This window comes from Gigantopelta aegis, chromosome 9 (genome assembly GCF_016097555.1).
Source record: "Gigantopelta aegis isolate Gae_Host chromosome 9, Gae_host_genome, whole genome shotgun sequence".
NCBI classification, from domain to species: Eukaryota; Metazoa; Mollusca; class Gastropoda; order Neomphalida; family Peltospiridae; genus Gigantopelta; species Gigantopelta aegis.
In genome coordinates, this window is record NC_054707.1 from 14,833,426 (window position 1) to 14,956,703 (window position 123,278).

The 123,278-nt window shown below is 40.5% G+C and overlaps 3 protein-coding genes across 3 annotated transcripts; 1 reads left to right on the plus strand and 2 right to left on the minus strand.

Annotated features, from left to right (window-relative positions):
* Nucleotides 1-9,315: 9,315 nt before the first annotated feature.
* On the minus strand, nucleotides 9,316-47,603 carry LOC121382277. Its single transcript, XM_041511848.1, has 7 exons — nucleotides 47,367-47,603; nucleotides 24,535-24,771; nucleotides 20,334-20,696; nucleotides 18,843-19,013; nucleotides 17,082-17,156; nucleotides 11,663-11,738; nucleotides 9,316-10,469 (listed from the first exon to the last, which is right to left on the minus strand). Exons 1-7 carry the CDS (start codon nucleotides 47,443-47,445, stop codon nucleotides 9,695-9,697), a joined length of 1,776 nt encoding a protein of 591 aa, XP_041367782.1. The 5' UTR covers nucleotides 47,446-47,603; the 3' UTR covers nucleotides 9,316-9,694.
* A 15,055-nt stretch (nucleotides 47,604-62,658) lies between these two features.
* On the plus strand, nucleotides 62,659-67,979 carry LOC121381462 (glycoprotein-N-acetylgalactosamine 3-beta-galactosyltransferase 1-like). The gene is made up of 3 exons (XM_041510780.1): nucleotides 62,659-62,863; nucleotides 64,118-64,779; nucleotides 66,939-67,979. The coding sequence occupies exons 1-3, from the start codon at nucleotides 62,659-62,661 to the stop codon at nucleotides 67,095-67,097; spliced, it is 1,026 nt and encodes a 341-aa protein (XP_041366714.1). The 3' UTR covers nucleotides 67,098-67,979.
* Nucleotides 67,980-68,129: 150 nt separating this feature from the next.
* Nucleotides 68,130-110,679, minus strand: LOC121380426. Its single transcript, XM_041509240.1, has 24 exons — nucleotides 110,591-110,679; nucleotides 109,316-109,376; nucleotides 108,080-108,185; nucleotides 106,693-106,802; nucleotides 106,034-106,157; nucleotides 105,012-105,143; nucleotides 101,468-101,722; nucleotides 99,612-99,776; nucleotides 98,822-98,965; nucleotides 94,873-94,982; nucleotides 93,684-93,790; nucleotides 91,128-91,252; nucleotides 90,028-90,172; nucleotides 86,140-86,267; nucleotides 84,719-84,862; nucleotides 83,237-83,407; nucleotides 81,729-81,900; nucleotides 78,403-78,515; nucleotides 75,142-75,249; nucleotides 74,283-74,420; nucleotides 73,121-73,303; nucleotides 72,070-72,271; nucleotides 69,733-70,025; nucleotides 68,130-68,284 (listed from the first exon to the last, which is right to left on the minus strand). Exons 1-23 carry the CDS (start codon nucleotides 110,602-110,604, stop codon nucleotides 69,734-69,736), a joined length of 3,249 nt encoding a protein of 1,082 aa, XP_041365174.1. The 5' UTR covers nucleotides 110,605-110,679; the 3' UTR covers nucleotides 68,130-68,284; nucleotide 69,733.
* Nucleotides 110,680-123,278: the final 12,599 nt, after the last annotated feature.

Here is a 123,278-nt window from a genome sequence, read left to right on the forward strand (position 1 = left end):
GGACCAAATAACAGACACTTCGTAAACTTGAAGTACACCGAGTGGGAGCCGTGCTCTGATTGGCTGAATTTCGATTCCTCGGTGAAGCCTGTATTTTACCTAAGTCTACAAAGAGTAACTGCATCCAAAACATGTCCGGACTCTAAAATGTAACCCAAAGTAGTTAAGACTGCTCAGCCAAAAGGTTTTTAAGGTGATTTTGAGCAATTGAACGGGCGCCAAAGTAAAATGTGTTAGACTACTTATAAAAAAATAAACAAAAGATTTTGAACTGCTTTCGAAACGTTTAAAGTCTAACTAGCCCAATAAAAGAGGTTGGTACTCACGGAGGTAAAGGTTGGTATCTAGGGGGATCCGATGTAGTCGTGGACGTCAAGGTGCGGGAGGAACTGCCGGTAATCGGAGTCTGCTAGCGACTTGGTGATTGGACGGTAATGCGGACCCGCGACGGTTTTTAGGACACGATGTAATGTCGGGTTGTCCATCTCCGGTAGTAGCAGACCTTGATTAAATCTTCCGTTCCGGCGGATGGTTACGCACACTGCGTTTTGTCCCTCCCGCATCTTGAGCCGGTGCACCGCGAATTCCCCCTCGTTGAGTCCGTCGGGTAGAGGTTGATAGGACTGCTCCTTAGGGCGGCTAATCAGGTGGCGTACATCTGTGAGATTGGTCTTCACCAGCTGTTGGTAACGCTGTCGGAGACGGCCGGCCTGCAGTGACCACCATCCCTCTGGTTCTGTCTCCGGCTGCGGCGGTTTAGAGGGGCGAGTTGGCTTGGGTGGAGTTGCACTCGGGGGAGTGTTCGCCTTCCTCCTCTTCACAACTGGCTCCTTCCGGGCCTGCGCCTCAACGGGTGTCGTCGACAGGATCGGCAACACGTCCGGAAGCGCTTGAGTAGGAGTAGGTGCAGGAGGCCGATTGGACGGGGTGACACAGATGGCTGTGTCAGGCTCGACCAATTCGTCTTCTTCCAAGGGGACGGTAGCCGAGACAGCCGGGGCCGGAACCTCTTCTATCTGGGTCGTCTTCCTCTGGTGAGCGGTGTTCGGCGGTCTAACAGAAGGAGTCGCCGGCGGTTTAGCCACCGGTTTTGACCCCCCCCCCCCCCTGCGCCGCCGCTGGCACACGTCTCCTCTTCCTCCACCTTCCTTTCTTCTGAATCCGGTCTCCGTACACCAAGGTCACGGTTGCCCGTGACCCGGTGTACGAGACCCGGTATTCTAGCAGCATTCCATACGTCTTCATCAGTCCCCCCAGGTGGGGGGGGGGGGGGGGGCAGATCGAGAGAGCAAGGGCTAACGTCCGTCATCATCGCGAAAATAGATTGGAATGCAAGAATCCGCCCTGAGTATGTTTTATAAGCTTTACTGTGGTATGTGTAAGAGGTTCTGTTTGGGTATAAATATCTGTATGCGTCTGTTAGTGCATGTTCATTTATAATGTTATTTAATTCTTTAACCCCTATAGTGCCCCTAAGCTCCTGCTTCTTAGATCCTGTCCGGTCGAGCGTTACATTGTCCACACAAATGAAGTCGCCACAAAGAAAGCGGCTAGTCACGGTACGTTGGTCATCTGTCGTGATAAAGTAATTTACACAGCTTGCAATGAACTCAGCCCTTTGGCATGGGTTCACTGGACAATACAGATTAACTATGTTAAATACCTGGCTTTTAAATTGGCAAAGTAAACTTAGAACGCGCCCATCTGCATCTTTAAGAGAGCTTAATACTTTAATTTCTAACCCTTTTCTGAATAAAATAGCCACTCCCCATTTACGACCAAAATTGCATGAATTAGTGAAAAATTCCCCTTTAAAGTTTTTAAGCAATTCTTTAAAATTGTCTTTATCATTGAAATGTGTTTCTTGTAAGCATATAATATCTATTTTTTCTTTGTTTAGTTGATTTAAAATGAGCTCTCGCTTTGTGTGGCTATACACAAAGCCGTTCACGTTCAGTGTGCCAATTTTCAAGTGGATGATGATGTCTGCCAATCTATTAACGTATAATAATCATGAAAGAAGTAGTAAAAAAGGAAGCATACAAAAACATGAAACAAAAACACGCAGTCCAACACATATACAAATGTTTTAAACACAGTTCTTAACACATCTTTTGTCTTGAAGACCCCAGTATACACCCAGTCTATAGGTAGGCCTGGCCCAGCGGGCGCCAGGGTGGGGGGGGGGGGGGGGGGGGTGGCCGGGGTGGTTTTCAAAGGTATTCACACGATAGTTCACAACATTTAATACACATATACTGAGTACAAAAACAGTCAACATAGTTTTGTTTGGGGGGGAAACATTAACACAAACAAACACAAACACAGTGGTTATAACACAGGGCACTGAACACAACACAGAAACACTGGGCCAGTTTCGAATCTGCACATGAACACAATTCACCACGCTGACACACAACATTGAACAAAGCGAAAACATCGCTCCTTTTACGAATAAACACAAAAACAAACACAATTAGGAACACACAAATAAAGCACAGGACGAACGCACATACGAATACACACACATTTTCCTTTTTTTGCTTTACTAAAACTTTTGGGAAGTCCAGGGGCGGGTCCGTGTCGTTCATAGCTAGGTTGAAGGGGTTAGGCAGTCTCAAGTCCTGGGTCGGTTCGTTTCGGGGGGTTTGGGTGTGACAAAGAGGGTGGGGGGGGGGGGGGGACGCCTAAAACTAGGTTTTGTGCGCCTTCTGCCCCTTGCTCCTGGAAGGCGCTGGCTGGGGCAAGCTATGACACGCGTTGTCTTTATCTTTCTCAGGTGTTGTGTTCTCTGACGTGGATAGCTCTCTCTTTCTCTCTTTCTCTCTTTTCTCTCTCTTTCTTTCTTTCTTTGTCTTTTTGCTCTCCTATCTCTCTCCTTCTTTCTCTCCCTCCTTCTCCTCGTCCGAGAATATCTCGCTCTGTGTGGGCCCATTACCACCTACCGCGCCTGCCGTGTCTATGATCAGGCTGTTCCCAGCGTCGTTTGGGGTCTCGAGGGGTAGGGGTGGGGGTGGGTCTGGGGTGGTGTCCTTTACTATGTTGTCCAAATTACCACCTGTTACGATGTCGGCGAAAGTGGCTTGTCGCTCAGGGCAGTCCCACTGGTGATGACCAGCTTTCCCGCACCCAAAGCACAGTTCGGGTTGGTTTCGGTATTTCACCGTAAACCACTCGGGTTGGTTTCGGTATTTCACCGTAAACCACTCGTCCCGGGATGTCCGTTTTTATATCTATTTTGAGGGCTCTCTCACCCGTTTTGACGTGTGTATTGCGCCACGTCGAATAATCGCTACCAACAACAATAGTCCCAAATTTCTCTAGCATGGAATCTATGTAGTAGTTTGGGACAGTGAGGGGGAGGCCCCTTACTTTTACCCAAGTACCTCCTGGGTAGCGCGGCTGTAAGTCGAAAAGTCGTCCTCTGACACCAAAGCCCTCTATCTCTAAACGGTCGTGCAACTCCTCAGAGTCCACGTGCAACTCCCAAGTATTCCTCCCTTTTGGGACGAGTGCCAGGAGGTGACGCGCGATCGGCCCTAGGGCCCGGACGATCTCCTCACCCGTAGGGGGGGGGGGGGGGTGAACCCAGGAGCGTGGAGGTAAAGTGGTCTCCCGTACTCACCAATGGGCGTACTTGTATCCGTGGCTTGTTCTCTCTCGGACATCCTTGGATGGTTGGAAAGGGAAAAAACTAGACGAATAAACAAAACAAAACTGAAATTAAATTAAGGTAGTGTAAATGGATGATATCCAGTTCACGATAGCACTCTGTGACGGTATTGCCACTGCGCAAAGCTCTATCTGTTACCGATGGACATTTATTGCTTTGTTAGCAATTGGTTTTTAAAGGCAATGACCGGCCTCGGTGGCGTCGTGGCAGGCCATCGGTCTACAGGCTGGTAGGTACTGGGTTCGGATCCCAGTCGAGGCATGGGATTTTTAATCGAGATACCGACTCCAAACCCTGAGTGAGTGCTCCGCAAGGCTCAGTGGGTAGGTGTAAACCACTTGCACCGACCAGTGATCCATAACTGGTTCAACAAAGGCCATGGTTTGTGCTATCCTGCCTGTGGGAAGCGCAAATAAAAGATCCCTTGCTGCCTGTCGTAAAAAGAGTAGCCTATGTGGCGACAGCGGGTTTCCTCTAAAAACAGTGTCAGAATGACCATATGTTTGACGTCCAATAGCCGATGATAAGATAAAAAATCAATGTGCTCTAGCGGCGTCGTTAAATAAAACAAACTTTTTTTTTTTTTTTAAAGCAATGAGCCAGAAAAAGTCCACACAGGCTGTGTCAACAAAATAACTGCTAATTTCTGCTAACATTCTCTTACGTAAAGAAGAACGATAACAGGTATTTCGTGATCACTGGATACAGAGAATATGAATGAGTGACTGTTAGACACCATTTATCTTACTGTTTAATTACAATGATTCTTCTCAAAGCGTATACAACGAGCCAATGTGAGTTATTAAAGTTCTTAGATAAAAAGAGTTTTAATATCAAAGGCATCGAACACGTCTGTAGTATTCTATTTTCTACTTTAAAAAAAATCAGGTTTAAATAATTTAACCAGTTTTTTTCTTTAACCAAGCCATATTTACGGCGCTTGCGCTTGATTTTAACAAAACAATCAATTTCGATCGTGCTTATTTCATTGAACAGTATGGCTATGGCGACCAGGTTATATTGGGGAGCAGCCTTTAAATCAACACCATGCGTATACGTGTTATTGACGCGTGTTATCATAATTGCGAGTGGTGTTCTCTATAGTTTTATATGTGAACCTATAATTTACAATGACCATTTGTATTAGTAAGGTGGCGAAGATTCATACGGAAACAAAGAACCATCGTGAGTTTATCTAAATATGCATTTTATTCCTTGACAGCAAAAACAAAACATACACCCCAAGGAAACAACACATTTATTGCATATTTACCGTAATAACAACAAATTCATATGTGTGTGTGTGTGTGTCTGTCTGTCTGTCTGTCTCTCTCTCTCTCTCTCTCTCTCTCTCTCTCTCTCTCTCTCTCTCTCTCTCTCTCTCTCTCTCTCTCTCTCTCTCTCTCTCTCTCTCTCTCTCTCTCTCTCTCTCTCTGTGTATGTGTGTAACATAGGTAACGTAAAACATTTAGTAACAACAATACATCAGTTATGATTCCATAGTTATTACCGGCTCTATAATGGTACCAGTCATATTGAGACAACGATGTTATATAAAATGCACAGAAGAACGAATATTAGCACAAATACTAAAATAAAAGTGGCAAAATGAGAAAAATAATGTAATTTATACTGAGATTTACAAGTTAAGGTAAAAGCTACGAATTGCACTGACGAAAGTGGTTGGTGAAAAACGCACATTAAATGCACTAGAAGACTTTGGTTGTCATTCCATAGATGCCTAATCCGAATGCACGACTATACTATTAATATGTAGTCCGCTAACACCACTTTGTGTATAAACATGTTGAGTGAATTACATAATAAAATTTATTACCCCAGCGGTCAACAGGGAAAATATTTTCCATATTTTCTCAGTGAGAAATATTCTGCATTGGTCTAACGAACAATACTATTGGACAATTTGACGCTTACAAACCAATGACCTTATCGGTACTAAATATGACGTCATCACGATTTTGCACACACAATATGACGTCATGTAGTTTAAAGAGTTTGCGTTTACGGCTCTCCGTTTTTTGTGTTAAATTTATAACAAAATGTCATTTTAATAAAATTCCTTATAGATTTTGTAGCAGAATAAAGAGAACACTTTGTTTTTGAAAATTATCTCTGAACTAGATTAAATTACAAAGTGATAGCAATTCTCAGAACAGTGTGTAAAGTGGTTTACATCGTTTCTATACAGGTTGGCATTCCTGCATGTGCGTCGAAAGTAAAGGCCATTAGAAAAAAAATAGCTGAGGTAATAAATAGAATAACAAACTCGGTACCAGTTATTATCAAATTTATATCCCTCGTGAAATAATTTTCATTTGTCATTCGCTAAAGCTCGTGACAAATGAAAATTATTTCACTCGGGACATAAATTTGATAATAACTGGTAACTCGTTTATTATCCTCTATGTATTCCCCCACCTCTATACTAGAGCTCGAGACTGTGACAGTCACTGTGTGCCCCCCCCCCTGCATTTAAAGACTCATCCCCCCACATAATCTGTTACCCGTAAACACAATCCAAGGAAATTACGAAAATAGGATGCGAAGATTCCATGTTTGCTTACAAACCACGTGTGCGGGCGACATAGAGGCCTACAGATTAGAACAAGACATGTTTGGGATCCGAGTATTTGTCTAACAGAGAAGATAGCTTGGTGAATGGTGACTGTACCAGGAAGCGATTTACGGCTGATAATATTAATTTATAATGATGGAAAGAAATATAAATGAACGCATAAATAGTAAACAGCAAATATTGACCTCTACCAGGGCGCGAGTTCAGCCAGACCGAGCAGAAAAACCGTCCACTAGACTGGTTTATGCGCTTCACGGTAAACCAAATAACCACATCGGTAACCAATCAGATAGTTCGCGAACGTTAGCGAAACGTTCGCTGACTGAACGGAGCAGAACTCTTATCGAAAGTAGCAGGAAGTTAACTGTGTCATGAACATTCAACTTCAATCCCGCAGTACTGATTAGTGTTATTCAGTGCCAATAACATCTTTTTGTTGTATTATATTTAAAAAAATAAATGCGCTTTCATCCGTCGAAACGCTGCGTGTTTTTCTTGGTCACCGGCCTCGGTGGCGTCGTGACGGGCCATCGGTCTACAGGCTGGTAGGTACTGGGTTCAGATCCCAGTCGATTTTTAATCTAGATACCGACTCCAAACCCTGAGTGAGTGCTCCGCAAGGCTCAATGGGTAGGTGTAAACCACTTGCACCGACCAGTGATCCATAACTGGTTCAACAAAGGCCATGGTTTGTGTTATCCTGCCTGTGGGAAGCGCAAATAAAAGATTCCTTGCTGCTAATCGGAAGAGTAGCCCATGTAGTGGAGACAGTGGATTTCCTCTCAAAATCTGTGTGGTCCTTAACCATATGTCTGACGCCATATAACCGTAAATAAAATGTGTTGAGTGCGTCGTTAAATAAAACATTTCTTTCTTCTTTTTTTTCTTGGTCATTATCGTTTTTTCTTTCCATTTTCGATGATGACGTAATACAGAGATTTTTCCACTACGCTGGTGCATACATGCATGTATATACCATTGACTATTGTGACAGAACCTGTGTGATACATTAGTCACACGAAGCATTTTTGACTAGACGTATAAGAAAACTATAAACAAGAATCCATAGACGATACACAGCCACAAAACATTACACATTGTGCTGTCACAACATATTCTGCAAAGCCACGAAACAAAAACACGCTAGTGAAAAATACCACAGTTCTGTAAAGTATTACACAATGGCGCTCCTACAAAAAGTTTAATGATTCAGTACATCTCCTTAAACACACTAACACATGGTTACTGCACTTTGGTTAAGATGTTCGAAACATTACTGATAAGACACAAAATAAACACAGCAGGTGTAGACCCACGAGGGCGGTGCTAGCAATGCGCACGTTCGTCGATATTTGAAATACAACGAAACTTCAGTGTTTAACGATTTCATGTCTCTGTCTTGGGTGTGTATATAATATCTTGGTCGGTTGAGTTTATAGGAGAAATTCCCATCATTATAGAGAAAATGGTTATTATGTGTAGGAGCGTTTGTGAAGTTGGACCTACCCCCTAGAAAGACTTCACACCCGCCCCTGTACAATTCAGTCATGGAGTACTAGTAATATATACCGCGAACACAATACACTGTGGTACATTCATTGCATTCACTACAATGTGTTTAATAAACAACACTTCCTAATCTAGAGGAAAAACGTTACTAAATATAAACATAATTGCACAGTTATTCAAAGGTAGAAAAGAAAACAAAGTCGAGTGTTTTAATTAAAGTACAACAGGGTCGTTTGAATACGTATGTTTATATGTATATGTGAGTATGTGTACTGTATCATATACGATATGACCGTATATATGTGTATGTGTTTTAATTAAAGTACAACAGGGTCATATGAATATGTATGTTTGTATGTATATGTATGTGTACTGTATCATATACGATATGACCGTATATATGTGTATGTGGTTTAATTAAAGTACAACGGGGTCGTATGAATATGTATGCTTGTATGTATATGTGAGTATGTGTACTGTATCATATACGATATGACCGTATATATGTGTATGTGGTTTAATTAAAGTACAACAGGGTCGTATGAATATGTATGCTTGTATGTATATGTATGTGTACTGTATCATATACGATATGACCGTATATATGTGTATGTGGTTTAATTAAAGTACAACAGGGTCGTATGAATATGTATGTTTGTATGTATATGTATGTGTACTGTATCATATACGATATGTCCGTATATATGTGTATGTGTTTTAATTAAAGTACAACAGGGTCGTATGAATATGTATGCTTGTATGTATATGTATGTGTACTGTATCATATACGATATGACCGTATATATGTGTATGTGGTTTAATTAAAGTACAACAGGGTCATATGAATACGTATGTTTATATGTATATGTATGTGTACTGTATCATATACGATATGTCCGTATATATGTGTATGTGTTTTAATTAAAGTACAACAGGGTCGTATGAATATGTATGCTTGTATGTATATGTATGTGTACTGTATCATATACGATATGTCCGTATATATGTGTATGTATTTTAATTAAAGTACAACAGGGTCGTATGAATATGTATGTTTGTATGTATATGTGAGTATGTGTACAGTATCATATACGATATGACCGTATATATGTGTATGTGCGTATGTGTTTACGTGTGTATGTGAATGTGCACGTATTTATATCTTAAAGCCTTACTGGAACATTGGAACTCAATTTGGGTGGGGATCGACGTAAAACGAACCCAGGTCCGTAAGTACCTCGGATTTCTAGGAAGGCTAGTCCTATCGGACCTCCATTTATTAGAAATCACAGTCCTACCCGGACTTTCATACCTGGTTTATTTTATTTTATTTCTTTCCCTAGGACTTGAATTACTTTTAGATGCTAACCCAACATTTATAGTCTCTAAACCATTGGCTTATCCACTAATAATGTGTAGATGTAGGTGTAAGCGTATATTATTTATAATATAATATAATATAATATAATATAATATAATATATATATATATATATATATATATATACATATATATGATACTTATGCGTATATGCATGTATACGAATTTGTGTGTGTATGTATGCGTATGTGACCCCATCACTTCAACTATCACTTTGACGGATCCGTACGAGGTATGCGCATGTGTACGAGTACGTGATGTAGGACCCCACCACTTCAGTTTATCTTTGAATGGGCTACTCCGACGTATAGTCTGTCTTTGTGTACGAGTACTTGGTGTATGCGTCTATGACCTCACTCAGACAGGTGTGCAGAGGAAGGTCCCAAAATATGTTTCTTTTTTAATATATTTTTGGGGGAGCATGACCCGACCCCCTTAAAAACTTTGCTTATCACAATCTAGACACCTCTCCCTGCACAATCTCTTGCACGCATCTGCCACAACTTCAAATTTGTCTTCCACGGCATGTACTGATTTCATCGAATACTCGTCTGATTCTGGTAGGTCATATCTCTCGTCTCTCTTGGCGTAGTGGGTGTTTGAGCTTTGACCTTGACGGCGTTTTCGTAGAAATGCGAGTGCGTCTCACGTGGGGAAGCAGACGTGGGCAGAACGGACACGCCCATTCGACTGACATCCTTTGGAGGGGGAGGATGGCGGAACTCCATCCCTTGATCTCTGCCACTGAGAACAGGGTCCTTCTCCCAGCCCCTCCTAGTAACACATACTGGGCTTCCCGAGTGGGTATGCCCCATGTGGAACAACCCCGGTCCGTGTTCCGAACTCTGTAACATTATCGATTCGTATTCATCCTTTTCCGCCATTTTGTTATTTCCGTACGAGTCAGACGAGTTACTTGGAGTTGTCTCCCTTGGACGCGACAGTCCCGCCAGAGCTAGGCTGTGCGGGGGTTTTGGAGATTTCTGACCGACGAAAGCGAATTTCTTCTGATGCCAGTGGCAGTGGTCGTCGGAACAGACGTCCTCCACTTCGGCGTACCCCGGAGACGTCGGCGAGCGGAGACGTTTCTGCGTGATGGAGTCGGCCACGTCGCTGTAGCCGTCTCGGAGAACGGGCCTCTCGGTAACGGTCGCGAATGCCCGCTCCACGTACGGCGACTTGTTGTAGTTGTTGCCGGGCAACAGATCGCTGGGGTTGGTGGGGCTGTAGTAGGTGAGTTCCGCTGACTTGCTGTCCTGTGTCGTCGTCGGGACGGCGTACACGTGCTCTATGCGCTCCACCTTTGGACGCCTACAAAGACAAAAATTGGAAGGAAAGAAAGAAGGAAATGTTTTATTTAACGACGCACTAAACACTTTTTATTTTTGGTTATATGGCGTCGGACATATGGTTAAGGACCACACAGATATTGAGAAAGGAAACCCGCTGTCGCCACTTCATGGGGTACTCTTTTCGATTAGCAGCAAGGGATCTTTTATATGCACCATCCCACAGACAGGATAGCACATACCACAGCCTTTGATATACCAGTCGTGGTGCACTGGCTAGAATGAGAAATAGCCCAATGGGCCCAGTGACAGGGATCGATCTGACACCGACCGTGCATCAAGCGAGCGCTTACGTCCCGCCCCCATAAAAATTGGAAGACATTAAAAAAGTTGAAATTTAATTAATACATATTAATGATTATACTCTTCCATTGCGACCGGCCTCGGTGGCGTCGTGGCAGGCCATCGGTCTACAGGCTGGTAGGTACTGGGTTCGGATCCCAGTCGAGGCATGGAATTTTTAATCCAGATACCGACTCCAAACCCTGAGTGGATGCTCCGCAAGGCTCAATGGGTAGGTGTAAACCACTTGCACCGACCAGTGATCCATAACTGGTTCAACAAAGGCCATGGTTTTTGCTATCCTGCCCGTGGGAAGCGCAAACAAAAGATCCCTTGCTGCCTGTTGTAAAAGAGTAGCCTATGTGGCGACAGCGGGTTTCCTCTAAAAAAAATCTATGTGGTCCATAACCATATGTCTGACGTCATATAACCGTAAATAAAATGTGTTGAGTGCGTCGTTAAATAAAACACTTCTTTTTCTTCCATTGCGATCTCAAATCCTTCTATAAAACAACAACAACCAATAACAAAAAAACCCAAACAACAACAACAACAAAAAAACTACAAAATCCCCAAACAAACAACAAAAACAAACCCAACAACGCACAAATAAAAACGGCAACACAAATACAAAACAAAAACAAAACACACCCACCAAACAAAGCCCCCACAATAAACATCCACCCCACAGCAACCCATCCCCGAAAAAACCTTAATAAGAAAAAAGAAAAAAAAGTCCACAACAACAACGTACAAAAATAAAACCATCCATCCAACAAACAAACAAAACAAAATAAAACACACAGAATACCACTTCCGAACATTTAAATACTAACGATTATGACGTTAAAAAACGTCTCGGTCGTCACTCACTTGAATATGATGATGGCTAGGACGATGGCTACGATGAGCACGCCTCCGATCACGGACACAATGATGATGACAGTCACTGGAAGATCAAATAACACAATACGTTTTTATATATATATAAATACACCTGGAAAAAAGTATCGCAACACCCCGAACTTTTCGATAATAGCCAAATGCTATCGTCAATCATATGCGAAATGCAAATAAAAACGTCATGCCAGTGTACTTTTTGGATGAAATACACCTCAGGGAAGAATTAAATTACAAATTCAACAACATACTAAACAAAAACACGCATTTTATTCTGAGAACCCAAAAAGATGAAAAACCTACAAAAAATTAGGTGCTATTAAGTTTTGTTGTGTGAAGTTCGCAAGTGCAGTCACTGTCAATATTTTGCCCTCCAGTCCTCAACAAATGACCCAAGTACACAAACCATAACATTCTATCAAGATCCTGTGGAACCCCTTCCAGTCAGAATAAAATCCAGAACCCTCATCAAAATCGACTTCCCAGACCCTCAGTAACGGGTGTAACCTCCTCCGACGGCGATAACTTCCCGTACCCTCCTCCTCATCGACTGTACGAGACGTTGCATCTGACGCTGAGGTATTGTTCCATTCCTGGTGCAGAGTCTGTTCCAATTCCGCCAGATTCTGTACTGGAGGCTCCCTCTCACATACCCTGCGACCCATAATGTCCCAGATCATCTCTATGGGGTTTAAATCTGGACTCCTGGCAGGCCAGGGTAGCGTTGTGACTGCCTCCTGGTGTAGGAAGTCAGTGACGACACGTGCACGATACGGCCTAGCATTGTCATCCATGAAAATTGGCCTTGTGTTCAAAGGATGATTAACAAAGTGTGGCACAACAACCGTGTCCAAGATGTCTGTGAGGTAGCGTTGTCCGTTTAGATTTTGCCTGACAGTTACAAGGTCGAGTTTGCAATCGTGCGACATGCAACCCCACACCATTATGGACCCTCCGCCAAACGGAACCTGCTGAAAGATGTGCCTTTGGGCATAAGCTGTACCTCTCTGGCGCCAGACACGGGCTCTACCGTCAGTCATGAACAACAGAAATCGACTCTCGTCCGACCAGTGTATTCTCCGCCATGATGCTAAATTTCATGGACGTCGCTGTTGACACCAGGCCAGCCGTGCGGCAATGTGAGCACGGGTTAACAACGGACGTCGGACGGGTCGTCTGGCTCTATATCCAGCTGTCTTGAGTCGATTCCGCACCATTCTGTCTGAAAGACGACGATTTGGCAGCCATTCTCGTTTCAACACGCCACTTCTCATGAACGGATGAATCCTGGTGAGTCTCAGAAGGACGGTATCTTCCCTATGACTTGTCACACGTGGTCGTCCGGAACGATTACGGTCCTTAACGTCATTGGTTTGTTGATGTTTCCGGACCAATCGGCTGATGGTGGATGCATGATGGCCAACATTTCTTGCGATGGCTCTCAGGGACATACCCGCATTCCGCATGCCGATAACCTGCCATCTGACAGCATCTGACAGTTGGGGAGGCCCCATATTCTAATAACATCAATTAATTCACAAAATCTTCTCAGTTTTCTAACAGTAAGAACGGTGGCTTGAAACACGTGTTTTGCCCAGTGCGGGGTACCCGTAATGCACGTTTCACTACCCGCATGCGGTAGCACGTGCAGGCCGTATCTCAATATATGGTGTAGCAAAAGGGTCATGATTGTGGACCCCACAAACAGACTTTTAAAATATTTTGAAATTTTGATATGAGGCCTGATTGTTTTGGGTGTTGCGATACTTTTTTCCAGGTGTAATATATATATATATATATATTTTTCTTATTTAACGACGCACTCAACACATTTTATTTACGGTTATATGGCGTCGGATATATGGTTAAGGACCACACAGATATTGAGAGGGGAAACCCGCTGTCGCCACTTCATGGGCTACTCTTTTCCATTAGCAGCAAGGGGTCTTTTATATGCACCACCCCATAAACAGGATAGTACATGGCACGGCCTTTGTTACACTAGTTGGCTGGAACGAAAAATAGCCCAATGGGCCCACCGACAGGAATCGATCCTAGGTCGATCACGCACCAGGTGAGCGCTGTACCACTGAGCTGCGTCCCGCCCCAAATATCACAATACTGTCAGGTTAGTCACATAACTATGTACTGGTGTTTCGAATCGGCTGGAATTTCATCATCGACAATCGGTTACAATCGGTTTGCACAAACTGATCAACATTCTGTTTCACAATCAGTTAGAATCAGTTATATGAACATAAGAAGGATTTGAATTATAAATAACGTGAACATATTTTCGTGTTCACTGGGATAGACGTTACAACTCGCTAATTTTAAGATTAATAACTGTTTAATATCATTTTTGTTTATGTAGAGATAAAACCAAACACCACAGAACACTAAAAAGTACTAGATATTTTAAAGAGTCAGTCCAGAGTTTGCTAGCATTGTAAGATGTTTTCTACTATTTTTTAATGAACTATTTTAATAACTAAAATTACATACTAATTTCAAAATATAGGTTCTTGTTTAGAATATCATTGTCTGTATATTCAATGTGTTTCTGGTAGACCTAATGTTTATAAGTACAAAACACGGGCGTAGGAAGGTGCCAAAAAGTGTGACGTGCACGCACGCGCGCGCGAGCGCACACACACACATATATATATATGCCCCCCCCCCCCCCCCCCCGCAAAAATAAAATAAAATAAAACATTCAATTCCTTCCTTCATTAAAACGTCTCTGTTAGTCTGCATTATCTTAACAATGGCAACAAAATCAGCAGCTAAATAATGTACTGTTATCTTGGTGTTGTTTTGTAAAGTTTTCAAGTGATACTGTGACGGTACATGCTCTTAAATTTGTTTCGCCTGTGGCGATTTTAATTGTGTTAGAGGGCCGTGTGCAGTTTCATTGCACTTAAGCCCAGATGGGCAACTTGTTACGTAATACTTCTGCGCGACGGTCCTCGATCGGTACGCCTAATACACACCCAGCCAGGTGCGGAGGCCATGTGGCTAGTAGTTACGTAATATCTCCGGTAGTGCTGTTTATGGCCAGGAGATTGCTCGCGGTTGGCGACAGCCAGACTGACGATCAGAGAGAAATATATCGACTCTAGTAGAGGTAGAATATGAGATGATACGTGAGGTACCGCCTTGTACCCCCAGGCGTATTCTGATTTATAATAAATAGCTAGAATTTAGAGATATCTAGGAGAACGAAAAGGACGGCTCCCAGGGAACGTAGTCCGTTGGACTTTGGTAAATATTTTTATTTCTGCTCTGTGTATAACCTTGATGTGATTGATGTGACTTTAAATATTTTGATACTGTATTATACCAATATTCTTTAGACAGTGTCTTCGGTCATCTGACGAAGTAAATCGTAGACTTTTTGTTCTAACATTATACGAGTATTTGGTAATATAAAGCTTAGCCAGTCATCCTAGACGACCTAGGTAAACTGTAGGTTATTGTCTTTATTGTGATAGGTACCAATATTAATTCTGTGTCACAAGGTTACTGAATGAGTAGTTAGGGTTAATTAAAAATTAACCCGTTAGGAATAGAGCTGTAATTCCTTTATTAATTAAGTTCCCCTGGAAGCGTTCCTAAATTATCACACGTTACTGAACGAGTAGTAAGGGTTAATTAAAAATTAACCAGTTAGGAATGGTGTTGTAATTCCTTTATTAATTAACTTCTCCTGGAAGCGTTTCTCAATTATCACACGTGTGGGTGTGGTGTAACGGTGAAGTGATTCGCATATTGTGTAACTAGACACCTAGAGATTAACTAATTAAGTGATCAGTTCTGGGTTGTTATTATTGCTGTTATTAATTAACTACTACGGCTGTACATTTGTCAGCGTAGATTAATACAGATTCCAAAGTGTATTGTGTTTTTGTTGTGTTTCTAGAGAACTAACGTGCTATATTAATATATACTTTATATAAGATCGTATCTCTGATCATACCTAGAGACGAGCCATACTAGGGTTTAACAGCCTGTTACAGAGAGATCTAATAGATATACAGTTAGGAGAGATATTTTGATAATCGTGTTTTATTCAGTTACGGGTATTATAGAATCCCCGTGACAGATACACAATTTTATGTCAATATGTACAGCTAAATAATGTACTGTTATCTTGGTGTTATTTAGGAAAGTTTTCAAGTGATACACAATTTTATGTCAATATGTACAGCTAAATAATGTACTGTTATCTTGGTGTTATTTAGGAAAGCTTTTAAGTAATATACAAGTTTATTCAATATGTACAGCTAAATAATGTACTGTTATCTTGGTGTTGTTTTGGAAAGTTTTCATGTGATATACAACTTTATGTCAATATGTACAGCTAAATAATGTACTGTTATTTTGGTGTTATTAGGAAAGTTTTCAAGTGATATACAACTTTATGTCAATATGTACAGCTAAATAATGTACTGTTATCTTGGTGTTATTTAGGAAAGTTTTCAAGTGACACGGGAAGGATGTGGAAAAGATTACTCATGTATAAACTCGACACTCTTAAGTCGGAGACTGCCTGCACGGATCTGAGACAAGTCTGAGGTCGGAAACAATGATCAGCACTGAACATTAAACGAAATTGTAATGTATTAAGATATTCATTAATTCATGAGCGTGGCTGAAGGTTACCACCAGTATATACAAGTATAAGATAAACAGCAAAAGCAACAACAATAGATGTATCAACAACAGTAATAATGCATATAGTAGTAATAGTGTAGTAGTAGTCGTAGTAGTAGTAGTATTCGTCGTCGTCGTCGTAGTAGTATTCGTCGTCGTCGTCGTCGTAGTATTCGTCGATGTAGTAGTAGTGTAGTAGTAGTAGTAGTCGTAGTAGTAGTAGTGTAGTAGTCGTCGTCGTAGTAGTAGTAGAGGTAGTCGTTGACGTCGTCGTAGTAGTGGTAGTAATAATAGTAGTAGTGTTGTAATAGTGGCAATAGTACTGGTGGTTGTATTAATAGTGGCATTATTATTATTATTATTAGTAGTAGTAGTAGTAGTAGTAGTGATGGTAGTAGTAGTAGTAGTAGTAATGGTAGTAGTAATAGTAGTAGTAGTAGTCGTAGTAGTAGTTGCAATTGTAGTGGTGGTTGTAATGATGATAGTATTAGTATTAGTAGTGGTAGTCATAGTAGTAGTAGTAGTAGTAGTAGTAGTAGTAGTAGTAGTAGTAGTGGTAGTAGTAGTAGTAGTAGTAGTAGTAATGGTAGTAGTAGTCGTAGTAGTAATAATAGTGGTAGCAGTAGTAGTTGCAATTGTAGTGATGGTGGTATTAGTATTAGTATTAGTAGAGGTAGTCGTAGTAGTAGAAGTACAAGAAGGAGAAAAAATATACCACCCTCTAATAAAACATTACCTTTAGTATCTAGGCCCGAGCTTTCTGCTTCCATTTCTTCCACACTTCCGGAATACGTGGTATAGTATTGACCTCCTGGAGAAAAAAAGAAAAAAGAAAACAAAAACTAAGTGATGCTAAACACATATTATTTATTTCCTGTTCTCGGGCGCCGATCATATTTACATTAGTAAACGCGCTGTTAACGAGATATTACTTAACCTGTCAAACTAAATGCCAGTCTATCCACGAATACTATGCGTATAAATAATCTTGGCAAAACAGCTTTCATAACTCATACCACACATTCCAGTCATACGTTCTAGGCTTGTTGGTAGAGCGTTCGGCGGAAGGTCGTGGGTCGTGAGAACGCACCCCATCGGTGTATAGGGCCGTAGCTAGGATTTTTTTTCTGGGAGCAACTGCCCCCTTGCCCTCCCCCTGCTAGCTACGGCCCTGGTGTAGAGTTGGGAATCAGTGGGAATTTCATTATCGATTGTTGATTGTCGGTTATAATCGGTTTGATTGATTGATTGATTTCAACTTATTTCCGTGCTTATATCCAATTACGGTTCAAGCACGCTGTCCTCGGCACACACCTCAGCTATCTGGGCTGTCTGTCCAGAACAGTGGGTTAGTTGTTAGTTGGTTAGTGAGAGAGAGAAGAGGGTGTAGTGGCCTTACACCTACCCATTGAGCCCTTAAGAACTCGCTCTGGGTTGGAGCCGGTACCAGGCTGCGAACCCTGTACCTACCAGCCTGTCGTCCGATGGCTTAACCACTGCGCCACCGAGGCCGCTTATACAATCGGTTGGGAATATCTTTATAAGATTATTCAGACCATGCACGTGTATACTCTACAAATCTCAAATTTTACCTTTAATGTCTGTTAAATATTACATTTCACAATGTACACACGGAATAAACTCAAAACTGAGCTTATTTAGTCATACACCATTTCATCGTCTAAACTGTAAGAACAATATGAATGAATTTTTATAATCGATAATCACACCGCTAGCGCAAAACCGATTTTTTATTATTAAATCAATCATTGGGTCATCACTATCGGTGGATCCACTTTCTGACTGAGTTTTTCCCGTTCAACCAGTGCTCCACGACTGGCATATCAAAGTCCATAATATGTCATGTCCTGTCTGTGGGAAAATACATATACAATTCCTTGCTGCTATTTGAAAAATGTTGAGGGTTTTCTCTAGGACAGTCTTTTATGTCAGAATTATCAGTGCTGACGAATAATAAATCAATATGCTCTAGTTGTTTCATTAAACAAAACAAACGCTTTCTCTAGGAATATTGTAGTGACGAACAAAGAAAGAAATGTTTTATTTAACGACGCACGCAACACATTTTATTTACGGTTATATGGCTTCAAACATATGGTTAAGGAGAGGAAACCCGCTGTCGCCACTACATGGGCTACTCTTTCCGATTAGCAGCAAGGGATCTTTTATTTGCGCTTTCCACAGGCAGGATAACACAAACCATGGCCTTTGTTGAACCAGTTATGGATCACTGGTCGGTGCAAGTGGTTTACACCTACCCATTGAGCCTTGCGGAGCAGTGACGAACAGTGCTTAACGATAGGTTGAACCCCAGCACAGAAAGAAATCGAATGTTAGGTTGCAGGCAAAGGTTAATGAACGAATGAAAGTCCATACAAACAGTTTGATGTCAAAACACAATGTGTGGAGTTGTGGTGACATTTATTCCAACAATAAAACAATGGTCTTTTTTAAATTTGATACATTTATCGCTTACCTGGGTCTGACGTTGATGACGTCATTATGAGCGGCGCATCCAGCTGTCTGAGCACGGGTAACTGGGACAACCTTGCTGTCAACACGCTGCTCTGTGCCGCCCGGCCGAGGTAACACTTCTCCGCGAACTTCGATAATGGAGGCTCGACGGCAGCTTCCGGTGAGGACGTCACTGTACCGGAAACAAAGAATAGTAGAATCAGAAGTACGTCCAGGAGACCGAGCCCACGCGGCTCTTGTCAAGATTTTTAAAAACAGGATAGGTGAAGAAGGAACACATTCTAGTTGTTGGCGAGCGTTCTCCTTACCTGAACACGTTCCAGGATGTGACGACTAACAGCTGTGACCCGATACAACGAACACTGTCTATATTTCTTGATCAAACACTATACACTGTATGTGTCATGTGTATTGATTCATAATGCAGGACGTGTGTGGGTGTCATCTTGTCAGATGATATTGACGAGAGAGAGAGAGAGAGGGGGGGGGGGAGAGGAGGGGGAGGGGAGAGAGAGAGAGAGAGACAGACAGAAAGTAAGAGAGAGAGAAATTGATACATATATACGATTGATACAGAAAGAGAGGGTAGTGAGAAATATTAAGAGAGAGAGAGAGAGAGAGAGAGAGAGAGAGAGAGAGAGAGAGAGAGAGGGGGGGGGGGAGGGTAAGGGACAGTGTAGTGACACCTGCTTAACGATTGGTTGAACCCCAGCACAAAGAGAAATTGGCTGTTAGGTTGCAGACAGAGGTAAATGAACGAATGAAAGTCGATATAGTTTGCTGTCAAAACAATGTGTGGAGCTGTGGAGGACTTTATTCAAACAACTAAACAATGGTCAAACTATACCTAAAACAATATAAACTAATAACACTACAGATCAAACATTAAAAAGAATACAGAGGGTGCAAAAATACATGTATAAATATCACCGATTAATGCTTACAAAACGTATTTGACGACTGATTTCGATATTGTGACCCATCGCATCTTAGACGGAAGTTCTAGTACTAATCTGTATCCTGTTACCGTCAGCTGAATTGATTAGTCCCAATCAAACATGACTTATATACTTTCTATTAATAATATTCAATACTAGTATACAGGTGCGTGTGCAGTAATTTTTGCAAGTCTCTCTCTCTCTCTCTCTCTCTCTCTCTCTCTCTCTCTCTCTCTCTCTCTCTGTGTGTGTGTGTGTGTGTGTGTGTGTGTGTGTGTGTGAAAACGTAATTAAAGTGACTGGTCGGTGCAAGTGGTTACACCTACCCATTGAGCCTTGCGGAGCACTCACTCAGGGTTTGGAGTCGGTATCTGGATTAAAAATCCCATGCCTCGACTGAGATCCGAACCCAGTACCTACCAGCCTGTAGACCGATTGCCTACCACGACGCCACCGAGGCCGGTGCAGGTTTGTAGATTAACTAATCTTAGTGTCCATTTTTACGGGTTGAAACTAGAGCCTGCACCTTTAACGTGTAACAGTCGAATACTTACCATCATACGTGAGCCAAAACCTGACCCTCCCGAATCTTCTCCCGCCCTCCAGCTGGATTCCGATACTGCCACACCCCAGCAGTTCGGTGTCGAGCAGGTCGTTCCCGCAGAACATCCGGGACATCCAGGTACCCGACGAGCAGTCCTGGAAGGAAATGTTCAGTCCGCTGTCGCACGACGTCGTCACGGGGTTGGACGAGACGTCGTGCACGGAGAGGTGCACGAAGCGGTCCTCTGGGGCGGAGATGCGCCACGAACACGTCCGCGACGCCACGGCCGCAGGGTAGCTGGGACTCTGGATGTGGCCTCTCTGTCGCCAGATCAGGTTGCCCGGCCAGTCGCAACGGTTTTCGATTGAGGAAGCTGGTACGAACAAAAAAGAAGAAGAAAAAAGAAATAGTACTAACTAAAAGACATAGGCTAGGGTGATACCGAGATAGCTGGACTAACAGTTAGCGTGTAGCATGACCCTGTCAAGTATAGTTGAGTCACCTCCAGCCCTCCAGTTATTGATATGTTGTAGGGGAGGGCTAGAGAGGACTGTGCGCAATACTTCGGCAATCGTCGACGATCAACTGGTAGCCAGCTAATGTGTCTAAAATACAATGTTTTCCCTAAATCTGATGCCACAGAGCTTTGTAAAAGCTTAACTTGACCCTAAATGAACTTAAATGACCCCCAATATGACCTTTAGGGGTCAATTTCGCGCGGGTACCTACCCTCGTGATACATCGTTCCTACCCTTGCCATAAACCATACCTTGTATATACCTCAGTATGTTACACATTTCTAACAAACCATGCCATAAAATGTGGACGTAAATAAACAAATAAATTATTAAATAAATAAATAAGTAAATAATATAAACGTGATCTGAACTATATTTTTCTCAAACTCCAAAGACGTCTTTTAAAAAAAAGCGGTGAAAATATAAGATGTTCGCAAAACTATTGTCAATATCTTCATTATATACGTAACACATTGTTTTTCTTGTTGTTTATTTCCATTTCTAAGGTTCAAAGCGATCTAACCAATCCTAATATCGGAAGCTGACGAAAGATATAAACACGCCAGGTGTGGGTGTAGGTAATGAAAACACACCGTTAAGTTTCGAACCTAATAACGGCGATAGCACGGCCAGCGACTAACGTTATCATGCTAATAATCTTCCCTCGTCACGTTACTTATGTGGTTCCATAAGAAATGTTGTTTAGACTTGCCTTGTACACTAAAACAAGTTTGGCAGAGATCATCACTTAGTTGTTTTTCCTTCTAGAGATCTTTATCAAGATAACGCCCTGTGCAAAGATTAACATCTTTACGTTTCTTTTTCTTTCTTCTTTTGAGTCTGTTAATTTCTTCAAACATGAAAACCACATGAAGACCAGCATTATTGTCTTTAAAGGCACAGACTAGGTATTAGAATGTGTAAAATAGATTAGTCTATTACAAAAAAAAAAAGATTCACCGTTAAATTACATACAGCGTCCAACTTGTTGCTTCAAGGTGTATACTACCAAATCAAATCCCATAGACGACAGTAGTAACATATGTGGCTACAACTCCTACCTGCAGCGTATCAATCGACATAAACGCCACGGATATAAGTACTACCACCCCTCACACTTAAAGTGAATCAGAAAAAAAATGGGAGTCAAGCTGCTCATTTCTGAGATAACAGGTAGCGTCTATGACTACCCTAGTTCCGCAAAAAATTCGAGTACTTTTTTTTACAGGTACCCCATACATGTTTCAAGCACAAGGCTACTTGACACAGTGATACTAGATGAAATACAATTGCATACATTTTTTTCCCAGATGAAACTTTTTTTTTTTTTTTTACAACCATTACCCTCACAATTATCACCAATCACAGAACTTGTGGTGTTCTCTTCTCTATCAAAAGTTGGGTACACCTCGAACTTTGAGCCAGCCTAAAGTTATTTGATTTAATACTACTTTCAGTCATATATTCTGACAAACCCAGCGTGTGTCTGGACGTGCTGACGTTTTAAACAAAATAATCCGTTTGCGTCAGATGGAACCGATGAATTGGCCTGTACCGCTATAATGAGTAATACCAAAAACACGTATAGAAACATTTATTATTACATGTTTTAAAGTAAAACCCATCCCAACTCGCGTAACATATTTGTTTTGTTTTGTTTTTGTTAAATGTCTGTGTATATAAAAACGTTTGTTAACAAGTTACCATGACTTGTTCTAGGTTAAATCCTCTGTTTTCATACAAGAACAAAAACCATTAATCTGCGTTTAGTGTATGTGTACTTCATTATCGATAACTAGTAACAATTCAAACTAAACGGCCTATTTTGGCTGTTCCAACAGTATGTTGTCACTCATGTATTAAAATCGAGACTTAATCAATACAATTTGATGGTAATTTGTTAAAAAACGTTTTTTGGGGTCTTTTTTTTAAATCGATATATACATTTTGTTTTTGGTAATAAAATTTGTATGAAAGTTTAAAACTTAATAATATGTTTTTTTTATATGAGTTAGGTAATTATTTAGTATGCCCATTTAACGATTTCCTGTTGATGCGAACGAAAAAATAAAAGTAAAGTTTGTTTTATTTAACGACGCCTCTAGAGCACATTGATTTTTATCTTATCATCGGCTATTGGACGTCAAATGCGAACGAATTATAATTCAAAATGTATTTTATATGAACCATTATCACATGAACTAGGATAATTCTCTTTAATACTAGGGAAAATCCACATACGATAATATATTGCTATTGACGTAAAGTTTGTTTTGTTTAACGACAACACTAGAGCACATTGATAAATTAATCATCGGCTATTGGATGTCAAACATTTGGTTATTGTGACTCGTAGTTGCAAGGGATCTTTTATATGCACTTTTCCATAGACAGGAAAACACATTCCACGGCCTTTGACCAGTTGTGGTGCACTGGTTGGAACGAGACATTACTACTGACGAAGACAACCTTTTTCACCACGAATGTAACGTGCTTCAGACCACACGCTGTTAATACGTTTCCCGTTTATCTCTAAAGTTGTGCAACCTGACTAGTTCCGGAAACAGTTGTTTGCATTCGTCCACGTATGTTCATATGCGATAAATTTAGAATAATCACACATATGTTCGGTATAACGTGAACGATAACTACATGATACGCTGAGCATTACGATTTTGACTTAATCTGACGCACGCTATCACTAGAATGGAGAAACCTTTAGTGAAATCTGCTTCTGCAACATAGGATATTCGTTTTGCTAAGAAAGTCAGGTCAGGTTAGCTTATAGGGCTTAACGTGCACATTCAAAGCATGCTGTTGTAGCGCACGCCTGTCATGGGTTACCGTACATATGTTGGCCCATGCCGGCTCGTCCGTCCAGAACAGAAAAGGGTTTGGGGTGGTTGGGAGCAGGGCCCGTCCGCGCTGGCAGGTGCAAGAGAGCACCAGCAGCCCCATCATGGATCAGCAAGGGATTCACGGTCCTCTGGGACCCGTTTTCGTCTGCCAATGATGTTTGTTCCAATTCATTTCATTTCAACTTATTTTCGGGCTTATATCCAGTTAAGGTTCAAGCACGCTGTTCTGGGCACACACCTCAGCTATCTGGGCTGTCTGTTTAGGACAGTGGGTTAGTTGTTAATAAAAGAGGAGGGTGTAGTGGTCTTACACCTACCCACTGAGCCCTTAAGAACTCACTCAGGGTGAGAGCCGGTACCGGGCTGCGAACCCTGTACACCCTACCAGCCTTATGTCCGATGGCTTAACCACGACACCACCGACGCTCACAATTAGGCCAAATAAAAAAAAGAGTTGGTGATCGTCCTCGCCCGTACCTGAAAAATGCTCCCGCCCCTGAATTTTTTTTATTTTTTTATTTTGTTAAAAACTGTTAAAAATGCGTCGAGATAGCAGCAATTCAACTTTCGTAAGTACCATAACGGGTTAAACCATCACCAGGTCCATCTGGCGGCCAGAGAAGGAACTACAACATCCAGGCGCATGCGCTGTTGGCAGCTACTCCCGCAAACAAAATGGTGTCCTGGGTTTTATAAAGTTTTTCACAGAAAACAAATAAAAACCTCCCCCCCATCCCCCCCCCCACCCCCACCCGATTTGTGTGATCAAAAGGACGATCACCAAATCTTTTTTTCTTTTTTTTGGCCTTACGTGAATCATAACACCACTGCTTACCGTTGACACAGACGTATCTGATTCTGGAGAACTGGTTGAGCGTCCCCTGGCACATCCTGGAGATGTCGCAGCTCTTGGCGCCTAGACACATCTGTCGGATATTACGGAACGCCACCTTGTCCGGCGCACCCCAGTATGTGCTGACGTTCTCCACAAAGATCAGTGACTCGTTGCAGTTGAGCTGCGTCTTTCGGAACCCGCCGCTACACATCGTCCACTCACACGCCTGGTTCACGTCTGAAACACGGACACAAAATTATTAATTTAGACACAGAATATTCATAAACTGATGACGATATCATAAGATTTTAATTATCCCACAGCGACATCCCACATATGTTATGGTATGCTATAGAGATTTAACGTGCACATTCAGAACAAGCCGTTTTAACGCACGCCTGTCATGGGAACAGGTGCCGACCTCGGCCGGTTCCTCCGTCAAGGACAGGAAAGGTTGGGGTGGGTGGGAGAAGGGACCGCCTCTTCTGACAGGTGCAAGAGAGCACCAGCAGCCCGACCGAAGTCGGTAGCAGGCGGAGGGCACATATGTTAGTGATCGATTTAAAGATATATGACTGGATGCTACAGTCTTATGACGTAGATATCGAAGCTAAACCGTCTAATGAAATTAACACAATCGAAATCAACATATATGCCTATGAAGTCAACTTTGCAAGCGCAAGTGTAGTAAATAGTTTTAATTTGAAAAACAAAAACAATGTGTAATAAATAAAATACTACTCTCATATCCATTAGATTCCATTCATTAGAGTCCATACAGGATTTTAGGGTCAGTCTTCTTTATTCTCTTCGAGTTTAGTTGAGAGGAAATTGTTAACGTGAAAATATCCAACTCACATTCGGACACAACCTTCGACGTTGCCTGTGGTCATGTAAGTAAATGAATGAATGAATGAATGAATGAATGAATGAATGTTTAACGACACCTCAGCACGAAAAATACATCGGCTATTGGGTGTCAAACTATGGTAATGCAAATAAATAAAGTGATGATCAACATCAATATAAAAATTCAAGACTTAAACAAAAACAGTGTAAAGAACTGTGCAAAAACACAAATATCACAGAATTTTACGGATACTGAATTTTACTCAAAACTTCAATTTTGTGCTGTATTGCCCATTCTCAAAGAGAATGTTACACCCCTGCACCACGGTCAGGTTACAGCACACGCAGGGGTTCTCAAAGAGAATGTTACACCCCTGCACCACGGCGAGGTTACAGCACACGCAGGGGTTCTCAAAGAGAATGTTACACCCCTGCACCACGGCGAGGTTACAGCACGCGCAGGGGTTCTCAAAGAGAATGTTACACCCCTGCACCATGGCGAGGTTACAGCACGCGCAGGGGTTCTCAAAGAGAATGTTACACCCCTGCACCACGGCGAGGTTACAGCACGCGCAGGGGTTCTCAAAGAGAATGTTACACCCCTGCACCACGGCGAGGTTACAGCACGCGCAGGGGTTCTCAAAGAGAATGTTACACCCCTGCACCACGGTGAGGTTACAGCACGCGCAGGGGTTCTCAAAGAGAATGTTACACCCCTGCACCACGGCGAGGTTACAGCACGCGCAGGGGTTCTCAAAGAGAATGTTACACCCCTGCACCACGGCGAGGTTACAGCACGCGCAGGGGTTCTCAAAGAGAATGTTACACCCCTGCACCACGGCGAGGTTACAGCACGCGCAGGGGTTCTCAAAGAGAATGTTACACCCCTGCACCACGGCGAGGTTACAGCACGCGCAGGAGTTCTCAAAGAGAATGTTACACCCCTGCACCACGGCGAGGTTACAGCACGCGCAGGGGTTCTCAAAGAGAATGTTACACCCCTGCACCACGGTGAGGTTACAGCACGCGCAGGGGTTCTCAAAGAGAATGTTACACCCCTGCACCACGGTGAGGTTACAGCACGCGCAGGGGTTCTCAAAGAGAATGTTACACCCCTGCACCACGGCGAGGTTACAGCACGCGCAGGGGTTCTCAAAGAGAATGTTACACCCCTGCACCACGGTGAGGTTACAGCACGCGCAGGGGTTCTCAAAGAGAATGTTACACCCCTGCACCACGGCGAGGTTACAGCACGCGCAGGGGTTCTCAAAGAGAATGTTACACCCCTGCACCACGGCGAGGTTACAGCACGCGCAGGGGTTCTCAAAGAGAATGTTACACCCCTGCACCACGGTGAGGTTACAGCACGCGCAGGGGTTCTCAAAGAGAATGTTACACCCGTGCACCACGGTGAGGTTACAGCAAGCGCAGGGGTTCTCAAAGAGAATGTTACACCCCTGCACCACGGTGAGGTTACAGCACACGCAGGGGTTCTCAAAGAGAATGTTACACCCCTGCACCACGGTGAGGTTACAGCACACGCAGGGGTTCTCAAAGAGAATGTTACACCCCTGCACCACGGTGAGGTTACAGCACACGCAGGGGTTCTCAAAGAGAATGTTACACCCCTGCACCACGGTGAGGTTACAGCACACGCAGGGGTTCTCAAAGAGAATGTTACACCCCTGCACCACGGTGAGGTTACAGCACACGCAGGGGTTCTCAAAGAGAATGTTACACCCCTGCACCACGGTGAGGTTACAGCACACGCAGGGGTTCTCAAAGAGAATGTTACACCCCTGCACCACGGTGAGGTTACAGCACACGCAGGGGTTCTCAAAGAGAATGTTACACCCCTGCACCACGGTGAGGTTACAGCACACGCAGGGGTTCTCAAAGAGAATGTTACACCCCTGCACCACGGTGAGGTTACAGCACACGCAGGGGCCATGTAAGTAATGTGCACGTTAATGGTAAAACTATCGGGATCCAGCGTAGGTGTATGGATCGATGGATCAAACCTCCTCGGTGGATCCATTCTCTGATTCTCAACCAGCGTACCAACAAGTGGTATATAAAAGCCTGTGGTATGTGCTATCGCGTCTACAGGAAAGCGCATACGTGTTTAGATGCTAATGGAAAAATGTAACGGGTCTCTTCTGACGACGACTATGTGTCAGAATTACCAAATATTTAACATCCAATAGCCGATGAGTAATTACATAATTAATCAATGTGCTCTAGTGGTGTCGTTAAACAAAACAATTAAACTTTAATGATGAAAAGTTGTGATTTGTAATAGCAGAAGCTATTTTACACATTCTAACTAACTAGGGTCAGTGTTTGCAATATTGTCCATGCGATGTCGGAAACGAACACTCAGCAATATAAAATATGGGATGGGACAATATATTTACATATCTATATCCAATTAAGGTTCAGGCACGTCTCTCCCCAGCACAATCTTTGACTTCGCCAGTGGACTGGGAGAGAAGGTGTGTGTGTGTGGGGGGGGGGGGGGGGGGGAGGTGATTTGGAAATGGACAGAATTTGGAATACAAATTAATGAAAAAGCAGAATTTATAAAAAAAAAAAATGAAAAGCCAAAAATAATAATTAATAAAAAAATAATTGACTTCTTAGCCGAATAATTTTGACATAACATTTTCAACGAACATAAAAAAAAGTTTAAAGTCCGATATACAGGCGCGTGTTCAGGAATGTTAGCGGGGGATGGGGTGGGGTTGTAGGTTGGTGAGTTGGGGTGGTGGTGGGTGGTCTAGACTGTGGCGAGCGCAGTTTATGGGGTGGGCGGGGGGGGGGGGGGTGGAGTCATGCTCCTCCGCAAAATATATTAGAAGAAAAGAAAATGTGCTTGAACAGGGAGGGATTTCGATCCACGAACCCCCCCCCCCCCTAACGCGCCTGACATATCAACAATATTACTAAATAAATAATCATCAATGTCGACTGCAAACTCAGCGGTGTTGTTCTCTCACAATTTGCCAGAATTACAATCCATTCCGCGTGTCTCTTCTCTCGAACTGTCTAAATTAAATTAACTACACGCTGAACCACAGTGAGCTGGTGTGGTATTTAATATCTCTTTATTTCCTGTCTGCCGTGATAAACCAAAGATGGGAAATCGCTCTGTGGAATCGACTTCAGTGCCGCGGTGGATAACACTTCGTCTTTAAAGAGAACATCCCGAGTTTTCTTCAACTGCACTGGCCAATAGGAACCAGGGTAAGGGCCTGTCCCCCTTCCCCAAATTGAGAACGAAAATGTACACACACACACACACACGCACACACACACACACACACACGCAAATTAAGGCCTGCTCAATATAAATAAAGATACAAATGTTTTTAGTGCTCCTTCTACAAGTGACTCATTCATTCCAAACTATTTTCGTGCTCATATTCAAGTAAGGTTCAAACACGCTGTCCTGAGCACATCCCTCAGCTATCTGAGCTGTCTGTCCAGGACAGTGAGTTAGTTGTTAGTGGTTAGTGTCTGTTACCCCCTCCACTTTAGACTGCCTCCCCCTAGTCCAGATATCGTTCCCACGGGTCTGCTGTGCACGCATATAGCAATTGGGAAGAGGGGTGGGGGTGTTTTAGCCAATTTGTTTTATAGGGTAAAGATGTTCCGTTTTCTGTTAAACTGGTATGTCGATAAAAACAGACATTTGAAATCCTTTGCCACTATCCACTATCGGAACTACTGACTAGCAACATATCGCTTATTTGTGATACCCTGAAGTTTAATCCGGGTAGTAATACGTCACTACATGATGCCTTTTATCTGTTCAGATTCAACTTTTAGTATCTAAATCCAATTAGGTTCAAGCACGCTGCCATGGGACCACATACACCTCAGCCATCTGGACCTTCTATCCTGGGGTCCGTTTTACGACGCGATCTTAGTGCTAAAATGACTTTAGTGTATAAGTTAGCTAACACTTAAAGTGATTTTAGCGCAAAAATCGCTTCGTAAATCGAGGCCCAGGACTTTGGTTGGTGGGTAGTTGTTAGCAAGAGAAAAGTAATGGCTGTTGGTGACAGAGAAATCGCTATAGTGATGGTACAACTTCCCAATGATCCATTAAAAAACTAGCTGTTAGTAGAATCCGGTGCCGGGGTTCGAACTCATTACCCACCAGCGTACAGCCCAGCGGGTTAACGACCCCGCCACCGAGGCCGGCGTGGTGACGTAGACACGGCTCACTGACCGACTTCTTCGTCGTGTGACAACTCGCTCGGATTCTGCTTCCTATTAACCCAAATGGCCCACTTCCGGTTGTTTACTCAATTGTTCAATTATTGCTGGAACTCAGGCGCTGTTCACAGACAATCACTTCACACGACTGGTATTTCACGACCTGCTGCGCTCACGTTGCACATATTTACTGGTAGACGAGAAAGTTAAGGTTGAAATCTGTTTTGTTTAAAAATGTAGCAGGTTTAGTGTCTATGACTACACGTCAAAATTACGAAATGTTTGACATCATGTAGCTGATAGTTAATAGACCAATGTGATCTAGTCGCGTCGTTAAACAAAACAAACTTTAACGTTTATGTTTTGTTTAGCGATACCACTAGAGCACATTACATTTAGTAATTTTGACTGTCTTCAGAGGAAACTCACTACGTTTTTTTTTACATTGGCAGCAAGGTATCTTTTATAGACCTAGGATCGATCCCCGTCGGTGGACCCATTGGGCTATTTCTCGTTCCCGCCAGTGCTCCACAACTGGTGTAACATAGGCGTGGTATGTACTATTCTGTCTGTGGGATGTTGCATACAAAAGATCCCTTGTTGCTAATCGAAAAGAGTAGTCAATGAAGTGGCGACAGCGGTTTTTCTCTCTCAATATTTGTGTGGTCTTTAACCATATGTCTGACGCCATATAACCGTAAATAAAATGTGTTGAGTGCGTCGTTAAATAAAACATTTCCTTCCTTCTTTTATATACATTTTCAAAAAGACAGGATAGCACATACCACGGAAAATACCAGTCGTGGAACACTGGTTAAGACGGTACTAGTAGACGACGTCATGGGACGCTGCCGCTACAGGGTGGTTTTAATGTTATGAATGAATGAATGAATATATGAATATAACATAACATAACATATTTTTTATTAACAAAGAGACGAGGTACACATGGTCTTAAAGCAAACTTCTGAAAATATATGAATGAATGAACATATGAATTAGCGAATGGATGAATGAATGAATAAACGAATGGATGACATGTATATGATTTATCATTGGCTATTGGATGTCAAACATTTGATAATTCTGACACGCAACCTTCAGAGAAAACGTAACACGATACATTTTTCTATTAAGTTATCTTTTATATGCACTTCCCCACAAACGACAGCTATTTAAAAAGAGGTAGGAATGTTTGTTTATCGACACCTCAGCACATTTTAAAATATGGCTTTATGGTGTTTAACATATGGTTATTTCATGTTTAACATATAAAAAAGAAAGAAATGTTTTATTTAACAACGCACTCAACACATTGTATTTACGGTTATATGGCGTCAGACATATGGTTAAGGACCACAGAGATATTGAGAGAGGAAACCCGCTGTCGCCACTTCTTTTTCGATTAGCAGCAAGGGATCTTTTATATGCACCATCCCACAAACAGGGTAGTACATACCACGGCCTTTGATATGCCAGTCGTGGTGCACTGACTGGAACGAGAATTAGCCTAATGGGCCCACCGACGGGGATCGATCCCACACCAACCGCGCATCGAGCGAGCGCTGTACCACTGGGCTACATCTCGCCCCTGTTTAACATATAGTCGAGAGGAAGATGTTATATACTCTGTTCCGTAGACAGTCGTAGAGTACAGATTGGGACTGGATACACACGCAACCCCTCACCCCTAAAAACCCAACATACCCCCTAAACAAACCAACAAAGACCCAACAAAACAAAACCTAGAACAGAATACAATAGAATAGAATGGAATAGAATAGAATAGAATAGAATAGAATAGAATAGAATAGAATAGAATAGAATAGAATAGAATAGAATAGAATAGAATAGAATAGAATAGAATAGAATAGACGTTTAACGACAACCAGCACGAAACATACATCAGCTATTGGGTGTCAAACTATGGTAAAACAAGAACCCCCCCCCCCCCCCCAAAAAAAAAGAAGAAAAAAAAGAAGCAAAAAGCAAATAGAAAAATCCAAAAAAAAATACTAAAAAAAAACATCATACAAAAAACCAACCCAAAATACGACCCCAACCCCCCACCCCTATCCCCACCCATAGAGGGCAATCGATCGTACTACCTACGCACCTCAGGCGATGGCACTACTACTGGCGCTTAGAGCTTAGCAAGGGTCCTGCCCCTCTTGGATAAGATTCTTCCACTGTATGACCTGTACTCGAAACCAGTTAAAATCCACTGCACCATCAAAGTGCTCCAAATGACTAGCAGATGTGTATGTATTTGATAGAACGTTTACCCACATTAATTAGCGAGACACCACGCAGGTAAGTGACTCTCACCTGTGGAATAAAACCCATTATACAACCGTCGATTGTGGTTTTCCCATATTCAACATCGTGTTTTAATAACAACAACCTCACACTCCGGATAAACGTACAAACACAGACCAGGTCTGCGTTCAGCGACAGCGAGTAACGCGAACGTTCGCAAACTATTTGACTGGGTACCAATGTAGCCATTTTGATTTAACGAGAATTTACTTAGACAAGTTAGAATTTGACATAAACATAGTGGGCAGAATTTACGAAGCGTGTTTGTTTTAAACGCGGGCGTTCAAGCATTGTGAATATATGAAGTTACACGCGCTTCATAAATTCGGTCCGTTATATTACCGTTCTTTACTTTGAAGAATCAGAAAAGGGAAGCAACTCTTATTAAACATCATAATACAGACAACATACTGCAGGTATAACTATACCAAATAAAATTCCACAGGCGACCATCTTAACGTTTGTGCTTAAAACACTATATGCAATATATCAACCAAACTATGACCCATAAATATCAGTACTACAACCCCTACCTTAAAGTATTAACTGAAGAAAATGGTACCTTTCATGGCTCACTTTTAGTGTAACCAGATGTTTTTACAACACTCCTAGTTTCGCACACAATTTGAGTACTTTTTTCAGGTTCCCCATACATGTTCCAAGCACAAGGCTACTTGACAGTGGTACTAGATGAAATAAAATTGCATACATTTTAGCCCAGATGAAACTAGACTTTTTTTTTTTACAACCAACACACTCACACTTATAAACAATCACAGGACTTGTGGTGTTAACTTCTCTATCAAACGTTCGGTGCACCTCGAATTTTGACCCAGCCGGACATTATTTAGTATAGTGCTACCTGCAAGCAATGGCATTCAGTTCTAGTTTTCACACCATCATGGAGGGAGTTTGAACATTGCAAGACATACCAGTTCAATAACTCTGATTCCAATAAAGTAAACTAAGGAAAAGGGGCACTATTTTCAATAGACCTGTATTTCGCCATCAAGCAACTGACTGGCTATGATAGTGCTGTGATCACTGAAGCTAAAAAAACCCAGTCTAGCCAACATTTCTGGGCTCTATCTGGCTGGACTGAGCCAGGGTTTATTGCAAAAACACACATTCCAACGGGATGCAGGGCCAGTTTTAACAACCACGATACTACCTGGGGTTTTTTTTTTTTTTAAAGGGGGGTGGGGGGTAGGGGGGTGTTGTCGGGTGTGTGTGTGTGGGAGGGGGTCATATTTTATAGTACAGCTAACGTTTTGCCTGAACTCAGCCCAAAGTCTACTGTGGAGACATAACTGTGTTGTTTTTTTGCTTCTTTTAATATCTTCTGTTTCTTTGCTTGTCATTTAGCGAATGCTTTTCTTAAAATGTTTGGCTGAACACAACCCAACTTTTATTGCTGCAACACATATTCCTGTGTGACCAACTTCTACATTAGCGATACACCTTGTGCGTTTCATTTCATTGTTTTTAAAAAAAAATCATATCAGCTAACGTTTTCCTGCCATGTTTGCCTGAACGCAGTTCATGCTTATTGCAGCGGTACCACACATTCCTATGTATGGCCAACTTCTTCAATGGCGGTGCTACCTGTGGTTTTTTGTGAGCTCATTTATTCGGTAGAAATCTTTCTCGTAAAGAGATCGTGAACGTGATGCTGTTTTCCAGTTAATGATATCCACACTGACATTTATCTATCGCCACCTCGCGTAAACCGGCTTCACTACTTCACAACGCCGTCTCCAGATCTGAGGAGAGGCCTTGACGTTCTTTACACAGTGGAAACAGAGACGGAAAGAAAAGGAATGTGGGTTTAACGACAATAAAACGACTGCACATTTTGAACTATGGCCATTTGAGCTCTAGCATTTCGCTTTGTTTGTTTGTTTGTTTCTCTGTCTCTGTTTGTCTCTCTGTTTGTCTGTCTGTATGTCTGTCTGTCTGTCTCTCTCTCGTTGTCTGTCTCTGTCTCTCTCTCTGTCTGTCTCTGTCTCTCTCTGTCTGTCTGTCTCTCTCTCGCTCCCTGTCTGTCTCTGTCTGTCTGTGTCTCTCTCTCTCGCTGTCTGTCTGTGTGTCGCTCTCTCTCTGTGTCTGTCTCTGGCTCTCTCTCTGTCTGTCTGTCTGTCTGTCTGTCTGTCTGTCTGTCTGTCTGTCTGTCTGTCTCTCTCTCTCTCTCTCTCTCTCTCTCTCTCTCTCTCTCTCTCTCTCTCTCTCTCTCTCTCTCTCTCTCTCTCTCTCTCTTACACACTCACTCACTCACTCACTGGGTGCGTCTCTGTCTCTTCCAATTTCTCTCTCTCTCAGTCTCTGCCCCCTCTCTCTGCGTCTGTCTCTGTCTATATATATATATATATATATATATATATATATATATATATATATATATATATATATATATATATATATATATATATATATATATATATATGTATGTATGTATATGTATATATGTATATATGTATATATATATATATATATATATATATATGCAAGTGTGTCTGTCTGTCTCTATCTCAATAATCTGTCGACAGAGAGAGGAAACCAGCTACCGCGACTAGGACTACTCCTACAGAATAGCAGCAACGGATCTCTCATAATATGCAATATACTCCATATATTTCATACATGTAATAAAACAAATGGCGACATTCGACATTTTACCCTCGTATACCATGTGACATAATTGTAGGCATAGCCGCACGAAAATATTTTTCTGAAACCCAATACTTATAATTTGTCCTGAAGAGTACTTAATTCAACCAGTGACGTCACTGAAGCCGCCGAGCCATCATATCCTACTATCGTTCATTAAAGTTGGCCGTAAACAGAGAAGAAAGATAACGTCACTGACTTTAACTAACGCAGCTGTTTAAAATGATCATGAAACAGCTAGTGGTAACTAGCATCAGTCGATGAGATATTGTATATTTCAAGACACATAAAATAAACAGCAGTATTGACACATAATTCCCTCTACCATAGATGTAAGAAAACCTTTTGGGTGATGGAATGGCGATGTAAATATTCCTAGTGAATGCAATTTTCATTTATAATCCAATAGTATCCGGAAATAATATTTAAAAAGAAAAGAAACACAACAAGAAATAGAAATATAAATTAAGTATATGTAATATGTCATTAACGCAGAATAAACCATGGAATGGCGTCATACCTGATTACCATAGTCAACCTGTTCCATTTCCGATATACGCATATAGTTTTACAAAACTCGTCCAAATTGGGAAATATGGAAATTGCTTATTTCATATACTGTGCAAGATCACACTTACAAAGGTTATCGGAAAATGGATTAGCCACCTTTAAGGTGTATCCTAACCGGACGCGAGCGATGCGAGCGATCATTTTAGAAATCATTCACTTCAATTGCCATATCCTAACCGGTCGCGTGCGACGCGACATATTTAGGTTAGGTTATGGCGATTGACATCAATGATTTCTACAATAATCGCTCGCGTTCTGTTAGGATACAACTTTAGGATACAGCTTTATGGTTAATATACCAGTCATATACATACACGTATCTGAAAGTTTATTTTGACATGTGAACAGAAAAACAAGAGAAAGGAAGTTGCTCATTCACCCATTCTTTCATGCTTCTTCTTTGCCTGCTTTCGTTCATTTATTTGTTCATTTATTAAATCGTGTTTTGCAACCACACTCTTCTTTTACTTTCTGTTGTACCATTGATAATATTTTTGACCAGTGAAAACCCATTCAAGGCCTCTTTAAATTTTGATATACGATACATGCATTTATAAGAATACTTTGGAAGTAAGTGCGTGGAGATAAGATTTTCACACAAATCAGCGTGCACCTATTTGCGCCGACGAGGTAAACAGGTCTTCTTGGCCTTGTCACGCATCCCTAGCCTTTCGCCGCGCAGTTAAATAGTTCCCATGAATCGTGCTGATCTCCCGAGATTAAATTGGTATTGGAGTCCAATGTACTGAAATAAAACTTGTAGCTTGGCATAAACGTCAACGTGGTACTTTGCCAGACAGTAGCGTGCCAAAACAACACTCATCAAATATAGTGGAATGGATTCCAAATGTGAAGGAAACGAGAAACAAACTCTTGAATCAAACCAACAATGTCTAGACCAACATACCTGCGGTAGGAAGGTGTTGATTTATTTGTGGTCCCTCCCCTCCCCTCCTTCTGAATTTTAATTAATTATACCCACACTCGTCTGCCAGAAATTCCCCGAGATTAGAGAAACCGAAGCATACTCTGAATGCTCATCAAACTAAAACAGATGCACTGAAATGATATGAGATTTATATATCATAGTTTGTTTTAAAGTTTGTTTTATTTAATGACCCCACTAGAGCGCATTGATTAATTAATCATCGGCTATTGGATGTCAAACATTTGGTAATTCAGACTAGTAGTCATCAGAGGAAACCAGCTACATATTCCAATTAGCAGCGTGGGATCTTTTATATGCACTTTCCCACAGACAGAAAAGCACATACCACGGTGTTTGACCAGTTGTGATGCACTGGTTGGAAGAAAAAAACATGCAATCAGTTGAATGAATCAACCGAGGTGGTTCGATCCTGCGACACAAGCACCTCGGGCGAGCACTCGAGAGACTGAGCTAAATTTCTGCTCTATATGTATCACAGAGACAATTTCCTTATTTCGGCATACTTGGCAAGGGCGCCCACTGTGCCCAGTAAAGGAACTTATCCCAACCACCCTAGCCCTTCCACAAATATTACAACATGGAACGGAATTAGGTTTGTTAAGAGATCATCATGTATCAAATATTTCAAAATCGTCGCTAAACTTGTCTGAGGCTGAATTTTGTATGCACGTGTATGAACACATGCAGGTGTGCTGAGTTTTGTCGTTTCTGACTTTACACGCAATAAGTCAGCATGGAGTCTAAGGCTGCGTTCCACGTTGACGCGGCAATCTGAACACTAATGCTCGTTTTCCAGATAATCTCGCGCCGAAAACCAAGTCTCGCGATAAGCCGTTTCGTCTAGCCGCCAGGGGGCCGTGACGACCCCGACACATATCCTGACGTCGAACCCGTGCACGCGCTGGCACGAGCAAGGCTCCAAACACAAACATCAAGATAACCAATCCCAGGTCAGCTTATTAACCAGTATGCGCAAGAACTGATTTTATGATCCGATAAATTGCAAACAACTTTGAGAGATATCTTTCAAAGAGATACGGGTTTCTTTTTCTGGAGGCTCTGGTACACTTCTAACTCCCCCCCCCCCCCCCCCCCCCCCCCCAAACCCTGGCAAATATTCTCAGTTTGAAGTCCCTGAAATCAAACAGAGCGTTAAAGGTAGAATCACACCGTATTTGATGTAATAAATTACCCAACAAAATATGCCCATGGAGCAAGTGCATGTTTACACTTATTAAATCAGTCTGTGGTGGCAGTCTTCCTACAGACGGAAAAAAAGAAAGAAATGTTTTATTTAACGACGCACTCAACACATTTTATTTACGGTTATATGGCGTCAGACATATGGTTAAGGACCACACAGATTTTGTGAGGAAACCCGCTGCCGCCACTATATGGGCTACTCTTTCCGATTAGCAGCAAGGGATCTGTTATTTGCGCTTCCCACAGGCAGGATAGCACAAACCATAGCCTTTGTTGTGCAAGTGGTTTACACCTACCCATTGAGCCTTGCGGAGCACTCACTCAGGGTTCGGAGTCGGTATCTGGATTAAAAATCCCATGCCTCGACTGGAATCCGAACCCAGTATCTGCCAGCCTGTAGACCGATGGCTAAACCACTACGCCACCGAGGCCGGTTCCTACAGACGGAGTAAGGACGTTGAGTTCAATCTCGAGTGGGAGTCGTCTTGTAGATAAAACACCTGACAGTGATTCGTGGAAACAACCTTGTTAATACCCTTTTGACTCGACTTCGTGCAGAGATACGATTTTGATTAAGATAACAGGTTCTGTCGTTCATACATTTTGTTATGTACATCATTAATTGAATAATGGCTACGTAGACATACATCTGGACAGCATATTAAAGGGACATTCCTGAGTTTGTTGCATTGTAAGATGTTTCCGACTAATAAAATATTTCTACGATTAAGCTTACATATTAAATATATTTTCTTGTTTAGAATATCAGTGTCTGTATATTCAATGTGTTTCTGGTCGTCTTAATATTTGTAAGAAGCTCAAACTGGATTTTATCTGCAAATAATTTCCTAAAATTTTTTTTTTAGGAAATAAAATAAAATTTAATCTAGTACAAATATTATAACGATCACAAACACATTTAATATACAGCCACTAATATTTTATGCAGAAAAATATATTGTCTATGTAATTACAATCGTTAAAAAGTCTCTGTTCGATTACATCTTAAAAATTGCTGCAAACTTAGGAATGTCCCTTTAAAATAATTGTTTGTTCAACGATACCACAAGAGCACATTGATCTATTAAATCCACACGTTTTTTTATAGTTGACACGAAGTCTCAAGGCATTTTTCCATTAGATGCAAGGGATCTTTTTTTTATACACTTTCGCACTGAAAGAAAATACATACATGTTTTTGTTTTTGTTTTTTTAAAGCAGTCGTGGGATACTTGTTGAACGGATCCATCGATGACGCACATTTGACGCACGCACCTCAGACAAGCTACCTTGCTACTAACAGAAAAAATGTAGCGGGTAACCCGGTTTTCTTTCTATGACTATATGTCGAAATTACCATATGTTTGACACCCAATAGCCGATGAATAAATCAATGTGCTCTAGTGTTGTCGTTAAACAAAACAAACTCAGACGAGCACTCTACTGACTGAGCTAGATCCCGTCCTGTATTTGTAGTTGATGTTCGCTGTTTGTAGTGTTTATTAATCCGCTTGTGGCAGTGAGAGTCAGCTGAAGACGAAAATGCACGGAATCTGTGTGACCCTGCCTTTAGTAGGTCAACTACCGTGTAACCGTGCCTTTAACCGTGAAGGTCTATAACCGCAGAGCACAAGGTGTTTTAAATTTCCACTCGCTTGTCTTGCGGTGTTCACATCTGCTGTCTCTGTAGCGAGTCGTGGTCGCGGGTCATGGCGGGAGTTCCTGGTTCCACGAGTCGACAGCCATTGTCTGATTCTAACCAGCTGGCTGGACGACGGCAAACATTCTGTCAAAAACAGTATATGTGTATGTGTTGCCTGGTTTCCGTAAAATATGTAACAGGTCACCAACCGAGGCATAGGAAAGACGTTAGGCAAAGCTGTGATTGCTTCCATGATCCACTATCAGGTGCTCGTCTGCTAGTAGATCCTAAACAGGATGTTTCAATCCCTGCACTGCCTGTAGGAGGACTGCCAATCACAAGACTAGCTTAGAAAACGAAACCTGCACATGATAGAGCTCAATGCAATATAATATATATATATATATATATATATATATATATATATATATATATATATATATATATATATATATATATAGGTATCGTGACATTGACTCATGAATCACTATAAAAAAAAGTGATAATATCAGATGTTCGCAAAAGATGAGCATATCCTGTCCCATCGGTGACACAGCCTATAACCATGAAGAACTTTATTTTGTTTAACGACACCACTATACTAGAGCACATTGATTTATCATTCATCGGCTATTGTATGTCAAACATTTGGTAATTTCGACAGTAAGTCTTAGAGACAAAACCCGCTACATTTGTTTTTCATTGATAGTAAGGGATATTTTATTAGCACCATCCCACAGTCAGGATAGTACATACCACGGCCTTTGATATACCAGTAGTGGTGCACTGGCTGGAACGAGACCTACAACCATCAAGACCATAACTGAAATGTACATGATTTTCACGAAAAAGATGAATAGGCATGTACACGGTCAAAATAGGGTTTTACTCAGTGATGTGTTATATCGTGAAATGTCCTTTGAGATTCTGCCATAAAACTTTCAAAAGGGGAAACCCAGATATGTATTATCATACACAAACTACATTAAATTTTATAGCTGAGGCTAAGAAGGATTTATTTCAAGATGCTGTTCAGAATAACAAACCTTCAAATTTCTTGTGGAATCATTTCAAAACATTATCTGGAAAACGATCAGGGTTACTTATGCCTTCAGAGTTAAAAATAAATGACAGTTTGGTTACTAATGCAAGTGACATTATACAAACTTTAAATGAGCATTTCATTAACATCTCACAGACTATTGACACAAAACCTTTTACTCTCGAAAATCACACTATACTTCAGGATTATCTTAGAAACAAAATAGTAAATAACATGCCATTTAAAATACCACATATCTGTCTACACGATGTGATAAATTATATAACAACATTAGACTCATCAAAGGCAACCGGTTTAGACGGCACTGGGCCTGGAATATTGAAGCTTAGTAATCACACACTAGCTCCACTCATCGTACACATAATCAACTTCAGTATTGCTGATGGAACCTTCCCATGTGCATTAAAAATTGCTAGAGTCACTCCAATATATAAAAGGGGTGATAAAGACAAAGCAGAAAATTACAGACCTATCTCGATTTTACCAACTATAACAACAATATTTGAGAGGCATATCTCAAATCATCTATATAAATACTTGACTAAATATAACCTCCTACATGATGCTCAGTCTGGTTTCCGTGAAAAACACTCATGCCAGACTGCATTGGTACACCTAATTGATCAGTGGATCTTGTCTATCGATAATGATAACATGGTAGGAACCATTTTCCTAGATTTAAAGAAAGCCTTCGATCTTGTAGATCATTCTATACTTCTTTATAAACTGAAGCTTCTAAATTTTTCTGATCAAAGTCTCAAATGGTTTACTTCCTATCTACAAAATCGTCAGCAGATTGTCAAAGTTGGGAACTTACAATCCTCATCACAGCAAGTACTGACCGGTGTCCCCCAAGGCTCAATTCTCGGTCCACTACTATTTATTATCTACATAAACGATATGCCCTTGTATGCCAAACACTGCCATATAGTTAAATTTGCAGGTGGATTTATTGGGCATTCAAAAGTGGTGCACAAATAACAATATGGCTCTTATTCTTCAGAAAACAACTTGTATGTTAGTAAGTACAACATACAAAATAGCCAGGCAGCACTCAATACAAATTACACTAAACAATGAAAAACTTAATGCAGTAAAATCGCAAAAGGTACTTGGTGTTTATATAGACGAGTCACTGACCTGGACAGTACACATTAGAAAAGTGATTTCAAAATTGGCCTCGACTATCTCACTTCTCAGGAGACTTAATATATACTTAAATCAAGCTGCCAAAACAGTTTTCTATAATGCATACGTTGTTCCAATTCTCGACTTTGCTGCTACTGTTTGGGGACACTGTGTTAAGGAACAAGTGGTTTAAATTCTAAAAATGCAAAAACGTGCAATGAGAATAATTTTAAACAAACCATTAATAACTCCATCTAAAGACATGTTCAGGGAACTAAATAGTTTACCTTTCCCTGACAGAATAAAATACCACATCGGCATAATGGTATATAAAGCACTAAATGGCTTCTCCCCAGAATACATTACATCTCGCCTTACCCCAATATCTGAAACCTGTAATTATAACCTAAGATCCTCTAACAAAAACAAACTTCAGCTACCAAGGCCTCATACTGAAGTATATAAAAAAATCCTTCAGTTACTCAGGTGTTCAGATATGGAATACAATACCCCTTGATATTAGACACCAGACCGGCCTCGGTGGCGTCGTGGCAGGCCATCGGTCTACAGGCTGGTAGGTACTGGGTTCGGATCCCAGTCGAGGCATGGGATTTTTAATCGAGATACCGACTCCAAACCCTGAGTGAGTGCTCCGCAAGGCTCAATGGGTAGGTGTAAACCACTTGAACCGACCAGTGATCCATAACTGGTTCAACAAAGGCCATGGTTTGTGCTATCCTGCCTGTGGGAAGCGCAAATAAAAGATCCCTTGCTGCCTGTCGTAAAAAGAGTAGCCTATGTGGCGACAGCGGGTTTCCTCTAAAAACAGTGTCAGAATGACCATATGTTTGACGTCCAATAGCCGATGATAAGATAAAAAATCAATGTGCTCTAGCGGCGTCGTTAAATAAAACAAACTTTACTTTTCTTTAGACACCAGAAGTCAGTTGCGAACTTTAAATCCAGCCTGAAACAATATCTCATGAATGTTTATTTGGCTGATTAATTTTTATTCTATATAATAATTACGTTTTGAGACTTTAGTGTCAATATTACACAACTAACAGATGTCTGTTAAATGTAAGATTTCTCTAGTCAATATGTATGTATGCATTATTATAACAATATAGTACTTGTGCTAAACCTGTCACCCTCATTAAATAAAGTTATTATTATAATTATTATTATTATTATTATTATTATTATTATAACTGAATCATAACTGCATTCGTCTCTTACTCCGTGAATAAAACGATCCCCTTCCTAACTCCTGTAGTAAAATGTGTATGCCCTACACGCTCACACAATAATCTCATGTACGACATAAACACAACACAAAAGACACGTGTTGATACGGATATGTTTAATACGCGTTCTGCAACATTCAGCAATACCGACGCCACACACACATACACGCTGCAACAGCTGCTTGGTGTGTTGTGTTCGAGTGCACGAGAAACACGTGTTCCCGTAAGTAGTGCGATAGATAAAGGCCATGTGTTAAGACACTACCAGTCGATAAGGTGAAGCCCCGGATTAAGTTGCACCATGTGCAATAACACCGTCTCGACAATTATTAGTACAATCGGGGCGATGCGCAAGTTTATCGTAACTCAAAGACAGATCCGTGTCTATATAACATGGCATTGAGGATTTTTTGTTTTGTAATCAGTAACGTATTGCAGAAACCGTATGGCTGTAGACATTGATTTCATGTTAAATATAACCGCTGCAGTACCTGGTGTTTATGTTCAGTCTTTTCCTGATGATGTCTCTCATAGTTCAGTATAGAGTGGCGCATTACAATTTTTTAAATTTATGATGCTTGTATTTATATATTAAATTTCATTATTCTGTAATGAGGTGAGACTTTAATAAACTGTCTGTCTATTAATAGTATATTAACGAAACATTGAGAAAATTCAGTGGTTGAGACAGAGACTTTGATTTCATATTATGTATTAAAATGTGTAATTTCCGAATAGCGTACGAGATTGGGGGGGGGGGGGGGGGGAGGCAAGGGAGCTGCGCAGTGCTGACTCAAATCGTCAAATTCCGATAAGAACAATAAAGAGATTCGGGCAAAATGAGCTGAAACATTTTCACCATGTATTGCCATCATTCTACCCACAATATTAAGTTGTAATCCATGAACGACATACAGTGAATCGTTTGCAACTCTATATTGCTGTTAGGTAGGAATACTAATGCGAATTAATGTTGTTATGCAGATTCGGGCATTTTCCTTTAATTAGGTAAAACATCTGTCTGCGTCTCCCCCTCCCCCCCAAAAAGGGAGCCCATAGGCCTGTATAATTTCCTGTCTGCGATTAATTCCTACAAGTATAAACATCTTCGTGCACTTACTAATATCGGTATATCCCCCCCCCCCCCCCAAAAAAAAAAAAAAAAAAAAAAAAAAAAAAAAAAAACCCAGAAAAACCCACACATCCCCACCCCACACAAAACCACACATAAGCGTACTGGTAAAAAGACATACACCAGTGCCGTACCTAGGATTTTTTGTTGGGGGGGGGGGGGGGGGGCAACTGAGTAGTTAATAGTCTAAAAGTCCTTAGAGGTTAAGAAGAGAATTTTCTTTAAGTTTCTATAATGCTTTCCGGATTTAGCCCCCCCCCCCCCACCCCCACCCCGCAAGCTACGGCCCTGTACCCATTAACAGCAAATTCCGTGTATAATATTAAAAACAGAAATATATATCCTATAACTACTTATGTATTTGCTTGAAGTCTACAAATGAAGTATCTCCGAATAATCGTTAATTTAAACGTAGTACTAAAGCATTTATAAACAAAACCATTCTCGCCCATTTCAAGTAAATTATTACTACATACGGAAACCTTTAAACACAGATAAAACTTACTAATCGCATGTATAAAGTCATTATGGAAATTACCAGATATTAAACTTGACATTGATGTAAGCGATGTGCCATGAGAAGAGTACAACCTGGGTTAGAGAATGCGACGTCACGTGACTCTGTGAACACGATAACTGTATCGGGATTGGCTAGTTATCTAATTATCCACTTAGTGAGTAATGACGCATTTCCTCACGATGGCCTGGTCGTCTCCGCCCTAATTGGACGATAAAGCGCAGGTCACATGGACATCAAACGATTTAATACGTACGACGTTATGTCATCTGTGTAATGTCAAAGCCATTGTGATACTTAAAGGGAGTTTCTCCTGTTTGTAGACATTAACATCGACAGTGAATTAATTTTACTCACGTTTATGGTGGCATGGAACTGCCATCGACATAACGACATAATTAAGATGGCGTTATGTGAATGTAACGATATAATTAAGCCAACATAATATAAAAATAATAAAATTTCCGTTACATTCATTACAATTTACGTTATCCAATGTCTATGAGTCGTGTTATGGAGCGACAGAAAAATATAAAATGTGTGATACTAATAAAATAACAGCAAAACGTTGACATTTTGGTGGAGTGTGATCATCTCAAGCCGACGAGAAATGATATATTTGGCAACAGAAATGTTTTGGAATCTTTTAAATTCCATCCAGAATTGTAAAGTTTTTTTAAATACTTTGACTTCTATACAAAGTTTTAAAACATACTTACCTTGATTTTATGTATTGTATTATACTTTTCACCCACAGCTCCTTACACTGTGGTTTTACATAAATATATATAAATAGTATTTTCATATACTTACCATGTGTGACACCCAATAGCCGATGTGTATTTTTGTGCTGGGGTGTCGTTAAACATTCATTAATTCATTCATCCCATCATATTTTATTACGCCGCCAAAGATTTTTATGTCAACATAGACATATCTATATTTTATAGTTTATAGTTTTATTTATTGTAAACACAATACTTTTTAAATATTTCTTATAGTCTTATAATAGTTCTAAAATCTCTCATAACTCCATAGGAGTCATTTGTGTACTTTTACTGCTGTATTAGTGTGTTATTACTGTTGAACTCTTGGTTTTATTTTAATCTGTACACAAGGTGAGACGTAAATAATGAATTTACCTGTCTATAAAATGGGGATACGGACATTTGCCCCCCCCCCCAGGACATTTGCCCCCCAGTCCAAAAATGGATAGGTGGACATTTGCCCCCCAGTCGAAATGATGGCTAGGACATTTGCCCCCCAGTAGAAATGTTGGCTAGGACATTTGCCCCCCAGTAGAAATGTTGGCTAGAACATTTGCCCCCCAGTTGATATCTACTATATTGATAAAATGAAACAAAAACACTAAATATTGTGAACAACTTTATTTTCATTTTGAGCACATGTTGAAAAAGCACATTAGAAAGCACATGGGTATGGGTTAGGAGTTAGGGGTTAGGGTTAGGGGTTAGCGGTTAGGGGTTAGGGGTTAATGGGTATGGGTATGGGTTAGGGGTTAGGGTTAGGGGTTAGCGGGGTTAAGGGTTAGGGTTAGGGTTAATTAAGAACTTAGTAAACACAGTAATTTAAGTTGTTAATTAAACCAATTTTTCTACTGGGGGGCAAATATCCTAGCCAACATTTCTACTGGGGGGCAAATATCCTAGCCAACATTTCTACTGGGGGACAAATGTCCTAGCCAACATTTCTACTGGGGGGCAAATGTCCTAGCCATCATTTCGACTGGGGGGGGGGGGGGGCAAATGTCCACCTATCCATTTTTGGACTGGGGGGCAAATGTCCTGGGGGGGCAAATGTCCTGGTTTCATAAAATGTGGTAGGAAAAAGGAGAGGTGTGTTTTGGAGCATGACCTCCATGATAACCCACCCCACCCTAACCCACCCCCGACTACGTCAGTGACCACACAGTGTTTCCGTGGTCTGACCATAACGTTGGTCTTTGTCTTTTAAGATATTTGTGGTGTGTGACGTTGATATGCGTTATTGTGTGTTTCATGAACGACACTAATTCACAGCTGTGTTCTAGTTACAATTTTAAAATTGTTGTAGTAATGTTGATCATCGTTTACTTTTGTTTGACAATACATAATCGATGTGTCTTTTTGTTGGGGTTAAATATTCATTCGTTCGTTCGTTCTTTCGTCCGACCGTTCGTCCTTCCGTCCATCCGTCCGTCCCTCCCCATATCCACCCATCCATCCATCCGTCCATCCGTCCGCCCGTCCGTCCATCCATCCATCCATACTTTCATTCATTCATTCATTCATTCATTCATCATTCATCCATCCATCCATCCATCCATTCATTCATTCTTTCATTCATTCATTTATTCATTCATATCCTCTCTCAAACATTTTCAATAGACGTATTCTTACCTCCTTCATTCCAACAGATTCTAAACCTTCATCAGAAACCGAAACCGACCAAAGATGACCCATTATATTAATAGCCATGACATGATTAGAACATCATCAAAAACATGACTGTACGTAAGTCATCCCGTTATAAAACAGGGCCTACAGTTATTTTTGTGCATCATCCCACATCTGGTGTAACAAAGGCCGTGGTATGTACTATGCTGTTTGCGTGATGGTGCTACAAAAGATCCTTTGCTGCTAATCGCCCATGAAGTGGCTACAGCGGGTTTTCTCTCTCAAATTCTGTGTGGTCATTAACCATATGTCAGACGCCATATAACCGTAAATAAAATGTGTTGAGTGCGTCGTTAAATAAAACATTTCCTTCCTTCCTTCCTTCTTGTGCAGCATCGTATTTTTAGAAATATATTTAATAATATCAGGTTCGAATTTATGAAGGGTCCCAGGAGGCCAGGCTCCGTATTCATAAACGTACTTAAGTCAATGTATGATACCTAAATACATACTTAAAGTACATAGATAAGTATCATACAATGACTTAAGTATGTTTATGAATATGGAGCCAGATCACTATGTTTTTATGGTTTGGGTACGAAAACGCATCATCTTGTTAGTTGAAACCTGCAAATTACAGTATATTAATATTGCACCTACATGTACGTCATTCCCTATTCGTTAAAAAACTGGATCTTTAAATGAATAGGCTAAACTTAAATCTATTGAAAAACAAACCGAATTTTTAACGAATACTGTAACATAATATATATGTAGGCCCATCTCTCAGACATACACAAATCAAAAGCTTTTGCTTATTTACCTCCGTCTGAAAATGAATACACAAACAGGAATACACTTATGTAACTTAAGATTTTACTCAACTGATAAAAACTGCGCAGTATGTTTTGTTTGAAAAATCTTACCTTGAAATTTAGCTTGTCTCGTCCACACTGACAGTAAAATCCAGACGAGCTGACACAAGACACCAATAACGCAATCCATCTTACCATCTTAACATAACAGTGTTGACTTTTAACTGTTTTTCAAGTCGTCTCTAAATCCCGAGTGTAGCGGAAATACCTCGCATGTGTGTACAGTGGTTGACGAAAACACTGGCCAATGATGAAGTGCCGCTACAAAAACCACCGAGCGCTCACCGAGGAAATATTTGATACCAAACTCCGCTCACTGTTAGTTCACTTAGAGATCGAGTGCGAAAATAGGCCATGTTCCACGTACGTAGTCGGCGAGGTCTTTAAATATGTTGGTATTCTTGTGTTACACTTTATAAATAAGCAGATGCAATATAGCGGCGCGTGGGGCTAAGGAGGTGCCGTCACGACTTTAGGGGCATTGATGGAACCTAATTTTGTAAATATGTATTTATTATAATTTGCTGTTTTCATTATAACGCTTATAACCATAAGTTGTAAACAATAAAGAACAAGGACTTGAACTTGTTTTCAAATTTTAATACAATCGATTAGAAGGAAGGAAATGTTTTATTTAAAGACGCACTCAAAAACTTTTATTTTACGGGTATATGGCGTCGGACATATGGCTAAGAACCACACAGATATTGAGGAAGGAAACCCGCTGTCGCCACTTCATGGGCTACTCTTTTTTTCGACTAGCAGCAAGGGATCTTTTATATGCACCCTTCCATAGATAGGATAGCACATTCCACGGCCTTTGATGTACCAGTTGTGGTGCACTGGCTGGAACAATCGATTGAAAAGATCACAAAAGCACACCCCCGCTACCCCTTGTTGGACAGACTTGCTGGGGAAATCAGAGGACATGTCAAAGACCATAAGTGCACGACACAGAGAGGGATGGGTCAACCCCTCCCCCCAGAGTTGGAGTAAATCTTCGCAATCGGGGAAAAACGATGGAAAAGTTCGAGCCAAATGACCTTCACTAAAACGTTTCCTTATTCAGGCATTTTTGATTAAGTGGGGCACAAATCAACCTGTCCCCTACACAGATTTGAACCCGTACGCCTATGCCCAAGATGGACTACCTTGAACCTTTAATGGATGTAGGTACGTATCAAATGGCTGACTGACTGATTGCTTAGGCGATTGGAAAACATCCTTCTGCTACATAGACTACTCTAATTAACAAATCAGTGTGTGTACGTATGTATGTATGTGTGTGTGTGTGTGTGTGTGTGTGTGTTTGTTGTGTGTATGTGTGTGTGTGTGTGTGTGTGTGTTTGTTTGTGTATATATGTGTGTGTGTGTTTGTGTATGTAGTGTGTGTGTGTTTGTGTGTGTAGTGTAGTGTGGTGTGGTGTGTGTGTGTGTGTGTGTGTGATTATGTGTGTTTGTGTATGCGTGTGCGTGTATGTGTGGTGGTGGTAGTGGTTGTGTGTGTGTGTAGCGTGTGTGTGTGTGTGGCGTGTGTGTGTTTGACGTGTGTGTGTGTGTGTGGCGTGTGTGTGTTTGACGTGTGGCGTGTGTGTGGTGTGTGTGGCGTGTGTGTGTGTATGTGTCACTGTGTGTTTGTGTATGTATGTGCGTGTATGTGTGGTGGTGATGGTGGCGTGTGTGTGGTTGTGTGTGGCGTGTGTGTGTGGTGTGGTGTGTTTGTAGTGATTTTGTTATAAATACTTTTACTCATTCAGACAGGGTAACACATACCACGGCCCCTCAGTCGAAGAAAACTGATCGACTAAGAACAGTCCGACTCTGAGATGCGGTCCAACCACTGAGAGTGGACATATGTCGATTAGTGGAGGGATGTGAATCGTGAAGAGTGGTATCGTAAGAACAGTGACTACGATATAACTGAAGACATATGTCGTGGTACTATAAGAAGAGTGGTATGCTTGACTAAGAACAGTCCGACTCTGAGATGCGATCCAACCACTGAGAGTGGACAGATGTCGATTAGTGGAAGGATGTGGTTCGTGTTGCTACTATAAGAATAGTGGTATGCTTGTGGAAACAAAACAATGGAACACATGATATTGTCGACTAAGTTAATTCACTACCGGCATAGCAATGTTTACATACCATACAGTTATGGCATATGGGATTAAATACCAGTAAAGTGAGACTCTGTTGACTTCCTGTCACGATGGGGACGGGATTCAGCTTAGCCTGTTTAGCGCTCGCATGAGGTGCTTGCGTCGCAGAATCGAACCACCTAAGTAGATCCGTTCAACTGATTGGGTTTTTCTCATTCCAACTATTGCAACACAACTAGTCAAAAGTCGTGGTATGTCGTTTACTATCTGTGGGAAAGTGCATATAAAAGATCTCTTGCTACATTAAGAAAATGTAGCAGGTTTCCTCTGTTGACTATGAGTCAGAATTACCAGATATTTGACATCCAATAGCCGACGATTAATAAATCAATGTGCTCCAGTGGTGTCGTTAAACAAAACAAACTGTACGAGGGTTCTGGTAGCTGCTGCGATTTGCTGTTACCTTTTATGTGGTTCTTGTTTATTCACACTACTACATTTACGTCTAATTAAGGTTAACCTCATACATGTCAATTCATTTCATAAACATTTCCCATTAAGGTTCAAGCACGCTGTCTGGGGCACTAATATGACTTATCGTGGATGTGTGTTCCATCGCGGAGCACTCACACGTGATTGAACAGATACTGGAATAATATGAACCTGTCGGCCACGGACTGGCTCCTGGTCTCGACACCGCGCCGGTAAGACTGGTTTCGGTACAAGTATATCGCGGAAGCAGATATTTCAAAGAGTACTAGTCCAGTAAAAGACTGACTGATGTCTCCGTTTATAACCTGATCGTGTCTAGACGACACCTAGAGAAATACATTCATCAACACTGATGTTACCAGCTGATACATGAATGATTTTAAAAATATATATTATACACTACTACTGCCACTACCACTACCATTACTACGATGATGACGACAGCGACAATGACGACGACCACCACCACTACTACTACTATTACTACTACTACTAGTACTAGTACTACTACTACTACTACTACTACTACTACTACTACTACTACTACTACTACTACTACTTCTACTACTACAACCAATAGTAATTATATTGCCAATAATAAATAAATAAATAAATAAATAATGAATGAATGAATGAATGAATGAATGAATGAATGAATGAATGAATGAATGAATGAATGAATGAATAAATAAATACGAAAGCCATAGCATTACCCACAGAGTTGTTATTTGGGAATACCTGTTGCGATAAAATGTATCAATCTACAGGCCCGTAGCCAGGATTTTGAGAGGAGGGTCGTTTAGGCTTATGGTGAGTCAATTTTGCGTTGACGAATATTGTAAAAAAAAAGTCACCGATAAGGGGTCGGGGGGGGGGGGGGGGGGGGGGGGGGGGGAGGGGGGGGGGGGGGGGGGATTGGGGAGGGGGTGGAGGGGGGTCGACAGGCCTAAACAGGCCTAAAATATACCAAAACAGTAAAAAAAACGTATGACAGAAGCTGTACATAACGATTACGAAGCTACCATTATCATATTCAATACTGCACCTCTGCACAAGACTAATTCAAGAAGAAGTTATGATAGTCGTGGGGTTATGTGCCATGACTCACTGTCAGATAATTTGTCTAAAGAGGACATCTAATCTTGACCTCGGTATATGGCTCCAACTCCGGCTGTAGGTTTTTTTCTCTCACTTTACAGGTAAACATTCTATATCTAAGCTATACCCCGCCTTTGTACAAGACAGAGTTCAAGGAATAATTTTGAAATATACCTAACATCGTCAAACAATCTGTCTGAGATATTTTACATTATTATAACGCACTCAAGATGCTTCTCCCTATTTCCAGTCAAAGAATTCTATACTTGTGAAACGAAGGGTGAATTCAACAAACGACAATGCTGAAGGAAATGCTACTAATTATGACATCATCACTATGACGTAAGACCGAATAACCGTGCGTGTAGTGACAGACACAGACATCAACTGCTGATGTGTTTAGTGACGAGGTTATGAAAACACGTGCTACACCCCGCGTGTACTGCCAGACTCTCACAGATTAGCTAACACTAAATGCTTGAACTGTGTCTAATCAACATTCCCGGAGAGTGTAGTTGATCGTACAGATCGCTATCATGAACTGCTCGACTTCGTAACAGACATTACCAGACAACTGGCCATTAGTCCGACGTCAGGGGTCGAAACATATACCAGTCCGCTTATCCGAAAATAGTGCCCTTTGAACCGCAATAGTAAAACGTGACTATTGCAATTGAACATGGAATAGTTAAATACGTGCGTGGTGTTTCCCTTTATGCTTGTTCGGCTTCTACAGTTGTCTCGCCCAGTATATAATTAATATTGTTTCTTTCGTTTGACGGAACGAATTAGAAAGTAACTATTTTCTTCTTGGTCGAAGTACATAAAGTTGGTAATTTGCATAAGTGTTTGGTAGGGGGCGCTGTTAGTGCACTATATAAGGAGGTGGCAATGTGTTTTTTATCATCTCGGTTGTGGTGCACGCAATTTACACTGTTTTGAAAGTATCTCGCATTAATTGTGCGTTGTTTTTTTATAGGTTGGCGAACCGTGAGAATACGTTTTTGAAGGTGAACAGCCACTGGAGGGGTAACGGCCCATTATAATTCGTTTAGAGGTTTACGTTGTAAGAGTGGTTTTTAGACTGTTGAGTGTTTTATTATGGAATAAACTGTGGTACATCTGTATGTGCGCCACACAGTATGCCATTTACTAGTCGTTTTGTTTTATGTACAGAGGGGGGTGAAGGAGAATGTTACTACAGTGAAACCTTTCAAAACCGGGCCCTCTGTAAACTGGAACTCCCTCTAAACCGGACGTTTTTCGCGGCCCCTTTTTAAATATATGTACAGAAGAGAACCTTTCTAAACCGGATACCTCTTAAACCCGGACGTTTTACTTAGTCAAGAGGGTGTCTGGTTTTGAGGAGTTCCACTGTATTGGTATTATATTAAGTTTGTTCTAGAGTTACCGGTACCAGTATCTATAAATCAATAGTACAATTTCAGACGAAAGAGTACTCTTTAAAAAAAAAAAAACCCACTACCTTTCCTTTGCACGCCCATCCCGGACTTAAAGGGACATTCCTGAGTTTGCTGCAATTTTTAAGATGTTATCGACTAACAGACTTTTTAACGATTGTAATTATATATCAAATATATTTTCCTGCATAACATATTAGTGGCAGTATATTAAACGTATTTCTGGTCGTTCTAATATTTGTACTAGCGTAAATTTCATTTTATTTCCTAAAATAATTTTGTTCGTACGTACGAAATTATTTGAAGACAAAATCCAGTTTGGGCTTCTTACAAATATTAAGACGACCAGAAACACATTGAATATATAGACATTGATATTCTAAAGCAGAAAATTTATTTAATATGTAAGTTTAATCGAAGAAATATCTTATTAGTCGGAAACATCTTACAATGCAGCAAACTCAGGAATGTCCCTTTAAAAAAAGTCACTACCATTCCTTTGCAACAGTGTTTAGAAATGGGAATGGAAACTCTTTTAACGCGCGTATATCCACTGAAGGTTCAGGCACGCCCATCCCGGACCTAACCTCTGACTTCGCCAGTGGCCAATACCGGAACGGGATTTAGAAATGTAAATTTCGACTGCTGGACATCTCTACAAATAGACTAGTATCTGACATCTGTGTAGACCGATACCTACTGTGTTAGTGTCAGTCTAGTATCTTCGTAGTCATTAGTCTCGATTAGCCGGGAACACAAACAAAAAAGGCTAGGAGTGTACATGCTGACCACCAATACCCGCTATCTGTTTATAGACTGATATCCACGGCCTTAGCTTCAGTCAAGTATCTGGTCATTGTCAGTCTCGATTAGTTCCCAACCTAAAAGATTAGTGAAGAAGATCTGTGTCTGCGAGGCTGTTAAATAATGAAGGTACTGAAGGAATCACCACTTTGCGCTTTGTCCGATCGTTACAAAAATCCCACTAACCACCTTTTCCCGGTCTAGTTTGTTTGTTTTCGTTAACGACACCACTAGAGCACATTGATTAATAATTAATCATCAGCTAGTGGATGTCAAACATTTGGTAATTCTGACGCGTAGTCATCAGAGGAAACCCGCTACATTTTTCCATTAGTAGCAAGGAATCTTTTACATGTATTTTCCCTCAGACAGAAAAGCACATACCACGGCCTTTGACGAGTTGTGGTGCACTGGTTGGAACGAGAAAAACCAATTAGTTTAATGGATCCGCCGATGTGGTTCGATCATTATCGCAGTGGGTAGAGCCCTTGCCTGACGTGCATCGACCGAAAGATCGAATCCCCGCAGAAGATCAATTTTCTGATTGTTTGTTGTTGTTTTTTGCACTTACAAGACCCTCTCCAGGACAAACATCATAACAATAACAACATTGACCACTACAATGATTATTAAGAATATAAACATTCATAACAAAGCCCATTGGTATATTTCTCGTTACAGTCAGTGAACCACGACTGGTCTATCAAAGGCCGTGGTATGTGCTATCCTATCTGTGGGATGCTGTATATAAAACATCCCTTACTATTAATGGAAAAATGTAGCGGGATTCCTCTCTAAGGTTATATGTTAAAATTACACGATGTTTGGCATCCAATAGTGGATGATTAATAAATCAATGTGCTTTAGTGGTGTCGCTAAACGAAACAAACTTTAACTTTTTGTTTGTGTGAAAGTATATATAAAACTCCCCTTACTGCCGTGTAGTTGGACTAGCCTGTGTGTTTTTCGCCATGGTTCAGTTGAGACATTTTACCATGGGTGTTGGAAAATACCAGCAACTTGAGCGGCCAGTGATATGCTAATTCGATTTCCAGCAAGAGGTGTATTATTTTAAAAGTTAGAGGTAGTGACAACGCCCATACATAACCTGTTCGCACGTTTCTTGAAAACACTGACGGATCAGTAATAAGCACTTCAAGCATTTTCTCGTTCCAGCCAGTGCACCACGACTGGTATATCAAAGGCCGTGGTATGTACTACCCTGTCTGTGGGATGGTGCATATAAAAGATCCCTTGCTGCTAATCGAAAAGTAACCCATGAAGTGGCGACAGCGGGTTTCCTCTCTCAGTATCTGTGTGGTCCTTAATCATATGTCTGACGCCATATAACTGTAAATAAAATGTGTTGAGTGCGTCGTTAAATAAAACATTTCCATCCTTCTTTCCTTATGGCAGCATGCACATCACAGCAAACCAAAACATCTTTCATACACGTCTTGAGCCCAACGTATGCGACAAGTACACTGGCAGTGGTTAGAGCAGCTGGGTTTTATGTGATAAGGGACCGGCCTCGGTGGCGTCGTGGTAGGCCATCGGTCTACAGGCTGGTAGGTACTGGGTTCGGATCCTAGTCGAGACATGGGATTTTTAATCCAGATACCGACTCCAGACCCTGAGTGAGTGCTCCGCAAGGCTCAATGGGTAGGTGTAAACCACTTGCACCGACCAGTGATCCATAACTGGTTCAACAAAGGCCATGGTTTGTGTTATCCTGCCTGTGGGAAGCGCAAATAAAAGATCCCTTGCTGCTAATCGGAAGAGTAGCCCATGTAGTGGCGACAGCGGGTTTCTCTCTCAAAATCTGTGTGGTCCTTAACCATATGTCTGACGCCATATAACCGTAAATAAAATGTGTTGAGTGCGTCGTTAAATAAAACATTTCTTTCTTTCTTTATTTGATAAGGTGAGAAACACACAAAACAACCGACCTTCTATCAAACAACACACACTATTAAATAAATGTACCGTTAATGTAATGGAAGCCAAGATCGTGATTTGTTTTCCCTAAATAAGGCTAACCTCCTGAACTCGACTGTTGTTGTTTAGATGATGTTTGAGATAAATGGTCGATAACTCTCGGTGATCACCTTCAGCTATTCCCCTTACTAACCAATCTTTCACGACCGGTATAGCATTCTTTTACCGGCCTCGGTGTTGCAATGGTTAAGCCATCTGACTACAGGCTGGTAGATACAGGGTTCGCAGCCCGGTACCGGCTCCAACCCAGAGAGAGTTCTTAAGGCCACTACAACATATTCTCTCTCACTAACCAACTAACAACTAACCCACATTCCTGGACAGACATCCCAGATAGCTGATGTGTGTGCCCAGGACAGCTTGCTTGAACCTTAATTGGATATTTACATAATAGGTTGAAATGAAATGAAAGCATTCTTTTGACATAAAGGAGTAGCCTATGTGGAAAGTAGGGAGGGACAATGTGTCCGTTTCTTTAAGAGTAAAACGAAGAGAATGCTATTCAAAGAACCCTAAAACTTCATATTTCTGCATTGCTTTTACTAACCTCTTTTAATTCTTCTACGTTTATTCTCCAGGTCTTGAAACCAAATATTCAGTTTTAAGTACAACACGCGCTTACCTGAAGATTAGTAGCGGCGATCAAACAGATCAATACCAGCAATAATTGTTCGTGGTACATGTAGCAAGAGAAATAACAATTAAGAAGTCGGACAATGGTAATAATTCGATTTTTTGTACCACGACCATCTGTTGCTGATATTGATTGCGACATGAACTCAACCCATGAACATGGACACTAAGTTTGGAATATTCTACAAATCTGTAGCACATTTGGATGAAGTTACAATAGAGTGAAGTATATTTAAAATAGGCTAGAGGTCGTGTTCATAACCGTTATTTCTGATCAAAGGAAAATGCATTTTTAAAAATATGAAGAATGCATTTCTTGATATTAGAAACACCATGATGACCAAAAACAAATGAAATGGATGTCTAAACAATAAAATCTAAGTAATCTCTGATTTAAATTGTTAAAAACTGCTCTAACGGTGAAGAATACACTGTGGTGTTAAAAGAACTAGAATCTGTCACTTTAATGCTGTGTGTTTCCGGTCACATCGGAGTTTGACGTTTCTACCAAGAGTCCCTAGCTGATGCTTGCTGAGAACTAGAGAACGTGTTACAAGGTCGAGTGTGTTCAGAATTATCAAAACCGAAATCCATAGAGTTATTATTTTTTTTAGACGGCAATTAGTACATTTTAACTATGAGTGTTCTAGTCTTTTACAAAGGACTCTTTCGACACAGTCTAAATAACGAAAAAAGGAAACCCGCTATCGCCACATGGAATAATTCTTCCGAAAAGCAGCAGAGGATATTTTATATTCATTTATTACTTCTTGGGTGGACAAGACAGCACATGCCACGTTTTTTGATTCAGTAGTCATGGAGCTATAGTTTGGACGGGGAAGTTCCAACGATTCCACCGAAGATGATCGGTTATTTAATACTGAAAACCAAGATGGCTATAGTTGGGACTGTACATTGTGATCAGATTCAGTGTCTGCGGCTCATACTGCATTCTTCACTCGATACTGGAAGTTGAGAACTGATGGCAACTATTGATCGAACAATTTATAAGGTCGGATGTTGTCGACTATCGTCAGAATCTGTTTGGGTTAATTAAAGAAACGATGAATGATGTTAACTTCCAATAGGTATTCGACGGTCAGAGATTTAAGTTTGGGATTCTCTCTCGGTGTTATTATATCTGTGATTATCTACAGCATCGTCTGCGTACCTCGGCTGTCTCATACGACTCGCAAACACGTAGTTAAAAACGATATAACCGAGAGATTACGTAAACAGACGATCTCTTCCGAAGGTAAAGTTGCTAAGTTTGTTTGTTTGTGTTGTTTAATGATACCATTAGAATCCATTGATTACAGAGTCAACGGCTATTGCATGTGCAGTATTTTGTAATTCTGTCTTGTCGCCATGTGCCAAAGGTGGGGGCTTTAATGTGAACCTAGCGGACACCTTTTGTTTATATTTCTCCTGGACACCTATACGAATATTCTAATATTACACTGTACAACATTTTGACCTCGGCGGGGAGTGGGATCGTCCAAAGTCCCTGACCCTGACCCACCCCCAACCCCAGGCTTCGCACCTGCACGTAGTAATAACCATAATGAAAAACACCAAAATTGCCGTAGTTTAAAATGTATCTGGGTGTCGTTAATCACCTTTTGTTACCTCAAAATGTGGGACGGGACGTAGCCCAGTGGTATAGCGTTCGCTCGATGCGCGGTCGGTGTGGGATCGATCCCCGTCGGTGGGCCCATTGGGCTATTTCTCGCTTCAGCCAGTGCACCACGACTGGTATATCAAAGGCCGTGGTATGTACTACCCTGTCTGTGGGATGGTACATATAAAAAAAATCCCTTGCTGCTAATCGAAAAGAGTAGCCCATGAAGAGGCGACAGCCCATGAAGAGGCGACAGCAGTTTCCTCTCTCAATATCTGTGTGGTCCTTAACCATATGCCTGACGCCATATAACCGTAAATATAATGTGTTGAGTGCGTCGTTAAATAAAACATTTCTTTCTTTTTTTCTTTCTGTACCGATTTCTCTCTTACTAACAACGGCAACTAAGCATTGTCCACGGCCCCGTTCCACGAAGCGATCTTAGCGCTGTGATCAACTTAAGTTCCTAGTTAGCCGAGATGCACAAGCACGGTGTGCTTGAACCTTAATTCGATACAAGCACAAAACTAAATTAAAATGATTGATTGGTGTGCTTTATATTATTCCACTTCATTGAACATCTGGTGAGTAGCCCATTCGTAAAGAGCTCGTCTGGTGTGCGGTCAGTCTTGGATTTGATTGAAACATATTATATTGCATATAAGGTACAAATGGATTGGGCACAAGTTATCCAACTTACGAAGCCCTCTCCTAATAACATACAATAATGACAATATGACAATAACGGCGACTGCAATTATTACAAGAATATACCAAACAAATTAAATATTCAAAGAAAGAAAAACAAATCACAGGAACTACACAAAAAAAAAAAAAAAAAAAAAAAAAAAATGAAAAAAAATTAAGAAGGAAAGCAAACGAAGGTGATTCATTTTCCAATCGGACAACCCAATTTATAAAATATCTTAGCAGACAGGTTCCTGGGTAACTGATTTAGATTTAATTAGACATTATTATTATTATTATTATTATTATTATTATTATTCAAAACGCTGTGTTTCTTTAATATATTTATGTACAATATAGAATATTTGTTTGTTAATAATACCATTTACAACAGTATTGCCATACAATACTAATTGCAGATTAACCGGTGCAGACGTTTTCAAAGAATCTAAAAGAAGTTGTCTCTGTGTGGTAAAAAGATTACATTCAAAGAAATAATGATAGCAGTCTTGGATCGATACTCGTCGATGGGCTCATTGGACTATTTATCATTCTAGCCAGTGTATGTACTATCCTGTCTGTGGGATGATGCATATAAAAACACCTCTGCTAATTGAAAAGTTTACCCCCCTTTGCGAATCCTTATTCCTCCAGGGCTTAAAGGATATAATTGTATAGTAAAGTAATATTAAATATACTTGTGTAATAGTTTTTTCTTAAATTATTTTTAGACTAGCCCGACTGAAAAATTGCACCATCTAATTATTAAATTTAAAATCCATAACCTGAACTATTAAATATCGATTTATGGTGCCCTAAAAAATGTAATTTAAGTTAAGTTAAAAATCTCTTAAATTTTTAAAGCCCCACTATATATTTTTGGCCCTTATTTTGGTCATACCATATTAATACAAAATTAGTCCCCTTCACTTTAAACTCACCTTCCCCTCCCCCCCCCCCCTCCTACCCCGGAATTGGTCATTGGCGAAGTCAGAGGCTAAGACCGGGGTGGGCGTGCCTGAACCTCTGTGGATATGGGCACGTAAATAGAGTTCCCATCCCATACCCCAGTGGGTGGCGGTGTCTTTAATTATCTTTGTCCACCAAATAACTATACACTGGCGTAGGAAGCGGGGGGGGGGGGGGGGGGGGGGGGGGTCATGTGCCCCCTCCCCCCACTTTTCAGATATTAAGCTTTATAATGGTGTAAAAGTGCGTAAATATAAAAATGTGCCCCACCCCCCCCCACCCCCGAACTTTTTAGCACCTTCCTACGCCACTGCTATAATTAAAAGGTGTTGAGTGTGTTGTTAAATAAATAAAAATCCTATTTTCTATTTGATCATCATAACATGTGTTCGAAAGCTAGACGGACATTCGGACAGTTATAATCGTCAGTCTAGCTCTCGAACGGCAAAGCACTCTGACTAACACTGCCATAGCTAGCTAGTCCGTACGCCCCCACACAGCCATATTCTCACCATGAGACATGTGTCATCATAATCAGGGTCGTACCGTCCTGGGAAGGGGGACGGGTGGGGGGGGGGGCAGTTGCCCCCTTAGAGTCTCTCCAGAAAATAGCATACACATCTCAGGGTTTAATTTGTACAGTGTTTCATTTGTTTATAAAAAGCAGTGTCCCCCTAGGATTTTGATCAGGGTACGACCCTGATAATGAAGCCGATCACCCGACGACACGGTTCCAGTGACAGTGTACGTGCAGGTCAAATAACCACAATTAAAAGGTGTTGAGTGTGTCGTTAACTGAAACATCATAACACGTGTTCTGGTGACTCATACTGATCACAAACCAACAGACCTGCGCGTACACTGTCTCTGGAACCGATGTTCATTTCGTTTCAACTTATTTCCGTTCTTATATCCAATTAAGGTTCAAGCACGCTGTCCTGGGCACACACTTCAGGTATCTGGTCTGTCTGTCCAGGACAGTGGGTTAGTTGTTAGTTGGTTAGTGGTTAGTGAGAGAGAAGAGGGTGTTATGACATAACACCTATCCATTGAGCCCTTAAGAGCTCGCTCTGGGTTGGATCCGGTACTGGGCTGCGAACCTTTACCTACCAGTCTGTAGTCCAGTGGCTTAACTACTGCGCCACCGAGACCGGTGGAACCGTTGTAACATAACTATAACTGTAAGAACCGGCCTCGGTGGCGTCGTGGTTAGGCCATCGGTCAACAGGCTGGTAGGTACTGGGTTCGGATCCCAGTCGAGGCATGAGATTTTTAATCCAGATACCGACTCCAAACCCTGAGTGAGTGCTCCGAAAGGCTCAATGGGTAGGTGTAAACCACTTGCACCGACCAGTGATCCATAACTGGTTCAACAAAGGCCATGGTTTGTGCTATCCTGCCTGTGGGAAGCGCAAATAAAAGATCCCTTGCTGCTAATCGGAAAGAGTAGCCCATGTAGTGGCGACAGCGGGTTTCCTCTCAAAATCTGTGTGGTCCTTAACCATATGTCTGACGCCATATAACCGTAAATAAAATGTGTTGAGTGCGTCGTTAAGTAAAAACATTTCTTTCTTTCTTTATAACTGTAAGAGGGCGTGTAATTCAACGATGCCGTAAACAGCCATTACGTCGGGTTAATCGGCTTCATTATGACGACACAGGTCTCATGATGAGACTATGGCTGTACGAGCAAGTACGGACAAGCTAATTATAGCAGTGTTAGCCAGAGAGCTTTGCCGTTCGAGAGCTAGACGGACATTTGGACGGTTATAATAGAATGCTTGTCAACTCGCCTCAAACGGTTTAGTTAACTCGCCCCCCCCCCTCTCCCCACCTCCCTCCCATGTAGTCTTAGTAGCTCCAACGTATCTGTTTCAGTCAGACAAAACCAGTTTAATATAAATGTCCATTGCTCCTGTTACTACTGTGACGTTGACAACTTTGAACTACCAGTGAATGGTCTCGCGTGAAGTATGTTGCAGTACCATCAAAAGTTTTATATTAATTTAAGTTTACTTTGACCGTAATAAAGCGCAAATGGGGCGAGTTGACCAATCACTGGGGCGAGTTGGTAACATTTTTTGAGCGAGATGACTAAACAATGTGAAGCGAGTTGACCAACCACTGAAGCGAGTTTACCTGCTCCCTTGCTCTGTGCAAACGGACATTTTTTATTTATTATTATTATTATGATTATTATTTTTTAATACATATTTATTGTCCCAGATCATATAGCAGTGTCGGGCTTGGGAGCCCCGAATCACTGCTTTACATTTGTATCCATGGTCTAAGCAGCAACAAACTGTGTTAAAAATAACAAAAACTAATAGAAACTGATTCAGGGTGAAGTTCAATTCATGCATACAGACGAACATGGACAGTGATCTATAATATAACTATTGTTATGATCCGAGATTTAAACGGGAACAGAGAAAATATCGAATAAGAAGGATGAGAATCAGAAAAGGATGTAGAAGAAGAAGAAGAAGAAGAAGAAGAAGAAGAAAAATAAGAAAAATACAAGACAGATATAGATGGCATAAGAAGAAGGAAAGAAGTTGTTTTGAATTAAATAAGACATGAAACTCTGCGATCTCCAAACAAGCCACGCACTAAATCAGTCACAATATATATTGCTACATGTATATATGTATACATCATATTTTCTTAATATTAATTATATCTATATTACTATCACTCACTCATTAAAGAGGTTGAGCCATGGGGACCATTCTTTAATACATTTTTCATAATTGCATTTTTTAAATAGAATATATCCAAAAAAAATTGCAATATGTTTTTAATGGCAGTGATTTTTAAGCATTTTTTCTGTATTTTTGTACAGTAAATATGGTATTTTATATTAATAATTAGCCAGTTAAGAAAGTTATCTTTTTCATTATTTATGAAACCCAACATGATATTATTTTTATTAAAAGTAATTATATTGCCAGTCTTAGTTAATATCCAGGCTTGTACCGAATCCCATACGGACATTTAGACAGTTATAATTATTCTCTCTGTCGAGCGATTATAACCGTCCGAATGTCCGTCTGGCTCTCGAACGACAGAATACGCGGGCTACGGCACTGCATTCTGTTCCGACTCGTACACATATTTAAGTGAGGAGCCTGGATACTTACGGGGTTCTATGTGATATGTGTATGTTTAGATGACCCCCCCCCCCCCCCCCACCCTCCTAAAAAAGAGGAGTTTGGAGCACCTAGATAACAAAATAGTTTCACATAACCACACGTGGATCAAATGTAAGCCTTAGTCCTCAAATGTGTGTTGGGGGCTGTCTGGTGTTGCTCGTCTATGTGATGGGGGCTGTCTGGTGTTGCTCGTCTATGTGATGGAGGGCTGTCTGGTGTTGCTCGTCTATGTGATGGAGGGCTGTCTGGTGTTGCTCGTCTATGTGATGGAGGGCTGTCTGGTGTTGCTCGTCTATGTGATGGGGGCTGTCTGGTGTTGCTCGTCTATGTGATGGGGGCTGTCTGGTGTTGCTCGTCTATGTGATGGGGGCTGTCTGGTGTTGCTCGTCTATGTGGTGGGGGCTGTCTGGTGTTGCTCGTCTATGTGATGGAGGGCTGTCTGGTGTTGCTCGTCTATGTGATGGGGGCTGTCTGGTGTTGCTCGTCTATGTGATGGAGGGCTGTCTGGTGTTGCTCGTCTATGTGATGGAGGGCTGTCTGGTGTTGCTCGTCTATGTGATGGAGGGCTGTCTGGTGTTGCTCGTCTATGTGATGGGGTAGGCTGTCTGGTGTTGCTCGTCTGTGTGATGGGGGGGGGGGGGGCTGTCTGGTGTTGCTCTTGTATGTGATTGGTTTTTTAATTATGCAAATTGTTTATTATTATTATTATTATTATTATTATTATTAAAATTACTACTACTACTACCACTACCACCACCACTACTACCACTACCACTACCACCACTACTACTACCACTACCACTACTACTACTACCACCACCACCACCACCACCACTACTACTACCACTACCACCACTACTACTACCACTGCTACTACCACTACTACTACTACTACAACTACTACTACTACCACTACTACTACTACTGCCACTACTACTACTTCTACTACTACTTCTACTACTACTACCACTACTACTACTACTACTACTACTACTACTACTGCCACTACTACTACTACTACTACTACTACTACTACCACTGCTACTACTACTACTAATACCACTACTACTACCACTGCTACTACCACTACTACTACTACCACCACCACTACCACTACCACCACTACTACTACTACCACTACTACTACTGCAACTACTACTACTACTACTACTACCACTACTACTACCACTGCTACTACCACTACTACTACTACTACCACTACTACTACTACCACCACTACTACTACTGCTTTCCTGTCAGTGGGAAAGTGCATATAAAAGATCCCTTGCTGCATTAGGAAAAAAGTAGCGGGTTTCCTCTGATGACTACGTGTCAGAATTACCAAATGTTCAATATCTAATAGCCGATGATTAATTAATCAATGTGCTCCAGGGATGTCGTTAAACAAAAACAAACTTTTGTTTTGTTTAGAATGTGAAATGACAAACAGAATATCAACCGGTAATTCTTCTGAATCGCAATTTATGTTAACGCCTTCTTACAAAACAAACGTTGTGTTCACTATATAATATGCCCCTTTCATAGTCCATTCCTTGACGTGGTGAGGGGCTTGTATGTCTCAGTGACCCAGAGAGCTATGCCAGCAGAAGCTGTGGCTTCTGTTAGGGACACCCAAGCTGACCTGGTTAATGGGTAGAGGCTAGACTGCTATGGACTAAGGGTGAGGTAACCCTAACAGAAACCTCGAGTGTTGAAGTCAGAGGTATTGGGCCGCACGGCGCACTCTAACAGACCACAATACCATGCATCAACAGCTATTATGACTACTATATAATAAATACACGTATTTTTCTATCCCCAGATGACACGAGGATAGCCGATGTCGTCAGTGAACACGTTCGAGTCCTCTGCTGGGTTCTAGTCCAGGACGGAGCGTTCCACACGAAAGCCGTCCACATAAACAACACGTGGGGGAAGCGGTGCGACAGGCTCCTGTTCTTTGGTTCCACCACCAATGAAACAAGCCCCGTGATTGGCTTAGGCGTTAAAGATGGCCGCCACCGACTGGCCAAGAAAACGTTCGCGGCGTTGGCCTACGTATTCAAGCATCATTTTAACGATGCGGACTGGTTCTTGAAGGCCGATGTCGACACATTCGTAGTTATGGAAAACCTGAAATATTTTCTTAGCGACGAAGACACGACTCGACCCGTGTGGTTCGGCGAACACTACAAGCCGTATCTGTCGCCGTGGAGTTACAACAGCGGCGGGGCTGGCTACGTTTTGAGTAGGGAGGCGCTACGACGATTCGGCAGTCACGTGGGGCACTCCTTGGCGTGCACCAACGCCAACGGGCCCGAGGACGCCACTCTAGGATATTGTCTACAAACCCTGAACGTGAAGGTGGGAAATACCACGGATAAACATGGACGGTCTCGGTTTCATTTCGACATGGCGCCCGATCAAATTGCGGGGAGGCAGTTGCCGTGGTACAAACATTATTTAGCTGGTCCGTATAGGAAGGTAAGTTACTGCTAGTATTATATACGTTGTTAGTTTATTAGAATAGGGTTATGGGTTACAAACACTTGCATATTCTGATGGAAGACCTCTGAAAATTGCGAGAACCCATTTTTTGTTCGCGAAAAATGTGGAGCACCATGTACTTGGATAGAACGGGTTACGCAAAAGGGAAACAGGTTACGTTGATTTATTTCTGCGTGGCCGATAAATGGGTCACGCAGATTTTCAATTCTCAGAGGTCTTTGATGGGAAGAAATAAGGGATCACGCCAAAACTAACAGGAAGATGTTACTGAACCAAAACCCTCATCCACTGTATCACCACGACTATACGTATTCGAATGACCGTCCTGTGTTAGTTTTGATTTAGTAACCGGCCTCGATGGTGTCGTGGGTAAGCCATCAGACATGTGAGGACATCTCGCCGATTTCTTTTTCATTAACAACTAACCGTTAACCATCTGTCATGGACAGACAGCCCAGATATCTAAGGCATGTACCGAGGACAGAAGGTGGAGATAATTATGTATTATAATTATATCTGGTGCTATCATTTTTGAAGCTTTAGAAATGTGACCTAAACAGAACACTACAGTACTTCGCTGTGATCATTTATGAAAACCTTTGTACTGATAATATTTACATATTAGCTTCTCTATAAGCACGAGCTCAAACGTATAATGCTCTCCTAAGGTACAGTGGGTCAGAAAATCGATCGCACTCTATGGACTTTTTCCCATCCCAACCAGCAAAGACCGTGTTATATTATGACAGTCTGTTGAACAGTGCACGTAAAAGATCCCGTGCTGCGTTATTGATATGCTTAGCCTATGTGACGTTAGCATGTCTGTCTGTCTGTCTCTGTCTCTGTCTCTCTCTCTCTCTCTCTCTCTCTCTCTCTCTCTCTCTCTCTCTCTCTCTCTCTCTCTCTCTCTCTCTCTCTCTCTCTCTCTCTCTCTCTCTCTCTCTCTCTCTTGGTGTTAATGGAAAAAATTTAATGGGTTTCCTCTGAAAATTGCATCCCCAGTCTGGAGTTCGACGCGGTAAAACGTGTTTGTTTCGCTTGTGCACACTGCAAGTGCTTTCGCGGCTCGACTTGGGGATCCTTCACTTTGTTGTTTTTGTAAAAGAAGTGAAGTTTTTTACTGGGATGTATGCGGCCATTAGAACTGATTGAACGCTGGAACGCTTCTCGTTTCGACAGTCTGCACCACCAGGTTGGATTCTTTTTTAGCGAGATTCCTTGCCGCCACGTCATTTCTCCGTCTAACTATGTTAACTTGGTTTTTTTCGTGACTCGTATGACGGTCATTCTGCTTAACGCCACGGTTGTTCGCGTTTAGTCTCTACATGTCCGAGCCTGTCCTAGCAGCACTGGAAGATTGACCGCTCCACTCTAAGAAGAAATATTGACCGCTCCACTCTAAGAAGAAATAGGAAGCGGGGTCGGCCCCTACTACTCTTTTCTAGACTTTACTTTGTTTTATTGTGATACCATCTCGTATCCTCCGGAGATGGACCCGTCCGCACCACTATACCAACCCATGACGACTGGACTATACCCTAGTCTGATTCTCTCTCTCGTTCAGACGGATCCGGCTTCTCAAGATTTGTATTTCAGCACAGCACACTATACCTTCAACTTCTATTGACTGTCAATCTAAGGGTTTTCTTGACGGGATGCAACCCATCTCGTCCCTACAAGCTGTGCACCTTAACGAGGCCACTCACGTGGACATATATATCGGACTTTAAACTGTTAGACCTTCGTTCAAAAGTTTATGTCGAAATTACTTCTTTTTTTAAAAAATATTTTTAAATAGTCCGATCCTCTCTTCTTTCTCTTATTTATTTTTGGACTGTCCTTTTATTTTTGGCTTATTATTTTTTTTTAAATTCTATTAACTTTTTTACTAATTGCTATTTTAAAAATTCTGCCCATTTTCAACATTTAAAGGCCGTGGTATGTGCTATCATGTCTGAGGGATGGTGCATATGAAAGATCATTTGCTACTAATGGCAAATGTGGTGTGTTTCCTCTCCAAGACTATATGTCAAAATTAACAAATATTTAACATCCAATAACCGATGATTAATAAATCAATGTGTTCTAGTGGTATCGTGAAACAAAACAAACCTTTAACTTTTATTTTGTTTCAGGGCCTTGAGTGGATGAGCGACTACCCGATCTCGTTCCACTACGCCAAGACACACGACCTCCTCGCTCTCGAGTTTTTCTTCTACACCGTCAGACCTCGTGGCGTCTTCCGGGGCTTTCCGGAGATAAACAGAGCATCTTCCGGGGATACCCGAAGATAACAGAGCATTTTACATGGATCCCCGAAGTAATGCAGAACATCTTTCGAGGAATCGTGAAGTAAATTGAGCATCTTCGGGGAATACCCGAAATAATAAGAGTATATTCCGAAAATTCCCGAAGTGAAAACAGCATCTACCGGGGATTCTCAATGTAACCAGATCATCGTCCGGATATTCCCGAAGTAAATGGAACATGTTCTGGACATTCTGGCAGTAAAACAAGTTCCTAACGTGGCCTGCCAGTAGTAAATGGAGCTAATAGTTGAGAATACTGGTTAACTAGATTTTAATCAATGTATGCAAAAAAGTTTTTAAAAAAAAAAAAAAAGGAGAAGAAGAGTAACCCACCAGCATGCTTAACGCCAGGAATGTTTCAATAAGGTGCGTGTTTCATAGTGAACGGTTCATTTCATGACTAATGTTTCAATAAGGTGCGTGTTTCACAGTGAACCGGTTCATTTCATGACTAATGTTTATTGTTTCAGTAAGGTGCGTGTTTCATAGTGAACCGGTTCATTTCATGACTAATGTTTAATGCTTCAGTAAGGTGCGTGTTTCATAGTGAACCGGTTCATTTCATGGCTAATGTTTAATGTTTCAGTAAGGTGCGTGTTTCATAGTGAACCGGTTCATTTTATGCCTAATGTTTAATGTTTCAGTAAGGTGCGTGTTTCATAGTGAACAGGTTCATTTCATGGCTAATGTTTAATTTTGTAAAGACGGAAGAACAGTCCAAAACAAGAGAGAGAAAAAAGAGAAACGATAATTGTCAAGGTTTTATTTTCACGCCTAGCGAACCTCCTCCTGGTTATACGCCTGTTTCAGGAAAAACAGTCTGGTTGATGGTATTTTGGATACGCCCCCCGCGTTATGGAAATACCTCCATACGAAGAACACCTTGTTACAGAGATCAACTTTTCGATGGATGTTTTTTTTTTAAGGGAGGGGTGTGTGATTGGCGAAGGGTATCCTTTTATTAAATTGTTACCAAGACTCTCAAAGATAATCGTTCAAAACACGAAACTAAAAGAAGTTGTGCAATTATTTTATTAACAACAGCGTCAGAGAGGAAAATACAAACAATGTAGATGTTCGTCTTTCATCTCCAGTAGAACGCAGTTGTGAGTTTGTCTCAAGATTCCTGAAACTTGTCATCAGTGGAAAGCAACGCCGGGATCGTGTCGTCACTGAAAACGTTCACAAAACATACAATGCCATAAGCGTACAAGACAACGGGACAGGAGCAAAACCTCAAATTCGGGCAAAAATGATACAGATATTCGGGAAAAATGTGCCAACGTGACACTTTTTTTTACAATGTATTTCCATCATTCTACCCTCAAAATCAGTTGTAATCCACGTAAATATGCGTAGTGATTAGTTCACAGCCTTATATAGCCTGTTTGTGAATAAATGTTATGCAAATTCGGACATTTTCGTCAATTCGGGCAAAAGCCAGAATACCCCCCCCCCCCCCAAAAAAAAAAAAAAAAAAAAAAAAAAGACAGCCCGTACGCCTATGCAATATATGATGCGTGACAAGACGATTTCAGCTAGTGTTTTCTGTACTGACAAAAAGTATAATATTATGATTTAATCATTGACAAAATAAAAGTGTGAGTTATTTTATTAATAAAACGATGTCCGTACCATCGACCGCAGAAATCGGCAGAACACGTTAGACGTTTAACTTTCCTTCCGTTTACAAAATATAACTGGAGTTCACTCCTCATGACGAATACATGCTTATTCAGTCCCAACACATTCTTCACCAATCCATACCAAGTGAAAGATGACATACAGCCAACACCAGTGCCAGTATATCACTATTTAATCATAATAAATACATGTAGTGTTCTGAAAACAGACATGTACAGTGAGTGATACAAATGAAGGCACTTGTTTATTTAACGACGCACTCAACACATTTTATTTACGGTTATATTGCGTCGGACATATGGTTAAGGACAACACAAATATTTGAGGGAGGAAACCCGCTGTCACCACTTCATGGGCTACTCTTTTTCGATTAGCAGCAAGGGATCTTTTATATGCACCATCCCATAGACATGATAGCACATACCACGGCCTTTGATGTACCAGTCGTGGTACCCTGGCTGGGGCGAGAAAAAGCAGCTGTTTGCAGCAGTGAATCTTAAACATTTCTTACTTCAATACAAAGTCATCTTTAGGATATTCACCAATAATTGGAGTACATTTTAGGATATTACACAACAGAAGTACATTTAAAATCTTTCCACACAACAACATAAGTACATTTTTAAGATACTCCACAAAAATAGGGGTTCATCTTCAGGATATTCCGCACAAATAGGAGTATATTTTAAAGATAGTCCACAACAACAGAAGTACATTTAGAAACCTTTTCAACAATAATATAAGTACATTTTAAAGATATTCCACAAAAATTTGGGTACATTTTTAGATAAAATTCCATAAAAATAGGAATTTGACAAATAAATAAAATAATAATAATAAAATAAATAAATAAAAATAGAAACAAAATAAAATAAAATAAAATAATAATAATAACAAAATAAATAAATAATTTTTTATTAAAATAAATACTAGAAGGAGGGCACTATCCAAATCTACGTGTTGTTATGGTAATTACCTTAAGTTCCAATTTTTGCGTTCAGTGCAAACATATAACACGCTGACGTTACGAAGTCGAAATTAACTGACGGCGTCATCTCGCTGGGCCATGCGTTCTGCAGGTGAACGTTAGCGTACTGCGGCATAATGGTGTCGGAACACGGGTAGTACGTCAAGCAGCCACCCACGCTGTCCAGGAATCCAAGAAGATCGCCACTCTCGACCGGAATCCTCTCCGAGCTGTCGATAATTATCTCCCTTGCAAATCCAGCGAAACATTCAATTGAGTTCTGACCAACGAGTTCATACGTTCTACAAATTACAAGACAAAACCCCAATAAAAAACCCAACAGCAACAAAAGATTACATTAATTTAATACAAATAATTATTACCCATATGGTTAAAAATATCTTGGTACATATCAAAGTGATACGTCCCACTAGAACGCCAATGTGGGACGTAACATTTCGTGAAGTCGTCGATTGGCGCACTACAACCGTACAGGAACGTCAACCAAACGAGTTGAATGATATAAATTAACATCGATTATGGCTAATAAATAAGCTCGTGACAACAAACAATTATTTCACTCGGGACATAAACACGATACGAAATAGAAGTCGTTTAATATCCTATAATTATTGTTACACATTTTTTAACAGTGGAAACGGAAACCCAGTCCCACTTCTAGGCGCTCTTGATATAACAAAGCTGCAATTCTTCAAGCCACGTTATAGCGTATGGCTAATAAGTGTTTCCATCTATATAAAATTTGTTTTGTTTAACGACACCATTTGGATGTCAAACATTTGGTATATTGCCATATTGTCATTCTTGTATGTTATTAGGAGAGGGCCTCATCAGTTGGATAACCTGTGCCCAATCCATTTGTACATTATATGCAATAAAATTATGTTTCACTCCAATATTTGGTAATTCACACTCTATATTTTTTAATTAGCAGCTAGGAATCTTTTATATGCACTTCGTCACAGACAGGAAAGCACATACCACGGCCTTTGACCAGTTGTGTACCGGCCTCGGTGGCGTCGTGGTTAGGTCATCGGTCTACAGGCTGGTAGGTACTGGGTTCGGATCCCAGTCCAGGCATGGGATTTTTAATCCAGATACCGACTCAAAACCCTGAGTGAGTGCTACGCAAGGCTCAATGGGTAGGTGTAAACCACTTGCACCGACCAGTGATCCATAACTGGTTCAACAAAGGCCATGGTTTGTGTTATCCTGCCTGTGGGAAGCGCAAATAAAAGATCCCTTGCTGCCTGTCGTAAAAGAGTAGCCTATATGGCGACAGCGGGTTTTCTCTAAAAAACAGTGTCATAATGACCATATGGTTGACGTCCAATAGCCGATGATAAGATAAAAAAATCAATGTGCTCTAGTGGCATCGTTAAATAAAACAAACTTTACTTCTTTTTTTTGACCAGTTGTGGTGCACTGGTTGGAACAAGGAAAAACCAAATCAGTTGAATGGATCCACCGAGATGGTTGTGGGTGGGTAATTTTTTGGCATGCTTCCATCAAAGAACTGTTCTAGCACGCCTGTCGTGGGCATAACCTTGGACTTCGCCAGAGGGTTCTGTCCATGACAGGGTGGTTCGATCCTGTCGATCCTGTCCATTTATATAAACAACTGGTGTTTATTAGACGCGGACTAAGTGTTCACGTCTATACAGACATTCATATGAGCTAATTTCATCAAATAATGAAGAAAATCACTGGCACATTAAACACACAGTATCAGTACTTTATAAACATTTGTTTTGTTTGATCACACCGCTAGAGCACAATGATTTATTAATCATTGGCTATTCGATGTCAGTTATTTGGTAATTTTTATATATACAACACCAGAATCAAAAATGATATCCTAAGTTACTCTCTCTCTCTCTCTCTCTCTCTCTCTCTCTCTCTCTCTCTCTCTCTCTCTCTCTCTCTCTCTATCTATCTCTCTCTCTCTATATATATATATATATATATATATATATATATATGGGGGGGGGGGGGGGGTACAAAATGTGTAGAATACACCGCAACGCTCGAACCAAAAACGATATCCTCAGTAACACCACAACACACACACACACACACACACACACACACTCTCTCTCTCTCTCTCTCTCTCTCTCTCTCTCTCTCTCTCTCTCTCTCTCTCGAACTCTCTTCCTCTCTCCCTCCTCTCTGTCTCTCTCTCTCTCTCTCTCTCTCTCTCTCTCCTCTCTTCTCCTCCTACCCCCTCCCTCTCACTCTCCTCCACCAACCCCTCCTCACTCTCTCTCTCTCCCTCACTAGTTCCTCTCTCTCCTGGTGTAGTTAACGGCTGTGTAGATCACTTACAGTGGCGTATTCGCCTGTGCACGCCACACCTGCAGCAACACTGTTCCGGTGCATGCGCAGTAGATTTCCCAGGAGTAGAGATAGCCACTACGAGTGATGGTCAGCTGTTGCGATTCCCCGGTGTACACGTAATCTTTTGGTGTTGTTTTTCGGAACATTCCCATGGGGAAATCATTCACTTTCGTGATTGCGTCGGCAGCAACTAAAACACAAACAAAATAACAGTACGAAACTAAAGGTAGTACTAAACCAAATAACTTACGGCTGGGTCAAAGTTCGAGGTGCACCCAACTTTTGAAGTGAGCACCACAAATCCTGTGATTGGAGATTAATGTGAGTGTGTTGGTTGTAAAAACAATTAGTTTCATCTGGGCAAAAAATGTATGGACTTTTATTTCATCTGGTACCACTGTGTCAATTAGCCGTGTGCTTGAAACATGTATGGGGTACCTGTAAAAAAAAGTACTCGAATTTTGTGCGGAACTAGGGTAATCATAGACACTACCTAATATCTCAGAAATGAGCATCTTGACCCCCAATTTTTTCTGATTCACTTTAAGGGAGGTAGTAGTTATACCTGTGGCGTTTGTGTCGATTAATAGTCACATATGTTACTATTGTCGTCTATGGGATTTGATTTGGTAGTATACATCCTATTGGATCATACAGACAGGCTGTAGTTGCTCGGTTTTGTCACTTGCGGGGAGAATGTGTCCCAACTATTACTATCACAAGCATCCATTACGATGTATATGACACTGGTTTTACGTAATGTATTGGTTAGGTGACTAGGCATCAGAATATTGGAGAAAAATGTAATACATATCTGAAAATAATTACTTAAAAGTATTTAGTTTCAAACATGTGTAAAAGAAATAACGATGGGGGATCTATTGAACTGTGGCTATTGAAGGTTCTAGGAGGGTCCAGGTCAAGCTCCTCCGGAAAACATATTACGAAACAAATTTGCTTTGACGGGGGGGGGGGGGGCAGGGGAGTCGACTCCCGAGCCACCCCTATACACCTGCCTGAGTTTCTAGTTTAAGCTTACGTATACAAACGGGAAGACACCCGGAGAGTTCTCCATTTCTGAGACACGCCCTGGTCAGGGATCCACTCTGAAGTTCATATCCCGGGTCACACGTGTACTGGACGAAGTCGCCAGGACCCAAGGAAGTCTTCGCCTCTACCATAGATGCGTGTTCAGGAGTAGGCAAATTGAAGCATTCGTTGCCTTGGAAAATATAAAAAAACCCCAACAAATTAACAGCTATTGTTTTGAAATAAAATTTGGAAGATCTACGTCCAAAACAGCTATTAGTAAACAGGTAAAACATGATATATTAATTTTGTATAAAGAAAACAAAACCCATCCCGAGTACAAACGACATCTCACACGTTTATTCTCTGAGCACATCTATTGATGTATATTTAAAAAATATTAAGTGTCATTTGACAGGCTTCGAACCCAATGCACCAACCAGCATTAAATTTGACAATGTGCAGTTTTAACAATATAACACACTGGCCATGTGAAACGCTCGGTCATCGGGACATCCAGACAAAATAGAAGTCCAGCGAACCATAGTTAAGAATGCGTGACTGTCAAACACTCGGTTCGAAAGTGGGGTAACAGTTTTAGATCAACATCTCGACCACAAGGGTTGTCTATGCTTGGCATGAACACAGAATGTGGCGTGACAGTTTTAGATCAACATCTCGACCATAAGGGTTGTCTATGCTTCGCATAAACACAGAATGTGGCGTAACAGTTTTAGATCAACATCTCGACCACAAGGGTTGTCTATGCTTGGCAAGAACACAGCATGGACAGGAATATTTTGTTTTACGACAGCTCGGCATATGCTGACAGAGCTGTACCTAGCAGGGTTAAGTAGACAGTTGTTGTTCCCCCATCCAATACTGAACCATTAAAACAGTACCGTTTCAGATCCGTAGGTACAATATGTGAAGTAAAGGTGCACTACCTATTATGGGGGAGGTGGGAGATGTGGCACAAACACACACACATGAGATACATACGTATATATAATATTTAATTTAAGTTGTGAAAGGCTATGTTACCCACATGTTAACAATGCCACCAATATTCCCGATACTTGCGATTGTGATGGTCATGAATTATGTTATTATTTACAACAAATATAGTCAATCTAAAGACACAAGGTTATTTGACTAGCTACTAGTTTTACCTGACGTCTTGCAGACCTCAGCCCCACACGTGTAGGCACACACGTTGGTCTTCACCACAGGGTCTGTACAGGCCAGAGGATTGTCTCTCAGTAGATTGGCACATTCATCTTTGCGATCTGTGCACGTGATTGGACTTCCTGTGAAGAAAATCACATAAATATACAAACAAATGAGTAACCGGTCCCTGCGCGATAGTATTTAAATCAGTGGCCTTAAGCATTGTAGGTATTTTTGTTCGCACCCCTGTCACCCATAGCGAGTTTTATCGGCTCAGTTGGGGAGAGGGTAAAGCCATTACACAGACGACTCTCCCAGTAATAGAGCTGAAGTGTCACCAGGGCCCGTACTTATAAAACATTTAGAGTCCAGACTCAATCTCTAATGACGTCACACACATACAATTTGTATGGCGTTGCCATGATGTTCACGTCTCAGATTCTATTAGAGTCTCGAGTCTAGACTTTAAAAGTTTTATAAGTACCAGCCCAGGACAGTGTGCTTGAAGCATATTTGGATAGCAGCACGAAAATAAATGGAAGCAAACAAACAAATGGATACTTGTAATAATTATTAGAAACAACCGTAAAGGTTTTAGAAATTGTTTTACTACAAAACGTTAAATATGTGTGTCCATGCTGGGTAACGTTGATAAATACGAGTATGTTCTGTGTTGTAAACAAAATTATAACGTCCCTCGGACCAAAAACATGCCAACTTACTTTTTTTTTACAAGTCATAATAGTTCCTTCCTATTTCCACTAGAATTTCGGAGGGGGTGGGGGTGGGGGGTATATTGTACAGCTGTCCTCGTGTTACCGCGGTTATAAACAAGAAATCTAAACGTGTAGTAGTACATACCTTCCAGTAGCTTTTCGCAAATGTAGTTGTACTCGTCATTGCAGACTTCAGAAAACCACACATTCTGAGGACCGTGAACAACGCAGTTTTTACCCCCATTCTGGTCGTCTAAAAGAGTCAAACATCCAAGTTGAACAAAAAACCCAGATGTTATCAAACGCCACAGTCACGTGCCAAATGACACATACTTTGATTTCACAGGATATGCGAGAGAGAGAGAGAGAGAGAGAGAGAGAGAGAGAGAGAGAGAGAGAGAGAGAGAGAGAGAGAGAGAGAGAGAGAGAGAGAGAGAGAGAGAGAGAGAGAGAGAGAGAGAGAGAGAGAGATTAGGAATACAAATTGTATTATGCGAACTTCTGGCGATGTTGACGTACGAATATGTGGCGCGGCGGCGGCGTTTTGAATGGAAATGACGTCAAACTCGAATGACGTGATTTTGGATGTCCTTACATCAAAATAAACTAGTGCATAATGTGTTTTGTTTTTTGATCGCTGGACAACTTTCAGTGTAAAATTGCTATTGAAATGTTTTTATATGATGACTATGAATCCATACTTCAAAAGTGTCACCCTAGTACGTTTGCTTAAATGTCAATAAACCTAGTGCCGTGACCTCGATTAATCTATTTACATCCAATTTTCAGTTATCAAATTCTGAAAGTAAGTATATATATATATATATATATATATCTGTGACGGCATGCACTCATGGATCGCCGTCATTAGAGTGATCATATCAAGTGTTAGTGAAAGTTCAGCATATCCGGCCCCACCGTTGGCAGCATTCAGTCGTCCAGTTTGTTGTTTTCATTAGTATGTTCATTGACGTGGTCAGGTAACTTGCATGTCTCAATGACTTGGCGATCTATGCCAGCTGGAGCATCAGCTCCTGGTAGGGTCACCCAAGCTGGACTGTCAAAGGTTAATATGGACGTGAGTCAAGAAAGACAACTGTCTAGGAGAAGCAAACTCCAAAATCAAAACTGGGCTGGAGAGGCTCAGAATCCTAGTAAGGAAACTCTTCTTGGAGGTAGTACTAAACCAAATAACTTCCGGCTGGGTCAAAGTTCGAGGTGCACCCAACTTTTGACAGAGAAGTGAACACCACAAGTCCTGAGATTGGTTATAAATGTGAGTGTGTTGGTTGTAAAAAATAATAGTTTTATCTGAGTAAAAAAAAACGCAATTTTATTTCATCTAGTACCAATGTGTCAAGTAGCCTTGTGCTTGAAACATGTATGGGGTACCTGTAAAAAAAAGTACTTGAATTTTGTGCGGAACTAGGGTAGTCATAGACGCTACCCGTTATCTCAGAAACGAGCAGCTTGATCCCCATTTTTTTTCTGATTCACTTTAAGTGTGAGGAGTGGTAGTATTTATATCTGTGGCGTTTATGTCGACTGATACGCTGCAGGTAGTAGTTTTAGCCACATATGTTACTATTGTCGTCTATGGCATTTGATTTGGTAGTAAACACCCTGAAGAAGGAAATTCCAAACTCAAACCAAGTCCACTGAAATCAGAGTACAGAAGCTATGCATCAGCATTAGCATGGAAACCGAAAGGAAATATCTGTACATGCACCAAGCTCTATGATCATCATCATTAATATGTTGAACAGTTAAAAACTGGATGGTAGGTTGTCACCTTCAACTCCACCATGTAACAAAATGGTTATTAACAAAAATACGGATTTGTTTCAAATTGTGGACATGACAATATGTCTACACACATCTCCTAACATACCAGATGTTCCCATAGTGAAATAAAAGGCGCGAGGCCACCATATGGGGGGGGGGGGGGGGGGGGGGGGGGGGGTGGGGGAGGGGCGTAGCGGTAAAGCGGTCAGTTTAGGATCGATCCTCTTCGGTGGGCCCATTGGGATATTTCTCGGTCTAGTCAGTGCACCACAACTGATATATCAAAGGCCGTAGTATATGCAATCCTGTCTGTGGGACGGTGTATATAACAATAACGTGCTACTAATGGACAAATGTAGTGGGTTGCCTCTCTTAGACTATATGTTGAAAATTACCAAACGTTTGACATCCAATAGCCGATGATTTATAAAACAATTTCCTATAGTGGTGTAGTTAAACAAAACAAACGTTAACGCTTAGCTGTGACGATTTTTACTGGGTGATCATATAGTGGTGTAGTTAAACAAAACAAACGTTAAACGCTTAGCTGTGACGATTTTTACTGGGTAATCATATAGTGGTGTAGTTAAACAAAACAAACGTTAACGCTTAGCTGTGACGATTTTTACTGGGTGATCATATAGTGGTGTAGTTAAACAAAACAAACGTTAACGCTTAGCTGTGACGATTTTACTGAGTGATCATATAGTGGTGTAGATAAACAAAACAAACGTTAACGCTTAGCTGTGACGATTTTCACTGGGTGATCATATAGTGGTGTAGATAAACAAAACAAACGTTAACGCTTAGCTGTGACGATTTTCACTGAGTGATCATATAGTGGTGTAGTTAAACAAAACAAACGTTAACGCTTAGCTGTGACGATTTTACTGAGTGATCATATAGTGGTGTGGTTATACAAAACAAACGTTAACGCTTAGCTGTGACGATTTTTACTGAGTGATCATATAGTGGTGTAGTTATACAAAACAAACGTTAACGCTTAGCTGTGACGATTTTACTGAGTGATCATATAGTGGTGTAGTTATACAAAACAAACGTTAACGCTTAGCTGTGACGATTTTTACTGAGTGATCATATAGTGGTGTAGTTAAACAAAACAAACGTTAACACTTAGCTGTGACGATTTTTTATTTTTATTATTACTATTTTTTAAACGCCACAAACATTTAACACAGAGACAAAAACATTTTTTTTTGGGGGTGGGGGGGGGGTGGGGGGTATTTTTGGACATTACAAACATGGATGATAATGAGATGAATGGTGAAGCCGCAATATTTCCATTTAGGTATGGGACTACTTGACAGGTCCGTGCTCCACGCTTGCTGTCAGTTGAGCTATCTCAGTATCACCCGAACCCGGGGTACACGGAACCTGCAATGCATGCCGGGTAATCATCCCCCATAATCGCACCCGTGAAGTGGGTGAAACTCGGTGTATGTGGTCTTACACCTACCCACTGAGCTTAGCGGTGCATCACTCTGGGTTGGAGCCGGTACTGGCATGAAAAATCCCCCATTGTAACGATTCTTACTGGGTGATCATATAGTGGTGTAGCTAAACAAAACACATTTTAACGTTTAACTATGACAATACTTACTGGGTGTTCCAAAACTGCTATGTGTTTCAAACGACGACATCAGTGTGTCTACGTCATCCCACTTCCAGCCGCTGCCCCAGTTCCGCCCACCTAACCACCATTTGCTGTTCTTCCTGAATAATGATGAAAACAAAATCACGTTCAACGTATAACTTATAATTAATTATTCTATTCACAAAAACCTACGTGTGCTGGCGCGTGTGCAGGAATTTCTGCATGAGGGGTTTAAACTGTGGCTACCAGTTTGAGCAAGGGGTGGGGGTGGGTAGGTGGGGGCCGACCCAAAAACACCCACCCCCTGCAAACGCGTCAGAGCCGTACCTAACGGGAAGGGGAAGGCGGCGTGGAGGATGTGAGTTTGATCCACCATCCCGGAAAATAACAAAAAGTGTTCTGTTTGTATTCTAACCGGACGCGTGCAACGCGAGCGATGCGATATTTATATTCTAAGCAGATGCGCCCATAACGACAGTCTCCTAGTTTTAAATTATGTTCGACCGTTGAAATCGCTAAGTAAAACATGTTTGATTGGTTAATATATTTTAATATTGGTTAATTAGCGTGAGGTTATAAATGTAACATTTAGTGGTGTTAAATCCACGATAACGTACCTCGAAAATGAAATCAGAGTATGTTTATCTCCATTCTACCACGATTAAAACATATTCAAAGTTAGAACTATTTTTAATACGCGGAGGAAATAGGAGTGAACAGGCAGCATACTTCCACTTTGTTTATGTGCATAATGTTGAAATGTCAACACCTGTTGACAGTATAAAACATAATAAAGTCGTATAACTTGGAACAGATATTTAATCTTGTCTGTTTTATTAAGATGTAAAGGAAAATCCATAAACAAGAATAAATACCACGTTTGTTTGAAATTTAATAAATCACCCCCACATCCCTCCCCAAAAAAATTCGATCGTCTGCTATAACTAGGCTTGAGAATTACACAGCTATTTTTCCATTTCGTCTTGTTAAAACTGCAATTTGTGTACTTACTTTCATTCTTTTCTTGTTCTGACAACTCTACACACATTTTTTCTTCAAACCAGTCTGGATTTATATCAAACACTTCCTGAAGCGTACCGATGTCAAAGGTGCTCCTTTGTTCGGCTGACATGTTTGTATACTACTCAAAAAGAATTTAAGGGTCAAAAATTTATAACCAAATAAGTTTCAGAGTGTATTAGATTGATGATGTAAACTACACCAAAATTTTTATTTATTGTTCCATATTTACAAAAAAACACAAATAAACGTCACTGTATACAAGAAAGTCACATGAAATGCTGTCAAAGTTGAAGGTTGTTAAACATGGATTTTACACATTAGAACATTCGTTTAATAGTGTGTGAATCTAGCCCTGGCGCGAATACACTCGACACATCGTTGCCTCATGCTGTTGATCAGACGTCTGAAGAACTCTTGGGGAATGGCCTGCCACTCTGCCATAAGATGTTGACCCAGATCATGAAGGTTGGCCGATGGGCATGGTTATCCCGAACTCTCCTGCCTAATTCGTCCCAGGCGTTCTCTATTGGGGCCAAGTCAGGCGAATATGCTGGCCAATCCATCCTGGTGATACCTTGTGTTCTGAGAAAGTCCGTTACCACCCTGGCGCGGTGGGGTCTGGCATTGTCATCCTGCAGAACTTCCCCGCCGCCAATCTGCTGAAGGCCTGGGAGAACCAACGGCCGGATAATCTCATTCAGATAGCTTATTCCATTCAGATTGCCATCCACCACATAGAGGGGGGTCCTGTGGTGGATAGAGATGCCGCCCCACACCATGACGCTGCCACCACCGAACCGGTGACGTTGTCTAACGTTAACGTCAGCGAAGCGCTCCCCAGGACGTCTGTAGACACGAACCCGACCGTCGTTTAACTGGAGACTAAACACTCATCAGTGAACATCACTCGACCCCACTGAACACGTTGCCACCGCAGATGAAGCGTGCACCAGTGACGTCTGGCCGTTCTGTGACGTGGTAGGAGTGGTGGTCGAACAGCCTGACGACGGCAGCGTAGATTATTGGCTCTCAGACGATTGCGTATGGTTTGATCAGACACTCGAGTTCCAGTCGCAGTCCGCATATTGTCACGTAATCGGCGTGCAGTGGTTGTGCGTTGACGTAGAGCCATATTGGTGATGTAGCGGTCCTCTCTATTTGTAGTACTTCGAGGTCTTCCCGTATGTGGACGATTTCGAACAGAATTCGTTGCTTGGTACCGTTGCCACAGTCGGCCAACGACACTCTGACTGACACCAAGTCTCAGAGCAACATTTCTTTGCGTATTGTCATCCTGAAGCCAAGCAATAGCCCTTCCTCGATTTTCGATAGTCAGTTGAAGTCGTACCATTGTCGAATTTGGAGTGTGCACCGTACACGAACGCAAGCTCCAATTATACAGAAATTCAGCATTGGGAACATGGAATACACGTGCAAAGCGTGCAAATGAAGCGCTTTGTGAAAAAGCAAGTTATGGGCACTTAGCAGACCTTTCGCTTTCGCCCTAATTTACGTGCAAATGTAAGCATGTTTTCGCCATTAGAACTAATCGACAGTGTCAATGACAGTGGATTTTAATTCATTTATGGGTTGCTTAGACCCACTTTCGTCAAAATGGAACAATACCATGCGTGACATTATGGTCTAGCTAATATAATTGACATTCAGAAAATAATGTCGAAAATATCGTCTGACCCTTAAATTCTTTTGAGTAGTAATACCTCGTTGTATTCATACGCGAGAAAAGCAGCCAAATTAAATATTAGGTGGTTCTCCATGATTAATCACCTAGGATTTAAGGTAACTGACCAATCAGAATCGAGTATTTTCAAAAGTTATGGTAGAATATATATTGAGGGTTAGGGTTATATATAGATAGATAAATAGATAGATATGTTGGCAGGCAGACAGGTAGGAATGTAGGCAAGTACGCCGATTGATAGACATTAAGATAAGTAGATACGCAGGTGTGTGTGTATGTATGTATATATATATATATATATATAGGCATGTATATAGGTAGGTAGGGTTGATATATATATAGAGATAGATAGATATATAGATAGATAGGCAGGTAGATAGATAGACAGGCAGGCAGGCAGACAGGTAGGTAAGTAACTACGTAGGTAGGTAGGGAAGTAATTATGTATGTATGTAGATATATATACATACACACACACACACACACACACACACACACACACACACATATATACATACATACATACATATATATATATATATATATATATATATATATATATATATATATATATATATAAGCAAAGTGGAGAAAGAAAATAATTTACTTGATATGTTTTCTCCAATGTAAGAAGAACTGGTGTTCAGCGTCTGTCTTTGGAGACACAAAATGAGCATCGTAATAATAGAAGCAGTAAGTGCTGGCCTTGTACCAGTCGTCAATCCGACCTGTCAGTTTGTAACACTTGCCCAAATTTTCAGCCCAGCCAGGGTGGCAACCTGAAGTAAGAAACGTTCTGGAACATCAAGTAATTCGGTCTCTTGACAATCATCTATGTTTTCATAAGCTACACAATCCAAAATAATGGGTTATGGCCCGGGAAATAGATAAACGCGAATAAGTGGTCGTAAAATGAATTCAACGTTGTGGGACAACTTGGTATTTAACAATTACGAATAGCTACTTCCCGACAGTGATGAATTGTCCGATTGCATGTGCGTCAGTGTGTGCAGTTACAAAGTGTCGACGAGCTGATACTGTATCACAGTACAGAGATTAGTACTACGAATTCATAAGACTGGTTACGTTGTGTACAGACATTCGATGTGTTCTGGTGAAAAAAGAAAACACTATAAAAATTGGGATATTTTATGGGAAGCTGCAAGAGAAATTGGGGTATGGTCACTTAGTGATGACTAGGTGATCGAAGTATTGTAGATACCCTACATTAACACATGCTGTGTGCTCCCAGTAGATCAATCATATACTTTCATTTGATATATAATACACGCACTGACCCATCTGTGCATATTATTGTGAACAAAACTTGGGGGTGGGGTGGAGGCAACTGAGTAGTTAATAGTCTAACACTCCTTAAACGTTTAAGAAGATAATTTTCTTTAAGTTTCTATAATGCTTTCCGCTAGCTACGGTCCTAGGTACCGATTGTGGCTAGTCCGAAGGGACGTAGTATGTGTGGTTCTTCTACGTCCAAACCTTGTTACATACCCTATATATAGCTGGTATTCAAAACTTGCGGCACCATGTTTCAAACGTTTTTTCACCGAAATAGTGCAGCAAATGGACACACAAACCAAAACTGTATAACATACCGTATTCATTAAATCCCGATTGAAGTACTTGTGTCATTATTAACAAAATATGTCTTCAAACGACAACCGTCAATAGTCCCCCGTCATTTTAAATATATTATGCTACATAGAGGGAAGCAACTCGCCGTGCACGTTACGAAAAGTATTGACATAATGTGCCCCGTGCACTACGATTGTGGTTTGACGTCAGCGAAACAATGACGCATTTTAGGGTACCCTCAAACACTGGTGACAAATGAGTAGTGGATCCCAATTGTGTTTAGAGCATAGGGCTTCTAAAAACATATTGTAGAAGAGTTGCAGGTGGGGGGTGCACGATACCGCTCATACAGCAATGAAGAACATGCAAATCTATTAGACCCTTCTGTGCTTCCTGGGACATTGATTATTCGGCTTACCGGTACTACCCACAACAAGATTTTCAACTTCCCGCGCCGACACCAAGTGATGTCACATTTTGTCACATATTGATGTTCGGGATCCGAGTTAGCTGTTGACATACCTTTACAAATGTCATTCCATTCCGTCCATTTACCGGACGACAAGCAGGTCAGACCGACAGATGAACAGTCCATCTTTATGACGTCACCAGGGTGGTAAAAACTCTTCACTGTTGAAGCTTCCTGGATGGCACCCGAAGGAATAGACGGCGATGGACAGGTTACATCACCAACTGGAGTAAAAACATCACACAATTTAGAATTGTTAAAAAATATGCCACTAAAACATGTTAATTAATTAATTAATTATTGGCTATTGACAGAAGGGTAGCACATACCACGGCCTTTGATATACGAGTCGTGGTGCATTAGCTGGAACAAGAAATAGCTCAATGGGCCCACCGATGAGGATCGATCCTAAGCAGACCGCGCAACAAGTGAGCGCTTCACCACTGGTCTACGTCCTACCCCCATTATACAATAAGTATTTGTCTTCTTTAAAACGTTCATATTTCTTTCTCTCCTTCCCCATTCAACCCCCTCCCCCCCCCCCTCTCTCTCTCTCTCTCTCTCTCTCTCTCTCTCTCCCCCTCCATCCCCCCTCTCTCTCTCTCTCTCTCTGTCTGTTTGTCTGTCTCTCTCTCTCTCTGTCTGTCTGTCTGTCTCTCTCTCTCTCTCTCTCTCTCTCTCTCTCTCTCTCTCTCTCTCTCTCTCTCTCTCTCTCTCTCTCTCTCTCTCTCTCTCTCTCTCTCTCTCTCTCTCTCTCTCTCTCTCTATATATATATATATATATATATATGTCTTCTTTCTCTCTCATTCTCTCTCTAATTCCTTTTTTTCTATCTCTCGGTCTCTCCCTCTCTCTCTCTCTCTCTCCCTCGTCAGTGGACCCATTCTCTCATTAGTGTTTTCCCGTTACAACCGGTCACACACAGCTGGTATATCAAAGGCCCTGGTATGTGCTGTCCTGTCTGTGGGAAGTGCATATACAAATCCCCTGCTACTAATGGAAAAACATCAAGCGGATTTCCTCTGTAGACTACCAGTCAAAATTACCAAGTGTTTGATATCCAATAGCCGATGATTAATAAATCAAAATGCTCTAGTGGTGTCGCTAAACAAATCCAACGTTTAATATTGTTGGTGCTGAGGTGTCGCTATCACTCGTTAAACACTCAGTCATGTATTAAGTATGAAAAGTTAAAAGTTTGTTTTGTTTAACGACACCACTAAATCACACTGATTTATTAATCATCGGCTATTGGATGTCAGACATTTGGTAATTTTGACATAAAGTCTTGGAGAGGAAACTCACTAAAAAATTTCTAACAGCAGCTATAGATCTTTTATATGCTCCATCCCACATACAGGATAGCACATACCACGGCATTTAGTATACCAGTGGTGGTGCACTGGCTGGGACGAGAAATAGCCCAAGGGCCCACCAAAGGGGATCGATCCTAGACCGACCGCAAACCAGACGAGCGTTCTACCACTGGGCTACGTCCTGTCCTCAGTCATATACATTGTATTCAGTTATTTACCTTTCGGTGGAATCGCTATCACTGCTATATGGTTCAAATTCTCGCAAGTCTTCAGACATTTCCCAGCAGTGGAGCCTGTGCAGATCGAGGGGTCGATGGACACAGCTGTGTTGCAGTCGTCGTATATGTCTTGTATTCCATACTCTGTAAATAAAATACTTATTGTATATGGCGTGTATTACGGAGATATTGCTTATATAGAGGAATAAACGAGTTACCAGTTATTATCAAATTTATGTCCCGAGTGAAAATTATTTCATCTTGATGTCATCTTGTTAGATGATATTGGAGAGAGAGAGAGAGAGAGAGAGAGAGAGAGAGAGAGAGAGAGAGAGAGAGAGAGAGAGAGAGAGAGAGAGAGAGAGAGAGAGAGAGAGAGAGAGAGAGAGAGAGAGAGAGAGAGAGAGAGAGAGAGAGAGAGAAGAATGACAGAGAGAATGATAGATAAGAGAAAGCTACAGATGGAAGAAAAAGGGGGAAAATGGAGAAGGCGAAAGGAGAGAGAGAGGGAGAGACAGAGACACAGGAATCTCTCTGCCGTCACATAGGTTGGTTCTACAGAAAAAATGTCAATGGATCTTTTATACATTTCCCCATAGGACAGTATATACCACGGCCTTTCATATACCAGTCATGGGGTGGTGGTTTGGATGGGGGAAAATCCACCTTTATCGACCCTGCACCCCTGTGTATATGAGCATGCAACCGTGTAGGAGTAAGTGTATCCCAGTGTAGGTATATATATATCCTCTGTAGGTATATGTGAACACCTGTTTTAGGTGTTCGTATATCCATATGTAGCTGTACATGTACCTCTGTGTAGGTGTAGGTGTATCTATGTGTACGTGTACCTCATGCGTACGTGTACTACTCACCATTGTGACATACGTCACAGTATCTACTTACCATTGTGACACACGTCACAGTATCTACTCACCATTGTGACAGTATCTACTCACCAGTGTGACACACATCACAGTATCTACTCACCATTGTGACACACATCACAGTATCTACTCACCAATGTGACACACATCACAGTATTTACTCACCATTTTGACACACGTCACAATATCTACTCACCATTGTGACACACGTCACAATATCTACTCACCAATGTGACACACGTCACAGTATCTACTCACCAATGTGACACACGTCACAATATCTACTCTCCAATGTGACACACATCACAATATCTACTCACCATTGTGACACACATAACAATATCTACTCACCATTGTGACACATGTCACAGTATCTACTCACCAATGTGACACACTTCACAATATCTACTCACCATTGTGACACACATCACAGTATCTACTCACCATTGTGACACTCATAATATCTACTCACCATTGTGACACACATCACAATATCTACTCACCAATGTGACACACGTCACAATATCTACTCACCATTGTGACACACATCACAGTATCGCATCGAGTAGTTTCCTTCCTTGACAAACGTTATGCACGCCGGTTTATTGAGAACGCCTTGCGGGTTTCTACAAGCCGAGCCCGTCAGGAACGTGGCGGCACTCCTAAACGTGAAAAACAGCGAACTACAGAACAACGTGCAGGTAAACGTGAAAAACAGCGAAACACAGAATAACAACTTACAGGCGCGGCATTTAAACAGCGAAACACAGAATATCAATGTACAGGCCGCATTCCTAAATGTGCAAAACAGCGAAACACAGCATATCAACGTACAGGCGGCATCCCTAAACGTGAAAAACAGCGAAACACAGCATATCAACGTACAGGCGGCATTCCTAAACGTGAAAAACAGCGAAACACAGCATATCAACGTACAGGCGGCATTCCTAAACATATCAACGTACAGGCGGCATTCCTAAACGTGAAAAACAGCGAAACACAGCATATCAACGTACAGCCGGCATTCCTAAACGTGAAAAACAGCGAAACACAGCATATCAACGTACAGGCGGCATTCCTAAACGTGAAAAACAGCGAAACACGGAATATCAACGTACAGGCCGCATTCCTAAACGTGAAAGACAGCGAAACACAGAATAACAACAATTTACTCAAACAATAATTTATACTTTAAATACAAGGTTTTAGTTTGCAAGGAATTCGTTTCTCATGTTCCACTTTCTAATATTGAGACATTTTATCATTGCTTGAATTCGGGATGGCTACTAGAATGGCAGCACTCCCCCCCCCCCCCCCCCAAAAAAAAAAAAAAAAAAAAAAAAAATAATAATAATTAAAAGGAAAAAAAGACAACATTACATGTTTGGCATTACCGTAAACAATAATTATGAAGCAGCCTGCTAAGTTTTAAACGTTTTAAATGTGCATCAAACGTTTTTAAAAATAACCTACGTGTAAAGTTAAATGACAGACCTAGTACATGTAATTGTTTGTGCTGGAGTGTCGTTAAACATCCATTCATTCATTCATTCATTCATTTAGTACATGTAGTTCACAATGGGAAGCATCCTGTCATAAACGGAAATAAGCACGCAAATCACAAATGACTGATGTTTATAGTTATACCAGTCCTGGTTTCTGTCTCTAATAATAGATATACATACATATACATTGTATCATTGCATTTTGTTGACAGTGTATCAGAAACTGTGTAAGACGTCCAACATCATTCACTTTACATACTAATTACTAGACTACTAGTATGTTTTGACTATACCTGCAAATGATGATCATCACCAAATACTCATAGGATACAAAGGGTTGCTGCCCAACAAAGAGTTTTGTTTGTTGAAAATACGCCCCAATTAATTATCAGTGATCTAAAGATGTAGTCATAGTGGACTTTTAATCATATATTCAGCTTGATCACTTTCATCCTTCTCGTAGATTTTGTTACAATATTTGTTCCCTGCCTACTATTGAAGCAGTAACCTCACCGTGGTGCAGGGGTGTAACATTGTCTTTGAAAATGGCCAATACAGCACAAATTGAAATTTTGAGTAAAAGTCAGTATCTATCAGTGATATTTGTGTTTTTGCACAGTTCTTTACACTGTTTTTATTTAAATCTTGAATTTTTATATTGATGTTGATCATCACCTTATTTGTTTGCATTACCATAGTTTGACACCCAATAGCCGATGTATATTTTGTGCCGGGGTGTTGTTAAACATTAATTAATTCATTAATTCATTCATTCATTCATTCATTCATTCATTCATTCATTCATTCTATTCAAAAAAGTATATGGTAATGAGCTGTTAAATACCCACATTTTTTGTTGTTGAAAAGCCACACCGAATTTGATGCATGATTGCAGAGGTGTATTTTTAAAATCGAATACCTTTTGCAGTGCATCAACCTTTGTGTTCATATTTGTATCTTATGAATATATAGCTACTCTTTTGGTGATACTGGAGGTATAATCGGATACATATACTTAGTACTTGCAATGTTTAGGTGAGAAATGTAGGTGTCGTTGTTGAGACAAACTGATATGGTCAATGCACTGAAGTGGTGAAATATATATATATATATTCATTATCAATTGACAGAAATGTGAAAACGTTACCAAAATACCAATCACTGTTTGCGGCTTACCCATTTAATGCAGCAAGATTGAAATTATAGACTTATAGAATTATATGACGCAACCTTACTTTTAGATAATTCCAAAGTAGGTTGATACACCCCTATGATAGCGGATGGTCCAATAATTATTATTTAAGATGGTGGTTAAAATAGCGTTATTTGTAGATATTTTTCTAATGGATTTGGCACCCTCAAAACTTATCAGTTGGTTTTAAAATGGTGATTCGTATAACGTGGACATTTCTTTGTTATGGCAGCTATTGTGGTAGCCATCTTGAAAATAAATAGTGATTTTAAAAAATCTGATATTAGAAAGTGAAAGCAACGACTGAATTCCTTGCCCCGAAAAACCCTATATTTGAAGTAAAGGTTATTATTTGCCGTTATAGAACGATGAGGTCTTGTACGTGGCAGCCATTTTCATAGCCATCTTGGCAGTAAACAAAAGATAATTATAAATTAATACCTAGACCCATAAAACTCAGTCACTAACGTCACACGCTTGCTTTAGATAATGTAAAATGTGATACATTACAATTGCCGTGTTCTGGCTACCTTATTGGCGGGAATCTGGAATTTAAATGATGTGGCAATGTTTTGATTAGCTTATACTGTTCAAAATAAATTTATTCACCCCTAAAATACCATCATAGAAACATCAACAGTTTTTCGATCGCTAATACCTTATCTACGATATTGCCAGTTCTGTGGTTTGGCTGTCATCTTGGACGCCATATTGAACATTTCACATTGCTCAAGGGTGCCAAGTTTGCACCCCTCGGGTACTCAATCAGCATCTTCCAAAGATGTAAAAAAAAAAAAACCCCACAGAGAACAAGTGTGGGTACAGAACTGCAAGGTCAAGTGCCCTGGCAAACAGACTAAGAGAAATGGCTTATGTGCTTTTATGTTTGTTTTATTTGGTAAACGTGTGATGTATACACGGTGAGAAGCTAATGCATTATCAATCTATCTGTCGTTCTACAAAACTAGGAGCCTGTATGCCCATGGTGTTTGGTGTAGAAACCGACACATGTGGTCCAGGGTACACGGATACCGAGATGTTGCGTTTCTGAGTTATTGAACGGCCCCTTACATTCGAGTGACCTACCCTTCATAGTATCACTAGCTACTAATGGAAACATGCAGCGGGTTTCCTCTTTAACACTTTAGTGTACTCAAAAATAAATATTTCTAATGAATAAGTACTGATAATTTCCATATGCCCAATACTCTCAAAATTAATACAATTTTTTTTGAATGATTAAACTTATATTTGAACGGAGATAAAAATTTAAAGGCACTTAAGGCAACATGTTTGACTTGAATTATTTTGTCTGCACTTCTGGAACTGTTCCATTGTTCTAATGGTGTGTTAAATGAATTTGATATGGGGTTTTTCTCTGATTGCAACAAATATTTTTCAAATCTGATGTAATAATTACGTTTGTACTCAAATAACCTCAATTTTTTTTTTAAATGATGCTATGTCTATTCACAAATCAATATGGTTTTTTTCTTAATTAATGCTAATTTTGTCACAGGCATTACATGTCAGAATTACCAAATGTTTGACATCCAATAGCCGATGAATAATAAATTAGTTTCCTCTAGTGGTGTCGTTAAATAAAACAAACGTTTTCCTCTCTAAAACTATATGTCAGAATTACCAAATGTTTGATCAATAAATCAGTGATCAATGAATCAGTGTACTCTAGTGGTGTCGAAAAGAAAACAGATTTTATTTTACCCTTCGTAGTCTGCGTATCCACTGATTGTGACATTGTTGTCAAAGCGCAAGTCCCAGGGCAGACATTTTGTACCGTCGATGGCATAATTCCAGTTACCGTCATAGCTCTCGCCCTTGTCACCCAAACCGTAGCAGTAGTCCTCAGCTACAAAAACGTAAGAAAACAAAATTAAAAATAATAATAAGCATTATTTTATTTTATATTTGCAAATCTTTAGAGTGTGTCGAAAGAAATTCTCGAGGAAGCTTTCACAAACCATCTGTCTAGTTCTTAATATTACTAAATCAAACAAACATAAATTAAAAACAAAAACTCCAATACTATTAGTCAAAGTACATTATAATAACAGGGGAAGCCGAATGGGGATATTGATGAGCATTATGTAGTTTTAGAGTGGCAGTGATTTTAATATTTCAAAACATTACGTACGTGTGTGTGTGTGTGGGGGGGGGGGGGGGGGCGTAAAACTGCCCAATTTCGCGTTACGTAAGTGTTCAACGAGCCCTTAAAGGGACATTCCTGAGTTTGCTGCACTTTTAAAGATGCTATCGACTAACAAAGACTTTTTAACGATTGTAATTACATATCAAATATATTTTCTGCATAAAATATTAGTGGCTGTATATAAAACTTGTTTCTGATTGTTCTAATGTTTGTACTAGGTTAAATTTCATCTTATTTCCTAAGATATTGTTTTTTCGTACGTACGAAATTATTTGAAGACAAAATCAGTTTGGGCTTCTTACAAATATTAAGACGACCAGAAACACATTGAATATACAGACACTGGTATTCTAAACAAAGAAATGTATTTAATATATAAGTTTAATCGTAGAAATATTTTATTAGTCGGAAACATCTTACAATGCAGCAAACTCAGGAATGTCCCATTAAGGCTAGTAAACACTTTCTCTGACTAACCACTATCACCTAACCATGAACCCACAGTCCTGTATAGAAAGCCCAGATAGCCAAGGTGTGTGACCATGACAGTGTGCTTGAACCTTAATTAAATATAAGCACGAAAATCAAGTTAAAAAATAAAACTGATATGAAGTTAAACTGTAAGACAACGACTTCCTAATAGCTGCACCAGTACCTCCAAGACGCGTAACTACTATCTGGAAACCAGTTCCTTGAGACCCGACGGCTCCTGACCGGAAGTGTAGAGCCATGCGATTGTAGACAGACACGAGGTTTCGTGGAAGAGAACTTGTTTTAGTCCTGAACACAACAATGAATGAATGTTTAACGACACCCCAGCACTGTACAAAACAAAAACAAAACAAACACACACACACACACACACACACACACACACACACACACACTTTCCACACACACACACTAACAAACCACACACACACCATAAACCTCATAAAATATATATCACGGATACCAAGATCGATTGGAAGTATTTTTAGCTTTGAGCGAATTTATACGATTTACTGTATTCTGATTGGCTGACGTCACTAAAAAACCCAAGCGTTACCCTTCCATAAACCTCATAAAAATACGTCATCACGGAAGACCAAGATCGATTGGAACTATTTTTTGCTGGATGGGCGAGATAGCCCAACGACCCAGTTCGGTGATCGTTTTAAAAATAGAACAAGGAAGTGACCTGTTTTCAGGGTTTGGAGTCTCGATTAAAAAAATAAGAGAACTGGATGAGATATTCATGTTATATAAAAAAAAAAAAAAAATTACAATATATTTTTTATTTGTTATTTAAAAAAAAAAATTACCATTCTGTTAAAAAAAACCCCAAAACATCCAATAGTATGTATACATGTATTCCTACGCTTATTTGTAGAACATTGTTGACGGTAAGAACGAAAGAAATGATTTTTGAGTGTTTTAAGGTACACTTCTTGTACTGTTTGTAATTATAAGAATTGTTTCTCATTTTTTAGGAATTTATCGATGTATAAAAGTCACAAATGTAGTATAAAATCGCTTCGCTACGCTACGCGATTTTATACCATTTGTGACTTTTATACATCGATAAATTCCAAAAAAAATAGAAACATCGATAAATTCCTAAAAAATTAGAAACAATTCTTATATATACATAATGGAAATCTGTTAATGCAGTTATAGATTTGTCAAATCAGTCTTGGAGTAGCAGTCTTCCTACAGACAACGTAAGCAGGTAGTGTCTTGGAGAGTGGCAGTCTTCCTACATACGACATGGATGTATTGTCGTATGAGTGGCAGTCTTCCCACATACGATATAATAATGAATTGTCATTAGACTGGCAGTCTTCCCACATACGACATAATGTATTGTCATGAGAGTGACAGTCGTCCTACAGACGACGTAACGGTGTAGTGTCTTGGTGAGTGGCAACCCTCTTTCAGCTGAAGAACCTTGTGCGGACATACCATTTTGATTAGTAGATCGGTTTTGCCGTTCAGATATGTATGTTGGTGACCAGTCATGGTGTTTGAATTGACAGAATCTGACATTTTAGGACATGTTTCTGAATGCTTAGCTACAGAAGATGAGGATCAACAAACTTCTGGCGCCGCCAAAACGTCGCACCGAACACTACCTTGTCCTCGTGGCTGCTGTCACTGGTGGGGAAGGATATGCTCACCTTTAACAAACACCTGATATCATCACAGTGAAGACAGTTATTCATGAGTACATGGCGTGTCATCTATTTAAATCTCTATTTCTCGTTCCAGCCAGTGTACCACGAGTTGTATATCAAAGGCCGTGGTATGTACTACCCTGTCTGTGGGATGGTGCATACAAAAGATCCCTTGCTGCTAATCGGAAAGAGAAGCCCATGAAGTGGCGACAGTGGGTTTCCTCTCTCAATATCTGTGTGGTCCTTAACCATATGTCTGACGCCATATAACCGTAAATAAAATGTGTTGAGTGTGTCGTTAAATAAAACATGTCTATTTAAATCTCTAGCGAGGTCTGTCTTTTACAAGGAATGGTAATCATATCACGGGCAAAGTAGTACAAATTAGTGCAAAGTAGTGGAAAGTGACACTTCTCGTACAGGTGAAACCCCTCGCAGTGTTATATTAGCGAGCAGACACGGCCTTGTTGCGCAAAGTTCCGATTTTGAAAGCTTCTGTAGTCATGATGAAAATACCCACCCCCCAAAATAAACAAAAAACAACAAACAAACACTGGGTTTATAGCAGTGTATAATCTAACGAGGGAAAAGGATGTAATAGTTTAAAGAAAAAATATTTATCCATGATTTAGAATGTCATAAAACAAGCGTTCCCTACCGTACTCAGAAACGTTTTGTACCTCCTAAGCTCAAGGGCCATGACTCTGTCAATGATGGGTAAATTGCCATGAAAGTCAAACTGTGGTGTAGACAGACCGAAGGACGTAGGTGAAACCTATAATCCCTTCAGGGTGGATCGATGTGGGACAAAAAACAAAAGGTCTACTTACAGTTTGGGGGATGGGGGAGACTGTTTCTTGTTCCAGTCAGTGCACCACGACTGGTATATCAAAGGCCGTGGTATGTGCTATTCTGTCTGTGGGATGGTGTATATAAAAGGCTCCTTGCTACTAATGGATAAAATGTAGTGGGTTTCCTCTCTAAGACTAAATGCCAAATGTTTGACATCCAATGTGCTCTAGTGGTGTCGTTAAACAAATGAAACTTTAGCTTACAGCTTGGATGGAACGGCGTTGAGAATGTATCGGCGGTAGGTGAAGGTGTCGGTGTCATCGACATCAAAAGCTAAAAACTCTGCTCGAATCTTGGCGTCGTCTTCTACCTGCAACACAAAACAACAACATTCTGTAGTCACCAGAACACATTAATACATACGTCTGGACCACAGCACTAGTTTAAATCCGTACGTCTGGACCCCGCCACTAGTTCAGATCCGTACGTCTGGACCCCGCCACTAGTTCAGATCCGTACGTCTGGACCCCGCCACTAGTTCAGGTCTTTCTCATTTCTATTCATCAAACTTTTGTCTCACTCAGATGATAACAAAAAAAAGAGTAAATAATTATATTCTGGTATAAAAAAATATTCTAATTCAGTGACATTATTGTAGTTATAATTTTACGTTTTCCCCTCATTTTCACATTTTCGTCACCGATAATCTTGCTTTCTGCACTCGAAATTATATACACAGGTCCTATGGCTATAATAAATCAAATGATCTTAATAAGATGGCATGTATGGAGGTGACAGCTACTTAAAAAGAGATAACAAAAATAACTGACTGGTTCACAACCTCATCAAAATGTCTGGCCATTTTAGCGTATGATCTACAGTGGTTAAAAGGTATTTTAATTAAAACAAGTAATGAATTTATGTTACATAGTCCAGGTTAAAGGTATTTCGCAATTAAAATAATTTGATCAGTATTGTTGTAAAACACAATTCCTTGTTTAAAATATTATTCTATGCGCATCCGCGTGCGCATTCAGGTGTTCTTTTGTCTTGGGAAGCTATAAACAGATTTTAACCGTATATTGTGGCTAAGATCAGCTCTCGTCTGTAGATAAAGCACCAGACACTGAGTCAAGGTGGCACCTGTACGAGACATGGGACATTGGGGGGAGGGGGGAGGGGGGCAACTAGCGTTGGAAGAAATCTTCAAATTTGGGCAAAAACGATAGAAATATTCAGGCAAAATGTGCTAACCTGAGACCTTTCACCATGTATTTCCACCATTCTACCATTAGTTGTGATTGATGTAAAAATGCGCAGTGATTCGTTTGCAACCATATAATGCTAACATGAATAAATGTTGTTAACCAGATTCGGGCATTTTTGTTTAATTCGGGCAAAACACAGCCTTCTCGCCTACACAAATGGGAGCCCATACGCCTATGACAATACCTCTATGAACCAGTTACATTCCGTATTCGCCGGGTAGTTGGAAGGGTGGTTAAACGAGGTGATCACTTGTGATGGATTCGCAGCATCCAGCTTGATAACAGCGCCACAATCTGTAATAGAAATTCACGTTAGTAACCAATTTGATGAATCATTGGCGTGAAAGATTTGGTTGGGCAGGATATGCTCACCTTTCGCAAACACTTTATATCATCACTGATTTTTACAGTGACCTATGAGTGCATGACATCACGATTGTATATATTCCACTGAGCTCTATCCTGTGCAAGTTTGGGTTTTCCTAAGCTAGTCTCAGGAGTGGCAGTCCGGCTGCGGGCGATACAGGTAGTACTAAACCAAATAACTTCCGGCTGGATCAAAGTTCGAGGTGCACGCAACTCTTGATAGAGGAGTGAACATCACAAGTCCTGTGATTGGTGACAAATGTGAGTGTGGTGGTTGTAAAAAAAAAATAGTTTCATCTGGGCAAAATATGTATGCAATTTTATTTCATCTAGAACCACTGTGTCAAGTAGCCTTGTGCTTGAAACATGTATGGGGTACGTGTAAAAAAATACTCGAATTTTGTGCGGAACTTGGAGAGTGAGACCATATCCGTTATCTCAGAAATGAGCAGCTTGACCCCCAATGTTTTCCTGATTTATTTTAAGGGTGAGGGGTGGTAGTATTTATATCCGTGGCGTTTATTTTTATTTTTTTTTCTATTTTTTATTATTATTTTTTTTATGGCGTTTATTTCGATTGATACGCTGCGAGTTTTAGCTAAATATGTTACTATTGTCGTCTTTTGGGTTTGATTTGGTGGTATACACTCTACAAAAAGATGAAATATCATGTTACGGATCTTCTAAGCAAGTGGCAGTCTCTCTAAGGACCTGTTTGTGGACCATGGAAGCAATCACGACTTTTATTAAACGGACATTCCTGAGTTTGCTCCATTGTAAGGTGTTTTCGATTAATAAAATATTTCTACGATTAAATTTACATAATAAATATATTTTCTTGTTTAGAATATCAGTGTCTGTATATTCAATGTGTTTCTGGTCGTCTTAATATTTGTAAGAAGCCCAAACTAGATTTTGTCTTCAAATAATTTCGTACGTGCGAAAAAAACATATTTTAGGAAATAAAATGAAATTTAACGTAGTACATATATTAGAACGATCAGAAACACGTTTAACACACAGCCACTAATATTTTATGCAGAAAAATATATTTGATATGTAATTACAATCGTTAAAAAGTCTCTGTTAGTCGATGACATCTTAAAAATTGCAGCAAACTCAGGAATGTCCCTTTAATATTAGAACAAAATAGTTTCCTAATTATTCGCGAACCCAGTGGTTGGAATCAATCAGAAATGACTTCATATTAAATGAATACAAATTTAAAAAAACAACTCAAAGAAACAAAAAAAAACATGTGAATGTTCGGGCTGAAATTCGGTCGTCTGGAGAGCGAACCGTTGCTTGCCAGAATGCCCCAGACCAATATACATATACATTCATCATTGAAAAGTGTTTTCACATTATGTTGTTACGGAATAAAATGAAAATAGTTGATTACCCTATCGGAAGTTGTGTACGTTTTGACAGACTGAGACGATCAAACGAATCGGAATAATACCTGTAGTCCTAGGGTCGAGCACCTGCTAGTGGATTATGGAAGCAATCCAGACTTTGACTTACATCCTTTCGACTCCGTATTGTGCAGAGATACGATTTTTAAATGGGAATACGATTTTATTGCTCAGATTTATGATACCTGCGATTGTGACTGTAACTGAGTATTTGATTGGATCGTCCTGTTATTCACCGTAAGCAATTATCTGATTGGATCTATTAGCTTGGCACGTGACGTTTAGTGAAGGGACCGGCCTCGGTGGCGTCGTGGTTAGGCCATCGGTCTACAGGCTGGTAGGTACTGGGTTCGGATCCCAGTCGAGGCATGGGATTTTTAATTCAGATACTGACGCCAAACCCTGAGTGAGTGCTCCGCAAGGCTCAATGGGTAGGTGTAAACTACTTTCACCAACCAGTGATTCATAACTGGTTCAACAAAGGCCATGGCTTGTGCTATCCTGCAAGTGGGAAGCGCAAATAAAAGATCCATTGCTGCTAATCGGAAAGAGTAGCCCATGTAGTGGTGACAGCGGGTTTCCTCTCAAAATCTGTGTGGTCTATAACCATATGTCAGACGCCATATAACCGTAAATAAAATGTGTTGAGTGCGTCGTTAAATAAACATTTCTTTCTTTCTTTCTTTAGTGAAGGGGGTGGGGGGCGTTTAATGACGACCAGCTCGAGTATTCCAATGACACTAAAATGCATTGCACTCAAGTAGAGCAGTCTTCCTCAGAAACATCTACCCAGCCCAAGATACTCCACAGGAAAACATAATAAATAAATAAATTCACTGTCTTCATTCCAGGGCCGTAGCTAGCATTTTTTGTTGAGGTGTGTGTGGGGGGGGGGGGGGGGGGGAAATGAGTAGTTAATAGTCTAAAACTCCTTAAACGGTTAAGAAGAGCATTTTCTCTAAGTTTTTATAAATGTTTTTCGGGGGGGGGGGGGGGCGTATCTCCCTCCCTCCTTTCGCTTACGGCCCTACATTCGCCAGCTACGGCCTTACCCATACATTCGCCAAACAAAAAAAAAGAAACGGGGGCTCAATCTACAGCGCTTGTTTTCGTCTTACGCGCCTGTGGTTGTAGTGAAGACGTACTGTAAACGGAGGGACGTTGTTACAATGCCCCTCCCATAGGATTCGCGCTGTGGTTGTAGTGAAGACGTACTGTAAACGGCGGGACGTTGTTCACAACCAGTAAGGACTTCGCGCCTGTGGTTGTAGTGAACTAAACGGAAACAGTCAGAAACGGGCGTAGGATTCGCGCCTGTGGTTGTTAGTGAAGACGTTCTGTACGGCGGGACGTTGTTCACACCAGTACCCCTCCCATAGGATTCGCGCCTGTGGTTGTAGTGAAGACGTACTGTAAACGGCGGGACGTTGTTCACAACCAGTACCCCTCCCATAGGATTCGCGCCTGTGGTTGTAGTGAAGACGTACTGTAAACGGAGGGACGTTGTTCACAGTCAGTACCCCTCCCATAGGATTCGCGCCTGTGGTTGTAGTGAAGACGTACTGTAAACGGCGGGACGTTGTTCACAACCAGTACCCCTCCCATAGGATTCGCGCCTGTGGTTGTAGTGAAGACGTACTGTAAACGGCGGGACGTTGTTCACAGTCAGTACCCCTCCCATAGGATTCGCGCCTGTGGTTGTAGTGAAGACGTACTGTAAACGGCGGGACGTTGTTCACAGCCAGTACCCCTCCCATAGGATTCGCGCCTGTGGTTGTAGTGAAGACGTTCTGTAAACGGCGGGACGTTGTTCACAACCAGTACCCCTCCCATAGGATTCGCGCCTGTGGTTGTAGTGAAGACGTACTGTAAACGGCGGGACGTTTAAACAACCAGTACCCCTCCCATAGGATTCGCGCCTGTGGTTGTAGTGAAGACGTACTGTAAACGGCGGGACGTTGTTCACAACCAGTACCCCTCCCATAGGGTTCGCGCCTGTGGTTGTAGTGAAGACGTACTGTAAACGGCGGGACGTTGCCCGGTGGTACAGCGCTCGCCTGATACGCGGTCGGTCTAAGATCCATCCCCGTCGGTGGACCCATCAGGCTATTTTTCGTTCCAGCCAGAGCACCACGACTGGAATATCAAAGGCAGTGGTATGTGCTATCCTATCTGTGGGATGGTGCATATAAAAAATCCCTTGCTTCCAATGGAAAAATAAATGTAGCGGGTTTCCTCTCTAAGACTATATATCAAAATGACTAAATGTTTGACATCTAATAGCCGATGATTCATAAATTAATGTGCTCTAGTGGTATCGTTAAAGAAATTAAACTTTAAACTTTTACTTACTGTAAGAGAGGGGCGTGTACACGCAGACGTCGAATTTGACGACGAATTCGCCATTGCTGTTCGTGAGGGTATGGTACGGTAGATCTCCTGACGTCACTATATCTGGGTGGTGGATTGTGAACGAGTCTCTCCGGGCGACGAATCCTGGTGATTAAAACAAAGCAGATATTTACACTTGTTGTTGTTGTTGTTGTTGTAAAGTAGATATTTAAAGTCGCGACCTCGTCTCCTTATCTAGCAACTTCGATTTAAAAATAATTTTTTTTACTATTGTTATTATTGTTGTTGTTGTTGTTATTGTTGTTGTTTGTTATTATTATTATTATTATTATTAGTAGTAGTAGTAGTAGTAGTAGTAGTAGTAGTAGTAGTAGTAGTAGTAGTAGTAGTATTTTGGTGGTAGTAGTAGTAGCAGCAGCAGCAGCAGCAGCAGTAGCAGTAGCAGTAGCAGTAGCAGTAATAATAATAGTAGTAGTAGTAGTAGTATTTTGGTGGTAGTAGTAGTAGTAGCAGCAGTAGCAGTAGCAGTAGCAGTAGCAGTAATAATAATAGTAGTAGTAGTAGTGTTGTTGTTGTTGTTGTTGTTGTTGTTGTTTAACTTCATTTTCATGCTCATATTTAATTAATTTCAAGCTTTCCTGGGAAGATAGATGAATGGGCTGTCGGTCTTGAATTGCAGCTTTGTATTGTAGTTGGTGTAGTGAGCCCACGCCTCCCCACTACGCCGATGCAGGCCGGTGTTACACCATGTGTAGTGGTTATTTTTATAAACCAACACACTGAAACAAACCGTCTATTTCCTGGCAGGTGTCAGATCGAGAGAAAACGGCGAACTCGTCTGTTGTGGGAAGTCCCATCAGCGGTTCCTCGACTAGCCCTTGCTGAACACAGAAATCCAGGGAGCCCACACTCGCCCCGCTTGTAGAAGAGAAGTTTATATCTCCACTTTCCAGTGCTAAAAGATGAAATGATACGGACATTACAATTGTAATGTGTGTATTGGTAATTATCGATTGATTTGTCTCTCTCTGGCTGTTTTATTTGCCTTGTTCAAATCTAGTTATTTATGCTCCAGTTTTAACATTAATTATAGATCCATGTTAAATAACGACATAATTATGCACTTTAGCCACAATTTACGAACAACATTAATTATAGATCCACGTTAAATAATTATATAAATATGCACTTTAGCCACAATTTACGAACAACATTAATTATAGACCGACGTTAATAACGATGTAATTGTGCATTTTAGCCACAATTTACGAGAACAAAATTCCGGCAGTCTCGCTACCTTCAAATGGGGATTGCAATTATGGTATCTACATAGTAGTCATCTTTACTCGGGAATAGCCGTTTACATTTTCGTCCTTTTGTGATATATTTATACGTATTTAATGTGTAATAGCTCTGCTCTTCGAAAAAATCGCACAATGCCTGCCAACTCAGGACAGTTTCTTTAAAAGAAGTGCCTTGAATAAATAACATTATAAAAGTAGAATTATCCTGAATAAATAATAGAAATATTAATATAAAACTACTCCGAATAAATTATTAATGTAGCTCTACCTTGAAAACATAATACAATTATTAATACAGAATACCGTGAATTGATAACATAGTTATTAATCTGGAACAACCTTAAATAAATAGCAAAATTATTATAGAACTACACTGAATAAATAGTAGAAGTATTCACTTGGAGCTACCCTGAATGAATAACAGAATTATGAATATAGTATATAGTAGTTTATGAACCACCTCCTCGGAACCAGTAGGGTTTCCCATCCCAACTATCCTCATCATGTTCGTTGTACATAATAATGAAATGTAAGACATGTTGATTCCAACACACGTTTAGCTGCACGTTCATCAAACCATCTAACACTGACAAAGTATCTGTAATTGTGTGCATCAAATTATCTGAATACTACATATTGTAATTAAAAAATCAAATTGTCTGCGTCAGTGTATGTCATAATTATATTTCTATAGCACTACTCCTAAAACTTTTGAATAAATTATAACTCTATTCCTGAAAGGAAAAAGATGTCAGACTACACTAATGAAGCAAATAACATAAAATTAGAAGAAAACGTTATTGGTTTATTGGTTCATTTTTTCAACATATGTCTCTGCATTTACATGTACCAATTACTTAATAAGTTAATAATGTGTGTTTTCACTCGACTTAGTATTTTGATGAGTGCGATTTTTCACTCACCTAAGCGTTTTGAGGTGTGCGATTTTTCACTCGCCTTTGTTTTTCAAAAGCCAAGGACTGATATATAACTACAAGACTTGTTAACACCGGTCTACCCTCAAAAAGAATAGTACTGAATTACCTTGAATAAATACAGAATATATTATGGAACTATCATTAATAAATACAATGATTAATATAATTGATTTACCCTGAAGTTAATAAGGAATTGTTTTGAATACGTAACAGAATTATGGAATTATTTTAATAAAAAAATTAAATTAAATTAACAAAAACACAATAATTAAATATCCGTACCAGACGGAAACTTAGTATTAATTTGCTTACCAGACGGACACTGGTTGTTAATTTTCTTACCAGACGGACACTGGTTGTTACATAGTCTTACAAGACGGAAACTAGCTGTTACATTTTCTTACCAGACGGACACTGGTTGTTTCCCGCCAGAAAGCCGTTCATGCCGTGGTCCCACACCTCCGTGTTTCCAGCAGACGGCTTGCTGCAGAGATATACAGTCAACGTGTCGCCAGACAACGCCGTCGCTAGGTTGTAGTACGATGACGTCGTCATGGCAGTAATGCCGGTCACGACAGCAGTGGACTCCGTCAATCCAGCTGGACAGCCCGACGTCGTCTTCAACAACTGTATGTCGGTGTCGGGCCATGAACCAGAAGCTGGAGGTAAAGGGTGAATTGTTTTTAAAAGCATTTAGTAAAGGTACTGACAGACATAACCCTCAGAAATCGGAGGGTATGTTGTGCACGGAATACAATATAGTACAATATAACACAGTGCAATGCTATTCAAATCTTTATCAAATCTGTAACCTTAGTACGGATAAATTAGTGAAGGTACTGCTAGACATAACCTCCAGAACTCGCAGGGTGTAGAGCACGGACTGCAATGCATTACAATACAATACAATACAATGCAATGCAATGCAATGCAATGCAATGCAATGCAGTGCAATGCAAGCAATACAAACAATGCAATGCAATGCAATGCAATGCAATGCAATGCAATGCAATGCAATGCAATGCAATGCAATGTGCAATGCAATGCAATACAAACAATACAATGCAATGCAATGCAATGCAATGCAATGCAATGCAATGCAAAACAATGCAATAAAACAATGCAAACAATACAATACAATACTACAATACTACAATATGATGTAATTCAATCTTTATTGCAACCTTAGTATGGATGAATAGGTCAAAGAGAAATTTCCCAAGTATAAAACAGTCACTCTCCCTCTGAAGCTGAGGTAACCCTAATATGAGTTGACCCTCTCCGCCAGTTGAAAGGTCAATTAATAACTGCAGTCTATGCTCGAGATTATATCAAATAACAAATGCTGACGATCTTATTGCATAGATTTACTGTTCATGAACACTAAAAATGTTCAGTTTTAACAGGTTTATACTATGGAAAGACATAGTCTCTTCTCATAGTCCCCGAACAAGTAAATTTTCAAGTAATTTGCATAAACATTATGTTAGACAAATCACCGTATGCTACAATGTGTCTTTAGACATAATTTAACTCAGATGTTTTGTCCCGATTTCGCAGTTCAATAGCTCTATATTCCCTCAGCTCTATATTTCCTCAGCTAAGCATAACCCTAACCCTAATACCGAGGAAACATAGAACTGACGAACCCTGACCCTACATCTGAGGGAACATAGAGATGAGGAACCCTACCCCTACCCCTGAGGGAACATAGAGCTGCGGAACCCTAATCCTACTCCTGAATGAACATGGATCTGAGGTACCCTAACCCTACCCCTGAGGGAGTATAGATCTGAATAACCCTAATCCTAACCTTGAGGGAATATACAGCTGAGGAACCCTAACCCTAACCCTGAGCGAACATAGATCTGGGGAACGCTAACCCTACAATTGAGAGAACATAGAGCTGAAGAACCCTAACCCTAACGCTGAGGGAACATAGAGCTGAGGAACCCTAACCCTAACCCTGAGGGAACATAGAGCTGGGGGACCCTAACCCTATCCCTGAGGGAACATAGAGCTGAGGGACCCTAACCTTATCCCTGAGGGAACACAGAGCTGCGGAACCCTAACCCTATCCCTGATGAAACAGAGAGCTGAGGAACTCTAACCCTACCCCTGAGGGAACATAGAGCTGAGGAACCCCAAGCCTACTCCTGGGGGAACAGAGATCTGAGGAACGCTAACCCTACCCCTGAGGGAACATAGAGCTGAAGGAACCCTATCCCTGAGGAAACATAGAGCTGAGGAACCCTAACTTTACCCCTGAGGGAACATAGAGCTGCAGAACCCTACCCCTACCCCTGAGGGAACATAAAGCTGAGGGACCATACTTCTGAGGGAACACAGAGCTGAGGAACCCTAATCCTACCCATGATGGAACATAGAGCTGAGAAACCCTAACCCTGAGGGAACATAGAGCTGACGACCCCTAACCCTACCGCCGAGGGAGCATAGAGCTGAGGAACTCTAACCCTATCCCTGAGGGAACATATGGCTGCGGAACTCTACCCCTAACCCTGACGGAACAAAGAGCTGAGAAACCCTACCCCTACTCTTAAAGGAGCATAGAGCTGAGAATATCTAACCCTACTCCTGAGGGAATATAGAACTGAGAAACTCTAACCCTACTCCTGATGGAACATAGAACTGAGAAACTCTAACCATACCCTTGAGGGAACATAGAGCTGCGTAACCCTAACCCTACCCCTGAAGGAACATAGAGCTGAGGGAACATAGAGCTGACCCAACCTAATTAAAATTAGCTCGACTGGTTAATTACTATTGTCTATGGATCTAACAGCACCCCGTTGGAGCTCATGTCCAGTTGACCTTTCATTCGACCAATCAAGGCCTTACTTGCAAAATCATGCCAGTGATTTGAAAAGAATTTGAAAACATTCGGGATTATGCCGAGGGTATACGAAAGGATTCGGGTGAATTACGAAGTATTCCGGAAACTAATTTTAATATAAAATTTTATATAAAATTCGTTTCAAGACGAAAAAAAAAACCGTGATAGTATAGCCATAAAATCTGTTTATACTAGTATACAATCCAGAGTTTATTACTGCACTTTTCCCCCTGTTTTATAATGTTGAAATAGACCAACAAGTTCGCCTATTGCATAAACAGTCTCGCCCGATATTTTAGAATTTGTATGCTCCCGAATAACGCTATAAAAGGCGAAGTGTAATTGGTCGATATTTAAATTGTTATTTATAGATGAAATATCACCTGGACATGGGAGTTCACGCAATGCTGTTCGATCTACTGGAAGACCAGTAGAGCTAATTTTAATCAGATTGGAGCTGACCCCAACACGATGCGATGTTTCTTAAAGTGACAGAACCTAGTTTTTCAACACCACCGCGTATTGTTCACTATTAGAGTCATTTTGGGTAACTGAAATCAGACATTATTTACATATTTTGTTAAGATTATCCATTTACGAATAACCGAAGTGTTTCTGGTCATCCTGATGTTTATAATACCACGAAATGCATTTTTGTTCAGAATTTTAAAAAACGAACGTGCGTCTGAGAAGTAATGATTATAGAAACGAGTTCCAGTCTATATTTAGAAGGTATGTCCCCAATTCCAACGTCTCAGACTCTAGTTTCACTCTGTTGTAACTTTACGGAGACGTGTTAACGATTTGTAAATTAACCAGACTTGGTATCCATTTTCACGGGTTGAAATTAGGATCTGCGACTTTAAGAAAGCTTTGAGAATTAGAGCCCTGTCATTACTGAATTACATTAAGCGTTCTTCGGGAAAAGTGGTAAATATTGAAATATTGCATCTGGATCAAGGACAACTGGCATTAGACTGTAAACAATATATGTAAGACACTAGTTAATATAATGTATGACACGTATGGACGTACGTTTAGTTTTGATGGTGTAAGACACTAGTTAATATAATGTATGACACGTATGGACTTACGTTTAGTTTTGATAGCGTCGCAGTTGGAGACTGAATCGAGTCCTCTGGGACACACACACCCACACTCTTTGTTGTAGTAGCCTGGGTAGCCTTCGTTGTCACATATGGGCTTCGTCCCGCAATTCTTCATACCTGAAACAAGACAAGAATTTTGCCTGAATCCGATTTATATCATTTGTAAACAACTGAGTTAAATTATGTCTAAATGCACATTGTAATATACGGCTATTTGTCTAACAAAATGTTTAGTTTGGTCGATAGAGAGAAAGAGAGAAAAGAACTGAGATAAATTACGTCTAACTACGGTGATTGTCTTAGATAAATAAATTATGTCTAAAGGCACATTGTAATATACGGCTATTTGTCTAACATAATGCTTAGTTTGGTCGATAGAGAGAAAGAGAGAAAATAACTGAGATAAATTATGTCTAAATGCACATTGTAACATACGGTGATTTGTCTAACATAATGCTTAGTTTGGTCAATAGAGAGAAAGAGAGAAAAGAACTGAGTTCAATTATGTCTAAATGCACACTGTAACATAATGTTTAGTCTCTTCTTCAAGCCAGTGCACCACGACTGGTATATTAAAGGCCGTAGTATGTGCTGCCATGTCTGTGGGACGGTGTATATAAAACACCCCTTGCTAATAATAGAAACATGTAGCGAGTTTCCTCTCTAAGACTGTTTGACATCGAATAACCCATGGTTAACAAATCAATGTGCTCTATTCGTATCGCTAAACAAAGCACACTTTAACTTTAATAGTGCGGAGTAGTTCACAAAACACATGGCAGTGCTGCATGGTAACGTCCATTTGACTCTGTTTTGTGCAGAAATGCGAATTTTTATTACAGTAATGGGGTTTCTTATTCAGATTTATATGTAGCTGGGTGGTAGGCCTTAGCAAGGTTTCACCTGTACCTGTTCTACTGTAATGGCTCTTGTAACTTAAATATCGCGCGTTCAGACGGGAGAGCGCTCGCTATCGGTTAGCTTGGCAGCAAAAGGAGATGACTTACCCCAGCAGTCGTAGAGGTCGCTGATGTCTCGCGAGATCTCGTCCATGAAGACTCGCTTGGCGTCACTGACGAACTGGTCCTGGTACATGACGTCATACACCGGGAAACCAGTTTCTGACGCAGACTGGCAAACAAGAAAAACAAATCTTTTATTGATAATCTTAAGGCAGAATCTAAACAAAAAAGTAGCTTAAACACAACAGTTGAAACATGAATTAAAATATGTCCTCCTAATTCTCCCCTGAACATTGCTCGCATTTTCTGACGCTTATAATGTGTGCTAATGTAATGAGAATACTTTAAACGCTAATGTAATGAGAATACTTTAAACGCTCATATAGATTGGATACGGCGGTGCGTGCGGTCCGACTGTTGCGTCTGATGCATCTGATTCGTCTGCGGCTTGCGTTGAACATATACACATATTTCATTGCGGCTGGCTGCATGCGTTTTGTGGACGCGCGCATCGCACGCATCAAGTCTAGACGCTCTCATTGAATCAAATATATTTCAAATGATTTTTTTGCCGGACCGCAAACAGTCTACATGAGCGTTGAGATAGGGTTCTGAATGTCTAGCGCTTCTACCTCGTCATTTGTGTCATTCATTATATGTAATATTCACCAATGCTGATATGGATGTGAAACAAACGAACTTACATAAAGAGGATACAGGGTAGGGGCGCCAAGGTCGAAGAACGATGTGATGATAGTCCCGTCAACCACTTTAGCTTTCTTGGAATACGCTGGCTTGAACTCCTTTCTGTAGTCTTTAGAAATTAAAGGAAAAAAATGATTGATTAACGACACATAAACACGGCTATTTGGTGAATAACATTTGTTTATTTCAACATTTCAGAGAGAGAGAGAGAGAGAGAGAGAGAGAGAGAGAGAGAGAGAGAGAGAGAGAGAGAGAGAGAGAGAGAGAGAGAGAGAGGACAGAGACAGATACAGAGACAGAGATATGGAGAGAGAGAGAGAGAGAGAGAGAGAGAGAGAGAGAGAGAGAGAGAGAGAGAGAGAGAGAGAGAGAGAGAGAGAGAGAGAACGTGAGAAACATAGGGAGGGAGAGAAAAAGAGAGATTACACGATGGAGACAGGCAGACACAGAGTTAGAGAGAAAGAGAGGAACATACAGAGAACAAGGAGACAAAAAGAGAAAAGTAGATAGAAAGAGGGAGATATACAGACACAGATTGAAAGAGAGACAGACAGAGTGTGACAGAGAGACAGACAGAAAGATATAATTTACAAAACGATAGCATTGAACTTTCTTTTTTTTCTTCTTGGGTAGGGGGACTGGGTGAATTATTATTTACTGATAATCAACTGTATATTAAATCCAAGTTGTAATATTTTTAACTGTCTGATTTTAAGTCTTTAAATATAGTGAACATGTTAATCACGCAGGTTATGGCTTTGATCCACAAAGGGTACGAATGAGGAACTCTTGCATTACTCAATACTTACACGAAATAACGTTCATTACTTGAGTTATTCTGTACTGTACACGAAATGACGCCAGTTACTTCAGTTATTCCATACTTCAGTAAGTTTATAGTTATACAGGTACTCGATTTAATCCATACTTAGAATAGCGCGGGTTTTTTCATTCCGTATTTATATCGGATGCCATCAGTTATTTGAGTTATTCCATACTCACACAGAATGACGTCAGTTACTGGAGATATTTATACTTACAGGGGATGACATCATTTCCTCGAGTTATTCCATACTTACACAGAATGACGTCAGTTACCGGAGTTATTCCATACTTACACGGCATGACGTCAGTTACTGGAGATATTCCATACTTACACGTGAGTCAGTTACTGGCGTTATTCCATATTTACACGACATGACGTCAGCTACTGGACTTATTCCATACTTACACGGGACGACGCCAGTTACTGGTGATATTCCATACTTAATGATATGACGTCAGTTACTAGAGTTATTCCATTCTTACACGGTATGACGTCAGTTACAGGAGTTGCTCCATACTTACACTGCATGACATCAGTTACTGGAGTTACTCCATACTTACACTGCATGACGTTGTTGAACAAGACCGGGGCCACGGCGATCGATTTGTAGTTGTCCTGCTCGTGGTACCCAGCGGCCACGTGGAACAGTTCGTGTATGACGTGTGGCTGACGGAAAAGAAACACGATTAGAATTAACCACGTGCGTGTAACAGCACCCATGCACGTTGATAAATCAGTAAAGGAAACCAATGTTGGACCCACACCCACACATGAAAGTTAAAGTTCATTTTGTTTAACGACACCACTAGAGCATAGTGATTTATTAATAATCTGCATTTGATCATTTAGACTGACTAGTATACAGCAAAGGGTTTTTTTAATATGCATTTTCCGACAGACAGAACAGCACATACAACTATATCAGTCGTGGGGCACTGGGTGGGACGGCTGGTCAGAACATTGGTTCACCGAGGAGGTTCGTTCCTACGGCCAAAACACCCCAAACGAGCACTCTACCGACTGAGCAAGAGATCGCCACCACCCAACAAACATTACCCTATTTTCAGAGTTAACCTTTCATGTCAAACTTTTCCATTAACTGTTTTGGAGTCCATTTTCTTTCAACTTATTTTCGTGCTTATATCCAAATGAAGTTCAATCGCGCAGTCCTGGGTACATAGTTCAGCTGCCTGGGCTATCTATCGAGGACAGAGGCTTACTTGTTAGTGTTTAGTGAAAGAGAAGAGGGTGTAGTTGTCTTACACCTACGTACCCACTGGTTCGTTAAAACTCGCTCTGGGTGGGAGCCGGTACTGAAATGTGAACCCTGTACATACTAGCCGTATGTCCGATAGCCTAACCACGACACCACCGAGGCCGGTGAGACCATTTAAAGAAAATTACAGTAGTCCAATATTTCACATTTTTTAAATATGTAGTTAATATGGGGGACATACATGTAATACGATGGGTAAAAAATTGTAATATTATCGTTTGAATACATAAATAAAATTGATGTCTTTTAAGATTTTTTTTTTTTTTTTCAAATTTGATTATCGTCGAAACTTGACCTTGAAGATAACCAGTTCTAGATATCAGTGTTCGACATACAGTTTTAAAAGATGTTACACAACCGCTGATGTAAACGAGCCTTGTCAACACCTTATAAATGTTTTCAGTTTATGGATATATTTGTCAATGATCTGTAATTCCTCATTCCAGGTGAATATTATGTATATGTACTAGAGTATGTAACTGGATGTTTTTTGTTTAATTAGAAACAAAGTAATACTTACATATATTGTAGCAAGTGTGATTGACTTTAAACTCCACTGTCGTCCAAAATATGCAAATGGTCTGTAAAAATATTAAATATGCAAATGGTATGCAATATTGCAAAACATATGTAAATGGTCTGCAGTAATGCAAAATATGCAAATGTTCAAAATATGCAAATAGTCTGTACTAATAACACTTTGTAAGACATATTATGTTATATGATAAAAAAATATTAAGGTGTAGATAATCGCTATTTGGACAATGTTGGAACAATGCGACGTGTGTACAATGGTACACAGTTGAACGTTTTGCTGGGCAACAAAGTTATAGCTACATTGCCCTGACAGTCTGGACGTCACGATCTGAATGTAAATCACCGTGCGATGTTTAGAACGTTCTAAGGATTCGGACGATGAAATCTAGTTCATCTGAAACCAGCAGCGCGTTCAGAACACTGAGCGTTCGCGAACAATTTGACTGGTACCTTAGTCTTCTATCACTTCACGTTGATCTAATATTAGAGAGACAGACGGACAGAGAGAGAGAGAGAGAGAGAGAGAGAGAGAGAGAGAGAGAGAGAGAGAGAGAGAGAGAGAGAGAGAGAGAGAGAGAGAGAGAGACCTAAAGAAAACGAGAGAGAGAGAGAGAAAGAGGGATAAAGGAGGGAGAGAAGGAAAAAGAAAAATATATAAAGGAAGGAAATGGTTTATTTAACGACGCACTCGACAATTTCATTTACAGTTATATGACGTCGGACATATGGTTAAGGAACACACAGATATTGAGGGAGGAAACCCGCTATCGCCACTTCGTGGGCTATTCTTTTTGATTAGCAGCAAGGGATCTTTTATATGCATCATCCCATAAATAGGATAGCACATACCACGGCCTTTGATGTACCAAGTCGTGATGCACTGGCTGGAGCGAGAAATAGCCCACTGGGCCCACTAACGGGGATCGATCTCAAAACGACCGCGCATCACGCGAGCGCTTTACCACTGGGATACGTCCCGCCCCCTAAATATGTAAAGAGATATAAAGAGAGAACAGAGAAACAGAGAAATAGAGAAACATAGAAAGACAAAGAATAAAGACATGGAGAGAGACAGAGACAGAAAAATAGAGAGGCGGAGATAAATAGAGACCAGTAGGCAGCAGAGAGAGAGAGAGAGAGAGAGAGAGAGAGAGAGAGAGAGAGAGAGAGAGAGAGAGAGAGAGAGAGAGAGAGAGAGAGAGAGAGAGAGAGACAGAGAGAGAGACAGAGACAGAGACATCATTGCGACATTACTCACTTCCCCCCCTTCATCAATCTGGTTCCTCCCCCTTGAATTGTGGAGCATGAGGCGTGAAGGTCAAATGTCAAACACGTGTGTCTCTCGAAGTCGTCCATCGCCGCCTTGTAGATCTTATGCTTGAAGGCCGCTAGATGAGAAATATAACAGTTCAATTACATGTTTCACTAGGTGTCTTGCGTACACGTTTCACTAGCTGTCATGTGTACTAGCGTTCGCGTGACAATATTTATAGTTATGACAAATTTCAACACACGCAAAATTGCATGTGCATGACCTCCGGATATTGCAAGTTGACTGTCGGCAGCTAGATAGGGCTATCAGAGACAGGCGAGTTGCACAAATACAGCAAACTTGTCGGCAACATCCACCTGTCATAACGTTACGGACAGAACGCGCCCACTCCCGTCGTTCGTTCTCTACAAATTCTCCAGTAGAAATATTTCTACTTATTATTATTATTCTACTTATTATTAGTAAACTAATTATCGGGTTGTAAATTGTTATTTGGAATATAGTTGAAGGTGTAATATTTACATTTCGAAGCAAAGTTAACAAATACTTTTGGCGGAAAGTAGCCATTGTGCAATTTTGAGTATTGCACCTCTAAATTGCGAAATTGACCTAATCCATTTTAAATTAGTAGCATATGTTTCAATCAAATATGCGAGATCATCAATCGTTATAGCGAAAAGCAAAAGACAACTTTTTGAAGGGGTCTATTTGATTTTATTTATCCAGATTAATGAAACAGGCTACAGATTTTCGAAGCTAACTTAGCGCTATGATATCGTAAAACCGCCGTAAGCTATGACGTCACAACAACGCATCCCATACCCTACGACGGATTTACGATATCATAGCGCTAAGAAAGCTTCAATCTGGGTCCTAGTTTGTTTATATTCCAATAAAAACACATCAGATGTTATAATGAATGTCCATGTCAAACAGGGCCACAGTCCCCAGAGCACATCCTGCAATTCAGCCCCCTTTACGATGCAGCCAGGATAAAGCACTAGCCGAACGTAACAACACTGGCTGTCAAGCTTTGGTGTTCCAAAGAAGACTTGACAGAGACCAATGTCGTAGCCAGCATGAGGCAGACGAGGCGCTTGCCTCATCTGGAATTCTCCCAGATTTATTTTATTTTTCACATGACACTGCTATTTATTTTACAGGTCTGGGTTTGCCTCGGCATGTTTTCCTCTCTGGCTACGCCCCAGGAGACAGCGGGTTTTTTTTTATCACCACAACCGCACTCCAAATCTAAAGCATGATCAGCTATAGCTTGAACGCAGAAGAAGAAGAAGAAGATGGTATAATGGAACCTCTGGAGGTAAATATGTTCTAGCGTTTTTGATTTGGTTGTCCAGCATTTAAAATGCAGGCGTATACCTTAGACGAAGCCTATTTAAGGAGATAATCTTGTAATATGCGTGTACATACGTAAGTCAGTATCGTAGCAGTACGGCACCTTTCCGTTGGGCCACTTCATCCAGGCTTCTCCAGAGATCAGACGCTTTCGTTCATATACAGCTGTGTCATTCTGGCCACGAAAACAGGGTCAAAATAAGCATGTATTAAACTCGAAACGTCTTAAGCAAGTGTTACAAGATTTTGTGTTCAGAGAAATATAACAACTGCGACATAAGCATTAAGCTTCAGTCTTGAGAAAAACTAGCAACTAAATCATAAGCATTAAGCATTTATTTTGATAGAAATATTTTTAAGCATTATAAGCGGTTGTTTAGAAAAAGAAAATAAATAACAAATATAATATAAGCATTAAAATGTAACTTTGATAGAAAATAAGAAACAGCTGCAAAATAAGCATTAAAATTTGAGAGAGAAAATAACATTTACTACATAAGGCGTAGAAAAACAAATTGTTTGGTTCCGGTTACCCGACCGTCCCTAAATTTTTGGTGCCGACCCTAAACTTTTTTTAACCTTTTCCCCACCCTTTTTTTTTCCCACCTGTTTTATTTAATAATCCATTAATATCAATCCTAATTTTCGTCGACTCTAAAAACAACAACTGCAGAGAGATGCCACGAGATCTGTCAGTCCAAGATCTCGTTACCAGAAGACCCGGAACACTTCGCGCAATTTTACTTCCGAAGAGTTCCAAATGAAAAGCTTCCGAGAGCCATTCGGAACTCCTCGTACATTTCCACGAAATATAAGCGTAGCGGAATGTGACGAGGTGTTCCGATTCCTTGAATGTCGTTTCATTTGAAATTGATTTAAATACATGTGTAATATTATTTGATTTGAATGAGCACATTTTTGACATTCTATTCTGTAAATGGAAGACGCCATTGACACCACATGCTCTCGGACGTGTTCTCGTACTCATTCGGAACTACTCGGAACTTGTGAATCCAATCTTCAAAATGTTACGCTAGTTTACTGTTAAAAAGCAGAATGATACAAATTTCCAGTCTATTTTGGATGGGGAATTCCCTAAAACGTAATCGAACTTCTAGAAATACCGAGTTACGATTCAATGTTAAACATAAAGAGTAAACATGAAAATAGCCGATTATGCTGAAAAGATTACTTAAATTAAATATTTAGACATCAACTCTATCAATATTTTGCATTTGTTTGACAAATAACCCCTGTATTTATTATTAAATATGATGATATCCATGGCATTTGAAATGAACTGGTAGTACCCAAAACCTTAAGAAATGACAACTCTTTTCACATTTAATAGCGTCTGCAGTGCTGTGGTTGTGAGGGGGTGTAACCATGTTGTGGATCAGACCTTTAAAAGCAAAAATACAAACCTGTTTTACCTCTTTGTCAACAGTGCAAAGATACTGTGCAGTATCCTTATGGACGACCAAAAGGGAAACGGTTTTCCTGAAAATAGTTGTTTTCTTTTGATATCTCTGCTATGAGGATAGTTAGTATGGAGATCTTTTTGTTAACTTATTTTGTTAATTTTTATTGACATCTTCGTTGTGTTCATGATGTACATTTTGTTACTGCAATACTGGCAATGAAATAGGCCGGGAAGATCAGTGTTGTTGCTGTAGTTGTGAGTGGGTGTAACCATGTTGTGGATCAGACCTTTGATATTAAAACTTTTTTCCAATGAACAAATTATAGTGTTATTTTAGTGTTATCGTAGTTTATAACCTTACCGTGTAGTATTAGACTTGGGTGGTGTTTACATTAATACCGATTGTGGTTTGACTAGGTTACGACATGGGGTTTTTTTTATAGAAAATAATTAATGATTCTCATTAGAGTATGTATTGTCAGTTGCACTGTAACACAAAGAAAGAGCTTTTAATATGTTAATCTGCTATACTATTCAGGAAATATTAGCTCGAAAATGGGGGGGGAAAAAAAAAAAACAAAAAAAAAAAAAACATTTCCCTACCTACCTACCCTATTTGTTTTTGGCATGTAACAGGAACCAAACAATTTTTTTTACTTGGCCTAAACAGTAAGTTTTTGTTTTGATAAAAAACCACCTCAAAACCCCTAAACATAACAACTACAACATACACATTAAGCTTTTATTTTGAAAAAATTAATCATTTTCATGTTATATAAATCTTCAAATGCTAGATAGTATAAAATCTTGCATCAGTCGTGTAGTGGCTTAGCCATCGGCCTATAAGCTAGTAGGTATTGGGTTCGCATCCCGGTACCGGCTCTGACTTACAGTGAGTTTTAACGACTCAGTTGGTAGGTGTAAGACCACTACACCGACTTCTCTCTCACTAACCACTAACAACTAACCACTAACCTACTAAAAACAGCTGAGGCGTGTGTCCAAAACAGATTGCTTAATTGTATATAAGCACGACAATGAAGTTAATTTGAAAAACAAGATTGCTCAAACCTGATCTTGACAGTGAAATAGTCCAATGGAGATAACCAACAGAAGAATAGACAACAGTGTATTGGAATCCATTTCCTGAAATTGCAATTAAGAACTGTTAAAGGTATTTACCGTAAATCCTTGAACACAAGCCGAGGCTTCTCTTCTTTTTTTCTCGCGATACTCTGAGACCATCTATTCAATGCAGGCTTCTATTTTTTTCATACAAAATTTCTCGCATTCTTTTGTTTTATAAAATGTGTGATATCGAGGAGTACGATTATTATATTATTGTTCCCGCCATATCATTATAAGTTTTTGACGTCAGACACTGGAACTGACGAGTATAACGCGGTCATTAACCTAACAAATATACATGAATGAATGAGTGAATGAGTGAATGAATGAATGAATGAATGAACAACACCCCAGCACAAAAAAATCACATTGGCTATTGGGTATCAAACTAAGGTCTTTATGAAAGGCTGGCGTATATTTAAAGTTAAAGTTTGTTTTGTTTAATGACACACTAGAGCACATTGATTATTAATTATCGGCTATTGGATGTCAAACATTTGGTTATTCAAGCATGTAGTCTTTGAGAGGAAACCCGCTACATTTTTGTTTCCATTAGTAACAAGGGAACTTTTATATGCACCATCCCACACACAGGATAACACACACCACAGCCTTTGATATACCAGTCGTGGTGCACTGGCTGGAGCTAGAAATAGCCCAAATGGGCCCATCGACAGGGATCGATCCCAAACCGATCGCGCATCAAGCGAGAGCTTTACCATTGGGTTACAACCATTTACATCCCGCCCCGGCGTCTATTTAATTAAGTGAGGCGTCTTTTGTTTCAAGACGCCCCGAGACGCGGCCTCTATTAGAGACAGGTTTCTACTCTAGGAATTACAGTATTTGTGTAATTGTTTTGTATTCTTGCCATTTCATTGACGATAACTATTAATATGGAGTGACTAAGGTGGTGTCGTGGTTAAGCCATCGGACATAAGGCTGGTAGGTACAGGGTTCGCAGCCCGACCACCACATCCTCTTCTTTCTCGCTAATCACTAACAGCTAACAATTACAACTAACCCTCTGTCCTGGACAGCCAGCCCAGATGGCTGAGGTGTGTGCCTAGGACAGTGCGCGTGAACTTTAATTAGATATAAGCACGAAACTAAGTTGAAATGAAATCAAATAATGGCTCAGTGGCTTTTCTGCCAGTCTCGGTAGAATATAAGTGTTAGCTTTTCAGTTAAAGATTAAAGTTTATTATGTTTAACGTCACCACTAAAGCACATTGATTTATTACTTGTTAAAACATTATTAAATTCGTGCCGCGCCTATTGCTATGATATTTTCCTTTATTGTTTTTTAAACACTTAATAAATTATTTAAGAGTGGATTGTGTAGGCACCACACCACCATTTGTCGTGTCGTTACAAGATATAGTCCGGTTTAGAAAATAGTTCCTGATTTTTGTTTTTAAAAATACAAAATTTCGATATGCATTTTTAAAAATTGATAATTACGAGTAGATTAACCTCTGTGGTCTTTAAACAATCCGTTGGTTTGAAGGTACTTGTTACATTTATTACTAACTGATGATACATCTGCAAGAGGTTTACTGGCACATGCAAAACAGCAAAATGAGACGGTGCTCTGATATCAGGGTGGATAACTGAACATGTCATAGTAGGTCAGCCTATGTTGATATTTCGTTGTCAAGGGAGAGCACTCTCTAAAAATAGTAGTTACACAGCAGTAATAGTGGAAACGATTTACATTGCTTAGGACCTGCCTCCGTGGTGTCGTGATTGAGCCATCGGACATAAGGCTGGTAAACGAAAATAAATTGAAATAAAATGAAATACCCTTGCCTAACAGCTACAGTGGATATTCCGTTACGATCTCATTTACATATGGCGTAGCCTGGGGCTCATTTCACAAAACATCGCAAATTTACGTCTGCGACTAGAAGTTATACCGGTCGTACATTTACACGTGTTTGGCAGCTATTTCATGCAGACAATTACATCATTCCGGAAGACTGAACATTCTAAGGACAAAAGAAAATGAAATATGTGTACTTCAAACTATATTTATCGTGCTTTTAATAATAATAATACATATTGTGTTTTAGTCGTAAATTTACGTTTACGTGCAAAACTAGGCCTACGATGCAAAACTAGGCTTATGATGTTTTGTGAAATTGAGGATGTGGGTGGGGGCAACCCATACTATGTATGTATGTATGTATGTATGTATGTATGTATGTATGTATGTATGCATGATTTTATCAAATTTAATACAGTTTAAAAACAAACAAAAAAAGGTTCGATTGCGGGGACATGTTCCACGCCCCCCGCCCCCCCCCCTCACCGTTGCGACACTGATAAAGAATAGCACGTTACTGTCTGAAGACATCGGGGTTATCCTGCGAAGGTTAGAACGGCTAATATCGCGAAATAAAAGTTGTATCCAAAATGGTTACTAAAATAAGAACAATCAAATGAAAATAAAGGAATTAGTAACTAAGAACGATATAACATTCCTATTCATAACAAGTGTAAAAGTAGTTCCGTCCCAAAGAGCTATAGTTTAGATACATATATATTATTTATGTACATTTATGTAAATTTAATTTCAATCAGTCAGCTAGTGTCAGTATCTTTAAAGTTCTAGATATGAATGAAAGACAAGTGGTTACCATAGATACCAAGAAACTAGCCTCACCTGTGTCGAGGAATGGTCTACGAACGTTGTGTCGATAATACGTTGTCTGACGGTATATTTATAGTGACCGCCATTTTCGCCTGAGCAAACAGATTTGTTCCTTGAGGTAAATAACACACGTGCTAGAAATAAACTGTATTGTTTTCGTTTGTTTATTAAACAGACGACAAGATGTCCAGTGTCATTTTCTTATATTAAATCATCAATAAACACTAAAATATGGCTTTATTGCAAATATACATATCACGTTTTTCTGTTCTTTTCTTACTTTATGCCATACATGGAAATCCAATTAGTTCATACTTTTGTTTATCAGAATTTCACGAGAATGAAATAGCAATATATCCATGTCTTTGTTATTAATATTTCGAGATGAATCGGTCCAGATATGCGTCAAAGTGTAATAAAAGTAATATTGTTTAAACAATAAAAACCTGTCTGCTATATATTGTTAATTAAACGGAAATAGTTTCGTTAATGGTCACTTTAAGTTGTAAAGGAGGTTGCCTGGAAGCTGCAAATTTCTGTAGTAACATTTTCATAATGGTATCAAAACGAATGACCTGAGGTCTGAAAGAAATTATGAGTTACCGGGATCCCGACCCTACCTTTATTTTAATTAATTAATTTTTATTAATAAACAGATAAAAATAGTAACATTTTATCTGGACCCTCGTAGGGGTGAATGTATTTTTTTTAAATACAACAAGAAACACACACACACGCACGCACGCACGCACGCACGCACACGTTCGTAATTTCGTATTACATCTCAACAAAATTCAAATTATGTAACAGAAATATGATCATTTGCGGATGTTAATACTGGTTTTACTGTCGCAAATTTAGTTTTATCGGCTAGGCGAAGAAAACGAATACATATACGAGCGGAGACTGAAAAAGAAAGAAAGGAATGTTTTATTTAATGACGCACTCAACACATTTTATTTATGGTTATATGGCGTCAGACATATGGTTAAGGACCACACAGATATTGAGAGAGGAAACCCGCTGTCGCCACTTCATGGGCTACTCTTTCCGATTAGCAGCAAGGGATCTTTTATATGCACCATCCACATACTGGGTAGTACATACCACGGCCTTTGATATACCAGTCGTGGTGCACTGGCTGGGACGAGAAATAGCCCAATGTGCCCACCGACAGGGATCGATACCACACCGACCGCGCATCGAGCGAACGCTGTACCACTGGGCTACGTCCCGCCCCCGAGCGGAGATTGGAGCTTTAAGATAGATTCACTAAGTGTAAAGATTATACCTTGAATTACATACCCTCCCAATTCTCCCCCCCCCAAAAAAAACAAAAAAAACAACAACAACAACAACAAAAAAACAACAACAAACAAACAAAAAAAACCCGACGGGGATCGATCCCACACCGACGTAAACAAACCTAAAACAACAAAACAACAACAAAAAAACCTCACCAAAACAACCCAACAAAACTCCCCAACAAACAAACAAATATCGCATCCAAAATATTTGTTTATTACTAGTTAATTATATTTATAACTTGAATTACATCCCCTCCCCCACCCCCACCCCCACCCCCCACCAAATCCTAAAACAAAACAAAACAACCCAACCAAAACAACCCAACAAAAAACCCCAATAAACAAACAAATATCGCATCCCAAATATTTATTTATTACTATTTAATTATATTTATACCTTAAATTACTTCCCCTCCCCCATTCCTCGCCAAAAACCCTAAAATAAAACAAAACAAAAACAAACAAAACAAAACAAAAAACCCCAACAAAACAATCCAACAAAACCCCTCAACAAACAAACAAATATCGCATCCAAAATATTTGTTTATTACTATTTAATTATATTTATAACTTGAATTACATCCCCTCCCTCCCCCCCCCCTCCCACACACACACATCAAATCCTAAAACAAAGCAAAACAAAACAAAAAACCCAACCAAAACAACCCAACAAAAAAACCCAATAAACAAACAAATATCGCATCCCAAATATTTATTTATTACTATTTAATTATATTTATACCTTAAATTACTTCCCCTCCCCCATTCCTCGCCAAAAACCCTAAAATAAAACAAAACAAAAACAAACAAAACAAAACAAAAAAACCCAACAAAACAATCCAACAAAACCCCTCAACAAACAAACAAATATCGCATCCAAAATATTTGTTTATTACTATTTAATTATATTTATAACTTGAATTACATCCCCCCCCCCCCCCCCCCCCCACACACACACATCAAATCCTAAAACAAAGCAAAACAAAACAAAAAACCCAACCAAAACAACCCAACAAAAAACCCCAATAAACAAACAAATATCGCATCCCAAATATTTATTTATTACTATTTAATTATATTTATACCTTAAATTACTGCCCCTCCCCCCATGCCCCGCCAAAAACCCTAAAATAAAACAAAACAAAAACAAACAAACAAATATCGCATTTAAAATATTTATTTATTACTATTTAATTATATTTATCGATTATTGTCTGTCAATGAGGGCAATATCAGGTTTTATGGACCAAAGAAATTGATACTGATCGAGAGCAATGGAACATTTTTATAAATTTATTTAAGAATTGAACGTTATATTTTTGACGTTCATGCGATAATAAACACCAAAACCGTTTTACACACTGCATGAATGGCGTAGCTTATAATCCCAAAGGCATTAATATTGCCATTATACAAACATATATTTAAAAACCCAATCGTACTCTATTCCACAATGATTTACAACTGTATCAATACACAAATAAGTTACATTCGTTTTTTTCCGTCAAATCTCCGATTCATTATGATTTAAGTTTTATAAATTTTAATTAAAGTTTAATTAGTAAAAAGTGAATGCGAACACTGACTTGAAAGGGATAAAGTTGTTTCATTGTTACTGTGTGTGTGGATTTCAGAGGAAGTTTGTGATTGTGTGATATTATTCTCGGAAACGACAGGTCGCGTAATTGTGCATGAAGGAGTATGTGTTTTCGCGCATGTAAGTTGTCGATTTGGTGTTTTTGTCAAATGTGACAGAGCTACGCTCATGTCTCTCTTTTGATTTGTTCATTATCTGCTATAACTTCTAATAGAAGCTTCGTTTTTGTGGCCTGTCATATACATTATGTGTCTCAGTTCAAAACTGGAGTCGTTTAAAGCCTGAATTGTCACCTTCACTCACAGTGCAGACGAAATTGGGATAAAAATAGAAACGATGGAATCCTCGGGGATTCCCTTGTTTACCGAAAACGTGCAGTTTTCACGTTCATGGAAAAATGAACGTTTTTTTTTTTTAGATCACGTGGTAGCATTTTAACCAATCAAGATGCCTATTACAAAACAGTAATTATAAAATGGAATTAGATTATTATTAAATTCCTTCTTCGTGTTTGTATTACTCATTAAAGGGAATACAAATAAAGGTGAGATGTTGTCTCTGATAAGCACAAAATTAAAATTGGAGAGTGGGTGGGGCAGAAATGCGAGTTTTTAACCAACATTTACATATTTTGAAGAGAATCTCCAAATTTTTCATATTTTTCTCATTTATGACATTCATTCACTTTTTTTTTTATACATGATCAAATAAAGACTATTTTTAATTGTTTTATATTAGCAGCAAGGGGTCTTTTAATTGCTCCATTCCAGGCAGGATAGCACATACCACGGCCTTTGATATACCAGTCGTGGAACGAAAAATAGCCTAATGGGCCCACTGACGGCCGCGCATCAGGCGAGCGCCATACCACTGGGCTACGTACCGCCCCGTGCTTACTAATGTCAAAGCGATATAATTCTGACGATTAAAAGAAAATATACCGAAACATGTTTTCTTTTTAAATGTGAAATGGCACATTTTACTCCTAGTACTGTGGGGGCGGGACGTAGCCCAGTGGTAAAGTGTTCGCTCGATGCGCGGTCGGTCTGGGATCGATCCCCGTCAGTGGGCCCATTGGGCTATATCTCGCTCCATCCAGTGCACCACGTATGTGCTATCCTGTCTGTGGGATGGTGCATATAAAAGATCCCTTGCTGCTAATCGAAAAGAGTAGCCCATGACGTGGCGACAGCGGATTTCCTCTCTCAATATATGTGTGGTCCTTAACCATATGTCTGACGCCATATAACCGTAAATAAAATGTGTTGAGTGCGTCGTGAAATAAAATATGTCCTTCCTTCGTTCCTAGTACTGTGGGGCGGGACGTAGCCCAGTGGTAAAGCGTTTGCTTGATGCGCGGTCGGTCTAGGATCGATTCCCGTCGGTGGACCCATTGGGCTATTTCTCGTTCCAGCCAGTGCTTCACAACTGGTCTAACAAAGGCCGTGGTATGCATTATCCTGTCTGTGGGATGGTGCATATAAAAGATCCCTAGCTGCTAATCGAAAAAGAGTAGCCCATGAAGTGGCGACAGCGTGTTTCCTCTCGCAATATCTGTGTGGTCCTTAACCATATGTCTGACGCCATATAACCGTAAATAAAATGTGTTGAGTGCGTCGTGAAATAAAACATTTCTTTCTTTCTTTTTTTCACTCCTAGTACTGTTTGTGAAATGGTCATGTACAGTTTTGATGGTAATTATTGTGTTCACATTTTGCCAAATGACAATATTTTCGAAATACAACACTTTAATCAACGTGTGTTTTGTCTGATTTTAACTGTCTTTAAAATGTGATCGGTATACCAGTACACGACGATTGGTGTATCAACGGTCGTGGCAAGTGCTGTCCTGTCTGTTGGAAAGTGCATGTAAATGTACCCTTGCTGCTAATGGATAAATATAGTGGGTTTCCTCTGACATCCAATAGCCGATGAATAATAAATCAATGTGCCCTATTCCACTCTGGATGCGCCATGCAGTTGGTCTGAGCCCCGTTCCACAAAGCAATCTTAGCGCTAAGATCACTTTAAGTGCATATGTTAGCTGTGCAGATAGCTTCGTGGAACGGGGCCCTGGTCTTTAGGACCATTCAGCAATGACTTAACGCAAAATCTGCTTTAATAATATGTTTAAAACTCTACTTCCGGTCTTGGGAATCCCAGCGGTGGGCCCATTAGACTGCTCCACAGTGCTGGTATATCAAAGGCCGTGGTATGTACTACCCTGTCTGTGGGATGGTGCATATAAAAGATCCCTTGGTGCTAATCGAAAAAGAGTAGCCCATGAAGGGGCAACAGCGGGTTTCCTCTCTCAATATATGTGTGGTCCTCAACCATATGTCCGACGGAAAGAGTAGCCCATGAAGTGGCGACAGCGGGTTTCCTCTCTCAATATTTGTATTGTCCGTAACCATATGTCTGACGCCATATAACCATAAATAAAATGTGTTGAGTGCGTCGTTAAATAAAACATTTCGTTCTGTACAAAATGCCTTTAATGCTGTAGGTGCATGTTTAAGCGTTGCACCACCTAAAAAAATCCTGCTCCCGCCCCTACGTGTTGTGACAATATTTTGTAAAAATAGCAAAATTACTAAACACCCACCCTTCCCCACCCGTCATCTTCACAGCCTCGTTATGACGTCTGTTGCTCTATTCCACTCTGGGCGGGACGTAGCCCAGTGGTAAAACGCTCGCTCGATGCGCGGTCGGTCTGGGATCGATCCTCGTCAGTGGGTCCATTTGGCTATTTCTCGTTCCAGCCAGTGCACAAAGGCCGTGGTATGTACCACCCTGTCTGTGGGATGGTGCATATAAAAGATCCCTTGCTGCTAATCGAAAAGAGTAGCCCATGTAGTGGCGACAGCGGGTTTTCTCTCTCAATATCTGTGCGGTCCTTAACCATATTTCTGACGCCATATAAAACGGTTCATTATAATGACTGAGGTACCAACATGCATGTCAGTAAGACCATTGAACCATATCTGTTGTTGTTTTAGCAGTTCGACCAATTGGGAATTCGACCGAATGGGAGTAAGCCACAAAAAGCATCTATAGTAGAACAAATTGGCCATGACTAGCGGAATTCAATACGAAAAAGAGAGATACTTTTGAAAACGATTCCTAACTTACGATAACAAAACCTTACATTTTTTATAACCACATGACACTCTTCCTGTAGGGATACGAACCCATTACCTATCAGT

What these genes read in the sequence shown, in the direction of transcription:
- LOC121382277 (XM_041511848.1), bottom strand. Translation starts at nt 47,445, where the DNA reads ATGGATTGCGTTATTGGTGTCTTGTGTCAGCTCGTCTGGATTTTACTG. An exon ending in GAGACAAGCTAAATTTCAAG is followed by an intron (nt 24,772 to 47,366) that starts GTAAGATTTTTC and finishes TCCGTGTTTCAG; the next exon opens with ACGTGAACCAGGCGTGTGAG. An exon ending in GTTTTGGCTCACGTATGATG is followed by an intron (nt 19,014 to 20,333) that starts GTAAGTATTCGA and finishes TTTCCGGTACAG; the next exon opens with TGACGTCCTCACCGGAAGCT.
- LOC121380426 (XM_041509240.1), bottom strand. An exon ending in AATGTAACTGGTTCATAGAG is followed by an intron (nt 93,791 to 94,872) that starts GTATTGTCATAG and finishes TTTGTGTTGCAG; the next exon opens with GTAGAAGACGACGCCAAGAT. An exon ending in AACGCCGTTCCATCCAAGCT is followed by an intron (nt 91,253 to 93,683) that starts GTAAGCTAAAGT and finishes TGTTGTGTTCAG; the next exon opens with GACTAAAACAAGTTCTCTTC.
- LOC121381462 (XM_041510780.1), top strand. Translation starts at nt 62,659, where the DNA reads ATGGGGGCTGTCTGGTGTTGCTCGTCTATGTGGTGGGGGCTGTCTGGT. An exon ending in CGTCTATGTGATGGAGGGCT is followed by an intron (nt 62,864 to 64,117) that starts GTCTGGTGTTGC and finishes TTCTATCCCCAG; the next exon opens with ATGACACGAGGATAGCCGAT. An exon ending in TAGCTGGTCCGTATAGGAAG is followed by an intron (nt 64,780 to 66,938) that starts GTAAGTTACTGC and finishes ATTTTGTTTCAG; the next exon opens with GGCCTTGAGTGGATGAGCGA.